General features: G+C 40.1%; 3 protein-coding genes across 8 annotated transcripts; 2 read left to right on the forward strand and 1 right to left on the reverse strand.

The window, feature by feature from the left end:
• The first annotated feature begins 7,145 nt into the window (after window positions 1-7,145).
• Window positions 7,146-106,019, forward strand: RFTN1 (raftlin, lipid raft linker 1). Its single transcript, XM_082046353.1, has 10 exons — window positions 7,146-7,554; window positions 17,812-17,967; window positions 47,929-48,115; window positions 60,462-60,570; window positions 74,287-74,710; window positions 78,816-79,019; window positions 88,158-88,273; window positions 98,813-98,916; window positions 100,165-100,246; window positions 103,586-106,019. Exons 2-10 carry the CDS (start codon window positions 17,823-17,825, stop codon window positions 104,018-104,020), a joined length of 1,806 nt encoding a protein of 601 aa, XP_081902479.1. The 5' UTR covers window positions 7,146-7,554; window positions 17,812-17,822; the 3' UTR covers window positions 104,021-106,019.
• Window positions 106,020-111,118: 5,099 nt separating this feature from the next.
• OXNAD1 (oxidoreductase NAD binding domain containing 1) lies at window positions 111,119-131,090 on the reverse strand. 6 transcript variants are annotated; one of them, XM_082046358.1, is made up of 10 exons: window positions 131,030-131,075; window positions 130,295-130,375; window positions 126,804-126,966; window positions 126,467-126,530; window positions 122,896-123,002; window positions 118,611-118,752; window positions 115,358-115,394; window positions 115,152-115,249; window positions 112,128-112,236; window positions 111,119-111,493 (listed from the first exon to the last, which is right to left on the reverse strand). In XM_082046358.1, exons 3-10 carry the CDS (start codon window positions 126,932-126,934, stop codon window positions 111,339-111,341), a joined length of 843 nt encoding a protein of 280 aa, XP_081902484.1. In that variant the 5' UTR covers window positions 126,935-126,966; window positions 130,295-130,375; window positions 131,030-131,075; the 3' UTR covers window positions 111,119-111,338. The 6 variants fall into 6 exon arrangements, with proteins under 6 accessions (XP_081902484.1, XP_081902483.1, XP_081902480.1 ...); XM_082046357.1 differs by having other exon boundaries at window positions 115,152-115,252; XM_082046354.1 differs by having other exon boundaries at window positions 115,152-115,394.
• A 9-nt stretch (window positions 131,091-131,099) lies between these two features.
• On the forward strand, window positions 131,100-133,484 carry DPH3 (diphthamide biosynthesis 3). Its single transcript, XM_082046360.1, has 3 exons — window positions 131,100-131,258; window positions 131,403-131,477; window positions 131,952-133,484. Exons 1-3 carry the CDS (start codon window positions 131,151-131,153, stop codon window positions 132,015-132,017), a joined length of 249 nt encoding a protein of 82 aa, XP_081902486.1. The 5' UTR covers window positions 131,100-131,150; the 3' UTR covers window positions 132,018-133,484.
• Window positions 133,485-144,179: the final 10,695 nt, after the last annotated feature.

Consider the following 144,179-nt stretch of genomic DNA (forward strand, 5'->3'; position numbering starts at 1 on the left):
GGCTACAAACTTTTGGAATAGTTTTTCTGGGATGTAGCTTACCTATCTATCTACTATAAAGGTAATAGACTGTTTAACACTTAGTAAAAATTTTGTGAATATTTTTGCATTATTTAAAGTGCCTGGTTGTCTAGTCCTTTTTCATATTAGTGAAATGTATTCAAATGAGAATCTCAGTTGACCTCATTAGTACAGTTGGGCACCAGATACCTAGTGGGTGGAAATCTAAAACATCAAAAGTTCTGAGACTTTTCCTTAGATGTAAAACAGGTTAATGCAATGGAGAAAATGAAAAATGCATTGACTGGTTATAGTGTTCTGTTAAGTTACTGGAATGTTCAAGGAACAGAAATATGTGTGAGTACATACATAATTCCTTACTGATGGTACTAAGTAGTGTTTAGTCTGGATATACAAAGAAAAGCAGCAGCAGATATTCCGTCTCCTTCAGTAACTCAGTGTTTCTTGTTAACATTAAATTTTACTTGGCCTTCTGCACTGGCTTATTACTAGTTGGACTTTTTATACAGCATTTTCACTTGAAGGCTTTTGAAGCATCTGACAGAAATTAATATAACTTTTTTTTTTTTTACTTCTGAGAACAGCGATGCAAGAGAAACAACTTGTGTAATGTCATCTGCAATAGGTCATAGCATCTCTAATGCTTGGTTAGACTGTCCCTTCAGGCAGGGAAAAATTTGGCCACTGTTTTGATCACCCTGAGCAAGAGCTGCTTTTAGTGCCAACTTGATACAGCAGTAAATGTCGCTTTCTGGCCAACAGGCTTTTATATGCAGCCATGTTGGGGCATATCTCTCTTGTTTCTGAAGGTTCTCTTACAACTTGAATTTGACTGAAATTATAATGAAATGAGAACGTGAAATCTATGTTTCTCACAGATGTGCACTGACACATGAAAGAAAGCTAAAATAGTGATGAATTTAATAAATTGTCATAATTCTCAAATGTAGCCACAGCTTTCCTCATACTCTTACAGGGGCATATCCTATCAGATACTGATAAAGTCAGTTATGGGCACATGATGTTCTGTATCTGTAGCTTTCAGAAATCTATGGCTGTAAGAGTATTTTAACTGTATAGAAAGCAGCTTTCAGAAAGAGCTTCCAAAACAAAAAATTGATCCTTAATTATACCTGGCCTCTGCAGCTGAGTAGTTGCCTACAGATGAGCAATGGAAGTATTTAAATAATGAAAAAAAAAAACCTAAAAGTTGTCCTGTGCCATTAAAATACTAATAGTGGTAGGACTCATGTTTAACTTACTCTTCTTTAGGAATAAAATGTGAGCTATTTTTAATAACTAATTGGGCTAAAAGCACCTAAGTGTGTATTAGCTGCTGGCCGACTCTCCCCGTTCTGGAATCCCAGAAAGGCAAAAGTAGCTGCTGCTTCTGAGCCAGAGGTCAGACACTGTGTTGCTGTCTGAAAGGGTTATACCACCACCACCACCACCAAAACCAGCAATGGGTGACTGGTCTGATGATCTTTAGTAGCAGTATAGGTCTGACTTCTCTGTAGCTTTCTATTCTGTCTTGATTCCTTCTGTGATTTGGAGGCAGTTTCCCTGGTATCTCTGAGAAGCTGTGCCTTAGTTCTGAATAACACCCTATGACATAATTTCTTTGCAATAAGAAAAGAGTTCATCAAAAATTAAAACTTTTAATTTCCACTCAAGCTTATCTCTGCATCTTGAGACCTTCAGCCTGTCCATGACTCAAACCTGTTGAAAAACTGCAAGACGTTCCAGATCTTGAGAGTGCAAGAGCCTTGGAAGAATAAATCAGAACCAGATGTGGGTCAGACAGCTACACATCCTTTCTTGGGAGCTGCCATGGTGGCAGATTGTTTGGCACTAAGGAACTGCGCAAAACTAAAGCCACGTTTTTCCCTAGCAGTTGTACCAATTTGTACCAACTGAGTTGGAAACAGAAGTGAGTACAGGGGGAATGATAGAAGATTTGGCATTGCTAAGACAGAGGTGCCTTCTACACTGCCCAAAATACAAACTAGAAATCAAAAAGGTGGTTTATCTACAAATAGGAAAAATGTCTGATTCTTGAAGAGTAATTAAGATGTTTCATAGCAGTTTGCACTGGTGACCTGAAACTAATGGTAACAAATGAAAATACGCTGGATGACTTGTCTAGCTCAAATGAAGTCTAGCTTTTCTCATTTTGGCTTTTCTTTCATATTTTTTTTTGTTAATAAAAATCTCAGTAGATGTTAAGCATGTTTCTGCAGAGTGGTAGGTAAATAACAAAACTAATTTACTGATATTTTTGTATCTATTTCTGGTTAAGTTAATCAGAAGTAATTAAGTTTTGTGTAATGCTGTCCAATGTGATGCTGCAGATGTCTGCTTTTTGACAGAGGAAAAATTTTATTCTAAATTATCTTTAAATATTTTTCATACTACTGTAAAAACTAAGAAAATGGGATGTGGGATGTGGTTAATTTGAATGCTGGAGTCCACATTTGCAGTGAAAATAACATTAACTGCCATTACACTGAGTTCCATACAAAAAAAAAACCCAAAAAATTTACATGGATTTTTCCAATTAGTTGTTCAAATAAGGCTTGAAATAACCAAATGAGGTCACCTAGTGGCATCATTAGAACCACCTTGCATGAGAGAGAAATGCTGTGCATGGTGTTTCTCGCTGCTTTTCATCATCTGTCATCTTCTCTACTTATGCCGAAATCAGTACAGATATTTGGCAGAGCAGAACTCATCAATGCCCTACCAGTAGCAATTTACACCTACTTTGAACTTGCCTTACCCTGTGCCCAGCACTACGAAGTGCAAATGGAAAAACGTGATCACTCCTGCTTGTGACACAGGAGGTTGTAGAGCCCTGCACAGCCAGATCTGTGGACTGACTAGAGAGATTACACTTCCTAGAAACAGAAATGAAATGTATCGAAGCACTTTTTAACTCCTAAGGTAAACTAATATTCCATAATGGAGTGTCTAGGGGCAATATTTTGCTGTTGATTAAAGTGATAAGGTCCTTCAGTTGTTTATAGTTAAATGGTTGTTAAAGCAGTATTTTACTATTTAATTACCAAGTCACTTGTGCTTGGCAGTAGTTCATTTTCTGAGGGGGTATGTGTGTATGTGTATATGTATATATAAGACATCTGAAATGTCTAGGATTTGTGTTCAGACTTTTTAAAGTTCATCAGATTTCTCATGGGAAGAATGTTGCTGATTCTTACAGTACCACATGAAATACCTGTTAAGTCAGAATAAGTTCTAGACCTCACCTTATTAAATCAAAATATGTATCAAAAATGCTTCTGAAAGAGGCAAATCTCAAAATATAGGAATAGCAGATCTTTTATTAAAGAATGTATGAACACTAACTAGTGAGGCAGTGAGGAATTCTGGAATTACAGTGGTAGCTCAGAAACAGTAGTTCAGATGTGCAGCATCAATGTAGATTGTGAGCTGTGCTTCAACTTGTGTGCCTTGATACTAGACACTTGAACCATCTTTGTTTTCTTGAATTTCAATGTGGACACACCTAAGCAGGTAATAGAGGTTTCTTGTCCAGGCAATTAAACTGCTGCTTCTGTAATAGACTTTTGTAGTCGGGGAAAGCACCTGCATGCCAAAAATCCCATGGAGTAAAATTTTAATTCAAAGTAATTTCTTAAGAAATACAGAAATGTTTTAATAGGTTGTGTATTTAACACTGGAGTAGAGGAACTCCAGGTTAAAATTGGGGGCATCAAAACACCTCCTGTCTGATAGCTCTAGGGTTGCAGACAGGTCTGATAGTTCCTGACTCTGAAGTGGGCAGTAGAAAGGTGGTTTGTAGTGCTTGGGCCTGTGCTATGTGACCCACTGTAAAAAAATGTGAAACACTTTTTATCTATACAGGACTTACTTCATAGCAATCTGCGTTTATCCTTGAATGTTTTCTTCATGCTTATGTCTCTTTCTGTATCCAAGAAGACTTTGCACCACAAAAGTCTTTAGTGTTGTCAGACATCCTACCCCTGATCTGCAAATCCAATGGTGTTGGCAAGGTCTGGTGCCCAGGATGCTCGTTCTGGAGCTGTCTATGAGCTGTTGTGTTTATACACAGAGAAAGCTGCACTTTCACTTCTTCCCATCACACTTGGCAATCATTCCCCATGTGCTTTAACAGTAGTATCAGAAAAACAGCTCAATTACATGGCACCCTGATGAGACTGCGTGCTGCTTTCTTACATAGTCGGAAAGCCGGAGAAACTAATGAGGGAAGAAAAAATGAGGAAGGACAAGGAAAGAGGGAAAACTGTAAATAATTAAAAGTGGAGAGCAAAAAAACAAATACACAAAAGGAAATGGGTAAAGTCACCACACAACATGCACTGCTGGTGTTTGCTTCATAGTTCAGCACTGGTAATTTCATTTCACCGCTGCCCATGTCTTGATGTTATTATGCTTTTGGTTACTGATGACTAGCCAATGCTGATGGTTGTGCTTTAAGAGAACTTTAATGTGGACAGAGGCCACTCTGGGGAAATCTTCTTGTTCCCTGATAGCACTCAAGGGAAAAGTGGAGGTAGTACTTTCAAATAGGTTTCATCCATCACAATACCAGCCCTAAGTGCAGAAATATTCTGCAGTTAGGAAGGAACTGAGGTGCTAATGTAGTGTTTGCTTAGATGGTTTTACATAATTTAATTTGGTTTATGCATCCACATGGTGGGGAGGGGAGATTCCTAAGTGGACAAAGTATAGCAAATATAGTTGTGTCTGGGTACAAGTGCTTCAAGCAGTTTCAGTATTAATCAAGGGTGTTTTAGGAGTTGCTGAACAGGTTTCTGGCTTAATAAGGGGAAGTACAATGAAGGTGACAGGCAAAGTTCCAAGACTTGGTCCACAGACGCAGCATTTGGGATGGATACATGTTTTTCTGGAGAGATGGGGAAGATGAGGCTGGAGGATTGTCCCTTCTATAAAAAGAGTAGCTGGAATGTATAGAGCTCCTGGATGGATGACAGGCTGGTTGAGAATGCTGAGGATCAAAGGAGAAGCTACTGAGGGTGAAATGTGGGCAGATGACAGACCAGCTACTCATGATGAAGGTTGATTTAATTTGCAACTCAACCACATCCGTGGGTCACAGATCCTGATTCTTTGAGAGGAGTCAATCTTCCTGACAGCTGGAAGGGTAAAATTCTGGGGCGCAAGCAATACAACAGATTTCATGAAGATTTCTTGGTGTGTATACTGAATGGGCCAACTAGGGTGTTGCACAAAGGCATGACCACTAACAAGTGAGAATTGTTTGGAAATACAACAACCCTGGCTGTAGTCATGATCATATACTGGGGCTCAAAATCCTGAAGGGAAGGAGGAAGGCAAGTCTTTAGATGTCCCAGAGCAAACTTTGGCTTATTTGGGGAACTGGGAAATGGGATGCCTTGGGATGCAGCTTGGAAAGGTGAAGGCAGCATAGGGAAGCTGGCAGGTTTCTAAGAGGAACCTTTTCCCTATGCAAGAGTAGCACATCCAAATAGCAAGACAAGTCAGTGAATTGGGAATTATTAGAAATGTTGCTAAGGCATGTAGGGATGGTGTTGATGTTGGGCTTCTAGAATCTCATGTTGCTCCCAAAAACTACGAGAGCAGTGAGAGGCTGAACAGGAAACATGTTGGCATGTTGTTGAATGTTTGCACAGGTAAAGACAATGTACTCAGAGCTGCCTTTGCCTCAGTCTTCCTGACCTGTGTGCTTGGAGGTGAGGTTCAAGCAGGTGAAGAACTACCAGCACTAGATAAGGAACAAGACAGGGATTCTTCTGAGAACTTGACCTGTACAAATCTGAGACCAGCTGAGCTGTATCCGAGGGTACTGGGAAGAGCTGGCTGATGCCTTGAGAACAGCTGCTCTCTGTAGTGGGGTGAGGAGGCTCCACAACAGCTACAGCAAGGCAAATATTGCACCCATTCTCAGAAAAGGCCAGGAGGACAATTTGGGGAACAAGGAGGAAATCGGTCCCTGGGAAAATAGAGACCCCTTGGAACAGACTTACTTATGTGTACTTGGTGTGTCTAGAAAGGGTGCCATAGTGCCTCACCAATTGTTTGCCTTCTATGAAAAAATGGCTGCATTTGTAGGCATTGGGATGGCAGTGGATGCCATGGCAACTTCAGTAGGGTGGTTGGCACTGGCTTCTGTGCTATTTTTATGTGTGGTTAAGATTCTGTAGTCTGGGTGGGTGGGTGGACAGCTAGATGGCTTAAAAGCTTATTGTGTGGTTGGGCTCAGACAGTTGCAGTTTCATGGGTCATGCTTTGCCTGGAGGGCAGTAGCATGTGGAGACTTGTTGTATTTAACATAATTTTTCAAGGACCTGGAGAAGATGACAGGATCCACTGTTGCCATGTTTGCACATGACTCTATACTGGGGTTGCAGTTGACAACCTTCAGGGCTGGGCTGCTTTCCAAAAGGACCTGGGCAAGCTCAAGGAAAAGACCAGCATCAAGTCTTGAAATTTAACAAGGAAATTCAACTTCCTGCCTCTGGAAAGGGAGGGCAGCTTGCACAGATCCAAATTGGGGACTGCTTGTCTGGGTAGCAGCTCTGTTGTGAAGGTGTTGGTGGGCAGCAAGCTGACCATAGCCAACAACAGTGTGCTGGTAGCTTGGAAAAGAGATTATCTTTTATTTGGCACCCAGTAGGGCTCTTGTAGGCTACCTACTCTGTCCAGGTGTGTCATTCCTGTGACAAGAAAGTTGTTAAGTTGGGAGTGCTGCCACGGCGGGAGTATGTGTCTTGCCAGGGGAAGCTGAAGGAGCTGGACTTAGTTGACCTATACAAGTCTTGCCACTATCTGAGAATGAGAGAAGAGGCACATTGAAGGGAGAGGTTCAGGCTCTGGGTGTAAGGAGGACGGTTCTATTGTGGTGAGCCCAGGTCTGGCTTGATGGTGTGGGACTGAAAGCAACTAGCGGAGTCCACCCCGGTTAGGGGCGGAGGGGAAGGGGGCGCAGCTGGGCCCGGGGCTGTGCGGGCGGGGTGGGGGCTGAGGCGGGCAGTGAGTGAGGGGCTTCCAGCCCTGGCCGGCGGGCGGAGTAGTTCCCGCTTGGAGCCGTGTCGGTGGCGCAGGCGGGAGGCGCCGCTGCCCGCGTCCCTACCTCACCGCGGCTGTCGCTGGGCGCGGGGCTCGACCCCGCAGCTCGGAGGAAGAGGAAGTGGCCGCGGCCCCAGGCAGCGGGGCTCGGCTCGGCTCGGCGCGGAGCTGCCCGGCCCGGCCCCGCGGAGGCGCCTCCCCGCGCCGTGCCACCGCCCCCAGGCTGCGCGGCACAAACTTTCTGTCGGGCAGCGGGGCGGTGTGGCGGCGCGGCGCTGCCCCGGCACCACCCTGTCGCGGAGCCCACCAGGGGAGCGGCCCCGGAGCGAGGCGGGCGGGCACGGGCGGCAGCCGGAGGAGGAGGAGGAGGAGGAAGCACTGTCAGTGGGGCCGGCCGTCTCCGCCCGCCGGGCATCCTTCAGCACTGCCAGGCTGCGCTTTACCCGCCGCCTGTCCCAGGTACCGCTCGCCCGGCCCGGCGGGTGAACTTGCTGAGGGGGCAGGAGAGGGGTACGGGGCCGGTCGGGAGTCGGCGCCGGGCAGGGTCGGCGCGGCAGAGCGGGGAAAGCGGCTCCGCGGCTCCGACTCGTCTTGATCCTCTGGCTCCCGAAGTTCGGAGCGGGGCCGGTCTGGCCGGCGTGCCCGGCTTTGCAGGGGCTGCCTGAGGCTTTCCCGGGGCGGGGGGCTGCACTCCCTCCCGCCCTCTCCCCGTGGTGATTTCGGTGTGTGCAGCGCCGGTAAACCGCTGCTCCGGAGGGGGCGGCGGTCCCGCCCGCTTCGGTCCCGCCGTTTGCCGAGGGGCCGGTGCGGAGCTCCGCGCTCTCGCTGGCTGTTAGGCCCGGGAAGGCGGCGGGGCAGGCGGGCGGTGCCGCCCTGTCAGGCGGTGCGGAGACCCCCGGGCTCCGCCGGGGCGCTTGCGGGGACCGGAGGCGGCGTGGCTGAAAATCGCTTCCAGCCAGCGCGGTTGTTCGCGTCCGGCCGCCGCCGCGGTGAGGCAGAGCCGGGCAGGGCAGAGAGGTGTGAGGGGAGCCGGGGTGGGTGCCCGCCCGCCTGCGCCCTGCCCGGCGCCGCTCCTCACACGCCGGGCACCTGGAAGCGGCGGTACCGCGACGTGCCATCGTGTGGCTGTGCTGGGGCTTGCGATTGTACAGTTGTTATTTTCAGAGGCTGGGCTGGATCTTGTCCTTTTTAACTACATGACACCGTTTCATCACGTTTTTATTATAAAATAAGGAGAGGCAGCGCGACCATGGGTCAGCAGTTGTATATCTGAGCATGAAATACACCTCTTCTCTTGTTTATCTAAATTCTTGTCAGAACACCTACTTCTCACAGCCTCTGTATTTCTGGAAGAGGGGGATATAGCTGGGTGGACTTTCAGAGCTCTTCTGTGACTCTTCCAACTCGGACAAGTAATTAATGGGAGGCAATTTGTTCTCTGTCCCGACTGAGCGCACTGGAGGCTCCCCGGGGCTCGGGAGGGGTGGCTGCTGTGCTGCACTGATTGGCAGATGTAAAATAATAAAAAATTAACCATAGCTGACAATACGTTCTTTAACGTCTTCGGCCAAAGTTTGGAAGCTCTGGTATGATTCTGTGCCGCTTCTATTTTTATTCCCATAAACACCCACCTCCCCCTTTTTTTTTCTTTTATTTTAAAATTTAGTACGAGAATAACATTGTCAAGACACAAACGATCTCTAGTTTACAAGGAGAAATCTTTCTGTACATCTGCTTTTAGGTTTTATTTTTAATGAATCCAACCCATTTCAGCTTCTGGTATTGAATAACAAGTTATTGGCAATAACCCTCTTTTTCACAACACTAGTGGTCACACTTGTGTATTTAATTTCTGTTTTTTCTAAGGAAAAAAAGAAGTCTCAGAATGAAGGGTTATTTTAGGAATCTAACTTAACCTCAAGTTAGTTACATTAGACAAGGGGCTTTCCACTGCTTGAATGCTGGCATTCCCCTGGTCCGAGGGTGAGAATGTAGCATGCAATGAGTATATACAGCTGTGATTAAATGCCTAGGGGAGTTCTGAGCTGTGGTATCGGGAAACACAGATAACATATAGGGCATAATGAATTGATAATGAAGTGACTTTATAATGTGTGGTGTAAAAGCTGGAGCCACAGCCTTTTGAAGAATAAAAACCAAAATTGATGAAGTGTTTATTTTAAATAAATAAATGATCACCTAACTATTATTCCATCCTCCTACTTCATGGGAGATCCCATAGCTTCATACCTCACTCCAATGGACCACTTTACCTTTTACCCCAAATTGGTTGGCCAGGGTTTTACTCCATGGTAAACTAGCAAAAGACAGTAAGCATAGGACTGTCAGGTCTGCCTAGCTTTGTGTTTTAACATGGTTTTACTCACTGTCCTTGAAGCTACTGGGCAGGCATACGTTGCAGTATGCATCTGTTTTTCATGTCTGTTTTCTGTGGGTTCAGAGTGGTGTGAGATGAACTTTAAAGGAAAGTTGGATTCCTGTTTGTGATTCCTATGCATGCTTCTGTCGGGTCTACTCAGTCTTTAATTTGCCAGATAATAAATGTTAGCTCCTGTATTTTACCCTTAAGTTCTTGAGAGTAGTTCTCTAGTCCTTCTTAGCATCTCAGTACTGGCCTGTCTTCACTTGGAGGCACCTTGCTTGAATGTTTGCAGCCATGGTATTTCAGCAGAAATTTTACCAGTACTTTGTCCAGTGATATTAACACTTCTTTATCTTGACCACGTACCTGCCTGAGAGTATTTTGTAGAAATCTGTGTTACCATCTGAATCTTTTTCAGTACCAAAAGACAGCATCATGGTATTACTAAGTATTACATCTTTAGGATGAGCATTATAGGGTGATGTTGGTGGGATGAAGAGCGAGGGTCTCTCACCAACCCAAGGGTTCCTGAGGTTGCTCCCCAGCACTAGCACAACAGAACTTAGTCCTCCACCAGTTCTCTGATCCTCTTTGCTTTTCTTCCTCCCACCCTCTCTCCCCCGTGCACACACATGCAAACCAGCTTTTTTTCCCCAGAGAGATTTATGTGCAGCTGGTGGCAGCTCCTGCTCCTGGGCAGGGAGGCCACAGAAGTAGCTCCCCAACCAGGGACAGCACAGAGGAAAGTGTATGCTATGCAGGGCAGCAGAGTTGAGCCCAAGACTAGTGTTGTGAACACAATAATAAAAACAATAGCACCTAATAATATTTTGCTGAAATCACGTTGTCACCATGTCGCATTATTTGACCTGCTGCGTTCTAGGGCTCTGTTTTCTTTGTGACTCGTGTATAAGACCTATCAAGGTAGCTTGTTCCAATTTTGTTGAATCCATATAATATTTATCTATGTATTATTTTGTTTTCTTCCTAAAGCTTAGCAAACTCTTGAGGCTAGACTTGCAATTGTCTTAATTTGCCAAATTATATTTTCCTCCTTTTTTCACGTAGGCAGTACATTTTCTTGTCTCTCAGGGAGATGGTACCAGAGCCGGTGCAGTTGTTTGTTTTTTAATTCTAGGAACTGGATCTGCAGTTCTTCATGACAGGTCTTCCAGAGTTCTTGGTGTGAGTCCAGATTAGTCCCCCTGATTTGTGTTCTGCTTCTGTTTGGTTGTGGTATCTTTGGCCTCTCTAACTGGGCTTGACTTCTGGCACATTTCATTTCATGCTGGTGTTTCTTGATCTGAGCCTGTAGTTTCCTCCGCTGAGCTTTTTTTTTCCCCTGTCCCCTGAAAGCTCTCTGCTTATTCTACCTTTCCTTCTTTATTAGGTAATTCATCTCGCTGCATCTGGAAACCTTCTTATGAATTCTCTTGTCACTTCCTTGGGTTACAAATTCTGCAGATATTCATATTGTAGTTTAAACATGTTCCAGACCTCCCCTGTGCTCACGTCCTCCAACTTTTCATTCCTGTTCATCTCACTAATGAGTTCCCTTAGTTTTTGAGATTTGCCTTTTGAAATTGAAAACCTTAATTGCAGATTTACTTGGGTTGCTCTACCGTTTAATTTAAATAAAATCAATCATAAAGAATAAATCCGGGGTTATTCTTTCACCAACCTTTCTATAAGCAGTGATTCAGTTATCAGCTGCAAGTTTAAAATCCCGATAGTTCTAGTCAAATTGGCAAGTATATGGTGAAAAAATTGGTCAGTTGTGACATCCAGCAATAGATAGGACTGATTTACTGTAATTGTTCTTTGTATTTTCAAAATATGTATTTCAGAATCTTTCAAATTATTTGATTAATTAGTTACAAAACATTAGTTACTTAAACAACTGATCCCTCCCCACAAATAAAAATTATTAGGGTATTTATTGAATATGTGCTTACATAGTTACCTGTATGGTGATACTCTTGAAAGACCAAGTAGATATCTCTTGGTAAAGAGTTTCCCTCTTAATGGTGTAATCTCACAAAACGCCATTGTAGTGGTGAGCCAGGGTGGGAAAAATGGGGATATGTCAGGAACATGGTGCTTTTCCGGGAACTTCTATTCTGGGATCATCCTAGCACACTATTCTCCTTTTTTTGTTTACCTGTACACCCACTTTGTCAGGTCTGGTGTTTTTAATCCTTTGCTTTGGTTATGCTGCTCTGCCTGATGGGGTTTTTTTGCATTGTTATGCTGCTTCTGCTTCATTGCATTAACTATGCTAGGAAAGGGACTGGACTGCAATTTGCAAGCTCTCTCAGGTCTTGTTTAGAGCTGAATGGGGGACTAAGCACTCTGGTGTTTTGTAGGCTGGGAAGGATGGAAGAATTAAGTGACCACATGCCAGCAAGTGAACTGAGCTGAGCCTGAAGTGCTTATTATTTTGAAAATGGAAAGGTCAGGATTGCAGGAGTGATGGTTTAAGAAAATAAGTGCGTCTCATTACTGCACAACAAACGTGAAGTCCTGTAATTATTTGTAAAAGCCTTCTAGCATCCCTGTGAGGTAGCTAAGTATTACCCAGGGAAGGAAGAACCAGGATGAAAGGACTTAACCAAAATAGAGAGGAAAACCTATTAATGCATTGCAGTTATCTCGTTTTGCTGCTGCACTTCCCAGTAAGAACACTGTATTCTTTAAGTGAGAGGAGCTTTAAGAGTGACTTATGATATGTATTTTAAAAAATAAATTTATTCATGGTAAAGCTCACGAAACGAGGTCACTATTTCTGGACAAGAAAGATTTTAAATGAGTTAATGCAAGCAGGTTTATTCTCACTAGTTACGCTTAAAAACAAGCTGACAGTAACATAATCTGCCTGTACAGCACGTTTTCTCTGGATGCCATTATAAATATTAAAATTACCTTGTTTCTATTTCAGGTGGTAGTGTATTGCACTGACGTGTGTATTAGATGATATCTGAATATTCAGTCCAATGCTGTGTATTTAGCAATTGGCTCCAATACTGTATGTATTTTAAAGAATGGTTTAGGAAGCCTTTTCAGATTATCCCTGTAAGTAGTCATTGACACAACGCTTTCCATAATATTGATATAGTTGAAATAAACTGTTTAGCCAATATATACTTGGTTGATAAACATCCCTTCAATTACTTAGTTGGGTAATCTATTCAAGCTTCCATTTACCATGGGGTTCTGTTACATTTCAGTGTAATTTCCATTATTATTCCTTGGAGATAAATTATTATGGAGTTCCATGAAAGGAGGGGGCGATACATCAGAAAATTAGCTCTGCTTATTCCCAAAAAGAGCCCCAAACAAAAAATTAGATAGAAGGCAGTTTCTTTTTCTTCTCTTTTTGTGCCCTTTTCTTGCGAAAAAGGAATCCTTGGGCCTGAGCCACTATTATCAAGAAAATAAGCTGGTAGGTACATGATATTATTTTTGTGCTTGTTCTTTGCTAATTCTGAACTTGTATTTCATCTATTTTGAACACAAGTTAGTCAAGTGAGAAAGCAAACCAAGCTGCACGAAGTATTTTAACAAAGCTTAGGTTCAGAGATGATGAGTTGAAAACTTGGCAGATATCTAAAAGACCTATAAAAATTCCTGTATTTTATTCAAGATATGCTCATTTTCGTGGATCATGTTGGTGTTTAAAAATGGAAATCCTGGGTTTTTTTGTTTGCTGAGTACAATTTGTTGTAACTTTTTGTTTTTCATGGCAGAGGATGGTACCAGTTCCAGTAAAACTTGCATTGAGGAGTGTTCAAGGACAGGTCATTTGCCCTGCAGGGGTGGGTCTCTTTCCCGTTTCTCCAGATGCTCCTCTACTCTTAAAATACATGACGACGGACAGTAATGGGAAGGAGGAAGTGGCAGCAAGACACTTATTCTGTGGCTTGCAAGTTGGGTGTTTGTTTTGGGTGTACAAAACCCAGGTTAAATTTTTGGGCTCAGTTTACAGGAGAAGGCTGCTTGTTTCCTAACCAGTCAGGATCTTTGCTGTCATTCACAAGATGAACTTAGGACCTAGTTGGCTGTAGGCTTTGCTGTTCTGCAACTCATCACAGCTTCTATTTTCTGTGTTTCGCAAAATTAAAATGAGATATAGACTAAAAAAAATAATCTGTTGTTAGAACTGGGTTTCAGTTCTAGTTTTATCATCACGTGGCTGAACACAAGAACAGTTTTAGAGATTATCAAGATCATAGAGCATGCATAAGATTATTTTGTGATCTAAGTGAGTTTGTGGACAGAATTAGTTTTTCCAGCATGTGTGGCTGTAAGAGCCCATAGCTAAATCTTAATTTTAGTGGTTAATATTCTCCATTAGATATTACTTCTGTCATTCAAGGTGTTTCTTGTCAGGGTGGAACTAGCGAGTTGATAATTAATTTTTACATTAATGAAAAAGTAAAAGTTTGACTTAGAAGACACTGCAGAGCAAGGCATATTTGAAATATTTGCAATGTTTTTAAGAATAGTTTCTTAATTTACTCCCTACTAAAAAATGAATGTTAGTTGTCGTATTTTGGTTTAATACTGAATAAAAAAAAGTAGAATTCACATGTGGGTATAGAAAGCCAAGATAAGTATATGTAGTACAGTAACCTTAAGCATCCCTTATAGCAAAACAATATAGCTGCTGAAAAGGGGGATTGAAGTGGGTTTAGATTACTTTGAATGCATCAGTGATGAACATTTCCTACAGAATTCTTTGATAACTTCAATGTAGAAAATTAGGAAGATGAATAATGTCCTGTTGACAGCTAGATTAGTAACTGAAAAGCAAGGAGATATTTTCAGATGAGGATGGAAAGACTTTGAACAGGTGAACTTTGCTGCATAGGAAAGGAAGGAAGAGGGTAATAACTAACGTTAAAAATCTTTGGAAGGTTATAAAGCAAGCTGTCCCAGTGGGAAGTTTGTGGGATAACATTGAGCAGAATCTGGTGATTCAGTGATTACTTGTCATACACACATCATTGGCATATTTGAGAAAACGTTAAGTTTTCATACATCTCTGGATTTTTTTTAATGCTTAGACTCCTGTATTAAAATAGGAACTTTATTTCTTAAGATTTATTTTATACTGCTGCAGTGCTTGCATCCTAATTGCTGTGGAAAAGATTGTGATGTTGTGAAACTTGTTTTTTCTCCTGACACCTCATTTTTATTCAAGCGAAAGCATAATTTTCCATATGTGTGCTTTAGTAACATAAATAATTGTCTATAATTAACGCAATATTAGGAAGTATTTATCCTCAAGGACACTAATTGAAGTTTTAGCCAAGCATGAGGAAGGTGAAAATCAATCTTCTGGTAAGCAGTCACTCATTGAATTAATACAAAAAATGGATGTTTTCAGTCCTGTCTCGAGTGGGCAGGAATCTCCATGCTGAATGGCTTGTGAGTTGGTGCTGTTCACAGAGATCGCTACTTGAGTGGACGATGAAGGTGAACTGGTTTTCTCAAAGGGAAATGTTTGCTGGCGAAGCACAGGAGAGTGTCCGTGGCTGCCGCTGGAAGAGCAGGCTTGTATTTTCTAGCACTTTCACCCCAATTTAGGAAAGAATGCAAAACTCTCCATGATGTGAAATACTGAGTCCCTAGGGCCTCCTTCTGCAACCCTCGCTGTCTGAAGAGTCCTGTGGATTTCAGACTCTTTGTCTAACTAAGGGTTGCAGGCACTGCTGCTTAATGACCTCTGAAATGGATTTTTTTTCCTTACAAAGTGCCATAACATACACTTAAGATGTGTAAGAGTTACTGGGCCATCACTGAGACATGAAATTTGATACACTCTCTACGGTTGCTGTCTGAATTCCTTATTCCACAGTGTGTTCAAGCACAAGTGTACTGCTGGATGTGTTCAATTGCAGACCATGGAAATACTCATTGTATCTTGTTAGGCACATTAATATACAATTTACCTTTATATATTAAAGTAAATAACATTTTAGACTTAAGCAAAAGAAAGAAACTGCTGTATTTATGGAAGAACAATCCCCCTTTTTTAGTTAATAGGAGTAGTTGTCATTCCAAAAAAAAGAAAAAAAAATAGAAAATATCATTTTGGGGAAGAGGAAAAAATCTTCAGGATTTTTAACCTGAAATGTAAAAAAAATTCCCAACCTCCTAGCTTTCATTTACAGAAATGGTTAAAATCATGTAGTTTTTACTTTTCTGCTGAAATAAGCAGGGAAGGTTGTTATCTGTTTCATGAATCCCCAAATATTTAAAATTAGGAGTATGTTTGAAACATCATCTATTCTTGATGCTGAAGGTCTTTTTAGTAAATGTTCTTTCTGCTTCCAGCTTTCATGTGATCAAATATTTACTATGGCATTTTATTTTAAGGTTTAATGTGTTGGTCAGTCCTATTTTGATGTATTTACTAGTGACTTTGTAATAAGCTGTACCTGTTCACTTATGGACTCTGCAGGTGATGTGAAGTTGGGCTCCACTGTTAAGCCCGAAATGAATTCCAGCTCTTACACAGTTGCAGAAGCATGGGATGGGATTGTTACCGAGTAGTGGAAAGGCAATGGAATAGAGCAAAGCTATGGGTTGAGCAAAGACCTGTGTTATAGGTTGGGAACTCCTCAATTAGCTGTGTTACATAAAAATAAAGAGAAATAGGTTCTTTGGCTACAGAGAGGCTGACAGTAAACTCAATGTGTTTCAGCTGTGACTGATTTTAGGTGCACTGGTCATGTTATTTGCAGTAGAGCCAGAGAAGCGTTAATGTTGTTTTAATTGGCTTTGTTAAGATCTCATTTTGAGCATATGGTCACCTGTGTTCACGTAGTGAAATGAAACCAGGAGTAATGCAAATGGGAGTGAGTGGGTTGGTGAAGGGAGCAGAGGTCCTGTCTTCCAAGTGATGGGAAGGGTCTTGGGCACGTTTATCCTAGCAGAACACTGGAAGGAATAGGGAAAATTAAAAAAAATGACTTCACGAGGAAATATGAGGGAGGGACAAAAATTACAAAAGTTAAAGCACAACAGAAGTATAAATAAATTTCTACAAGTAGATTCCAAATACGTTTGGGCTGGAAATTTTACTGACTTCCAAACCCTTTTGAGGATGAAGTTGCAGCATAAGCTTATAAGTGCATCTTTGTAGACAGAGAACATGAACTAGTTTTTCATTCTCCGCTTTAGTTTTATTAACTGCCAAGGTAAAAGCAGCCCTGGTTTGTGACTGACGTTTTTCAGGTGCTCGTTGCTGCCTGTTGAAGGTTGCACGGAGGCTGAACAACAGGTCTTTATGATGCTTCATGCAGCACATTTACACTGAATGGATCCCATGCCTACAGGACCCCATCTTTGTTGCTGGGTGTTTGTTTGGTTCTGCATGTTCCTCTCCGTCCCTGAAGTGAGAGTTTCTCCGTGTAGGCGGACGCAGGATGTTGGGTGGGTTGTGATGAAAAACCTCAGGTGCCAGCTGGTGTGTCTTTTTATCTTCTTATGCTCGCTGCTGGTTGAAATAATTTGCGTCAATCTGACCAACATTGTTGAAGAGGAATGAGAGGATTTGGATCATCTGAGTATTTTCACCAAGCAGTTCTTCCATTCTTTCATACTCAGATGAGCCGTAATGTGCAGGATATTGAGAAACATTAAATGTGTAGCAGAAATGGTTGTCAGGAGTAATCCTTTAAAACGCTGTAGGCTGGCAGTTTATTAAAGAGACCTAGATTTATCTAGTCCAGTTCTGTGGTTATGTGCCTCTCCTGGTTTGAAGATGAATTCTGCAAAGTGCCATTATTTCCTGTGGCTTACCTGAAAAAATGAGGTGGAAGGAAGTCAGGTAGTTTTTAGTTCTCTGCAAGCTTGCTTTTTCCATTGAATTACAAGTCTACATATTGATTTGAATGTTACAGAGATCTTTGTAAAAGATAGTACTATCTGCTCTCATAGTAACTGCAAATGTACAAATTGTTATTAAGTTGTCAACCCTTATATTAGCAAGTTATTTTGCATTTTCAGGCACTTTTTATCATGGAATATGTGTCTTCTGGAGTATACTACTGAATACGTGTGAAAGATGTAAAACACTTACATTAAACTGTCAATTTTCCAGTAAAATAAAAGTATGCCTGATGGTTGATATGAGTGGTATATACTTCAGTTACTATCTGAGCATTTAATTATACAATTACATATAGTTTGTAGGTAGCTTGTATTTAAAAACTAAAATTCACCATAATGTACTATTGTGTTGCAAGAAACCAGAAAGAAAAAACCCAAAGTGAGTGGTTTTAATACTTGTTCCTTTTTTCCTTTCCCTACCTTTTTTGTATTAGGAGCTGCTGAAATGGGTTGTGGATTGAACAAACTAGAGAAGCATGATGAAAAACGACCTGGTAATATCTATTCAACTTTGAAGAGGCCCCAGGTAGAAACAAAGATAGATGTTTGCTATGAGTATCGATTCCTGGACTTCACGACACTAAATGATAGTAAGTACACAATATTTTTCTTTAGATTTTTTTTCCTATCCAATGTAACATGTTAATTGCTCCATAGTGGTTTTCTAATAGTGTGTGTAATAGTTAACCTTTTAAAATATCTTTAGTTTCTTTAAATAAATGCCTTCTTTTCCGTCATAATGCTGGCATGCAGAGATCTTATTGAGAATTTTCTGTACATTTTTGGTCCTTTACACCCTCATCCTCACCCCCCCTCCCTTTTTTTTTTTGGCTTGCTCTAATGTACATTTTTTTTTTTTTCCTTAATGTGCATTTTATCCAGGTTTTGTATGGTAAAGCAATTCAGGTCTGCCAGATTGTATACTTTACTGCTCTTTTTCCTTCCTCCCCTTCTGCTCCCTGTGCTCCCTCAGGAGTATTTTGAGAGGTTAAAGTTAGTGTTTTCAGTTTTGATAACTTACCTTAAATAACTCTGATGTGGTTACAAATATTTATAGGTTCACCCATGTGAGTGGTAACAGGATAGTGGGAGACATTGAAGATATAAAACACCAAAGGGGTGAAGGTCCAGTCTCATGCAATTTTTACCTTTTTTTTTCTATCTGAAATAGTTTTGCTTTAATTCACATAACAGTGCATAGATATTTCCCTCCTGATTGACATCAGGCATCTCTGCCAGTATTGCTCACACCATCACCTGTGCCCTCTTTCACTTCAAAATTAGCCTGTTCTACAAGCAGTTACTCCTCACACCATTTGGAAATCTGAAGCCTGAGCAGAAGGCTGGGACCTGCTCCTTGCTATATATAAAACAACATGGTACCAAAATCTGTTCTAGCTCGTGGGCAGGATGCCAGGTAGAGCCTCTGTGCTTTTGCCCTGCAGCGCGCTGCTGCTTCTCTTGTTCTGCAAGTTGGGTCAAAGGAAAAGCCGAAGCGGTACGTACGTCTCTCACTGTGTGAGACAAAGAGCTGCTGGTGCGTCATTTGATGTGGCACCTCTAGTGCAGTTCAGTATGTTCAGCTCAGACTAATGTGAATTTGTTGTTTTTTAAAACTTGCTGCAAGTGAGTTTGAATTTGGAAAAAGGCGGAAGTTTGGTGTAGGTGGTTGGACAAGGGTGCACTTTTGTAGTCAATGTGGGAGCTGAGAAATTTTGGCTTTGCAGACTTTCCTTGGTGTTTATCTTGTGTACTCACAGATTCCTATGGGTTTTGTTGCACTAATTGGGATGCACTGCAGTTATTGAGAACGTCAAACAAGTGGAAGAGGAATTTTTTCATGTTTAGGTATTGCAGTTTATACATTTATGTATATTTTTTTTAATTCAAAGTGAACTGTTTATGTCCATTGATAGTTTGACAACCTTTACTGAGATGTACTGCACATCATGTCATTAGTGAAAATGAATTGAGGACACGCTTCTATGGGTTTCTCTGGGATGCTCGTCACTATTCTGTCTGACTGCCTTACAAGCTTTAGCATGTGCATTCTGGTACCTCATGAAGTCTCATCTTTGTCACCATATGGAGAAAGGACCAGTACATGCGATAGCAACGTGACTTGCCTCAGGCACAGAGGCTGTCTGGCACAGAGCAAAAAAGTTAAACCCAGAATTTCCAGGTCTGATTAAATGATAGGTTTGTTGTAAAGCACACTTGTACGTTTTTCTTACTTATCGTAGATCATTTTATTATGGTTTTAGGAGGCATGGTTTTAAAGAGACTGTGAGTAGAACTATTTTTATCAATTTCTTTGCCTTATCAAAGGGTGTAAATTATCCAGCTTCCACTGAGTTCTGCTTTGGCATGTTGTATACCCATCACTCCAGTCTCTGATGATGCCAGTGGGTAGGCACACAAGGATGGGATGGAGCTACTGTTCCTGCTCTTTATCCTCAGTATCACCCATGACTGTGTGCTCTCAGGATTCACAGGGCAACAGCTTGTGGTGATGCAGCTCCCTCCCTGCTCATGTCGTTGGCTGTATGAAGGTGCACATCCCACTGCATAGTGTTACTACATTTCAGGTTTTTCTCAATGGTGACAGCATCCCTGCTTCATTTATTTTTTTGCTCAGAAATAACCTCTGCAGATAACCAAAGTTAAGGATGAGTGTTTCACCTGTGCCTGTGAGGATTCAAAGGCTACTAAAAATGAAATGCTCACAGCTGTGTAAAAAGTAGATTTGGGATTGTGAAGCCTGTCTTCTGTGGATCTACTTTAGCCCTTTGAGTGTGTCTGTAAATCCTGACATATTTTTTTTCCACGGGTTTTCTGTTTCATTAGATTTTTAGAATAAGCCATGCTAAATTATGAGCTGTTGCAGAGTATTTTACGGTATCCTTATTCTAGACCTTATTTACAAGACTAGTGAGCCTGGCTCTGAAGACTTATTTTTCTCTGAGGCTTTTCTGTAACATTTATTGCTCTGATAACTGTATCTCTCAGAAGTATTTAATCTTAATGGTGAAAAGCATGTGATTATCTCCATGTTGCAAGTGGGAGCTAATACACAGATTACTGCCAGAAGTTTTCCAAGTCCTTAACGTTTCTCCACCTGTTCCAAAAGCAGCTCTCATTGACCTCAGGTGTAAATATGGATGCTGGCCACACTTGCAGTTCGGAACTGCAAGTATTCTCAGATCTGATATGCAGATAATCAGAGATCGCTTCCAGAATGTAGTATATCTTTTTAACTGCAGTTTTACAGGCAGCTAGGTGGACATAAGTTTTCTGCAGCTCTGTGTAGGGAGATACTGTTCCCCTCTCTTGCCTCGTATCAGCTCTGTGAATTGATTCACCTCATGGATCTGGCAGAAGGGTATGCAGTCTTTTTGTTTGGTTATTTTCTGCCAAATCAGTGTCTTGTGAAAGGGTCTGAAGAATGCTGGAGCTGGTAGAAGTAGTTGGAGTGTGCAGTCAGGAAAAGGGAAAGGACCTTCTTTAAATCAGCTCACACTGTTACAAACTCATTCCCTTAGCATCACTGTAACAACGGAGATAAAATTCTGTCCTGCTGGTCATTTCTCTACTATGTCAGCCAAAAACTTAACTTTTCTTGTTTACGGTCTTTGGTTACTGTTTACCTTCTGACATACACAGCTTAAGGAATGTGTGCTCCTTTATGAAACATTTTTATTCATTTCTGAACTTGTGTCTTGCTCTGCACCGATGTGGATGTCCAGTGGCAAGTAGTGTTTCATCACTTATTTCAGTACTGTGTAAATAATGCATAGATGCAAAGCACAGAATCACGGTTGCAAGTGTAACCTTCATTCTGATGTTTCCCAGTGTTACAGAGTTGATGTTCTTGGAAGTGAAGTGTCTAGAGAAAGATTTCCCAAGCTTTCAAGGAAAGCAGGCTGCGAAGAACCCATCAGTTTCCATCATGTGCCACAAAACTGACAATCTGCATGGTTCTTCAGAACTAAAATGGTTAGATTTGGCACTGTCCTTTACTATTTGAGCAAGTGTGATAATTGACAGTTGCAAGGGGTTATAATTTAGTGTAGGCTGGCACTTGAGGAATAAGGAGCACTTTGATAAGGCACCTCGAAACCTTGAGGTGTGTATGTTCCTTTTGAGTTGCTGGCATTATAATGTCTGTTTATGAGCCCTGTCTGTCTTGTTTCAGCTAAGGTGGCCTCTTCCAAGAAATCACAGTCTTGTCTTCAGTGTTGTCACTTGACAGTGTCATCCTATGCTCTGTTCTTTAGTCATCTGTGCTGTCCAAAGCTTGTGGACTGCTGCTCTCTCTCAAGTGAAATCACACCAGATTTCACCTGAATTAAATTGACAAAAAACCCACCTTTTTTACTTGTCAAGAAGACATGAATAGGTTTGTCAATTGGATGACTCATTGCTGGGTCAGCAAAACTCCAGGGACAGGATCTTTCCCCTGCTAGCGGCAGTGTGCTGTAAGGTTGCCCTGACTGTAGCTTGTAGCTTCATTCCTGGTGTGCTCATCCAGCTCCTGAGCTCAACCTGCCTTGCTGTTTCCTTGTGAGGCTCATTCCTTCACTGTGCAGGTGATACCTTGGAAAGGGTGCATTCTTTTTTAGCAACTTACTCTCAATAGCTTTATCTGCAGTTTGAATGTTGTTCTAGCTCTCTGCTGGCTAATCTTCACTTCAGAGTTGCTCAACTGGCTGCCTTCTCACTGACTTTGAGGCAATGCTAGTGCTAAGTGGAAATGATTGAATTTTGTAACAGTAAAAAATTTGAGGACAGTAAAACACATTAGATTGATGCTGAAGCAAAGCTTTACAAAGCCAGAATAGACCAATCAGGGTCTATATGTATATACTTCAGACCTTTACTGGTCAAAAACCACAAGAAGATTGTGTCACCCCCACTAAAAGGACAAAATCGTTGTTTATTTTGCATCCCTCTCTGTATCAATAAAAAGAGATGGATAATGATCTTGTATCTCTCTTATCTCCAAGTTTTATTGGAAATAAGAGGTAAATGGTGAGCGAACCTGAGGAGGACGTGCGGACAAATGGAATAGTCTTAATTTAAAGCAGCCATGTTTTCAGCAATGACTCTATGGGGTAAGCTGTTTTGTTTTGTTTCGGTATTTTGTTTGAAAGAGAAATATTTCAGTAATCTGCAGTTCTTTCCTGCTTTTATCTGATCTACTTATTTTGGAAAACTTCACTTGTGATGACCGGTCATACAGAAACTGAGCTTTCCTTCTTTATTCTTTATTTCTTTTCTTTCACCCCTTTTCAGTTACAATGACCCTCTGAGAGAAACCAGCAATCTGATAGTTATTTATCTCTTCCCTTCTCAGAATACCATAGACTTTTTTGGTGTTTTGGAGTTGTGGTGGGGTTTGTTTTTTTTTTTCTTATTGACTTGATTGCAAATTTATTTTTTTCTTTGCTTTACATTCCTAAAATAATTAATTGGCCTGATGAGTTGCAACAAGTTTTGGCCTTGAATAAAGTTGGCATGAAACATATGCTAGCCATGTGATGAGAATGAAATGGGGGTATAATTTTTTTTAAATGGGAAAAGGCTATACTCTGAACAAACCGTTTGTGCTATAAAACCACTAAAATCCAGATGTTTTGACTGATGGAATGAAAAATAGCAATGCTTCACATTTCCCAAAGAAGTTCTTAAGTTATAATGTGAATACAAGGGCGTATGGTTTTTATCTTTATTGTCAAGAATTTGTTTCTTTAGTTCTAAAAAAAAGTCAAAGTGAAGAAAATTATTTTTAAAAGAAGGTTATTAGTTAGATTTCAACGTTTCCACTATTTTTTGCTTAAGTGTTGTTGTCTAAGGACATGTATTTCACTTTCAGTATAACAATAGCATAACAAATTTACTACACTCATAAAACCTTCTGATTTGAGGCATTTTGGTATGTGTATGTGTATATATTTATATGTATGCATATATAGATAAAATTTGAAAGTGTATCTATCTTTTGAGTTCTGACAGTCTTCTGGATAATATACAATAATGTTTTGGAACCAGTTATACTGCTCAAAAAACATTTGTGTCTTATTACAACTGCTATGGCTGGGCTTTTGGTTGATTTTAATTGGTTTTTTTCCTAATAAAGACACAAATAAAGTGTTAATGAACCTTCAAAAAGACATAATTGTCGTATTAAAATTGATAGTCAAACATCTCAGTATGGACATATTCTTAATTTATAATTAAATTCCAGTTGTGTGTAGGCTTACATTGATAAAAACCCCTCAGAGAGGGGAAAGAAGTTGTCTAAGTGGAACTTGGAAGTGACATACACTGGGAAGTGTGTGAGTTGGGTGTAGAGAAAGCATTTTTCCTTACAGAATATGTGTGCATTGTTTGTCAGGAAGTTCTGTTTGCTGCAGAATGTAATATTTGTTTGTGACTTCAGTGCTTACTGTCTCTTCTTATAGGTATTTTTTATATTATGTTAAACAGTTATTTGTGCCTGGCTTCTGCTTTCTGTTCTCTTCACCCTTCACTTAAAAAAATAATTGAAAACAAACAAAAGCCCCTGATTCTCAGAGCAAGTGGCTGTACATCTGAAAAAGAAACAAACCTTGCAACCCTGCATTTGCAGGTGTTATTATTTGATTTAACAGTAGTAAAAGCAATTGTTTCCCCATTGGTGAAGTTATTTAATTTCCTGTTTTCATTTCTGTAAGCAAAAGAACATTAATGAAATTAGCATTTGACTTTTGTATTTCCCGTTGGCCAGGTCTGTTACCACCATTTGGTCCTCTGGAGTCATGAAATGAAGTTAGCAAGGCAAAATATTGTTAGGTTATTAATGTCATGTGATAGCTTGAACCAGACTGTGTATAGATCATGTACAACAGACTAAAACATTGCTTCAGAGGGGCTGGATGGGTAACAGGTTCAGAGCAGTGAGATGGTGGGCAGAACAGGCCAGTGGGTTACTTCTGCGTAGCCCAGATTCTGCTAATGCTTCCCCTTTGTTTAAACTTTGTCTGTGTCCATATCCTATTCAACTTCGTTTGATTATATGCACTAAATAATATGCACATGATAAAAAGAGTCAGCATAAGGGATTTGCTGGATCTGGACTTCAGTCCTCTCCATTAATGCAGACCCGAAGAAGTGAAATTTTTTGGCTTCTCTTGGTATTTTGTTTTAAGTGAATTACAGTCTGTAGTAATATGTAACCCTTCAGGACTTGCCACTGGAAGTCACAGCAAAACAAAACGTTCTTGCTGTAGCAGTTTACACAACTTATTTGTGTGTCTTGGGAAACCTGCAGTTGGACATAAAAGGAACATTCCATATGTTAGTAGTTTAATAAATGCAATAAATTACATCATAAATGTAATTGCTTTAAAGGATATTTAGGAATAATTTGAACTTCTTTACCATGGTTGGCTTTTTAGTAAGGATGCATGACTCCAGTAAAATCTGTTAGACATATTCTAGTTTCTAAATACAAGCTTTGCTTTCCATAATTACTGTATATAGATCCTTGTTATGGTAGACTTTATGCACACATTCTCTCTTCTGTATTTATAAGCATATCTGTATCTGTACATCAGTAATATGGGTGTGATGCATATGCACACATATGTATTGTGTATGCATTTATATTATTGAGAGGGTAATTAATGAGAATATGAATATTCAGTCTTTTACTTTTTGCTTTCTGGCTACACTGTACACAGAAAGTAAAAAGAGCTTTATCTAAAGTTGTATCATGACTCTGACAGAACTGGGAAGAGGTCCTGGGCAGTCCAGTGCTCTAGTGGCTGGATCATGGCCTTCAAAACACCCCTCTCGCTGAATCTTAAGCAAGAAGTTGGTCAATATTATGAATTAAGTTTCCTAGCCCATGTCTTAACAGTTATATACCTGCAAAAAAGCTGTATCTTTCACATACTTTCAAATGTATCTTTCACATACTTTCAAGTTGCTGGTATTGTCTGTCTCCTTAAGATCTAGCTGAACTGTGGCACTGCTGTTTTGTGTTAGAATAATACATTATAGGCAAGATGGAAGCTTAGATAAACTATGGTATGTGTATTAGAAGTCTCGAATATGTTAAAAAGAATGCGTATGGTGTGTTTTGGAATGGTGTTTTCAACTGTGATTGGAAACATAGCTTTCTTTTAGATGCTTTTATGGAATCTCACCCTAAATACATTTAGCAATGTAACAGCCACTTTTACACCTGGATTCTGTATTCTACATATGTTGTTGGACAATGGGTGCATGCAGATGGAAAATGGACTAGGGAGAGAAGGACCATTTGTGGGATGTCTTCTATTTATGTATGTTCCATATTGGGAAAAAATACAGGTGCTGCTCTCTTTCCTGGTCTGTACCCATTCTTAAACTGAAGACGGGTGGCTATAATACTCCAGTCTCACCAGGTGGTCGTTGATTTGTATCTACTGTGTTAGCTGAATCTTCTTTTTAACATAGTTATTGAATTCTTCTTACAAGAGATGCATACCGTACATCACACATACACGAACATTGCAATTCACTCACATAATGGAAAAATAGTTACAGGTCTGTCTAAAAAGAGGTCTGAACTTCCCAGAAACTTTTTCTTTCTATCAGCAACTCAAGAATTGCACATGATCTTTCTGAGTGACCCTGTATTTTCTTTTGCCTCTGGCTTTGCACATTTTTCCAATCTTCCTGTGGTTTTCATCCTCCTGATGCTGTTCAGGAACCAGGGAGCTGGACTTGGCAGTCTACAGGGCTGGTAGACAGGAATTTCTGATGGAATGGTGAAATTTTTCAAGCCACAGAGGCCCAATCCTGTTTTCTCAGAAACAAAACTTCCCCTGTGTTTAACTGGAACAGGAGGTCACACAGTGACCTGTAACTTTGAATAATAAAGGCTTCGTGGTTTCATTATGGGAGAGGAGTGATTAGGAGTCACCTCTGTAGTAATCTGCTTAGACCTTTTATGACTTGTTATTACAAATTCCTTGACATCAGCCAGATAAAAAAATATTTACAAAATCTGTGCAATATTTTAATTTTAATGGAGTTCTTAATAATTTACTTTGTAAATAAGTATTGTTGTTTGGCTAAAATCTTGTGCAAATGAAAGGTTTAGAACTGGTTAATCCTGAGGGGATGATACCCCCTTTGAGATAAAAAACCAAATTGTTGGTATCAGCTGCTTGTGACTCTGAGAAGTTGCTTTTCTTAACCATACTGAAAAGAAAACGCTGAGTAGATGTACCTTGACTGTGTGGAATTTTTTTCTGTTTGCATGTATTTTTCTGATCTTCATGTATGAAGAATAAAGAGTCTCTATTGTGGTGGAGTGTGGACATTAAGCTATTTCCCATAACCTAATAACAGTGTCTTGGTGAGTCAGACCCAAGGGTCCACATAGCTCAGCGCTGGCTGGTATTGGGCTGTGTGTATCTTGTGTGGTGCAAGAGGATCAGCCAGCTGGACTGGAGGAATTGCTTCTGGGGAGCTTACACTACATTAAATGTATTTTGAGGGTTTTACTTTGAACAAGAGTCAGTGTCTTCTTGTATACTGAACATCCCACTGCACGTGAATCAAAGCAACCTGAAGGAAAAGTATCTGACGAGTGTTTGCTTTCTGGCTTGTGAGCCCTTCTGGGAACCACTTTAGGAGGTGCCATTTTGTCCCCATGCTTGTCTCAGACAAATGACTGTAGCTTGTCATTGTCTCTGCCAGTGATGCTTGTAAAGGGATTTCATATGCAGAAACAAATCTAATTTCTGTTCCTGCTTCTGTTCCTAGTTTGTTTTCTGTTCCTGCTTTTTCATACATGCTACCATTGCACCTGCTGCCTGACAACTTCTCTTGACTTTTTTGTCATGGGCAAAACAAAGATGGAGTTTGGGATGTAATCATAGAATCATATGATGCTTTGGCTTGGAAAGGGCCTTCAAAGGTCATCTAGTGCGATGAGCAGTGACATCTTCAACTAGATCAGGTTGCTCAGAGCCTCGTCCAGCCTGGCCTGGAATATCTGGGGCATCTACCACCTCTCTGGGCAACCCGTTCTAGTCCCCCTCTAGCTGTGGCACTTAACGTGTGAGCACATCCCAGGTGAGCCGACTCCCTCCTGTTTCCTCCCTACTTTTGTCTGAGCAGGAAGGCATGGACTGTGCTTTCTCAAGATTTCACTCTTCTGTGTGCGCTGCCCTAGATCGCTGGAGGGTACTGTGGGTGTGGGACACAATGTTGGACCGATAAGACTAGTGGTTGTCTCTCTGCACTGAGGATAGTGTGGTGGGTTGGAACTTGCTGCTGTTTTTGCTTTGCCATCACTGGATGAAATTTTGGGAGTCAAAACCTGCTCTCATAGGTCTGGCTGTCACCCTGTGGACTCCCATGATTGCAGTACCTGTTGGTCAGTGGCAAATCAGTTTAGGGAGGGAGGGCAGTATTTGCAGTGGGCAGTCATGATCAAGGTCTCTAACACTATCCTCCAAACGCTGTTTCAAACATTGCTCTTGCAGAGAGCCACAGCAGAGCTGAGTGTCTAGAAGTGACGAGATTCAGAGATTCACTCTTCTCCTGGTGGCATATGGCCATTTATCGCTTTTAGGTGGGCATAGTTATTTTGTCGCTTACCTGGCCTTCAATGCCTGTTTTGACTTTTTCTTTCTGTTGGCAGATGCCTCTGGCTGCTGGATTAGTGGCCCTCAGGAAGCCGAACTGACTTGGGACTGAGTTGCTCGCTAATGAAGAGCAGAGCTGAAAAGTAGCAGCAGCACATCGTGCAGCAGAAGGGAGGGTTGAGGGTGAATCTTTGTCACTTCTCTTCTGAGAAGTGACTAAGGAGGGAGAACTGACAAAGGGAAGAGTGATAAAGTCTGTTCTTCTGCTCTTCTGGCTTTGAGAGGACAGACTTTTAAGGACAAGGAATGGGAGTAGTACAGGCTGATAAAGGCCTCTAGTATGGAGTTCAGCTCTCCCCTATTATCAACAGGGAAATATGCATCTCTCCTTGGGAAGCATCTGTTCCTTCCCTGTTTTCCTTTCAGCTTGCAGAGGAAATGGCCTGCCAGTCCTGTTTCTCGGCTTTTGGCTGAAGCACCTTGTTCAGAGCAGGACCATGCCCTGTCAGCTGCTTGATAGGCTGTCAACACTCATCTGACATGTCAGCTCATATGAAGCTCCAAAGGGTCTTCATAGCCAGAATCTTTCAATCCTAAAAACTGCCTCCACACTTTCCCACAAAAAAATGCAGCAATCGAGATGTCTGTCAGCCTTGTGATGAGCTATAACATCCCTGGCCCAGGCTTCCTGCCACAGCTTTCCTGCTGCTGCACCCCAGAAAACACGGGTGCTTTAGGCTTCTTGCCTGAAAAAGCAGAGTGGAAGGCACAGCTGCAGCTGAACAGCAATGGATCAGCGGAAGAGTTCAAGTAATACCATTCCCAGCTTTACTCTCAGAGGAGACCAACACGGCCCAGAAGTTATAAGGAAGTGAAAAGGAAAGGAAGGAAAGTGAGATCTGGAGCTTCTGGGGCAGGGACAAAGACAGGGAAAAAGGGTGATAGGGTGCTGATATGGCCTGTACCAGAAACATTCCCCAGTGGACCAGCATGTCCAGAGGATTAACTGGAGCAAAAACCAAACAGCAGAGCTCAGCTTGGGCATCAGGCACTGCACTTACAGTCATGGGGAGAGCACGAGAGGTATGTACCCTGTCTGCAGGCTGTATGCCAAAATGGAGAAAAAAAGAAAGTGTGAACCCAATATAATTCCAGTGAACAATCTCCTCCCCCACAATACAATGTGACTTCTTCATGGTGTGGGCTCTGCAGAGGATCACCCACACAGCTGAGAGGACTTCCAGGAGATGCAGGAAGGGTGGGTGTCAAGAGGATGGGACCAGACTCCTTTTAGTGGTGCCCAATGATAGGATGAGGGGCAGTGGGCACGGATTGAAGCACAGGAGGTTCCATCTGAATATGAGGAAAAACTTCTTTACCTTGAGGGTGACAGGGAACTGGAACAGGCTGCCCAGAGAGGTTGTGGAGTCTCCTTCTCTGGAGACATTCAAGACCCACCTGCACAAATTCCTGTGTGATCTACTCCAGGTGAACCTGCTTTAGCAGGTGGGTTGGAGTACGTGATCTCCAGAGATCCCTTCCAACCCCAACCATTCTGTGATTCTGTGAGCTGGACCAAGTTGCTGCTGTTGCTCCTCAAAGGGGATATATGACCAGGTGGCTTTTGATGAGTGTGAAAGGGAAGGGCACTGCCCTGACAGCCTTTGCCACCTATTGCTGTCTTCTAGAGAGGCAGAACCACCATGGCCTGGACCAATGCTGTTGCAGGTCATGGGCATGAAAACCCCAAATGTGCTTAATGCCATTGTTGTGATGTTGGTCACTGTGCTCCTCTGCTCCTCTGTGGGAAGGGGCTTCACAGCAGGATCTTTTTGTGTCTGGAAGCCTGAGGGGACTGTGTCATTGTGACACTTGATATGCTCTACTCATTTTGTTGCCAGGATAGATGTGGGCACTCATGCAGAGTGAGGAGACAAGGTCTTCAGAAATGAGGGGCTATCAAGAGAGGGCAGATAAAATAGGGAACAAATATCAAGGGACAGAAGGAGCTGAGAACATAAACTGAAAAACCTTGAGGGTGATGGCTGACAGTAAAAATGGAGGACAGGTGTCATTTGGCTCGTTAAGTAGGAAGAGAAGACATGGCACTGCATGAGTTTTCAGTGTTTCAGGAGCCTTCCATTGCTGAAGGTGTGCTTTTTTGTTGGGTTGATATCCATTAAGCCCAACTGGGACTGCAGCTGTCATTCTGACAAGATTTTCTATCAATTTCTGCCCAAATAAAACCTGTGATATTGTGCATGGACAGGTACTGAAGAAGACAATTTACATTTCTGGGTTCAGATCCCTTTTGGGTCTTTCATGACAACATGTTTTGTTTCTTGAATCTGAAAGTGGCATGAAAAACCTCCCCTCAGTGTGTTAGACTTATTTCATTACTGAACAGGAAAAGGTTACTTTAAACCTTAAAATGCTGTCATTTCTAGGAAAGATCAACATTTCATTTAAATTTTATCTTAAAAATAACCTTAGAACATTTACTAGTTTAAATCTATCATGTCTATTGTGCATGGAATCTGAAGGATTTCTCATTTTCTTTGCCCAGTTCTCTAAATAGATAGAATTGTTGCTTTAGCAACAAGCATAATTGTGACTGCAATTTAAATTAAGGTTATGAATATTGTACTCAGCAAAATAATGTAGTTTGCAAACCTTAATGATTGTGTCTCAAGTGTTAACTGTTAGTCTTCAGGCTAGTCTTATGGCATTTGCATAGGTTTGGTGTGCGAATGCCTGACCTGTGTTTTCTTTACCTTGACTTCGTATAGAGGCAGGTGTTGATCCTATGTCTGTGGCAGTGCATTATCTACATGAGACTTTTGTTTCTGTTTTGTTTTTCAGCACCTGTATGTATGTGCACAAGTGACATGTAGCTTACTAAGTGTTCTATTTGTACTAGCTCTAAATGTACTGCCAAGGAAAATCTCAAACTGAGCCTGGTATAATGCACCTTTTTGCATTAGGTCTCAGTTTAATGCTGCATTCCAGGTGCTTCAGACACCTGCTTGCTAGTTCATGGCCAGCCAGCAGCAATTTCAGAATTCTTCAATGTAATTTTGTATTGAAATACTGTTTGAACATGACTGTCTTACAGCTATAACATATTTTAAAGCTGATAATGATTGATCCAGGCCTCCAGATTGTGGCCTTCTCTGTAAGTCCTGAGGCAGTCTGGAAAAATGTTCATGGCTTATGTGGAGGGAGAAGAACTTGCATTTGTTGAGCTCCGTGCCAGTCTTGCTTCCAGTTCTCAAGCTTGCGCCTTTGGCACTTGTTCAGGTATCTTGGCAAAACCCTGCTATGTGTTGTATATTTTTGCCCTGTATTTTAAACACTAAACAGAAGACTCAGTGGCTTGGTTTCATCTTATTGCAGTCATACAAATATGTGGCATCCTGGATTAAGAAGAGGCCAGGTGACACAATTACTGCATGAAATTGCGACTTGCTTTCTGTGGATGTAACTTGCACACCCAGCAAACTCTTGGTTTGTGTGCAGCTTTTGCAAATGATTTGATACTTGTGGCACACTGTGCTATATGATAAACTTAGGATCAGCAGCAGTGTGAGGGGGTTTCCATATATGAGGTGGCATGTGAGAAATTTCAGCTGAGTCTGATGCTTATTCAGCTGCTGTAGCTAACTGGTATGGCTCTTACTGGTAAGTGGTAACGCATGCATTGTGATAAGGTCTTGTACAGGAACTGCAACTCTAAGGCTTTCCGGCCAGTTGGTTTTAGCAAACCCTGCCGCTTATTTCACATAAATGGAGCTCTATTTAGTTGGAATTGTAAAGAACTCTCAGCATCCTTCCTTTCCTTCTCCTCTCAAATAATCATCCTCTCAACTTGAGGCTTGCACTGATTAGCTACAGATTCTTCTTGAAAGGAACAGTCCTTTCAAGGGGAAAGGAATCTCATTAAGCCTTTGCTGTGAGCTGCAGCTCTTGATCAACACGCGAAAGACAAGCTTGGCAGTCATCAGGTGAGTTAAGAACTGCAAAAATATTACCTGTCTCTGTTAAACAGTCATCAGTTGAAAGAGTTCATCTCGTTCTGATAGTACAGAGGCTTTTGTGTGCTATGTGGCACATAAAAAATTAAAGCCATCAAGGATGTGAGAAGTCCTAAAGTTGCCATGTGTTTCCAAATGAATTGATAAAAGGCCTTAAAGCTGAAAGAGAATGAGGTATGAGGTTTACAAATAAATAGATGGAATTTTGAGAAAGAGATAAGCCAAGACATGGTTACTGGTGAAATATAAATAAACAGCAGTCTACTGCTATGGTTCCTTGGTTGCTAAGCCCTTTATTGGTGTTCTTTTGTTTCAGCAATTGTTTCCTGAATTTCTTAACAACAACTGATATAAGAATTGACAAATAGTGCTAAATTGCATGGGTTAATTCACCAGTAATTATTGTACAGATTATTAGTAAGCAAAAAAAAAATTAGCATCTAGTTTTATCTCAAATCACAAAACAAAAGAACAAAAAGAGTGACAGAATAAATGGTCTTTTGTTAAGTTATTGTCTCATAAAGTTTGGAACTGTGTCAGAATTGCTTTTTGTTTTGTTTTGATTTTGTTGTTTATTTACTAAGGAATGCGCAGCTCAGATGCAGCATCTGTCTTTCTCTGCAGTCCTTCTTCCACCCGATTTTTCCAGCTGGGTTGAATGCCTTGATGAAGCCTTTCAAATGATCAAATAGATAAAATTGTACATATTCTGTGGGATTATTTTCATTGTTCTTCACCACATGTTCACTGAATAAAATACTTCATAATTGTAAGACTTTGTTGTCAAGCTGCACTTTTGCACCTTGCACTACTTGTTGGCTTTGTTGTTTGTTTAGTTTTTTTATTATAGTAAATTTTGGGGAAAAATTGGTCTCCCATCAACAGATACTTCCAGGGAACCCTTCCAGAACCATTGGTGGAAACTCGGGACTATTTTATAAGTGATATTTCATTATTAGCCAGTAGCAGGTCTGGCCCTTCTTGACCTAAAAGGGCATAGAAATGGTTTTCTGTTTTGCATAATATGCTTGGGAATAGGGAGAAGCAGAAGTGTCTTGAACGTGGGCTGTCATATGATCAGAAGTTAGAGCCACGTGAGGCTGCTTGTGACCTCTCTTTGGGTTGCATTATTAGGAGCAGTGAGAAAACACTATTTGCCAAGGCACAGAGGCGCTGGGCTTCGCACGCTTTTCATGGGTTTGCGCCAGAGGTATTGCCTGTGCCAGCGGTAGCTGACGAGAATAACGGTGAACAGATCTGTTGTTGTGTGCTGGTTTTGAATACATATCCTCATCATCCACCACTGTGCCACCTATAAAGTTGCTTTTATATTCCTCGAAAAGGGAACTAAGAAATAGACTTATTTGCTTCTGTATTTTATTATTTAATCAGAAAGAACATGCATTTATGAAACAAATTTTTTGATGTCACTAACCTGAAAGGGATCCTGTCCAGGGGATAAGGAAAGGCTTAGATATTAAGATTGTCTGCATAATGCTTTTTAATTACCACCTCCCTACCATGAAGGAATTCTGTCCCTGTTGGACAGAACATCTGTTACATCTTTATTGCATATACCTACTACTTTGGGATCAGATTATAATAACTTCATTAACTCATTCTGTGACAGCTTTGAAGGTAAGGTGTCTCTGCTTCTTGCCTTTTACTTTCTGATAAATGTTGTAGATGCAGCACTTTTTCTGTCAGAACTACACTGAGAAATAAAGGTAAAATAATGTCTTCTCAAAATATTTGTAGAAATACTCTACTGGTTTTGCAAACAAAATTGCAACAACAACCATCTTATTGCAAAATAAAAATTAAAAAAAATTAGTCATTCCATTCTAATGATGGTTGAATTTGTGGCCATTTTCCCATGACCCATATTAAACAATGTATTTGCATGCTATCAGGATTACTGTGTGGGAATTCTTCACTGGAAAACAGAAACTGGCCACATTTTTCTGAAACTGAGGGAGTAGGAGTTCAAATTCTAAAGAGTGACAGGAAAACTTGCTCTAAGCAAAAAAAAGCAGGGTTTTTTGCCAAGAAAAACTTTTTTCTTTAGTAAATCCATCACCCATGCTCTAGCAGACTTGCTTAAAAAAACAAAACAGTACTTTTGGGAAGTGCTTTGTTAACTTCTAACAGCCTTTTCCACTACTCTCTGGCTTTCTATCAAGCGTTCCTGCCAAGTCGAAGTGATGTGGTGTGTTTGGCAATGACATACTTCTTTTAGGTGCCAGTGGTGAACTATTGCTTGCTAGTCGTCTGCAATATTCTGTGAAAGCCTTATCACTGTTAAATACACCGTTAGAGGTGTTGTAGAAGGCAATATCTCATAGTACCTTTTGCAGGATTTTCTTTGCAGGTCCTTATTTTTGTAGGATTTTTTTTTTTTTTTCCAGAGGGTTTGGAGGTTGGTAGTGAGATGGGTTTTTCTGTTTTGTTTCTGAGCCGGTTTCCTAGGGAAACGAGAGTTAAAAAAGGCTCACAGTCTGTCTGTCTCGTTCCTCCAAATAATTATAACCGGACGATTTCCGACCAATTTGCTCGAAATTTTTGAAGGCGATCAGGCTGCTCCTAATTTGGTGAGAGCTGGCGGTTGGGTAGGAGACAGAGACCTGCATTGCTCAGGGAAAGGTGAGGAGAATTAAGCCACACACCCTCTCCTTGGTGACAGCTCGCTGGCCAGTGAGCCCCTCCATTGCTCCAGCCGAGCCACAGAATCACTCTTTCTCATCAGTTTGAGAAATCCAAAGGGTGGGAAGGAAAGAGAAGAAGGGAAATTTGAGGCTGTGGCAGCAGTGTGGTTGGAGAACAAGAGCCTCATTGGTGGGAATCACTCTCCATTAGCTATGCTAATGGAAAAAGACTTGAGTAGGAATTTGTATAATAGCACTATATCTAGTGATAGAGGTAGCAAAATGTCAGCAAAAAGTGGTTTATGTAGGACTGATTTTAATCAGATCTTTAACCACCTTTGTATACCAATGGAGGTGGCAAATGCAATAATATATTGACTGTAAAGCAGGTCCTCTGCGGTAGAGCTTTAACTCTCCTGTATCTCATTTCTGAAGGACGTAATTGCCCAGTTCTTTGCAAAGTAACTGATCCATTTGGTGATTCTAGCTTTATATCTTCCAGAATTAGTTTTAGTTTATGTGGTCATTCTAAAAATCATAGATGGGGTAATACATGGCTCTTCCACAAGTCAAATGAATCGGGAACCACTGGAGAAGTTGCTTGGTAGGGATTCCTGCCACCCAGTATTTTCATACATTCCCATGCAAATGTTTGCACTTGTATCATTGGAGAGAGTGTTTCCTGTGACAATTTTAAACTGTGAGGATTTGGATCACAAGATCTTTGTCTTCAGTTCTGTTTTGCAGAGAATATCAGAAAAGCTTTAGTTCCCACCGGATCGCTCCCTTCAATGCTGTGGGGTAGATCTAAGTATAGCTCAGTGGTGACATTGAGAGCAAATCTTGGGTGATATGAGTTCTGCTGTGACAGTAAAATTTAAATCCTGCTTGTGTACAGACACGGACTCTTCACGTGGAATTCACACTCCCAAACAGAGGTATTCTTACAATTTGCAGTGATGGGAAAATATTCCTGTTATCAATACAGCGGAACAAAAAGTAGAAGTATGGGGCAGGAGAGCTGAGAGGGATGGTAGATATAATACTTTCTGGAGAGTGTTTTGCATTTGGTTTTTCATTGCATTTCCCCAAGCAGGCCTAACATTTGTAAACCAAGACAGATCTAATTTACTTTGTATTCTTTTTTAAAATTTGGAGTTTTCTTGGAAAGTTGGGTGGAATCAGACGGATCAGTTTTGGTTCTGTTTATAATCCAACAGCTGTTGTGTGTTCTGGGTCTTGTATAAGTGCCCATGGAAGTGTTTGTCTTAGGATCACTGCAGGGTAATGTGTTTAAAAAAAATCCAAACTCATTATATCTCCCTTTTCTCTGACTTTAATTTACCTGCCACTGAATATCTCCTGTTTATATTGAATTTCGTCATGTAGCATTCTCTTACCGAACTTTGTTTTCCAAACAGAACCAAACCTGGGGCCAAAATCTAATTGAGAATATACCTTCAAGTAACACTGCTTAGTTATACAATCCATCTTACATTTTTGGCTGCTTTAACATTTGTTTAGTTTTGCCAGTAAAGCTGAAAACAATTTAAGAGACATTTATGAAAAATTACAGTGTTTCCCAAATAGGGGAATTGGATTTAAAGGAGCACCAAAATAACACTGAAAAGTTACACTTTGTTATCTTCCAAATGAAAAACACACATAATTTGGAAATGTCTTCTCTTTATCTAAAAAGTAAAATATGTCAAGCAGGGAAAAAGATGAAAAGGTGAAAGTCACTATGATACTTTGCTTATTCTAATCTAAAATATTAAGTGTCTAGTATGTATCGCTGCTTTTTTTAAGAAAAGAAATATTATTGGTTGATGCAGTCAAGAAATGAGAACATTTGAAATAAAGTAATATATGGATTTCAGTGACAGGATTGGGAAAAAATCCATTTCTAGCTTTTAAAAAAATCGAACAAACTTGGCGCATGGTATCATCCTAAATAAGATTTTACAAGAAAGATTGAAAACACCTATTACAACAGAAGGGGAAAATGCATGTGAAACACTGTGGATTTAAAGTGAAAAGAAACAGAAACCAGCAGGTAATATTTGAATAAAGCCTTCAAGCATTTATAAAACTGTGTGTCCTTTTCTATATATACAGTGCAAAGTGCTGTGCATGAAATATATACAGGCATGACCTGCCAAGAAGATTTTAGTTTCCCTGGAGACTACTAGTTCTCTGTTGCACAGGTTGGCTTGGGGAATAAGAGCAATCTTGATAAATCCAAACCTTTCTTCCTGAGGTTATTAGAGACGTTAGTGAATTTTTATGTTGAAGGCTGGATTTATGAAATGCAAACTTTTAAGTGTTCTTTCTAATTTTCATTTATTTCTCCTGATGTATACTTATGATATGCAGCAATTATCTTGTGAATTGAGAAAAAAAAAACCCCTTTATTGTAATACTTTGGCAATTTAATCTTCTTGTTTGTCTGAGTTGCGCTGAGTCTTTGATTTTAATCATAGTTTTCAGTGTATCATGAAAAATGTACATCAGATCATAGTGCACGTATTCACCCACAGTTACTACTGTTGACTTCTTTTTCCTCCCTTTTCCTTAAAAGTTTTGAAATCCTCTTCATGTTTTTCAGTTTGGAAACTAGACTTCAGTCAGATTTATATAATACTTATTAACTATCTTGTGAATATGGAAAAAATCCTAATATAATGCTTGCAACCTACTTTGTTCGTCTGTGCTTGATTAAGAATAAAACCAGTAATCTTAAGGTCGTTCACAGTTGGTTTGGATGGAAATGTGTAGAATGATCATGTATGAACCTTTCTGCTTTTTAACTCCTTGAAGAGTCAGCACATGCAGTGTTTTATTGACAATAGGATATAACTATTTGGAAAGCTTAGAAATGCTCCAAATGAAGTTTCAGAGGAGATTTTTATTATCTAGCAAAGTATACCATGAAATGAATAAATTCTGTATAATTTGGAACTTATTAAAGTAGGCAATTTTTTGTACTCTTCTGAGGATATTATCTGTGCTTTTTACAGTACCCTTACTGCAGTCCAAGTTTGCTTATTGTAAAATTTGCAAAGAACCCAGTGTGGCTTCTTTGTTATATTCTGCAGTTCTAAAATCTGAAATGAAAATTTGGCAGAAATATGGAAAGAACATCAAGGTGAAGGATAAAACAGGGAGGAGCATAGGAAAGGGAAGAGGAATTGATTATGCTAGGAAGAAAAGACATGTAAGTATTAAAAAGTATGAGAGGGAGAGAATGAGAAGATTCTGGAGGCTGCTGGGTTAACTGGGAAACTTGCTGGTGTTCCTGCTAAGAAGAATGGTAAGCACATTAGCTGGAGAAGGGTCAAAGCAAAAAAGGTGCATCAACCCTCCAAATTTCATGATGCCGCCAACTTCTGCGATATCAGAATGTCTCTTCATTAAGTGTTACTTGTTGTTGTTGTGGTTGTGGTTTTTTGTTTGTTTGGTTTTTGTTTTGTTTTTTCCTTTTCTTTCTCCTTGAGTAGCTCTTCCTTCCCTCCTTTTTAAAGCATTTGATTACTGGCTACTTGCTGTGAGAGGACAGAACTTGCTGCACCACTGGTAGAAGTGATTCGAAGTCCAATTTCACTTGTTCTTAAGCTGTTGAAATGAAGGGCATCCCGTGTTTGACTTTGGCAGCAAAGTATTGCTGTCAGGAGATTAACTTGGTGTCTGAAGGCTTTAGGGCAGGGAACCAGTACTTTTTCTGAGGTTGGAAATAGGTGTGAATTAATATGCTGGCTCTTCCTGTAGTTCAGAATTAACCCCTTCTCTCCTCTGTAATTCAATGTAATAGTCGCCTTTTGGAGCTTACACAGATAACAATTCTGTATGAATAAAATATTGCAACTTTGAACACTTTTTCCTGTTCATTAGACATAATTAGAGTTTTCTTGGATTTGTGAAACGTAAATTATCTGTCTTTGTTGTCTGTGTTTGTTCTGCATCAATTTAGGAAGTAGAACCAAACAGGAGGGAGGGACAAAAAAGTATCATTTCAAAAAGTCACTCAAATACAGAAGGGATAGGATTTGGTTCTTTTTTCTGTGCACAGTTTAAATGAGAAGTCCCTCCCCTTTTCACCTTCTTTTATTTTGCTCTTTGCACTGTCATTAACCCTTCTTGCATCTAGTAGGTGGTCTTAATTTTGCCCATTTTGCATAGTTCTGCTCACAAGCTAATATATAATATGTAAGCTGTGAGTCGTTTAAGAAGTGCTTGTCAGTTTATTTAGGTAACTAAACTTGTGCTTAGTGGTTGTTTTTCCACTTAGTGGAGGTGATATCCCAGGTGTTCCTTTTTTCTGGAACACGAAAAATGAAACCAACCATGTAAAATTGCATCATGTTTGTGGCAAATGTACCCGGTTCTTAAGATATTTATCTTTATGCTTGCAAGTTACAGAAATTAAACTTTGACTGGACAACAAATAAGATAACTCAAAGATGCAATGAGATTAGACAACACAATTAGATTCTCTAATTGCATTGCATCTTTGAGTTATCTTAGTACCTTCTTGATTTGACTGATGCATATATCTACTATTGCCTTAAGGAAAGAAAAGGATGTTGGTGTGTGTCTGTGTGTGTGTACATATACATGTAGGCACAAATACATGTATACACACATACATATACGCTTATCTATATACCACACTTCTATATACACATATTTATATGTATATGTACTTTGAAAGTGTATAAATGAGGTTTTACAGTCTTTGGTTTTCCCTGCTCTACCTTCTTAAGATACATGACTTTGCTTTTGAATATTTGTAAGTTCCATTATTACATTTTCACTAAAAGTAAACACTAGGAGCTTATTGAACAGTCATCCTTCATTAAAAGTCCGGATTTCTCTGGCATATTCATTTTTTCTTTCTTTGATGGGGACACTTACTGTATTTGCCTTGAAAATTGAAAGAAAACCCATGGAGAATGTCATTTAGCATAACCAAAAAACCAATGCGATATATTAACAGCCACTGTCTTGCCTCTGCCGACAGTGTGTCTGTCTCTTCTTTGAAATTTAGGGACCTCTACACATACCTCATGGAAGCTCTATTAGAAAGGAAAAGAGACTACAGTACAGCTTATGTAGTTTTTACTCCAAAAACTTGAGCTTTTAACTCATCAAATTCTAGCATTAGTGTGCTCCAGGTACTTAAGGCTGTGTCATAGTGTCAGAAACACCATATATAATCTGTCACGTTAGTCATACTGGTTTAGCATTTCATTCTGGTAGGTTTTACTTCAGAAATAATTATTTGGCATTTCTTACAGGACTCGCCAGAAATCTGTTTACTTCTTTGTGTTCTCTAAGTTACATTATTAGTGGTTTTACCATTATTTTCATTGGAACTGCTCTGATTCTCTTATGCATTTTTATTGTTGTTGACAAGAAACTATTTGTGGGTTGAATGAGGAAAGAATAGTTATAGTTAAGCAAGAGTAACGTGACTGCATTGCTTTGCCATCTAAACAATGTGTGCTGCGTAAAACAGTTTCCTTAGTGTTTGTAACAAAAATTTGCAATAGATGGCTTTCTGTTTTTTAGTTTGAGACCGACACTGGCTGGAAATAACCATATTCTACCAGGATTGGTCAATAAGTGTTTTAATAATGTTCAAGTAACAGTTTGCTTTCTGTTCTCCAGAGTAACGCATTGGCGTTACCGAGCCTTAATAGTTGGAAAGGGTGATGATCTGGATTCCTTCAGCTGTTCCAAACAAACTGCTAAATAAGTCAGTGAAAAGTGACTAAATTTTTTTTTCTTATTTATAGTACAGAGGGAGGATCTTTTCAAGTCTCTGCTTCCTCGTTAGACAAATGCCAACACTTCCCAATAGATTTATACTCTGCACCTTGCTCAGGTGAATTCTGATGTTCACCCACCTCTCTGCAAGGTGCTGGGGTTCCATTCAGCCCTCAGGGCCTGCACAGATAAACCCAAGGACTTTGGCAAACCAAAAAGAGACCTCACAGGAAGCTTCTTCATTTAGCAGAAACCAGCTGCTTGGAGCGGCGCTGGTTTGTGCGTGTATACTAATTGTTGTGAGTGTGCACCTTCTGTCACTGCAGTTGTGCCTTCCAACAAGAAATCACAGTTCCAGTAATGCAGGTAGTTCAAAAGTTTCAGCTGGAGTGGAAATTCACAGAACCACTGAAAAAATGCTGCTTTTGTAACGTAAAACATTAATGCATTACTTTTATTTAAACTTCTGACTGTTATCAGAATGAAAAAACTTTGCTGCATTTGACACGTTCCTACAAAATATTTTAATGTAGGTGAAACTGCATCTTCTGGTGGTGAACTTTCTAGTTAAAATTTTTGACTGGCTCTAATGCAAAGACAATGTTTTGCTCTACTAGAACTTAGTCTGCTGTAGATTTGATTTCTTTAAATTAAATTAAAGTTGCTGGAAAGGAATTAATATTAAATTAAGGAACAGCAATCCTCATACTAAGCAGAGGGAGTGTGCTTGCTTTGGTATTCTACAAAATGATCAAGGCTGTTATAAACAGTCATAAACATGCTTTGGAAGTGCCCTGTGTGAAAGCATGGGAAGATTTATGCATTCGCTCACACACGTGCCCAGTGATATTACTCTCTTCCCACATTATTGTCTCCATTCGTTGTTGCTATTTAGTTTCCTGCCAGCAGACATGCAATTACGACCACTGGGGTGGGATGCGTGAGGCACAACAGAGCAGGCTAATGCTGTTTTCCACGAGGTGGTTGCTAAAGGTGGGAGGGTAAATAGCCAGATCTATTATAAGGCCCTGCAGGATGTCAGTGGGTGGTGTTGGGGTAGTGGCTGCGTTACCATACAACCATAATTTTGCTTGTACCTTGTTTTTATCTTGCATGCTCATTGCTAGATCCGTTAAGGATCATAGGTACTAACATCTGGCCACTATTCAGTTCCTTTAAGGTGGTCTCTTATGTGCCCTGCATAGTGAGCAAGGGAGGCTGAGGTGCTTTAGAAGGACAGCAGTAAAAAATTCATGCTGGGTAATGAGCTCCGAGGAAGTAATGAGTAGGAGTGACCAAGTGTGTAGTGTGCTTGAATATTTGCTCCTCTCTAGCTCGCAGGCACAACCCTGCTCAGAGGTGCCCACCTGCCTTTGAGCCCACACTGCGGGGAGGGAGCTGCACTATGGTTGCCCTTGCAGCCTGTCAGCTGCCTCTCTCTTGTTGGAGAATCATAATGTCCTGAGTTGGAAGGGACCCACAAGGATCATAGAGTCCAACTCCTCTCCCTGCATATGACAACCTCAAAATTCACACCATGTGTCTGAGGGTGTTGTTCAGTCTCTTCTTGAACACTGTCAGGCCTGGGGCCGTGACACCTCTCTGGGGAGCCTGTTCCAGTGCTCCACCACCCTCTGCGTGAAGAACCTTTTCCTAATGTCTAACTTAAACCTTCCCTGGCACATCTTCCTGGCACTCCCTTGAGTTCTGTCATTGATCCCTACAGAGAAGAGTTCGGCGCCTATCCTTCCTCCGCCCCTTGTGAGGAAACTTTAGACCACAATCAGGTCTCCCCTCGTTCTCCTCCAGGCTGAACAAACTGAGTGACTTTAGCTGCTCCTCATACGGCTTCCCCTCCAAACCCTTTGCCAACTTTGTGGCCTCTCAGGAGGGTTCCATAAGCCCTGAGCTCTCGTGGCAGGGAGACGTGAGGACATTGTCCTTCCCATGGGGAGCTGTAGCTTTGCAGAAGGGCCTGCAAGGTTTGTGGTGCTGGGAGGAGGAGGAGCACGAGTGACGCCATAGCTCTGGCTCTGGGCGCTTGGAATGGCAATGGCCCACAGGAACGCGCACAGGCCTGGGCACAGCCTCATCCTGCCCTTTGAGAAAGAAAACAGTTATGACTGTATTTCTCAAAGAATCTGAGCCTGCTGATGAGTGCTAGTCCTGGTCAAATAGTACTGTGCTTGTGGCTACCAGGGAGCTGAGCTGTTCCGTCACTTAATAGTCTGGGTCTGGTGAATTTGTGGTCTTCCTTTTTTTTTTTGTTTCAGATCCATTATATATTGTATTTTGGGCATGTATTGGTGCAAAGTGCTTTCTGCTGTTCCCAGTATAGACAGAGCGTGTACGATCTACATGCATACCAATTTGATCTTTCGTTGTTTTCATGCAAAGGAAAAGTACTTATTTAATGTTTCATAATAAATTCAGGAACATTAGTTTGAAAATACAGCTGAACATGAAAAGTTTAAAAAGAAACAGAAACTAGTTAAAAGGAGTCCAAGATTTTTGTGGAACATTTTAATGTGTAATGTGAACTCTCATTAAGGGCTACAAGAGCATTAAAACCTAATCAGGAAAACATGCTAAAAAATGAAGCCCATAAAATACCAATGTTTAATTTGTTTTGTTTCAATAAGCAAACTAAATAAACACCTAACACAGGATAATACAAATTTAGAGTAGAACAGTGTGTTTGTCCTTTTAAATAAAGTATTATACTAAGGGTAAGTACCAGGAAACTAAGACCTAAATTTGACCCTGAATTTGACCATTTCAGTAAAGAGAAATTAAATAAATGCCATTTTAGCATTTAACATTTTATTTGTGCTGGAGCATAGCTATCATTCAAGTAGAAAGAAATTAAAAACCAATAAAGTTTGTTGTAGCTTTGTCATAAATGTCACTAGCAGGAAGGGAAAACTGCTGCTTATCAAATAGAGTTGAAAGCATCTGATTCTGTTGAGTGTATACATTATGTAAAGATGTGGTGGATGATTGTCTTTATTGAGCATGGTCTAATAGATGAATCTATGCTTTATTTTATAAAGCGTAATACACCTTTCTTATTTAAAAGTGTTGGGTTGTAGCATCCCGAAGGTATCTATTGTTTTAATCTATTATTATTGTTTAATCTATTGTTTTAATGTAGAAAAATTAGCCTGTTTGTTGTAGACAGTTGCTGTAACTGTCTTTTCTCTTAATTGGGATACATCTACCTTTTTAGCATGGACCATCGTGCAAATGTCAGAGGTTGTATGAGGTGCTTCAGTTTGAAGCTAGTTGGTGGCTGTTTGATCTCTGTGGTTGCAGCCCCAGATGATCCATCAGGAGGAACCGAGGGACCCCTTAACACAGAAGGAGGAACCAGTTCTTAACACCTGTGTCCCCAGCCATGTTTCTCAGCCTGCCCTCATTCCCTCAGGATGCCAGTGGCAGACTGCACTGCCTTCCTCTGTTTCCCATAAATTGCTTTTTGGAGCTGCAGAGATGACTCCTTCAAATATACATGACTCAACCTGTAGAATTTTATGTTAAGTCAATCCTTTTATTGATTTTTTCGGTAGCAAGATGGGGACAGTGTGAGTGTTTGGTCAGGTTTTTCCATTAGCAGCAAAGAAAGCACAAGTCCCTAGACTCAGGAAAGTCACCTTATGGATGTCAGTTGTGTAACACAAACTTTCTTTTCTTTTTGAAGGATGTCTAAACTGTTGTTTTCTGTATGCATCTGAGCATTGCTGAAAGTGTTTTCAGCTTCAATTATCAGTCAGGCAACAAACTAATTTGCCTGGTAATCTGTTCCAAAAGCAGCCAGCACTTCTATTTCCACTTTCAGCCTTTGCAAAATTGAAAAACACAGCATCTGTCATTTACAAGTTTCTTACACACTCATCCAGATGTAGACAGAATAAACAAAGGAATCGTTTGAGGTCAGGTTATGAAGTGCAACAATAAATAAGGAAATGTGGAGCAGGATATAAAACTTAGAGCTAACTGCATTTCAGGAGCAATATGGTGGCTGCTAAAAGGATTCAGCTTTATCTTTTGGCAAAATAGAGGCTTATAATAAACACTGGAATTATACAGGATTTTATTTGAATTTTCATTTGCGTCTTTATACAAGTCGCTGTTGTACACAATTTTGGTTTTCCTTTTTCTTTTGTAAGTGGCATGATTAGAATTCTCTTTAACAACCAAAACAAAAGTTTTAATGGATTTTATTGGAGGTTGTGTAAAGTTTTCTGAAAATATTAGCATCTTCCTAAGGTAAAGTAAGGAAAGACTAGATCAACAACTTGTTTTATAAATGGGCAATTTCAAGTAGGTTGAACCTACAGGTATGCACCTTAGAGGAATTAGCTGAAGAAATAGTTGAGATCTTATCATTTAAGTTTGAAGACTGCTGAAGGGTGAATGACTCTCCAGGAAGGTGTGATATCCTTTTTCAATCTACTTTTAAAGTGAACTGCATCATTGTTAGCCTAACCTGAAGCCCAGAAGGATACTGGAACAAATAACTTACCTGTAAAATATCCAGAGGATGATGAGTAGCAGGGATTTCTGGGGCGGAATCTGCATCAGACAAACCCATCTGTCTTTGGGAGGGTAACATGAACGCACCACACAGGTCTGTAGACCTCGGAAACTCGTGTAGACCTTGTGGGCGACAGAAACTGTCCTTTCTGAAGGATGTCTGCTCCAAGGGGAAATTAATAGTAGTTCAGCATCAAATGAAAAAGATGTATTGACTGTAAGGCTTAAAATTATTCTGTCCAGAGTCCGTTAAAATTCACCCTTTTCGTTAACTATTCCAGCAAGACACTGCTGAACGTGCTTATTGAGGTTTGCCAATCTGAGAGGTGCCATTTGCTCTGTGGAGGTCAGAATCCAGAATGGCCCTTGAAAACTGAAAGAAAAAAACCCTAGAACACAGTAAGGCCAAGGACATTTGGCCACTGTTGGTTGTGGGGAAAAGAATTTCATTTTTTTCCCCACATGATGACGTGGGATATATAATAAGCATGAAGGAGCTTTTCTGTTCTACAGAGCAGTGGTGGGGCTCTTGCTGGATCACTGGTGGGGCATAGGTGCTATACTTGAAGAAAGCCAGAGGATCAATTGAAGGCAATCAGGAAAGAACCATAAAAAATTAGTTAGAAAACACAAGGGAAGAAGAAACATTGAAAGGACAGAGTTTGTAGAGTCTAAAAAAAGTGAAATTAAGGCATGATGGCTAGTACGAATTGTAAAATGCTAATGCAGAAAATAATTATTGAGCGAGGAAGTAGCAGTCTTGACTTTCAGAGTGGAAAAATTCAGTCAGGTGCTAGGAAAAGGTTTTGAATAGTAAGAATGGAGAAGTACTGAAACATGACTTCTGGGGCTTGTGGAATCTCCATTACTAAAGTTTTAAAAGTAGATGAGAAAAACTCTGAGAATTAGCTAAACTAGAACTGATCCTGCCTCTAGGTGATAGTATGGACTAGCTGGATGATCCTTCCCCTCTCTGTTTTCTATTACCTTTCTTTTTTAATCAGCAAGTGTACATCCCAAAGCTCCAATTACATGCATTTTCACACTTTCCCCTTGTGTTTAGCTTGAAGGAGGAAGCAATCACTCTCCCATGTTAATGACTAGACTTTCTGCAAGTTTTGCCCAGGCATCCTCAGAATAATCCAGATACTTGGTTCATATGCTAGGCAGGCATCAGTTTTCATAGAGGAGTGTTAAAAATGGAAGCACCATTACCAGAATTAACATTACTGAATAGTGTTTAGTCGTTCCTTTGTTGGGTACAACAATAAATGTAGTTGAATAGTAAAACCCTCATGTAGAAGTATATTCTGGCTTTCAAATTCTTTTAATTAATTAAATTATTTGCAGCGTAGTCTCTGAGCCACAAGAGGTAAAAAGTAGTTCTGACATCTGGGTTTCTTTCCCCATTTTGATCCAAGTAGGGTCCAGTAAGTAACAGTTGGTTTTATTATTTATTATGCATTATTCATTGTGGCATCTCTTTTTATGACTCTGAAGTGATTTGTATGGCATTGTAGAAGGTAGAGCCCTATTGTCTGTCAATGTACATGTTGCTTGGATTTCTCATTTTATTTGCAAAAGTAAAAAAATTCTACATCTTACAGTTCTTGGTCAAAAAGTTCCATTATCCTTTTCTGGAACATGGTCTTATTTGAAGAAAATAATACCAAGCACAGCTATTCCATTATTATTTAAATTATTCCTCTTTATTATTGGTTTTGAATATTTATTAGTTTTTTGATAACCTCTTTCATTATTCATAAAGGGTAGCCACACATTTTGATGAAAAAAAGCGGTACAATGAAACCTTATTTTGCATAGCTGGCGTCTTTCATAAAAACTGTTCTCTGGTGCTTGCTTTCGTTTTTACCAAAAGCCTGAAAGGTGCTGGGAACCTCCGTGGTGTTTCTTGCAACATCCTCTCCCTGCTGGTTTCAGTGGGAGGGGAAACCACCCAGCACCTCAGCACCTGGTATGTTCTGGCATAGTTGGGGATGAAATAATAAATAGCTCCCAATAGAGATGGCAATGAGGAGGCAAAGGTCAGGGAAGAAAGATGCCTTTTCAAATAAGATATGAAAAACATATGAAGAATTACTGACGCAGAGAAAGAGAATGGAAGGTTGGTTTAGGTGATTTGTGGGATTTTCTTTTGAAGTGCACTAGACTCCAAGGAAATAGGGGCAATTGCTGTACTGACCACAGTGTCTGTGTGGATGCTTCACAGAAAGGCAGAAAACCCCACATTGAGCAGATTGAGGAAAGATTATAGGTCTCATCCTCATCTGTAATGCATATAAGTTTGTTTAAATCCTGAGGTATAAAGTTTAGTGTCTGTTCTAAAAGGTTTCTCATCACTACAGGTATGCATTGGTCTTAGCGTTCTTGTTTTCAATATACATACAAAGTACCCTTCAGAAGTATTGGTAAATATTTGGTCTCAACAGAGTTTACCATCAGTGATCTTAGTCTGATAATGCAGCTTTCGTGCAGATGGATGCTTCTCTTTGTTGCTTTCAAATTTAAAATGTTCTGCCTTCATTGACTATCCCCTTGCTATCATTTTATATTTTTGACTCATGGCTTGCTCTCCTTAACTTGCATTACTATGACAAGAACTAAAACTTAGAATATCTTTTGACAAACTACCTTGTTTTTGTTAAAACCTCCGCTTCTTCTCTCCCAGAGTATGTAGTGAATTTGGCATTTTAACGTGTCTGACTGCTTCTTTAATTGCACCAGTCTCTTGTGTGATACAAGTCCTTTGCCAAGACAGACTGCTTAAAATCAGAAATACAAAATGGGCCTCAGGAAAGGTCAATTTTTGTGTTAATTTTATAGATCAGTGTGAAGCTAGCTTGACGCTGAAGAGCCTGGATTTTAAAAAACATGATAGTCTGGTGTAGGATTATTGACCAATTTCTTTTTGTTTCCAGCTGAGTTGCCAGGATCATCAGCAATCAAGCTCTCCTCCTTGCACGATCTTCCAGCTCAGCTGCAAGAATTGTACCAGCAGGGCTTCGTCTTGGCTGCTGTCCACCCTTTCGTGCAACCAACTGATGAAAAAGAGAAAACTCCCCAGGAACAAATCTTCAGGGCTGTGCTTATCAAGAAAACAGAAAGGTAAAGCACTTCCAGTGAACTGGGATAAAAATAGACAATGTGATTTCCTGCTGAGTTTTGACCTACATCAGGAAATTATAGCAGAGTTTACTGTGCAAGACTTGGTTTGTTTTTTTTTTTTCCTTTTGTGGGCTTGAATAGGCTTAACATGTTCTTCATGTTTATAATTCATCTGCAGTTTGGCAGATAACTCAGAGAATAACGAGTTGAAATACGCTCTGCATTTTGGGACGTGTTGTCATGAGAGGCAAACAAACAAGCCCTATGCCTGACAATTTGTGAGGATAGTCCCGTTGGTACCCTTTAAGAATTTATTAGATTAAATTAAGAGAGAAGAAGTGTTTGCTTAGAAAAGGCATATTTTGTGTTTAGATGGTTACAGTTAATGCAATTAATTTGAGAACTGTAGTACTAATGCATACTTCTTAAATTTATCTGTAGAGTTTACGCCCTTCTTTCCTCTAAACAATACATTTTAATTTCTAAATCAGTGCAAACTCTTTAAATAAAAAGATGACTCTCCTGCTTTGTTCGCTCTCTTAAAATGTATTAAGAATGTTTTACGTAATAATATGTCTGAAGATGAATAAACAAACAGAAATACTGTTCTTCTATGTTTTAATCTGATTAAAAGAAATTGGTAGAATGTACTCTTAAGTAGTCCAGATGGAAATTAAAACGTGAATATTTAAAACACATAGTTATGATTTTTAGTGATTTAAATGATTTAAAACATAATTTAACATTACCTGACTGCCCACAACTCTGCAGCTGCCTCTGCTGTTGCAGTAATTTTGTGCAGTTTTCCTACATTAGTTGCATTCCTCAGTTTGCCCCTTTTTGCAGTGACCTGTACTGAAACCTGGGGGATAATCAGACCTCCATTTGCCAATCCTATGCTCTCTCTTTGTGCTTATGCTTGAAAGAAAGGATGTAACTGTTTTAGATACCTCTTCAAACTAAAGTAAACCCACCATTCAGTTTGCTATAGGTTGGTAATCAATGGGTAGCAATTATTATGGGAGTCAAAGTTCAGTGTGTGACCTAAGGAAAAGTTTTGCATTTCATTTATGGCATTAGGTGTCGCAGGCAATTTTAGCTTTGAAAATAATTCTCAATTTACCTTGACTTTATTTTAGTTCTCTTAGTACAAAACTTCCTGCGGTCTTCCTGATACTATTGTTTAAAGTGTTTCCAGTTTTATGGTCAAAACATGAAATGTCTGGCTGAACAGTGGCCTTCTTGAGTAATATTGGGCTGAGTTTGCCTGATTTTTGGTCAAGCTTGTTTTCCCTGCCTACAAAATACTCTGCTGCAAATAATCCAAGTATTTACATTCATGAGTTTGCAATGCTGAGTGCTTAAGCACTTCTGCTGGATTTGTGTCCAAGGGTTCAGCATCTTCCAGGACTGAGCTGTGAAGACACACGAGGGGAAAGCGGCATCCTTCTCAGCAGAGCGACAGGGTCTTCAAGCCAAAGCGCTCAGCGTGTCGCTGCTGCCTCGTACCGTATCCAGTAGTTTACATCTGTGCAGAGTGATTGTGAAAGAGCACAAAATCTTAATTGCCTGCTCACTCACTTGGATGCCAGTGTTTCACACACTTTAGACAGCTGTAAATGACTGTACAAAATTGAAGACAGTAGAGAGTCTTGAACCAATTATATTTCCTTTTACATTCACACTCCATTTCTTTCCATTGCCTTATCTGTCATTTCTCACTGCCTGGGGAAGCGGAAGAGACTTGGTGCAGCGGGGAAAAAACAGACAAGTACCAGCAAGGGAAATGACATCAGTTTGGTGTTTCATGTAGTTTAAATGTTTCTGAGTTTGCCTGAGAGGATGGGAGAAGCTGCTTCCACAGTGTGTGGGTGCAATGAACATTTGCACTGCCAAACCCGGTGAAGAGAGAGGGATGTTGCACAGATTTCAGGTGACCTTGGCCTGCATGGAGACCAGCTGTGTGTGAATTCCACTAGCAGCTTGGGGAGGATGAAATTGGCGACAGTAGGAAAAAAAAAAAAGACATACTGTTAATTTTTTAAATTAACCATTCTTATTACACTGCTGATAAAGAATAAATGATCCCTTTTTCACTAAGGACTGTCAGGTCCCTGGCATCTGTAGGCTGTCTATAAAACAGTTGAACTCTTGGGTAGAAGTTAAGTTCTGCTTGGGATATTTATTGACCAGACGAGTGTTAATTTCTGTTGTAAGGTTTTCAGAGTGTAAGTAGTCTAGCTCGAGTTGTAGGATCACTAGTAACTTCACGTATGCTCTGAAGTACAAAGTGGTCCCCTGCTGTTTTCTCTAGTGGTGGTACCAGGCATTCACAGGGAGCCAAGGAGTCATAAAAAGCTCTGTACCTTGGTGTGGGGCCCATCTTTGGGCTTCTCAGACATTTTCTGCAAAACACCTGAGGCTGTAGCTCCTTTCTTACTGCAGGTGTTGCACCATGGATGGCTCCAACATCTGCTTCAAGCTGTCAGTTCTACAGCAGATACCAGGTGCTGTTTTTTTACCTTGCTATTTATGTCGCCTGAATGGAAGAGGAAATAAATTGTTGTATTAGTGCCTTTTTGGTGCGGTAAGGTTAATTCTGTGTATACAGAGATAGAAATTAATATGTTCATCTTTAATCTCTAATACTTTAGTCTTTAGCCAGTGTTGCACCTTTATAAGTTGGTTTTATGTTTAAAAATGAATACTGTTGGCTCACATTTTGAGGCCTGTGTTTTATAGCACTGCCTCTCCAAAGCTGAGAACTGCTGGCAGCAGCTGATGTGCATCAGGATCTACACACTGCTGCTACCACTGCGATTGGCAGTGCCTTAATTTGTTCAAGAATAAAATGGAAAAGTAATGCTTAGATATGTCTATGCATTAAAACTTATGGAGGAAGTACCTGTCAGCATTACTTCTCCTATTTTGCCACTGTCCCAGGGTTTTAAAACACTCAGTGTGAATTTGCAATGCCATTGTACATTTAAAGTGACTTTTAAGGTTGCTAGGATAGTTTTGTGTTTAATTTGTACTGGTATCTCTGTGACTTCATTATCGTAGCTATCTAATCATTTCTGATAATTAAGGAAGTAAGAGTCATTCCTGCTCTGGGACATCTGAGGAAATGCATTCTTAACATATACGGAAGCCATAAATGTTCAAAAGCAAAGTTGTTCTCGTGGAAATGTTAGGGAGAATATGAAAGTAAAGGACAGCTTTATTTTTTCAAATCAGCAATATAATTGTTTGCATTGCAAAAAGCATCACGTTCAATTAAAGTAAATGAAGTAAATATAGGTGTGTAAATATATATAGTAAATATAAGTCTGTAGAGGCACTGGACGTGAAGTAGTCTACCAAGCAGCTGAAGAACTCTGCCATTGCCCTCATTAAATTTAATACAATAAATTTAAATATTTCTGTAGCACTTAATTGTATTGTGCACACTAACCAGTTGGTTGGAAGTGCTTGGAAGTGCTTGGAAGTAAGTTCAATTGTCAGATAGAGGAATAGTAACTTTAATGCTCCTCTGAATACTTTCTCTTGCTAAATTTCAATGGGCTTCTTAATTAAAAAGTAATTGACTGTTTATTGACTGTGCTGAGTTCTGAGATACTTTGGTTTCTTGGAGAATGCATCTCATAAAAAATTTCAAAGTAAAATCTTCAAGCCCAGGTTTTTATAGGTTTATTTTTTATGAATGTAAGGAAGGCTCCAGGGGTGAAGTGTAGCCCCTGGTCTGCTGGTTTGTGTTGATTCATGCTTGAAAAAACTAGATTCACACTGATTTATACTTGAAGACAAGAATCTCAGGAAAAGGGATATATGGTGGTACCCTGGAATGTGTGACCGTGTGACAATAAACCTCTTCTGGCGGAAGGGACAAGGGAAGGTCTGTGCCTTTGTGAGGTTCTGGCTTACCAAGATAAGGAGAGGCATCTATGTCACTTACTTTCCTCCAAGGAACAGAGATCGTTAGTTCTTCATGTGCGTAATAACCTTTATCTCTTTGCCCTTTTATTTTCATACTTGCATTTTTTTAACACAACAATCTCTGTTTAGGTGTCTTGTGCACGTTACTATTTCAGACAGTTTGTGGCTGTTGCAGATAACCTGTTCCATGCAAAGAAATCGCAAGGTCAGTCCCAGCACAGAATAGGAACAAAACTACAGCACAAAGCCACTTTGAGTTATTCCCAGTTCCCTGTAGTGTGACACCCTTGTCTAGTATCTTACAGTTTCAAAATTCAATGGCAATGAAAATGTTTTAATTTCTCTTTCTAAACACTGTGCACCAGAAAGTAAGCTCAATTCTCTTCCACTAGGAAAGATACATGGTCCAGGCTCATAAACTGTCTGCTTACAACACTTTTGACGTGTTTGCAGATGCTTCACTTCACCACAGTAGAATGAAGGAGGGGATATAAATTGAATTCCAGAGAGGTTTTTTTCTCTGTTGTTCCATCTATGTCTTAGGACATATTCTTCTATAGGTTTTGTCTTCAATCAATAAAGCAATCAGCAGGGAAACATTACCATGCAGAAGTAGACTAAGTAGTATAATTTAAGAATCATATTATTGGAGGAGACTTCTATGTTTGCCTCAAACAACTTTGCAGCTGTTTTCCCTTTCTGTAAAATAATGAGGTGTCAGGTGTTCTAGTGATTCACTTGATGAGATGATTCTGATTCTCTTTCTATAATTTCCCTATATACATTAATCCTGATGAAATGCAAACTTTCATCACTTGGCCAAAATAATTCTATTTATCTGCAAAGGAATTTGACAGACTGAGTTCAAAAGTTTAATAGTAAACTAGGATTTTTACAGTTTATTTTTTTTTCCAGTCTGCAATGTTAATTCCAAGTTATTTCAATTACTGGCATCTTCTGATATATAGCTACATTTTTCTGTCCTCTGTGTCTTTTAAAGTTTGGATTTACGTAGAAGATGGATTTAGAGAAAGTCTGGATTTATAGAAAATGCAAAGTAGCATGATATGAAAGATTGAAATGGCTTAAACAAGACACTGATTGTTGTGTTGTTTCTTTAGGCTATGTTTTCATTTCCAGTTGCCAGTGTCCACTTTGTATTTGCTTGATTATGTTAACCGAAGGTTTTGGGCAGCTAAGTCAGGGGAAACCCTGATTTTTCACACCTGAAAGATCAGCTCTCTCTCACTGTCTTTTTCTAGTCATACTAAACTCCTCTTTTAATAGCAGTGAACAGCCCTTCCCATGAAAGAAAGGGAAACTCTATTTTACCAAGGAACTTGTGAAATATGAAAAGACATAATTATGTGGGAAGAAGCAGCAGCCCCTGGAAGTGTTACATTTTGTGGAGTCTTGGTTTTGTCCTCTGGCATTTGCACATTTGCCCTCTGCACATTTGCCCTCTGAAGGCAGAGGAAAATGTTTCTAAAAACATCCAGATGATTAATCAAATTGCTGATTCTTAGCTGTTAGAGACACTCAAGCTCCAAAAAGCTTTTCTTCTCTTCCAGCTTTTTTGATAGGTGCTTGAAACAGGGAGTCTTTGGTCTGACTTTCTGTAGAGTTCGGTGGAGAGAGCCTTGAGCCATGACTGGTGCTGCTGCCTGGCAAGCCTCTTGTGGAGCTTCTGTGGTTATGTCTTCATTTTCCATGTGAAAACTTCTCATGCCACATTTGACTTTCTGTGGCTCATCACTGTATAAATGATGCACAGTGGTCTCGAGCTTTCTTGGAGCACACACTCTGCCATGTCAGCTGCACCCCCCCTTCCGATGTCATTTGCAAACCTGACAAGAGTACACACCATGTCCCCTCCTCCGTGTCATCAATGAAGATGTTAAACACGACAGGTCCCAGGTTGCAGACCCCTGGCCTCACTGGCCTCCAGACAGGGCGTCACCATTAACCATGGAACTGGTTTTTACTCATCTGGTTTTCCAGCCTGTAGTACCCTTGCTTGCATACACGAGGAGTGTGGGGGCCGGTGCCAAACCTCTTGCTAAAATTACTATCAATGACAGTCACTGCCCTCTCCCACTTGCCCACAAATCCACTCATTTTAGTGTCAGAGGTAGTTAGGGTGGTCGAAATTATAATTTCCCCTTGCCACATTCATGCTGACTGTTCCCAGCCCTCTTCTTCATGGACCCTGAAATGTGCTACAAAAGATCTCTGCAGAAATATAGAAAGTGCAGCCGAAGGTGTTTCACAATGATACAGTCTGACAGAAAATATCAGTGATCTCCTCCAGTGCTTCTGTGCTTGCTTGAGTTCTTGAAAGTAGATACTTTGCACTGGTACAATATATTTTTAATTTAAATGTAAAAGCATGTGTGTATGTGCACCTGTTTGGTTTTCTTGTAGGATTTAGACTTGAAGATGGCATATGTCTGACCTTGCCGTCATGAGCATTAGGATCAAACATGTTTTGTGTGCAAATGCAGCGTGTGTTGTTGTTCTCAGCAGGCTGATTTCAGCTTGCTGAAAAAATAATATACCCGAGATTCAACAGATATCTTCCTCTAGCTCAAGGGACAATGGCTTGAGTTTTTAAAGCTTGTTATTTGTTTCAAGTTCAAAGCAATACATATTTCCTCACAACAGCTTTTAACATTGACCCAAAATAAATGTTCTTTCATCTGTGTTCTCAAAATTACAAACACTGCACATTAAAGATGCCTATGTATCCATACATGCCTGAACATTTCTCAAGAAACTATATGCTCTCATTGAAAAAAGTTTTACTAAAAATAACATATATTCTAGTGATAAGGTCTCCTGTATGAGAAAATTCCTGGTAAAGGCAATGCTTAGATAACAAAGTTTAAACAGTGTCATGTGGGTTAGGGTTGGGTTTGTTACGATACAATATACCTGGTTTTATTTTTATAAAAAATGGAGTGTGTGTTGGGTGGGCATCATAAAACTATGGGTTTCTAATTGCTGCCGTCTTGGTTTTCAGATGCTGTAGTTTTGCTAGATTTTTAACCTGGAATTACATAGATAGCAATTGCTCATTTTAATTACTATGACGTGGTTTTACTTTTTCTTAATGTAGATCAGTTTGTTATAAATGTACAGTTATATTTTGAACAGTAGAGCTATTCTTGTGTGGTGGAAAATCTCAAAACTGCACTTATATTCCTGGCATCATTTTAAGCAACTAGTTAGAGTGTCTGCGCAGCTTACAAGTGTGCTTTTGGCTTTCTGAATTCATGAGCATGAGGAACTTCAGGAAGATTAGGACCAAATGTTGGCTCCCTCCTTTCCTTCTGGTATCTGAAAAGGGTTGGAAATAGGGTTTGTAATAGACACAGAGTTGTCAGCTTTAATACTTACTGTATAAGTTACTGGTACTCTACAGCTGGTAATGGTTTATCTACCATGAAATGGCACTTAACTGCAAACAGCTGGGCAGGAAATGACAGCCTACCGAAACAACCCTCGTAAATATATTTTTGGCCAGTGGACTTCCAGTTATAAGTGAAAATCTTATTTATTCTATGTATTTTCTTTTTCTTTAGTGGCACTAGAAGTACTATGTAGGACTCAAGATGCCACTCTTTTTCAGTCTGTGATCCTCAGCCTCTTCCATATCAGTAACAGTTGAGGGTACCCTCTACCCCCAGCCATGATGTCTCTCTGCACAACACCAGGAAGACTCAAGTTCCCTCTCAGCTCTTTGCCACCCCCAGTTAAGGTTGTCCATGGTGGTCACTGAGGGTATCTGCAGTGCTGGAAAAATCCTTCTTCAGGAAAATTGATAAACAAACTATGAGATATGTAACAAAGGAAGAAAAACAAATGAAGGCCCAGGGTGTGTAAGATACAGTGAAATTTTTGTCGATGTCCACAATTAACCAGTGGTTGTCCTCTCCTGGGGCTGTGGGCAGGAGACTGCCCTTCCTCACTGCAGGTAAAGCAGTGGCCTTGGTCACGCTGTCCCGCTCGGGTATCCCAAAATGTCTGATAGTGAGTACAGGGTGTTGTAATGGGTCGTAGTGTCGCAGCTTCTCTGGTTCATCTTAGCTTCCAAGAAGGGTACAACCTTACCAGGGGTAAGGTTCTTTTACAGCTGGGCCATTTTTATTTAACCAGGGATTTTTTTCTAAGAGGAACAAAGGTAATAAAAAAAACTTGAATGTTTGCAGACAGTGAAGGGAGGAAAATCCAGTTTTCCAACCTAGGAAGAGAAGAGGAAGAAATCACTGACTGTACATCTAGAAGAAAAGGAAGATCTTTCAGACTGTTGGGGCCTACCCATTTTTTTTTTTTTAATGAACTGATTTCAGCTTTTCTTTTTCACTTTCTGTTGAGAAATATTTTATGATTGGAAAGCGGAAGTTAACTTTACATAAAACTGTGGCTTTAATTTTAAATAATTTTATACATTGGACTCCCAGCAACTTGCTGTGCTGTAAAACTGATAAGAGACTCTATAGTATGGATTATTTGATTATTTCTCAAATTACTGACATCAGTCCTTCCTCAGAAGAGAACAGGGGGATGCAAGTGCAGGGACAAGACTGAAATTGGGAGACATGAGCTCTGCTTCTGACTTTTCCTCTGACTTTTGTGACCTTGACAGATGTCTGTATTTGGGGGGTCCTAAAAGTAGTCCCATGAAATGAATCAAACCAAAAATACAGTAATTTCTGTTCAGTATGGAATTTACTTGTACGTATATTTAGCTACTTCTCTACAGCTATACTAATAGTATTAAGAGTTTCATGAGATAATTTTATGATGTTTATAAAATACTTTGTGATTCATTTATGAAATACATTGTTTATTGTATAGAGGCTGGAAATAACTTCTTGCCCACCTGGATTTGCTCAGAAAATTATTTTTGTGGTCTGTGAAATCTACAGCTACTTATTATTTTAATATGAAAAGCTATGGCTTTTGTTTTCATTTGTTTGTTTTTTGACAGAATAACAGGCTCTTAAATGTTTCCTAAAAAGGTGAAAACTACCAGTATAGACAAAGACTTGCCTTTAACATATATGGACATATTTTACTTGAAAGAATGGAAAAATACATTTTGGTAATATAGAGAACTTCTGTTGGAAGATTTTAACTAAAGATTTTATGGCCTTTAGCAGGATCTGTTATGTGTGTTCTGTGCATAATGTTCCTAGCAGAGTATGATGGTATTTGATGTGATTTTTTTCATGAGGCCTAGTGCCAAGGTAGCCCCCAGACTCTTAGAGGAAGAATTCACTGTCTCCTGTTTGTTTAAATATTTACAAGCAGCAAGCGTATTTCAAAGTAAGTGCTTGTTAAAAGAGGAAAAATAAACAGGTCATTTTAAGCAGCTGCAGTAAGATTCCCTATACTTTTGTGGATATAATCTGTATCTCAGATACTTGCACTCTTTCCAAAGAAGGAGGAAGCAAGTTCTCCAAAAACTGCACAAAATCAGAGTCCAGGGAGCTGTTGAGGGGGAGGAGAGGAATTAGGAGACAGTGGTTCAAGGGCAAACTTTCCTCTTCCTTATATCTCTGTGTAAATCTCACCAATACAGGTTAAAATAATTCATTTTTACAGGTAGCCAGTGGGTTTAAACATGAAATACAGTCTTTGTCGTTCTTTTGCAGCAGTTAGAATAGTAAGTTTTTATGTCTATCACAGCAAGTATTTACAGCAGCATTGCAGATTGCACAGAGACCTCATGACTGGGTAAGGAACAGGCCTTGGCGAAAGGGTGGATGCAGAAATAGCATGGCGCATACTTAATTTCTGGGATTTGATATCTTAACTTTGGATTTGAGCTGTATTATTTCAAAGCCTCTGGACTGGGAGTGTGGCTTCCTCAGCTGGGCTGGAAGGGACCATGATGAGTGCGATGGGTTGTCCCAGCAAGGGAACTGGTAGAGATGTATGGTCCTCATGTTTGTAGAGGTTTAGTGATGTCTCCCCAAACCAGGATTGATTGTCTAAAAGGGGCTTGACTCCCTGCTGCTTGTTCTGAGTAACCCACTTCTGATTGGTAATTATACAACAACCAATGCACTGAGGAACTGTTTGCTTTGTTTGATGTTGCATGGACTTTGCATTGCAATATTAAGTGGCAGTTTTGAAGGTTTATTGATTGCTAGAGCATTAGAGAACCCTAACTCATGCTTATTTCTATCTGGAACATGGCTAGATAACATCAGGACTACATTTCCAGTTAGTCATATTCAGATCTTACTAAAAAAAATGTAGGTATATTAGTAAGTACTCCAGCAGGAAGACTTTCTTAAGTTTAGATTTATGTTCTCAAATTCATTGAGTTCATTTGTGGCAGAAAATCTGCACAGAATACATTATTATCTGGGACTTTGTCTAGAACAGCAAAAATGGTTGTCTGCAGTTCATGTGTTGTCCCTCACAAAGTGATTCCTTTTTTCTTGACAGAGTTGTACTTGGCTGCTTAAATTAATTTCTGTACACCTGTTACAGAGGAGTAGTGGTGGAACACTTTCAGTCCCCCAATAATGATTCTTTAAATCCTATAAAGATGTTTGGAAAGTTGCCATGGACACTATTCAATGTTTTGTTAATACTTGTGTCCAGAATCAAGGACAAGAGGGACCACAAGTTATAAGAAGAACCTAGAAAAGAGTAGAAGAACACATAGGGAATGGATTTCAGTGTTTCAGTTCACAGCTTGGTACTGCCTGTCCCATGTATCAGTGAGATGACAGAAATGAAGGGAGAGTGTAACCTGTGGGAAAGTGGGGGGATCAAATACAGAACACGATGTCGTGTGGTACTTCAGCAAATTTCTGTGCTGTTGTGCAGGAGACACCTGGCCGGTTGGCAGGCAGGAGCTGACACATCCCACGGCTCTGGGTCACTGTTGGCATCTCAGGAAAGCCACAGGGGCCACCTGCAGCTGAAGCGTGTTATACGTGTTGCACAGTCTCAGTCCTCAGAACAGGACTTTTACATGTACTTGCTTTTGCAATCATTGCCACCTGCGAAGCCCTTGTTTTGTTGTTTTACTGCTACCTCAGCATGCTCAGTTCAAACTTCTGTACATTTTTCCCAATCCTGTAGGTACCCAGCGCACCAAGTGACTGCTGACCAGGGTTAGTTCTTTACATCAAACTAGACCTTTTGATAACTCCATATGGGATGTTAAGATGAATGCTTTGTTATTAATCCTAAGAATTATAGGCTAGCTTTTATTTTTGTACGTTCCTCTGTGTGTTCTCCTAAAGAACTGATGAATCAAATGATTCTCTAGATTTGCTCTATTGATCAAGTGTATCAGTTTCCTTCCATGGAAGTCAGGAAGAGATGAAAACTGCCTTCAGTAGCACTGCGTTGCAGTGCACACCTACAAACCTACAGTGCCATGAGGATGGAACCAGGCTCTTCTCGGTGGCAAACAATGATAGGACAAGGGGTAATGGGATCAAGCTGGAACACAAGAGGTTCCACTTAAATTTGAGAAGAAACTTCTTCTCAGTGAGGGTAACAGAGCACTGGAACAGGCTGCCCAGGGGGGTTGTGGAGTCTCCTTCTCTGGAGACATTCAAAACCTGCCTGGACATGTTCCTGTGCAACCTCACCTAGGCATTCCTGCTCCGGCAGGGGGATTGGACTAGATGATCTTTTGAGGTCCCTTCTAATCCCAAACATACTGTGATACTGTGAAACTTTCTCAAGATCATTCAGGATAACTTCCAAACTTTCCCATGGCGTATTTTGACCGATACCGTATTTCCACGGTACCGATTTGTTCAGCAAGGCCTGTGGCAGATGCGATACACTTTGAATTATTTCAGGAGTTAGTGGCTTCTGAAAGAGAAGGGATTTCACACATAGCTTTACATTTTTCAACAACGAAGCGTAAGGTAAGACTGAAGGATAGACTACTTTGATTAGCCCTTGTTTTTTAAATGTTGCCTTAGAATGGTGGTAGATAAGAGAAAGGATTCTGTTAATTACTGTCTGTGAAACACACCCTACATGGGGCTGCCCAGAGCATCTCTCAGCCCATTGCATTGGAACCTGCTTTCTGCATATTCTGAGTTACATCACCTGTGCTTCTCCTTGGTGTTGGCCGTGGATGCCAGGCTGACATAGTGTTTCTTGGCCAAATAAAGATATTTGGAAATCCCCAAGGAGTTCCACCATCTGCGGTCACTGGTGTGATTTCCTTCCCTGGCAAGTAGGTGAGATGCTGTAGCTGCTGCTTGTCAGAACTGTGTTGAGCTCAATGGAGTGAATGTGCTGGAACCGAAGCTCTGTCTGCAGGTTAGCTCTCCATGGGAAACATTTGTAAAGGGTATGATGCCTGGGTATCAAGTGTCAAGAACAGAAATTGATTCTTTTTTTCTGTCTGTCTATTTAGGTCTTCAAAAGGTGATGTCCCTAGTGAACGATACGTCTTGGAGGTGGAGTGCTGCTCCTTTTTAAACCAACTTTCAGATAAAAAGGAGATACCTGATTTTATTAAAAAAGTGAGTAAAAAAAAAAAAAAGGCAAAACCAAACCACAGTATCTTTTATTTGCACTATACTTATTGTTTCTAGTTCTGTCAGTCTGACAATAGGAATGTGTGTATATTTTGTGCAGTTGAAACTCTGCACTAGAATTTGATGGTTTGTAATTTTAATATTCTAAAGGGCAATTATACTTATTGAGAGAAACAAGTTTGGTCATTATGAGAAAATGATTTGTAGTACCATAGAGAGTGACCTCTCACAGATCATATCGACTAAGTTACCAATGTAGAAGACAGTTCTATAATGGTGTAAACATTTTAAGTTGAAACAAGATATGTAATTTCCATTTAAGTGTCAAAATATCTTGTTGGATAATACTGTAGCTAAAAGGTTTAGTAACTTCTGGAATCCCCCAGATGATGTAAGTTTTGTTTCAGTGTCACACGATGTTTGGAGTTAGGGATGGTACTGGTAACCGAAATACCTCTGTCATCCAGAATAGTGTTGCTTTCGATAGACTTTTACATATACTGGGAAATTTGAAAAGAACCCTGCAATTCTTTGTTTGTTGCCTTTTTAAAATATTATTTCTGATGCTATAATATTCTGGCAGACTGGAAATTAGCAGGTTATGTCCATTTTAGTGAAGACAGATTAATCGTGCATGTTTCAAATTTTGCAGCATCTGTTGTGTCCTATTGCATGTTATAAAAATTAGCATTAAATACTATATTTACTTAGCCACATGGTGTAAGAATAGTGTGAATAGGCATACTCCCCTATCTTTAATCCATCTTGCAGTGATGATAGGTAAGAAAATGTTGTAGAACAAATTTCAGCACAGGTTGTAAGAGCTTGATAGGGACTCAGCTTGACAGATTGCACTCATGCTCAATCTTTCCTTTTTACTATGAATTATAAAAGCTGAATTAAAAATAATGCAACTATGACTTTCTGATCATCACTATCATACTTTAAGATACATAGATTTTGGTATCAGAACAAACTGAAATTTTCTGAACACTTACTGCGATTCAAACATTTGAGTCCAAATACTGTTTCAGGCTTTATTGTGTTATTGCACTTTTATTCTGATACTGTCTTTGATTATTTCAATATACTCACACTTAGGCAAAACTGGTGTAGATCCTGTCTATCACTTTCAACATGTTTGATTTTGTTCTTTTGAGTCAGAGTAGAAATATAGCCTTATCTGTCAGCAAAATTTTATATCATTGCAAGAGAAAATTTCTTTGCATTTGTAACTTCAGAAGGAGAATGGCTAACATGAAAACAAAATGACAACCCAGGAGTCAGCTTATTTTCATACATTTCCAATTCTGAGACTCTTTAGAATGTTTTTCTAGACATGGAAATGTTTCTGTTGGTAGAAGCCATTTGATTATGGGGTTACGTAGATGCCTTTTTGAAATATAATAATTTAAATTTCAATAGCTAAAATGTATATTTACTGTTTCTCTGTAGGCTGAGTATGTCACTCATCCTCAGATGTTATTTGATGTGGAGGAATTTGAAGCTCTTTGAAGTTGTTGCTGTCAAGTGTGTGCTGTGTCACTGTCTCTATCTGATTAAACACGTTGTGAAAGTCTCAACACTTTTATGTAAATCTAACTCAGAAAACAGGACTTGTTTGGGAGTAGGAATTAATTGTCATATTAACTAATTTGTCTGAGCAACAAAAATGTCCATTGCTTTTAAGGGCATATAAAGCAGATGTTTACAAACAAAATAAATGAAAAAATAAAGGATTTTCTTCAAAGAAAGAAGTAACAAAAAGCTGTTAGAAAGGGCAATTGCTTGCTTTCAAAAAAGAACAAGCCTATAATTCTTCTCAAACTGTGAAATACAGTTCAAGTTAATAGAGTGTTGTAATTGAATAGGCAAATCCTTGATCACAGAGCTTTTCATAACAGAGGCTTTTAGCACAGGTTTACGTTGCATTGCAAATAGTAAAAAAAACCTCAAACAAATAGAGTAGCCATATTTTCAAAACAAGTCAAAGTTTTCTCCAGCTATGAATTTACTAGAAAAAATTCTCTAGCCTGACAAAATTAATTTTATTAATTTCATTATGCATTGTTGAACCAGTATTGTTTACATGGAGTTTGGACAACGATGCAATTTTGATAACTTCTTTTCTCAACTGATGTTTTCATTAACTTAAACATTTGTCATATCGCATATTCACTGCTTTGCTCTTGGCAAACAAAAGACAATTTTGCAATGGCATACAGCACAGGTAATATCTTTTTTTCTTCTTCTGTAACTCCATATAAATGTTTAAGAGCAATGAAGTGGAAACAGGGATGTTATCTCACCTGGAGAATTCTTCTCGCTCACTGAAACAAAGTGCTTTAGTACAACACTTACTATAAAACATTTAAGAAATGTAAAAGAAGACTCTCTGGTCAAACCTGTGTTCTGTTGCTGAGATCCTACTGTGCTTTGGGACTCTGTCCCAATTCTCTACTCTCTTCTGTACATTTTTGCCATGGCTGTGGGTTCCGACAATGGTGAGAGCCATTGGAGACAGGAGACAGGGATTAAGGACATGTTGCACAAGATTAATTCTTCCTGTACTTTCAGCTCACACTGACATCACTATGTTCTGTTTATTCTTTCATATCAATGTGGATCTAGTGCAGCTCAACATGTCCTAAAGAGGTCAAACAGTCCCACGGTGTCTTTGTCATTTAATTCATGGGCAATGAAAGAAGATGTATATGTACTTTACTGCTGCATTGGTACTAGCACTCCTGTCTTTAGCTCTCAGGCAAAACAGAGATTAAAGATTTGCTCATCTGCTTTTTAATGAGCAAAGCTGACTTCTGAACTTCTGATCGCTGTTGCTCAGATCATTCTGAAGTTGTTGCAAGTCAGAGATGTTGCTTCTTAGATACTTCACTTTGTAATACTTTGACTTGTGTCTCATGTAAAATAGGGTAGCTTTTAATTACTTCCTTAGTTGCTCTTTATTTCTGTGTATCCTGTTAGTGTTTTTTTCATCTGAGAGTGTTATCCTGAATCTGCTGAGACAAGTAAGGGAAGGAGAAACTAGGCTGACATCCCGAGAAAAGAGTTATTTTGGATACGCAGTCATATATGAATGCCAAATATGTTTCTCATGACCTTGGTTTTCCACATCAATCTGAATTATGTGCTCTAGAAGAACTGTAGCAGGCAGAAGGTTTTACTTGTATGTTCATATCTGTGCGGTGCTGGTGAAAAGTTAAGAAATTTACCTTTTCTTCCCAGTTCTGACATTTTAAAATTTAGGAAGCACATCTTTGTATCCTTGGTTGCCTGCCTCTTTGAGAAGGAAATTCTTGTATATTAACGTTTTTTCAGTTTGACCCCATTGCAGAGGTCGTATTTCTTGTCCCTGTGGACTCATTACCCTTCCCTGGGGAAGTATGATAAGCACAGAAGCACGTGGTTCAAAAATGCCGCAGCTTAACTGAAATCCAAGCGCAGGCATCTTCCTTTTGTGTTCTTGATCAGACAAGGACCTCTCCCTGCTGGTCTGTCTTTATTTGACTCAAAAATGAGGACAACTTTTTCCAGCCGTATGGATGAATAATTGGGTTTGCATTTTCAGAAGCGGACCAGTTCAGCTTGGAAAACAACTGCCATCTTGAAACACCTCTGTAATGCTCATCTTACTGTGAAAGTGTTTGTCAAATCTGCTCATTGCTCGTCCCTTTCTTCATACTCTTGGTGAACTTCAGTGAGCGAACAAATGCCAACAGAGGCACTAGCTTGAAAGTCACTAGTAACATGTCGCTCCAGAGAGTGGTCCTCTGAACAGCTTCTGTAGTCCAAAGTACCCTAGAAAGAATTTTGACTCCTGCAGATGGAGTCACTTTGCCCGTATGTTTGTTGACATTTATTTTCTAGTAATAGCATTGCTGGGCCTGTGAAGTGATGGTCCCTCTCAAACTTAAGTGAGTGGGACCACAGGGAGGAATGTGCCAACAAAACACATCGCAAGGACGCTGCAACCCAGGTGCTTGTTCTAGAGTTGGCATCTGAAACAGTGACCACCAGTTCTCCCTGGTAGAAAGGCAAGTTGCGTAGAGAATTGGACTGCTTTGAAGGAGTGGCCACACAATACTAACACTTGTATAAAGAACTCACAGCCTACATTGCTTAAAGGATCTACCGTATTTGAGCCTGTTTGCCAGTTTTATGGAATATATTGTACAACTGGTATTTGCTGTTGCTGTAATTTTTCTAAATGTTTAAAAAAACCCAACAAAACTATAATGAGGAATGAGTATGTTTCAAGTGTTGGTTTATGTGCTGGAAATTAATACACATTAAACTGTAGCTGAACTCGGTGTACTCCTGAAAGGTGAGGCATTTCTCAGAGGGGTTTGATCCTCCTGCCCATCACCTGCCCTCGCTCCTTTGAAGGGAGCAGCAGGCAGGAGACGGGCTGAGCGGTTGGAAAGGAGCCATGACACAGCCCATGCCACCACAGGTCACTCTCACTGCTTGTTTTGCCACATCTATGATTTTATCAAACTCTATCCAGTTGGTGAAGAATTTTTACGTTAGCATTGCTGGTCAAAGAGAGGTTAATTTTCCAGCTTCTTTTATGGTGCTAGGTAGAAGCAGGGCTGGAGGACTTCTGTTTCTCCTACAAAATAAAAACTAAATGCCTCTATGAATTCTCAAGAGCTTTTGAAATCTTTCCCATAGATGTTCCCAGTCAAGGGAGTGATTCAGCCCAGACTTGGCTCTTCAGTGATTTCCTACGTATTTACCAGACAAATGCTCATTCTGATGTATCATCAAAACAAGGGACTTCCCATATCCATATAGTGTGTGAAAGTGATATTAAATTATTTTTGAACTCCCTACTTCTGAGTTTTAATAGTCTCTTCAGCATCTAACTATGAAACAGCAAGAAGATGCGGAATGTGAAAAAATGTGTCATAGGACAAATGCATCCATAATGTACTTTTGAATATATGTAAGTATTTGTGTTTCTAACAGTATGACAAGGAAATGAGAAGACAAAAGTCTAGAATTTCTCAGAAAAATGAATGTGAAAATTACTCATTTTGTATACTTTTTTACTTTTATTTATAATAGCTAAGAAAAATATTGTTCTTTTCGTAGCCGTTCCAGTATTTCTCACATTCCTGTATGTGTCTTTTGTTTGTCATTTCTTGTTCTTCATCTCTAAATCTTTGGATTGAGATTTCTTTTTTAGAAGGAACAAAGAGATACAGCTTATGTGTTCTGAAGAGCACTAGACTGCTGATGGATTTCTTGAGTCTGTTGCAGCCTTACAAGGATCTCTTCTGTGAAGTCTCTGATTGCTCTGCTGGTGCCAGGGTTCGTTAGACCGATATTGTAATCCAAAGCATTATTCTTTACTTCAGATATGTTTTAGTTGGCCTGTTCAGAAGTGTCCTGCAGGGTACACAGTCAGAGCAGGTGGCATTAAAAGACAGAAGAGGGGAAAAATTGAGCCTTTAATATTGCTCAGAGGATTGTTCTTCAAATGAATAAGCAGTTCAAATTTACTTTTGTGGCTAGAAAAAGACCCCTCTGGAGTACTGTTTATTACCTAGGATTACTTATCTAGATGTGATCTCAACCTCTTCTAAAATCGTTTCCATCCTTAAAACAAACCAAAAAAATCCCACTCCAAAACCTTGCCTCTCCAGGGTATTTGCAAATGAACAATACAACACTTATTTCTTTAGCACATTGTAATGAAAACCACTGCTGAGTATTTAGCCGACTGCTTTGTTTTCTGCATGTTTTCAGTGCAAACAGAGCCTCTATTTTATTTTTAAGTATTTGGATCTTAGAAGTAGATATGGCCATGAAGCAGAAGTTGAAACTCCACATCAATGGTTCAGCTGTTTGTCATCTGCTGTGATAATATTTATTAAAGTGCATTTTGTTAACATTTTGTAAGTGTATATATAGCAAGAGATGGTAAAAAATAGCATATACTGTATTTTAAACAGACTGGTGTGAAGGGAAACATCTGTTCCTGGTTAAGCTTCTTTCAACTTGTGTTCTTTCGACTAAGCCCTCTAAGAGTGGTGTTGATATATATCTTCCATGAACATTGCAAAACTATTTTCAGGACTCTCCCAGGAGCCTGGTCCTGCTTTTATAATCCTTTGCCCCCAGCAGCTTTCAGAGTCGTCCTCTTGACCAAGATAAAAATAGATGTTATAAAATCAGTAGTCAGTGCTTCTAATGATCCCACTTCAGTCTGGTGGGAAAAATGACTTTTTAAATAACAATAAATATGATAATATTTTATACTGTGCTAAAATAAGACATGAGCAAATTTTTCAAATTGTAATTTTGGCTGCAAGTAACAGATGGCTTGATGAAACAATGCGATTTTAAAGAAACACTCTTGGGTTTATATGAAGATGAAACAGTTCCCTGCAAATTAATTGTAAAGTCTGTAAATTTGAGACTGAATTATTAATTTTTAAAATATTCCCATTGTCCTGAACGTTTTAGTTTTTGTTTTCATTGCTTAGGGCAGAGATGGACTAAACCTGTGTGCCAGTTTTGAACCACTTTAGTGCTAATGACTCTTTTCTCATCTTCCACAAAGAACATTGGATTGTGTTCATCCAGCTAAAACGCTTGTTAGATACAGCACTCAACCAAATATCTCTAAATATTTATTCTCCCCTTGCTTGTGTTCACCAATTAGTACAGGAGTTTCTCTCAAAAGGTTCATATACGAGACATGAGCTTCTTTTTGAAAATGCCCGTTTTTCTAGAGCAAGCACTTGGGACAGAGTTTCTACAGACTTTTTTCTGACAGTGTGTATCAAAAATTTGGGTTGAGTCAACATAGCTGGCTGCTCCATAGCAGTTTATCCCGGGTCTAAAATAGCTTTTAGGGAATAAATCTTAAATGACGTGGATAAATTCAGGATTTCTTTTCAGAGTGGAAGAACACAGGTACGTTCCATGGCCTTTGGGCAGGTACCGCAGTTGCTGAACCTTTGTAGCCTGTGTGCAGCAATGTTTGCCCTGTGCCAGCTCTGTGGAGGAACAGATGCTAAAATAAGACAATAATTTGAGAATAATCATCACACCCAAGACCACAGAGGATGAGCCAGTGTAGTTTCCAAGAGCTGTCAGCTAGTGAGATACGCTGAAAGGAACGAGTGTACTTGCACCACGCTGCACTGCATGTTTAGTCTGGTTATATTGTTCTCAGGAATGAACATACTGCCTTGGCTCCAGTAGCAGGAGGCATATAGCTCGCTGTAACTTAATATCTCTTGGCAGCACTGTCCTAAGAGCCTGTCTTCTGTGTTACTTGCCATAGCAGGAGGTTGTAGTAGCTACTTGCTTCACTACATTTCTCCCTCTTCTGCTCACAGGTTTCAGTTCCCTTTTGCAGAGGCTGCTACCACTGAGCAGGTTATAAAACTGCAAAGCTTGCTTTCTTTTCCCTGTTCAGTGCCTTGTTGTGCTCTGCCACAAATGCAGCGAGAGCTTCAAAGTGTCGAGTCAATGGTTCTGCTCAATGGGCTGCATACCGCAAAGAGGGATAGGCAGCATACATCTGTTTCTGCAAGAAACTAATTACCTCTTAACTTTCGAATTCGTCTTTGGGCTCTATTATCTTCTCTTGCATCTTCCAACTTATTTCTAATACTCTTATCTCAAGTTCCTAAATGGTAAAGTTCTGTTCAAGGTTTTAACTGGAAGTGTCAATATAAACACTGTCAGCAACACTGCTTAAAGGATGATTCTGTGGTTTGGGATTATGGTAACACTTTTCAAGGCGTCTCTCCACTGTTTGATCCCTGATGGTCTATTTTTTGTATTTGACAGTGAAAATACATGGTAATATGAAAACTTGAATGCAGACTGGGCCTTGACTTTCTGAAAGCTACATTTATATTTACTTATATTTATGTGAACATCAACTATCTATCTCAAATTCAGAATTGGTGAGCGTAAACCTGGAAAGGTAACATGGTTTGGAAATCTGCAAGTAGTGAAACAGAATCTCAGGTTAACAGGACAGAGAAATGATGAGCAGTTGCTGCTTTGCTGTTTGAGGAGTAGAATTATCTTCTTTAGTAGCTCAGTAGCAGAGATGCAGAAATGCCAAAGTCACAAAAGTTTTGAGTTGTTTAGAAAGAGCTAAACCCCTCCTTCAGATCATTAGCTAAGCTTAATTGGTTTTAAAATAAGCAGTAAACTCTTGATGACTGCTTGTCTTCTCAGGAGGCAGCATGTGAGACCTACAAAAATATCAGAGGCAAACTAAAAGCCTGTCTTAATTTTAAACATCTGTTTTCCCAAATGAACAAACTGGAAGAGGGATGTTCATTCTTTGTGATGAAACATGTACTACTAAATATTAATGAAGGAGGACACAGTTGGAAGACTCTGGTATTGAACATCCTTTTTCCAGTTCCAGCTCCTGGAATGCAGTACATAGCGTTCTTCTCAAATCACAAGAGCATGTTCCTTACATGAAGACGCTGGGTGCTATGTCAGTTGTCAAAGGAGATTTGCTTGAATCCTAAAAAGAAGGTAGAAAAATCCAGCGGTCTTGTTTCTGCTACTCATTATGAGATCTAATGCCTCTAACATTGTTCTTTTAAAAGCTGCAACCAAATAAACAGACAGACAAGAATTTATTTTATTGCCTAAGGCAGCCTAATGCTTGGCTTAAAGAAAAAGTCTAAGATAGCTCTGAGCAAAATTAACCCAGCTATTGTTTCCAAGGCCATATGTTTTCCCATCAGTAGGACTAAGTAGCAGTCTTTCCCTTAGTTTGCTGCAGAGCTAACTAAATGCAGCTGACCATCAGAAAATCAGTTCCTTGCACAGAGGGAATGTTGTCCTTTCTCCAAGCACATTTTTGCTCTGTGTGCTCTTCATAAATTGTTTCTGTTGTTTGTTTTTATATTAGCAGCAATCCCTTTTACTGGGTTTCTGTGGCATTCTTTCAGTACCTTGTTATATCATGAACCGTTTAGCAAACCTGTTACTGAAATGTTCACTGCTAATGCCTAGGTTTTGAAGGTGGGTTTTTCCCAGGTCATCAGGAAGTGTAAGCCTTGAGACCATTTAGGATTGCTATAAACTGGAATGCCCTGATGACATTAATAAAACTGCTTCTCTTCTGGATGCATCCCCAAAATGTCCAGCTCCTGGCATACAAGAGTTAAGAGAAATTCCTAACACTTATTAAATCATGTGTTTGAAGTTCCTTATCCAAGAGAGAGATCCTCAGTATTAAATTGCTGTGTGTTATTTCCCATGTTTATTGATGTGGGTGGAATACTATCCTGAGGTTGCGGGAAGTTGCTTTGCTGTGTGCCATCCCATGAGAGAAATGTACAGAATCTCCCTGTAAGCAATTACTGAAGCTGGCAAAAGTACATGATGCTGTTCAGCATGGGATCTATATCCTTGAGCTTCTGTATTTATAAGTCGTACTATCATGCTTGCTACGAATAGGAGATTATTACAGAGCTGATAATGCAACAAGAAACACAGACTCACAAGGAATATGTGAACTGTACAATGAACTTGGCAAGTGTCTTTATTCTAAATAGGTTTGAAAAGAGAATCTGTATGTGGCTGTTCAAAATGAGCTTCCAACCTGGAATCTCTGCATTTCTTTCATGGTTGTGAGGCCTGTAGTGTTAAAACAAGTAGTTTTCAGAAAACAGGATTTCATCATAGACTCATTTTGTTTGGAAGAGACACTCATAGAGTGCAACCGTAACCTAAGTCTGGCACTAAACCATGTCCCTAAGAACATAATCTATACATCTTTTAAACACCTCCAGGGATCATTCAGCCATACTGTTGCCAGGTGTGGTTTTACGGATCTTTAAATTAGACTGTCAGCCATTTTCTGATTAGGTAGGAAGCCTTCAAGAGAACCAGAAGTATTTAAAAAGATAGGACATAAATTTGCTACATCAACATAGTGTTTAGTGGTGCTGCTTTGTGCTGCTGATGGTTCCTTTTTTCCAAATGAAGTATAAAAATAGCAGTCAGTCAGTTCTGAAATAAACAATAACACTTGACAAATGTTGAGAAATGTTAACACAAGTGCCCTGGCTAAAATTCAATTAAGGTAGAGACATCAGGGTTGGACACGGTGCTTGTTTCTATTCCTGCTAGGGTTAGTAGGAGATCTGATATTTATTTCACAGATAGCAAAGGCTAAATCTGTCATTTTTTTCCCTTCAGGGAAAATGCCAGGTTTCTAATCAAGCAAATTATAGGGATGACATTAAGTTCTTTAACTGCCTCGGCCCTCTGTACACATGAAACTTCAGCCCTTCTTCAAGCAGGTTCTATTTTTAAACAGGCATAAATGCAATTTGTTGCATGCCAGTTATAAACTAATTTGAATGTACCCACTTGGGTGTTTATCCAGCTTGAAATAAATGAGTTAAGTTCTGCTTCTGTTGTTGAACAAGAACATCTTTTGTGATGGAGACCTGTTCTTGTATTTGTGGTTAATATAATCCAACCAGCACTTTATAAGGCAATAAAAATGTTTCTGTTCCTATCTGGGAAAGCACCAAATAAATTTTTTTATTTATTGTAAAGTTTGTTGGAATTTCCCTATTAAGAAATTCCCAAGTTGGAAAGAACAAGTATGTAGCATATCTAAATTATGAAAAAGGTCAGTAAACCAGCTGAAATTACTATGGATCACCTAATGTAAGGGCATTTTTAATCTAGCTTTTTTTCTGATGTGATAAGTGGTAGAGATGCAGTTGTTCTGCTTTTTATGTTTCTTCCTCTTGTTTAGTCCTACAATGTAGTGTGACAAGGACCTTTGTTAGTACTCTTTGTTAGCGCTCTAAACTGGCACATAAAGACAAGTAATTGTAGTATTTATCCAACCTAGTATGTGTCCTGAGTGACGCTGTCAGGGTAGCATCAATTCTTCCCATTAGGTTCAACTTTCTCCCTGCTTTCTCCCCTGCGTTGCCCTTGTACTGATTCCCAGCACCACATCTGTTGAGATATTTTCTCAAAAGCTGGAACAGACGCATCTGTCTGTGTGCACCAGTGCAGATGCCCTGACAGGTCCAAAACCCACCAGTGGCTGCTAGAAACAGCCTTTCTGCCCTGTGCACCTCCTGGGTACCGCCTGTCCGGGCACTGAGGTTTGGGCTTCTTTAGGTCTGAGTTTTTGTTTTTGATAATTCAAATATTCAATATTTCAAATGCAGGAAACAGGAAATGTGAATGTATACTGGATGGCATAATTCATTCTGAATGTGGAGGCAACTAAAATTTTGTACTATTCAAGCTCTCAACAGGATGCTGAAAAATCAAATTCTCTTTGTTTGTAGTCTGAAGATGTTCAGGCTTTATACTGTATTTATGATGAGAGCTAGCCCCTTCATGGTTTTGTGGAAAGTTGGAAGGAAAGACTGTTTGCGTCTGCTGATACATCACTTTGCTGTTCTGCTACTTAGATTGCCCTGTTGATGTAACATTTCCTGCTGAATTTGCTTTATTGAAAACAACGGGATGCTTAGTTCTCCCTAGTGTAATTGGAAAAATTTGAAATACAGACTTAAATAAGATTTTGTGTTCTGTATACTGCTGATTAACTTGTTGGGAAAGGACCTTGAAGATACAGTCTCTTTTTCCAATCTTTTTGCTAAACTATTAGGCTAATATGGCTCAGACTATCATTCAGTCCTTAGTTACTTCTGTTTCCATTCTGAGAACAAGAGTCTCAGAAGAAAATCCTCGGGATCAGGTATTCCTTAGGACAAACACTATTTTTTTGAGTGAGCCAAGACTGCAAAACTTTACAACAGTAGCTGTGAAAGCTGTTCTCATCCAAATCACAGCGTGGGAGAGCCTGGTATAGATTGACAAGCAGCCTTTATTGACCAGGACCAATGAAATTACTGCATATGTACTGTCCTCAAACTCTTAACAGTTGTGTACTAGTTAAATTTCTATAATTAGCTGCCCTGCAACCTACTAAACAAATGTGGTGTGTCTGTAAATTAGTGATTAGGGATGAACTGAATTTGCAACTCTATCATTAACTGTATAAAAAAAGTATTTGTAAAGTTACAACAGGGAGTCAGGGCCATTAAGCAGATTCTGAATGCATCTATCATTGACATTCACTGAAATCTAGTTTAAAGCTGGTTACGTGCTCGCTTTCTTTGTAGAGAGAGATTCATTTCATCAGGATACTACTTCTAGTAGTATTTTTTCTGGAGGTTATTGTCTTCTTTAGCAATGAGCTTTAGTTAAGTCAACATCCCTTGTTCTCCGGGCTAAGCACCTGTGAAGAGCCTTGGCTTGTTTCTTGGAGACCTCTGACAAAGTTCCTGTGATCACAAAATCAAGAGTTAATTTAACATGGAAAATATAATCATGGTTTGAAGAGGAAGTTCTCGTTGATCAGGTATCATCTGTAGGTTTGTGTGTTAGAAACAGTAACATGTTACCAGGAAGTAGATGATTCATTTCAGAAAAAAAAAAAAATCTGGGTAAGAAAGATGCAGAAATGAACTTCCTCTTATATTAAAGAAAAAAAGAAAAAAAAAAGGTTGTAAGAGATTCTTCCTATTTACTTGCTATTTTAAAAAAGGGCCTGAACTGTTTCACCTAAGTTTCATACTAAGTTGAGCCTCGGGAAAGAATTAAGACACTTTAACTCTCTGGAATTACATGGTCTGCAGAGAAAGTGAAATTATTTCTCTGTTCTCAAGGCATTTATTTTTATAATATGTGTGCTTAGACTTTGCGTTATATAAAGACTATTTGTTACTTGGAAACCTATTGTTTCTGGTGGACGATTTTGATAAAGGAATCAGCAGACCCCCATGCTTTCACCAAAGTCTGGCTCTCACTGCAGCTTCTCCTGGGTCTGAGGGGTTGAGGCTGGTGACTCCAATGGATGGTGCATCTGCAGTGCTGGGTCTGCCTAAAAGAGATTTCTCGGTCTGCTTGGTCTTGAGCCTTCCTTAGCTAACACCAGTTTTACCAGCTTGTCCTTACTACTAGGCCAGTGTTTTTTTCTTAGAATCTTTTGTGATTTGATTCCTTCATTTTCCTCCTTTACCTAAAGTGTAAAGGATCAATAATAGTGCTCCTTAGTTTCCATTATTCTTTGCTCATCTAACACATTTTGTATTCTGAGTTCCCTATCTTTCCAAAAGCAATGTATTAAAATAGCTTTGCTTTCATATACTCATTATGTGAAAGTTTGCCATTTGTGTCTCAATCCAAAGTAGGAAAAACAACAACTGTTGCTATAAAGGTGCATGTAACAGAGGGAATTAATAACCGTTTCCTGGCATAAATGTCATAATCCCATACTTAATGCAGCAGAAGGTGTAATGTTAAGTCACTGACTTCATAAGGTTGATACTAAAACTTTGTGTGCATAATACCACTTCTGATACTTTATCCCTTGTGAAGACATATGTAGGCATTTTCTTGTGTTTTGTTTTGGATTTTCCCCTCTCACTTTCACATTATTTTGGATGGTCTAGGGAGCTTTTCATCCTGTTTCTCTAGAATATGACTTTTTATGTAAATGTAACATGACAATTTCCTGTGGTCGTGGACAGAAGTAGCAAAATGACATGCTAGCCATCTTGAAGGATGTTATTTTCTGTATTTCTGTTTAGCTATGACAGCTTGACAGTTAAAAATCCAATCTTCTTTGACTTGTAGATTCAAGACGCTGCAAGTCAAGGCTTGAAATTTGTTGGAATTATACCTCAGTACCACTCCCAAAAGAACTGTCTTGTCAGCACCTCCCTGACACCTGCCAGTAACAACTCTGTGCAATCAAGAGATAATAAAAATGTTTCAAATTACCCCAAGAATCACGCTTCACCGGATGGCGAGAAAATAGATGCCATTAATGGATGCGATACTCCAGCCCTGAGTGAGGAAAGTGCTGACCAATGTGCCACATCCCGGGAGGGCTGCAGAGGTGAAGGACAGGCTGATGAAGAGCTGACGCTCAGGTCTGCGGAGGGGAAGGAAGAACTGGCTCAGCACGCGAACCCAAGTGTAACAGAAGCGGCGGACAAGCCAAACGGGCTTGCGGAGAATGAAACGCCAGCACGATGCTTAAAACCACTTACTGGCAGTAAGTATCGTAGTGACCTCCCATACATAAAAGCCAAGTTAAAATTGCCTCAATTATGTTCCCGGCTCCTTTGGTGAGTGGGAATGCAGGGACGACCGTACCACTGTAATAGCGAAGGAAAGATGCACGAAATGAGCCACTTAACCTGATTTCAACACGGTTACACAGTTCACTACGACTGAGCTAAGTCAGATGGCAAATGAAGAGATGATATAAGCTGGTGCAATTTTTTTATGGCCCGTTCATTTGCCTGAGTGTAAAGACATACTTTTGTCTGCTGTTCAGCTGAATTGGTTCATTTCTGTATTTGTATATTATCTCAATACCCTGAGAGCTCTTGATCTTTGTATCTTTTTTGTCCATTTGAATGAAAAGCTCTGCCAATGTGCCATACAAGCTTTTGCAGCAATAGAGGAATAAGTCACAAAGCCTTGTCACAGTTAGCCCCTTTGTAGCAGGTGAACAAATAGTTGAAACCACATCAGGAACAGCAGGAATAGATGTGGTCTGGACTCCGAAGTCTCCTCGTGTCCTATAGTCAGGCTGGTATCAGTGCTACAGTCAGAACTGTAATTACTAGAAAGCAGCAGTAATTGTTGTTAATGGCTCATGTTTGCTAATTCATTATAAAGGTCCTCTTGATAATGGTGTTCCTAATAATTTGCCTTCCAATTCTCATTTTTGGTAAGATTATTCTTATATCAGTTTTCTTTCTTTCTTTAATTTCTTTGACAGATTTCTCCTCAGCTGTGTGTTCCACTTCTAAGTGTCATTTTATGCCATCAAAAACCAAAAGTCTCAGCTGAGGTCTCAAAGTACCCTCTTTATGGTGTTTGTTGCTTGGAGGTTACTTCAGTAGCAGGAATTGTGGTTCAAAATAGGATGCAGACCAGAGTCATTTAGAAAATGAAAAGTCATCAGAAAAAAAAATATTCTTGCCCCATTTCTAGTATAAACCTCAAAATATTTGTCTTTCTCATATTTGCTTAAAATCCTAGAAAACTGTGTGTATACTCATTTCTCTTACCACTTTGCTTACATTCCTTACAAGCTACAAATCTTTGTAGGAAATTCCCTCTACATTTCTTTCAGCTGGTACTGTCCTTGACTTTATTACCCTCATTCTTTTTGTCTTACATAGATTCAGTCAAACAATCCTACCCCTTTGGGGATTTTGTATATAGGACTGAGAATGGCTTTGCGTTGTACCTTCCTTGGACTATTGTCTTGGTTTCCGTTGCATTTTGGTGTAATTAGCTTTTTGCCTTCACATTTGGATCACACTGTAGTAACCTTGCACCATACTTTCTTCAACTTTTAGTGGGCAAGGGGGCAGCCAGATTTGATCAAAGCGTAGCTATTATTTGAAAAATTTGTTCTAGTTTACACTAGAATCTTACACATTATAAAACCTCTATTAGCTTTATAGTTCTAAACTAGTTATCTCCAAGTCTAATCAGACCAGTTCTTTCTCTTTTTATATACGCTGTCTTTGAGAGAGTTAATCTAGAGAGTTTAATAATCTTTTTTCATGCTATTCTTCTCCACACTGAACAGTGGAAATCTTTCACTACAAGTAACCTTGTTATTAATATTTCTGCTTAATGTGAAGCTGATCACCTCCAATCTTCCCAACTTCTATCTGTCTGTAACACCCCAGGATTTAATTACAGCTGCTGATCTGCCAGATAAGAGGTTTTATTTTAAAAATGCCTCTAGTTTCCTTATTTATCTTTCTTTCTCTGAGTACTTTTGGACTTATTTGTTTCTCATACGGTTTTCATTTTAATTGGTGAGTTATGCAAATATTTTCCAAGACTGAAGATCTGAGAAGGCAGTTTAATGTGACAGTTCATCTATAGTAGGATTTTCCCAAATCACTAAAATCTATTGCCTGTACAACACTGCTGATTTCTTTATTACTCTTGTATGAATTTCTGTTATTACAGCACTCCCTTTTCCTCCCATGGAAAATGTGTTTCAGTCTTTGGCACCAGTTCTCCATCCTTCCTTGGGAACATGAAGATGGAAAGCATCAGGTGTTCTTGGTGGTTTGTGCTGGGGTTTTTTGTGTGTTTTTTATTCTCCAGTTAGCCTACTTACTCCACCAGAAGTTACTACTCTTGAGCTGCTTCTTCCTTACATAAAACTTCAGAAGAAAATGCGATATTTCTTACTGTTCATGGAATCTTAATTTTGTTCTTAATTTTAGGGTTTGTACTATTCAAATGTTCTTTTTATGCTTCTTCATTTTTTTTCCTGACTATTTTGTAGTGCTCATTCACCTTCCCTTTTATTAAAGGGCTCTTCAAAGCAGTGTTGGAAATTATTTGCCTGTGAACAAGGCACAGAAATTTTAATGGTATGTCCAAAAGCACTGTGTTATTTAGGACCAAGCTGAAGGTGTCTTTATCCATGCTTGAGCAGTCAGGTTTGCTGGTGAAAACTGTTGTCAGCAGTGACTTGAACAGTGGTTGGTACTGGTGTGCTACACAGTCAGGAATGGTGACAAACCAAGTCAGCCACTGAAAGACACATTTTAGATGCATGTTGTCAACAGCCCAGTGTCAAATCCAAATTATCATCTCCCTATGGTTTTCCAGTTCCATAATTTGCTGTTGTTAATACGTCTTCATACACCAAGAAGATCTCAGTTTCCAACATGAGCCTGTTTTGGGGGTCAGAATCAAACGATTGTAGATGTTTTCTGTGTGTGCTCTCCTGAAGTAGGGTTATCATAATGTTCTTCTTCTGAAACAAGTGGTAAACTGCAAGAGGATTCGTGTTAACAATTTATTTCTTTCTAATCGATTTGAATCATGGGTCGTGTCTGAGATCATTAGGTTTATTTTTCGAGTTTGGTTATATTATGAGATTCCTGCTCTCTTCAACTGCTGCCAGCCTGACTCTGAGCATCTCCCTTCTAATATCTTTTTCAACTTACACACTAGTTCTTGCTCAGTGATGTTGTTAGAGAGCAATCCTAACATTTCTCTTGACATCTCTTTCTTCAATACTTGAGATTAGAACATAATAACTCGGAAACACGAGGAGCTTATTGAATTAATGAAATTCATATAATGTCTTTACCTTTTATTTTGGGAGAATTTTTAGCATTTGGAAGTCAATAGAAATTTTACCATTGATTTCCATGTCCATTAATAAGTAAAATGATAATATAAAATTGTTTTATTGGTAATTTTATTGATGGTTGTACCCTTCTGAGAATTTGGAAGGTGCATCTGTACTTAAACTTGCTTCCAATTTTAGGGCTGTGAAAGCTCAGCTTTGCTGTTAGCAGTGACTATTTTGTAATGGTAAGCCTCCATTAACTTCTGTGATGTACCAGGGGGATATGGAGCAGAGTCTAGAAAATGTTCTCATTTGTAAGACCCTTCAAAATTCCACTTTCAAAATTCATTTGCTGTTGTGTTAATGCCTCACCTTGGCTCAGACCCAGAGTAAATCAGTGATCCAGCTAGCATAGTCTCTACATTAATGGTTCATTGCATTTTCTTTAGATGAGGCTCCTACTTGCTGTTTCCATGCCACTGCGTTATCAAAACTAAGTTACTTAATACTTCAGTTTAATGACTGTGATCTACAGAATGCTCCTAAATTTGCAGTAAGATTTTGTATTTTAACTGTCTTTATTGTCACAGCTCTTTTAATAAGTCATTCAGTAGAAAATTAAAGGTACTCTATGCCTTAATTTTTAGTGATTTTTTGACTGCTACAGTACTTAAAGCAGTTTGTGGAGCATGTTTTCCTATCTTGGTTTACACTGATAACTTCAGTAGGTGGGTTGTCCATTAGTATTCAGGTACTACTATCTTTACATGTTTTATTATCAACAATGAATCTATTATTAGTAACAAATATCGTAACATCAATCAAAATATCATATTGGATTTTGGGACCCTACTGTGTTGGACACTGCAGAAATGTATTAAGGAGATAACCACATCCCGAAGTATTTTTTGCAATTGCACGGTGTAATCAGGCAATGACAAACAGTGGGTTATACATTGTTTTAGCTGAAATATTGTGATAAGGTTGTTGGTTGTTGCATTACTGCATTTTTTTTTTTTTTACTTTTTGGTAGAAACAGAGATCTTTGTTCTCTTCAACAAGCCAAAAACCCCACAGAGACGCAGCCAGTATTACACAGTGACTATCCCTATGAGGATCTCCAGGAATGGGCAGACTGTCAACAGCTTAGAAGCAAATTGGCTGGAGCACATGACAGATCACTTCAGGAAAGGAGGCTCATTGGTAAACGCCATCTTCAGCCTTGGAATGGTAAATGGTATGGAAATTACAGAAAGCATTATGCTGTGATTATGTTCCTTTCTTCTCTAATAGAGGTCATTATCTTTGAAGAGAAGACATTTGGGAGGTGCTTTAATACAATCTCGGGGCAGATTTCGTTTAGATCAGCCTATTTCAGTGAAATGGAATGAAAGCATAAGAAATATTTTGGCATTTGAATAAGGAAAACAGATCATGTATTGTATTTTATAAACATACTAGAAATGATCCTGTAATTGCAGAAATACACAGCATTAATAAACAGTACTGAGTAAAATTAATTAAACTAATAATATTGTAACGCAGATGACGTAAATGGAAGAGTGGCTTTCTTCTTAACTTTTCGGCCACACACTGCATCTGGGTCTGATTGCAGGTTAGTGTAAGGACCCTCCAGTTTCATCTGGCCAACCTGTAGCAAGTTACTCCCAGTTCTTGGAGAGATCCTTTCCATCTCAGTGGCACGGTGTTTTACGGAATTGTCTTCTATGTTTGTATCCTCCTAACTAGTGCGTTCATATGAGTAATGGATAAACATCGGTCTTAATTTAAGAATAAAAGATTAAAAAACACATTTTTGTGTGTTGTGAAAATGTGGCACTGAATCCACCTTAACACCGTAGCCTGTCTGTACAGCACTCATGGCCACCATGGTGTCTCTGAAGACAAGGCTGCTGTACAAAGAAAAACTTTGGTGCATAGTAGAGATCTGAGAGACAAAACCAATGGACAGTGAGAACAAACCAAGGGAAGTACTTTAACACAAAAATATTGAAGTTACAGACAGATTAATTTTACTGGAAAATTATGTGACCATGGTTAAAGTGCTTATGGCTGAATCTTTCATCTAATTTTGGTTTGTTTTGCATTCTTCAAAAGGAATGTGGTAACCCATAGACTGGGCACTGCTAAGATTTGTGGGTTTGTGCCTCAAAATTATAGGGGAACTGCTTCCAGAAAATCTTCTTCCCATTTCGCTGCCAGTCAGAATTCCAGGACCCACGATAAAACACAGTAATATGAGTTGGTTCTGGTAAAAGCCAGGAAATAAACAGGCAATCCTAATTTTTCATTTTGCAAGCAAGTAGCAAAAAGGAAGGTCTAAAGTTCAGCTGATGGAATGCATTCACACAGCTTCCTGGAAAGCCTTGTAATTGCTAGTTAACTTGCTTAAAAACAAATGGTCATTTACTTTATGTGTATAAATTGCAACTCATAGAGGCAAATCTAATTGGCTTTATCAGGCTCAGTGTTGTCTTTAATAAAACTGCTTATCAGTGCACTCTAAAATGCTTTAAACACAGCATTTTTCTGTTATTTAAACTTCTGAAGTTCATTTACATAACAGAGGCCTGGGGGGAAGTTTGTGTACTTGGATACCAGAGCAAGGAGTGCTGGAAAACTGCCTGCGGACACAGATAAAGTTGGCTTGAGTGACAACAGTAAGGTTTCAATGTAAACAGGACAACGAGATTTATAAAAGTGGGCAGATTCCAGATTAAGTTAGATTATTAATTGTTCATCTTCAGTCTCTAAACATTTTTATTAGCATTTCACAGTTATAGGGAGAACAGGTTTAGAAGTCAAGAAGCTCAGAGTTAAGGTTTCTAAATGTGTATTAATTAGAACAGTTACGTTAAAATGACCTGAACGTAAACGGTGCTATTAGAACGTTTGCTAAGAGCATCTGTAAGTTGCCACCAGTTGCAGTTAAATGTTTATGATTTAAATTCTAAAATTTTCCCATGCTGCAGCGAAACGAGACAGCTTTTTCACTCGGACACCAAGGCATATGAAACAACCCAGGGTAGGGAGGAGGGAAGAAAGAAGGGGCTGAGGGCTTCTCAGCTTCTTACTTTTTTTCTTGTGTTCTATGGCAGCCTATCCAGCTCTTCATAGCTGGTGTCCTTATTCCCTGATTAATACTCTTCCAAATTAAGGTAATATTAGCATAGTTTCTTTAATTGGTTATATCACATTTCTCTGTACAGGGGACTGGCTTTCTCTTTGGCTTAAAGTATGAATTCATTATTTTGCTTATTAGACTTAAAAGCACAGTTGTTATTATCTTCTTCTTTTCCCCCTTGTCCTTGGAATGCCCAATGAAGTGAAGATTTCCAGATTGTCAGTAGTCATAAATCTGTTTCTTCCTTCTGCCAACAGTTTAATAATTAGTCTTTAAAAGAGTTTTAAAGTTCCTTGATAACAATTGTTTCTTTTTGCTTATTGTACCAGATAATTATAAACAGAGATATAACACAATTGCAAATTACAGTATGTAAACCATGCTGAGTTACACGACATATTAAATGTATTAAGATTTTTCTAGTAAGTTAGAAACAACAACATGCTCTGTCCTTGAATATTCTTATGTTGACATGTGACAGTTATTTAAATTTGGAGTTCAGTTACTTACTGGTGTTTTTCATCTAACTCATGTTATTGCTGATTCTGCCTGTAGTCCCAGGTGTAAAGTGATCCTGCCTAGTGATCTAAAGTGATCATAGGACTTCACCCTTGCCCTCCTCTAGTGAGAAGTGAAGGCTGTAGCAGCAAGCTACAGATCAATACCAGTGCAACTAGAAAGGGCTTAACAGGTGGGGTCTCTTTCCTATAGCAGCAAGTCTCCCAACAGCACTGTGAGAGGGAGAAGGGAGGAAGAGTAAAAGCTAAAGTTATATTTCAATGCCTTAACAGAGTAACCACAAGCCTGTTCATCTTTAGTTGTTTTGAACTGCAGATCTTTAAATGCCTGGTATTTTGTATTTGTTCTACCGTTCTGTCTGTGGATATCCTGCCTTTCAAACTTAGAAAAGCCAGCCAACCAACCAGAAAACATTGTCAGTACTTAAAGAAAAAGCAAATGAAACAAAACGTGAGTTGCTTGGAAGAGGAAAGTCGTCAGATTTTCAGGAGGTTAGATTGATTGTGTCTGTTACATTCACACTGCCTCTGACAGAGATGAACCAATGATGCATTTGGTCAATTATAGTCACCTTATCCACTGAAGTGGCTGGGATTTTTATAATCCATATGGAATTTTTTTTTTCTGTGTGTACTGAAGGTGAAAAGATTTAGGAGGAGGGAGGAATATAAATATGAAGCAAAGGCCAGCGTTCAGTTCACATTCCACATAAAGCCGCAGATAGCTGGTTTTCCTCATTGAGAGCAACAGCAGCCTAAAGGTTAGTTTCCTAGATAAGGGGGATTTGTAGCTGAAAGACAACAGGGAGAAAATTGTTGCCCACTAGGAAAGCTGTCATGGTAAAGTAAGAAATCTTTTCCTGTATGCTTCTTGTAAATCAGAAACAAGAACATCAAAATAGCTTTTTGTCAAATGAGCTACATCAAATATTTATACAACCCAGTGAAAATAGCTTTTTGTGCACAGTAGGATGCCTTAATCAAAAATGCAGTGGTAATGGAACATTTTCAGAGAAAGGACAGAGACTGTAACCTTTACGTTCAGAGCTTTTTCTTTAAGAAAGAGTGAAGCTACGTCAGTTCAAGAGTAGAGACTGGGAAATGATACCATAAACAGCAAAATCAAAATGGTTTGTTTTATTGGCATTCCTTACTGCCCTATTGTAAATGAACTAGCATTTGAAATTACTAAAGACCTTTTTAATGTAGGCTAAGTTTCCAGAAGCTAAATCTTTTTAGACAAGAGATTACCAAAAGAGAACAGCATACAACTGCATCAGAATCAGGAGGTACCTTGCATGAGGAACAATGGAAAATGGGAACACCAACTCACCATCTGAAGCTTTAGATGGCTGATCTTCGTAGATAGGTTAGGTAAGATTCAGCTGAATAAATGTAGGCAGCTCAGACTCTGCAGGTGTCTGCATATGAGTTGTCATACAAAATTGTAATTATAATCTCCATTATAGTCAATGGAGATCTAGGCGTAGACCAATATAGTAGGATTTGTGTTGTGATTGATCTCATCCTAAATCAAATATCTGAAAGAGATCAGATAGATTGGAGTGGGTGGTTTGGTGACAGCAGACCTAGATAAGACTGAGATACTCAGTGCCTCCTTCACCTTAGTCTTCACTGACACAGTCTTCCAGGCCACTGAGCTTAGAGGCAAATTTCATGGAGGTGCGGGACTAGTAGCAGTGGATGAAGATCAAGACAGGGATTGCTTGAGTTCATGGGACCAAATGGTCTGCATGCAAGGGCACTGGGACAGCTGGCTGATGTCATCACAGGGCCACTCATAGTCATCGTTGAAAGGTCATGGAGAGCAGGGGAGTTTTTCAACACTTGCGCCTATCTTTAAAAAAAAACCTAAAAGACAATCCAGAGACCTACAGGGAGATTGGTCAGCCTCACTTCATTCCTGGATAAATTGCTGAATGAGTCCTCTTGGAACACATTTCTGGACATGAAGAAGAAAGTGATTTGGAACCGTCAGCATGGATTTAACCAGAGTAGTTCATACTTGATGAAACTGATTGTCTTCTATGATAAAATGACTGGATTTGTGGATGGAGGGAAATCAGTAGATGTCATTTTGTGTGAATTCATCAAGGAAGCGCAACAGTGTCTCCCACAGTATTTTTGTATCCAAGCTAGGACCCTGCATTCTAGATGGAAGGACAACTAGATGGGTAAAAAACTAGCTACATGGCTAGGCTTAGAGGGTTGTGGATAGTAGGTCACACTTTACCTGAAGCAACATGTGGAGTGCCACAGAGATCTGTCCTGGGACCTGTCATGTTTAACAACTTTATCAGTGATGCAGAGGAGGCAATGGGATTTGCTTTTGTTACATTTGCAGATGATCCCATGCAGTTGATGTGCTTTAGAACTGGGCTGCTGTGCAGAGGGAACTTGGCAGGCTGGAAGAATGTGCTAACAGGAGCTTTTTGAAATTCCATGAGGACAAATGTTCTGCCTCTGGGAAGAGACCTGCCTTTTCACTAATCCAGGCTGGGGACTGCCTGGCTGGATGGCAGCTCTGTTGAAAAGGTCCTGGGGGATGTTAGTGGGCAGCGAGCTGGAGATGAACCAGCAGTATGCCCTGGCAGTAGAGAAGGCAACAGCATGCTATGCCGTAATGACAAAATACAGCCAGTAGATAAAAGACAGTGATTGTCCTCCTCTACTTGGGGCTCATTAGATTGCATCTAGACCACATTCAGTGTCTGGTTTTGGGCCCTCCCCCAAATGGGGCAAGGAAGATGCTGACAAACTGGAGATAGTTTAGCAGAGGGCCAACAAGATAATCAGTGGCTGGAGCACTTGTCCATGAGGAAAGATTGAAGGAGCTGGATTGGTTCAACTTGGAGAAGGGAAGTGCTGGAAGTACTCATGAGTACTTATCAAGAAGATGGATCCAGGCTCTTGACTGAGGTGCGTGGGAAGAGAATGAGGAAAATGTACATAAGTTGAAACAAGAGAGGTCCTGGTTGGATATAAAGAAAAACTTTTTCATCATTAAACTGGTCACGCTCTGGAAGAGACTGCCCAGGAAGCTGTGCTGTCTCCATCCTTGGAAATTTTCAAGATACAACTAGATAAAGCCCTGAGCAATGTGGTCTGCACTTGTACTGGACCTGCTTTGAGCAGGAGATTGGACTGGAGACCTTCTGACCATCCACCTGAATTATTCTGTGAAACTGGGTCCTGAATGAAATAATGAATATTTCCCTCCATCAGCTGCAAAGGGAGCCTTGGATGACTAACTCAGCTGTAGACCTCTATATCATAAATATCTAATGTTAGATTATGTGAATATAACCTCGTGAGCCAGCTCTAGGACATGTAACTATAGACTTAAGTTGCTTGTAGAGCTAGAGCATCCATGTGATAAAGGAATTGCAGGTAAACTCAGTTGCATGTGTCCATCTCCTCGCCCTTTTACACCTCTGTGTAAGAGTTTCTCTGAAACTCCTGCTGATCCTGACACCACAGCAGGGTTATATGTGCCTTTTCTCCAAAACACGACCCCATTAGTTCTCTTTCTGCTGCTTTCTCCATTCCCTCAGCTATTCTCAGCATCCCAAATGCTTCACATGCAAAGGAATTAATGATCCAATTATTCTTTCCTTTACCTCCCACTTTTCTCTGGAAGAGTAGGAGATGACCTGTAAAAGGGAAAATGTATGGCCAAGGTGTGAGAGTTGGCAGACATGCATTCACGGAATGAAAGTTTAAACATTGTCGCACGACAGGTAGAGAGGAGATTGGTTATGGTTACGGGGGAAAATCTTAATGAGCGTCATAAATGAGTTTATCTTACAGAATTTTTCACCAGCATCACTCTGTTGAATAGACACCAATGTGCAGCAGCTGTCTCTCCCTTCCAGTTTTTACAATTTCTACATGTTTCTTTTCTGGCCAAGAAATTAATGGATCTTGGGACTGACTGGATGTAGCATTCAACCGTAATCATTGTACATCCAACAAGGAAGGAAAGTCCTAGAATTATTTAGGCTGGAAAAGACCTTTAAGATCATTGAGTCCAACTGTAAACCTGACACTGCCAAGTTTATCTGCTGCCTGTAGGGTCTCATGAGCTCAGCTATTAGTTTCTAAAACATTACATATGTGCCATAATGTTCACATATGTGGAAGCTGTGAACTGCATGAGTGGAATGCGCAGCAGAGTGAAACATGAAGGATGATTTATGAGCGGGTATGAACACACGCATGCTGATTGTGTTTTGATCACTTATTAATTAGCTGGCAAATGCGTGGGGTGAGCTCAAGCTGCATTTGTGCCAACAGTGCGACACTGAATTTCATTAAGAGAATTGACGATACAGGAGCAGTACACTGATGCTGTTTAAAGCTTCTTGACAAGGTCTGGATGTCTGTGTCTAGTAGGGATCTCTGGGTTTCTCCCTGCAGCCTTATGTGCTGTCCTGTCATCCCTGTTTTGGAAAACGAAAGGGTTATTTGTACATTATGCATCCCAAAATAGATTTGGGTATGGGTATTGTTGCTGGAATGTGATATATTGCACAGAAGCTGAGTTTGTTCCCGCTCTGCAGTGTAGGGTCTAACAAAGTGCTATTTCTGAATGAAATATGATAATTAAATCTTGCACTCATTTGTATGTGGCAAGCTTGCGGCATCCCTGGAGGTGTTTAAAAGACACGTAGATGAGGTTCTTAGGGAGATGATTTGGAGGTGGCCTTGTCAGTGTTAGATTAACAGTTGGACACAATGATCTTAAAGTTATTTTCCAACCAAAATTATTCTATGATTCTATTGTTTCTAACCTGTAACCCAGCTACTTAGTGATCTGGCATGTTATTTCACAACAAAAATGCATGTTCTCCCCGCTTGGATGAGAAATCTGTCCAGATGATGGGAGTTACTGCTTTGTAGTCCAGCTCATGCTCCTTGGAGCCATGTGTAATACTGCCTTGCTGTAGTGGTGAGGGGTCTTCATTTCTCTCATTCTAAACAGAATTATGGGAAACCTGCCTGGAGAAATAGTCAGTGTGAAAGTAGACAGTGTATTTTTCTACTTCGAGTCTCCCAACACAATCCCAAGGAGAGTCCCTAGTAACTGGTTTACAACTTTTTTCCTTCACAAACAAACTCAAAAGAAATATGCTCTGTTGGTTTAGATAAAAGTATTTGCATCTGCTCACTCACAACTGGATGACTTGACTGAAACAGCAGCAAGAGAGAGTAGTGGACTGTGCAAAAGCAGGGGGGTGTGCAAATGCTTCACCCCTGTAGCAACAGTCTTACTACAGTGTGTTGGTAGACGTAAGCCTCCAACTGTAGGAGTCTGGTTTGTTGTGGGCTTTGCCCACAACTAATCTATTATTTCCAGATAATAAATTGAATTTAGATTGTATAATCACATAGGAAGACGTTGACTGAGATTGTGTCTGCAAGATGTGAGAAGCCTCTTGATCCTCTTTACTGCCTGTTTTGTGAAAATTGGTTCTAAGTTTGATATATATTTTTCCTTGGAGGCAGCAATGCCTTCCAGCCGGCCTTTTTTGACCTCGTAACATCCACCAGGGAAAGCAAGATGACCTGATGAAAGAGCTAAACAGACTTATCCAGAAGACTCTTCTGTCAGCTCAGGAATCTGCTGTTTTAGCATGTGTTGTTGCATTTCAAAAACATGTATCATACCAGCGCAAGGAACATATTTTTCCTAAAAATGTAAAGAAACTGTCTTGCAAAATACAACACTTGCAGAGGGGATGAGCAAGGTCTTTATAATCAGTCATACAGGGTAAATGTAGTATTTAAACTAGAAAGGCTGAAAAACACACTTTGTGACAGCTTGAGAGGAGTTTTCTGTGCTCATAAAGAGTACAATACTAATTTACAGTGATATAATTCTATTGCTTCATCATTTAGCTTATTTTAGCAAAGAAAGGTAAGTAATTTTTTTTCAGTTATTCTGATTCTGTTCTGTCATGGCACTGACAAAACTGGAGTTCTTGCATATGGGAGTGATTGCTGATTATGGAGTATACAGCTAAGTTGAAGGAAAAAGTGCTGCTCGAGTAACATTAATAGTATGTGTTGTCTGAAAAAAGGCTGAACGTGCTGGGAATGCAAATGAGAACAGAGAGCCACTAAACCAGATGGTCAAAATGCCTTCATAAATTGATTAAATAGTTATGAATGTATCTTTTCTTTCACACCGTTCAAATATGCCAGATCATCCTTATTCCATGTAGTTCACTGTAACTGCAATGGCTGATACATATGTAGGGTTCTGACTCATGTAAATGAATGGATATGGTCATTAATATCAGTGTACCTTCAAAAGCCATTGAAAAATTGACATAATATACCATCTTTAGCTCCCAAAGGGTGTGTATAACTTCAAGTAGGTGAGCAGTACTGCTGAACCGGGGACCGAGTTAATTTTGCCTGCTCCAAATGGGAGAGCTGTGTTTTTTGAGGACAAACTCTGGAATAAGACAACGGACAGTGAGGTTTGCTATGAGAGAGTAGGATTGCTCTTAAAAACTGCTGGAGAGATTAGTCTCATTCACTTAATAGAGCTGGATCATCAGAGGAAGGTTTGTGTATTTCTTTATTAATATCCTTGGAAGTATTTGTTATTAATACATTTAAATGTATCGCTACATATGAGATGTCTTCCATAAAGTGTACAGATAACCCTGTGTTTTCACAGATTCTTTACATGGGACAATGGATGGAGTATTTCTCTTTGAAGATGTTGCTGTGGGAGACAGTAAAACCACACAGGGCTATGATGCAATTGTAGTAGAGCAGTGGACTGTCCTGAAGGTATGTGTGCAGTTTTTCTTCTTTCTTTCTTTTTTTGTAAATCAAAGCAGACACTCGCATACTGATCTGTGCTTCAGCAATACCAAAGAGGCAACTGAGGTAGAGTGATGCAACGTAACCATAACGCCAGTTGACGACACTGTAGGTTTGTACGATGCACTTTTTATTTTGGTAATCTCCGTGCTTTATTGTGGGAGGGTGGGAAATGTGAGTGATGGTGAGCAATGAAACTCAGGGCTATCTGTCCCAAAAATACAGATTTCTGCTAGATTAACTGTAAAGAGGATCTCCATTGGTTGTCAGGGCAACATGATCACACAGGTCACTGTAGCCTCGCAGTTATAAAGGTGGCAGCCCTATAGGTGGGCTTAGCTGCAGCAGGGCTGCACAGATAACTGCCTTTGCTTCTGTCTGACCTGCTTCATATGCTGAAATAACTGTAAATTCTGGGTAGGTCCCTATAAACAAACCACGTGTGTCATAGACTGTCTTTTTACTGATCCAAGCGCATACTCCAATCAATAGAAACACTGTTTAGATCAGATCGGTCAGTACTGATCTTCCACACCAGATTTGATACACAGGTAAGTATTTGAAAAGCTGGGCTTAAAATCGTTTGTGACTTGAAGCAAAAAGATCATGGGGGAAAAGAAGATACCATTGTGTAACTCTTTGCATTTTTTTTTTCTTTATTTGAATACTCTAGTCTGCTGGAAATAGATGTTACATATCTATAAAGTCAATGCCTGATCTTTTCACTTGGGATATACTGTAAATGGTGTAAAATCCTAAGAAAGACAAGCAAGGCACACACATGCCAAAAGGATGGATTACGGGAAAATGGGACAGATGCTAGACTAAATGTGTAAAATTACAGGAGACTGGTATTAAGAGTTTGGTTATTAGATGATGACTTTGTATTGTAGCAAGAAATGACCATAATAATAATGGCTAAAAACTTCTTGAAGAACAGTGTAATGCACTAATGGCAGCTTTTCATGTGTTAATGTGCATCTGAACAGATTATTCCTACAGTACATTGAACGTTATTGTAGTTATTACAGACTTGTTCATTTTTAGGGTCAGACTGTGGTGTTGCCACTCAGGAGCAAGGTTTTGGTGTAATGACAGATGGTTCCATGAGTGCATTAGGTCAGTGCTGATCAAGAAGGCAAACGTTAAGAAGCTTTAATGTTAACCATATGTTAAAAACTGTTAGGAAAGGAATAGCGTGTGAAACAGCAAATATATACTACTACACACTACTGTATAAACTGGGGTTTGACAGCACCTTATTGCAGAAGGTTATGTTAGCGCTGTAGATGTTCAGAGAAGAGCAGTGCGGATGGTCAGTCATACAGCCAGCTTCCATATGAGGAAGAGTTTACATGGTGTGTTCTTTCAGCCTGTCAAAGAGAAGATTTGCATGGAATGGAATCCTAAATCATGGAAGGCGTGTAAATAGGGATTAGCTGTTGCTCTCTCTTCTTTTCCAGTGTAAGAACTAAGGGTTGTCCAATGGCACTGGCTGGGTCCATGTGCAAAACAAAGAAAAAGGAGGTAATTCAGGTGAGCAGCAGCAGATCTATGGAACTCCTCTCTGGAGAATGCTGTGGGTTCAAGAAGTTTAGATGGGTTCTGGTGGAAGTGATGTTTTTTCCTCTATCTCTGTGTTTATGTGAGCATTTTAATTCAGATCAGAAGTGTGTTTTTGAAGTGAACCCCCTGATCCTCCCCACTTAATATGCCTCACCTCACATCACAGAATGGTCTCGTATTGCACAAACTGGATTTCTTTCAGTAGAAACTAAACCAGACATGCTGAGAGGAATTACACAAAAGCAAAAATGCTTACATGCTTGCCTTGATATATATTATCCTTCCTTAGCTGTTACTTATAACCACATTTTAGGCCGCTTTCTGAGTTAAATGGATTCTTGGTCAGAACGAGTGAAAGGTTCTCTGTCTCAGTAGGATATTGCAACAAAGCTACATGCAATGGCCCCTGCACAACTCTTAGTTTTACTCTGTGTGGACACAAGAAAGTTTGTCTTAAGCTACGTGACCAGGACAGCATTTGATAATGGGGATCCTATGACAGCAGAGTGGTGACCAGATTACCAGGACACAACAGAAGAGTATCTTCTAGCAAGGCATCTTGAAGCAATAGAGCCCTGGTAGGTGAAGTATCATTTGCCTTCAATTCTAGCAATTCCATGCTGGGGGCACATCTGGTCAACAGATTAAGGAATCAACCTCCCAATGCCATCTGGCGTGTCAAGAGACGCTGTACTGCTGCACACCATGTCAGTGTGAGGGCTAGCATGGAGAGTCTCTCGTTCCAGACATAGGATTTGGTATGTGCAATTTCAGAAACACAGTTGGTCTGATCAGATTATTCTCTGTCGTAATTTAAAATGGAGATGCTGCGTGTTCCCTGGCAATTTTACTCCTCTGAGTTCAAGTGCCCTTCATTATGAATATGTTACTCACCAACCTGAAAGTGGAAGCTTATGGAGAAGAAAAAGCCTGCTGAAGGAAGGATGTTGAGGCGTTGGGGAACTCTTGCAAAGATCTTGTCTGTTTAGAGGAAGAGCAGAGCTGACCGGCTCTGTTTTCTTCTGACATTTAAATGACTTCCTGGGTATTTCGTGCCTTATGCTTTCTGAGAAGTCATAGGCATAAGTAGGGAAAGTCATCAAACAAATGACTGAAAGACTAGAAGCCGAGGGATCTGTAGGCACTTGCCCAATGTTGTACCCAAAAGACTAAGTCGCCTCTCTGTTAAGCCCTGTTGGAATTTACCATTTTTTACTATAAACATGGAGTAATGCAGTGGCAGAGGAAGAGATTGTAAAATGGGGGATGTAGAGGGAGATGGAGTTCAGTAGTTTCTCTTATGAGTACTTCAGAGTATAATTATCACAGAGATAATTCTGGAGCAGGGCAATGACTCATTAATGTAGACCTTTTTTTTTTTTTTTTTTTTTGCTATAGCTTCAGCTCTGATCTAGATTAACCTTTTCCATTTGTCATTTTCATTTGTACCGAGGCAGTGGAAGAAACACTGATGGGCAGCATGGCATAAATGTGTATAATGGACCCTTATTTTAAATTTGTATCAGATTTGATTATCTGGATGAGCTATGGAGTTATTCAGATGTGGTCTGAACTGAACGTAAATTTATTGCACTGTATACCAATTAAGAAGAAGAAACAAAGAAAAGAATCCCAGCCACAACAGAAGAAAGCTGTTGGAAAAAGGAAGACATATAGCATGTATTGATGCCCTTAGTAACTACATGCACTAAATGAAAAGGTGAAGTTCTGCTGTTTAACCATAATGGCAAAAGAGCGGGGTTGGCACACCTCTTAGCAGAGAAAGTGCTGCCTTTTTAATTGCTAAGGCTAATAGAGAAAACAAGCTGAACAGTGTGATGCGCTGGGTATGTGTGTAAAATGTCAGTTTGTAGAGGATGTAAAGCTGCAGCTGTCACAGTATGTGGTCCCGCCAAGCAGCAGGCAGGATGTAATAGCTCTGAGTCATTTAACTCTTTGTTCTCAAAGCACAGCGGTGGCATCCCCTGCAAATGACCACAGGACTTCTAATGACAAAATGCTACTCTCATCCCTATTGCTTTAACTCTAAAAATGTCAGGGCACATTATTTCCACCGCAGTCTTTGAGATCTAGCACCAAAACTTGTTTGATGGTTTTAATTCTGCTTGTGTAGGCAAATGTAGGTAGACAGTTCTGATTAATCAGAGCCTGCATGATTTCCCTCTCCCCACCTCTAATCTGTCACGTTCTCTTCCCCATTACCCATGACAAAATAGCTAATACTGTCTTTAAAGTTGAGTGCCATAACATTTATTTTACATTTCTGCATTGTTCAGCTTCTGAAGCCTTGTTCATCCTGAAAATATTGTCCTTAACTTATGGACATTTTCTCATTTAAAATTTTCAGCTGGTGATTCATCACTTTTTTATTGTCTGCTATATCATGTCTTTGGTGTACTGGCATGAATTAAAATCTCAAATACATCATGGTGTTGCTATTTCCCTGGCAGAACTGAATGGGGTCAGTATCTGCTGTAGACACGTTAAAACCCTTTAAAGTGCAACATATCAAAAGATTTGAAAAATTATCTCTGCTGAGCCTAGGTTACAAGTTGCCTTAATGTAAGCCTTGAAACAAATTCCCTGGAAATGAGGATTTCATTTGTCTGTAAATCTGATTTAGGTCATATGTCAGTTAAGCTCTGTTCTGCTGTCTGTAGCCATGGGAGAAAGGCATGACCAGGTCAGCAAAGGATCTGATGGCGACGGGCATGAAATGCAGTTGTGTGCATGACCCTCTTGACCACCCGAAGGACATGTATGTTGCCTGAGCATAATATTTCATCATTTCGTTGCTCTTCAAGAAAAGCTGAACAAAAACCTTCAGGAGCCTGTTATCTTCAACAATTTTTTCCAGTTCTTGTTTCTTTCTTTCTTTCTTCTACGTAAGATATGAAAGCAGCATATATACCTACGTATTTGTCTACTGAACTCAGCAGAGATATGCTCTGTACATTATTAATCTTTTTCTTTGGTTTTCTTGATAAATTTAGTAATAAAATCTAGCAATACAAATTTGGAACTTTCCTGAGACTTGCACTGTTGGGTGTCTAACAAAGCCAACACTTCTTCCACGTGAGTAAAAGGCACTTGAACTAAACAGACAGAAGAGCACAGGATTTAAAATGGTCTGAATTTAAAAAAAAAATCACTTCCTATCTGTCGTGGTTTGTGACAGGATCAGCAAGAATAATTAGTTTTCTGGTCACCCATAAAATCTTCCCACTTAAAAACAAGCTGAGAAAAAGCATTTCAGTCCTCTGTGATACTTCCTAAAAAACCACCCAGGGCACGAGGCAGGTTTCTTTTCCCCAGCAGGTCACCTTTGGCCATGCAGTGCTGCCCTGGCTAAGGCAACTCTTTGACCCTGTGCTGCTGCCAGGGTTTGGGAGGGACCCCCCCCCATTTTGGGGCACAGGGGATGCAGGTACTGGGACCCCATAAATCTGCGCTAAAGTGAAGGGCAGTGCCAACTTCTGCTCTCCTGCTGCCCGAACCAGTGGCTGTACAAGGTTTGTGCTTCAGCTGCGTTTCTCACATGGAAACAGATTATTAGTTCCATAATGGCATAGCGGTTCACAAATCCTTTTGCAAAGGCCAAATTTTTTTTGAGAATAAATTATAACTGAAGGAAATTACATTGGGGAAGCTGCATGGAGATGATAAAGCTGTGTGTGGCAAGGCACCCTGGAGTATACAAGTTCTCGGGTAGTGTTTTTCTATGTTGTTGGGGTTTTTTTTCCCCATAACAGTTGATGGACAAACAGCAAAATCAGGGATCAGTCAAAGACACAGTGCACAAGTGTTGCAGGAACTGGAAAACTTAAAATGCCAGAGTTATTTAAAGAGATGTACTGATGGGTTGCTAGATTACATATATTTCTTGTGCTCCATGGCCAGTAAGGTGGAGTTGTCCTATCCTGTGGTATTGTTGCCAGTGCATGTAAGTTTAACACATTTCACAAGATGCTTCTGTGCTTCCTGTGTGGGGAACCCTCCATGTCAACACATTCAGCTTCTGGAGCTTTTGCTGCCTGTCCTGTGCTTCTATAAATGCAAAATTGTGTTGCTGCATGAATGTGCTGCTTTGTTACAACTGCAGGCAATATTAGAAGCACTCAAACATTTTTGTTAGTTTATTCATGTGCTAGAAAGTGGGATTTGCATCTGCAGAAGTCACTGAGAGAAGTGGGGTTTGTGGGCACATGAGGGTTTTTTGGTTGTTTTTTGTTTAGCCGTAGGCCTGGAGACAGATGCAAATGCTACTCAGCAGCTGTGTACCTATTGAAAGTGTGACTGGATACATCTGCATCTCAGAAAAACTGTCTTAACAGGATGCTACCCTGTATCATGTTACAGCCTGATTTTATTCTCAAAAATACTTCACCGTGCATGAATCCACGTATGTTATGTAATCATAAATAAGTCTGAATTACATATGCCCAGAATAATGAGCAAAAAGCCTTTCTGTGCATTTATTTCTTACTTTTTTTTTTCTATTAACTTTCTACTACGGTCCCAATTTAGCCGCTGGTTGGTGTTGGTCAGTGACTCATCTGCTGCCAAAAGCCGCTGGTGGTTTCTGAGGGTGCCGGAGCCGTCCGGCACCCTCTGCCATGCAGCTGATGGTTGTGTAGCCCGTGTCTGCTGGCAACGGGCTGTGCTGAGCTGCACACAGACATTTAGGAGCAGCTCAATACTGGAGGAGCACAGTCCAACTTTTACTGCTGAAACACTTGTGAAACTTCTGCTTCCAATCAGTGCTTTTCATGGATCAATAATGTTATATTATTAGCAGAAATCACCTTTTGGAAGAAGTTTGAAAAGGAAAAAGGCAAATAATTCAGAATTTTAGAGCTTGGATTTAGCCTCCTTGTCAGCTGTGTTACTGCAAACATAAAACATTTCCAGCACGTTTTACCAGCTCAGTCTCACACAGCCGGTATATTCAGTTTCTCTCCTTTTATTGTCTTTCTTTTCCACTAAGGTGCAAGTTCTGCCTTCTTCGTCCTCCCTTCAGAGCCCTGGGAGAAGCTCTGGCTTTGGCAGCGGTGGGGCTGGTGAGCAGCCCTGGCTGGGGGTGCACGCTGCCACCCTCCTGGGCTCTCCCTTTTGTTTTTCGGAAGGAGCCGGGTTTGAACGTGCTGCCGGTTTTCCCCAACAAACAGCGGGTTACACTTTGAAAGCAACTTGTGTTTTTTTTACTTCCATCCTCTTTGCCATCTGTCTGTAGATCTTAGTACGCAGTCTGTTAGGATTTGCTGATAAAGGTTTTATTAAGATTTATTTAATGGAATTTTCAATCTTCCACTCTTTAATCCGTGTTGGAAAAAAATATTAAATAGTGACAATCCGTAGCTGCCTTGTCACTAAATCACATTCGCTTAACCCAGGAAAGAATGATTTGTGAAGAACTTGTGTCTCACAAGAGCTTAGTAGTTGTCTTGTTTATTATCTTGCTGTGGTTAAAATTGCCGCAGTAGGGGGGCAAAAGAAAAGAAAAATTGTTAATGCAGTTGTTTGTGTGGCTTGCCCTAGATATTATCGTTATCATTTTTTAATCTTTTTTTTTTTTTCTAATGAGCAGAAGCAACTGTGAAAGGAGAAAATGCTGAAAACAAACAGTGCAACTATAAATAAAATAAATTCTTTTCATGTGGTGCAAGTCAAGGGAAAAACCTAGCTCAATATGCTCTGGCTTCTTGACACTCAAGGTGTGATCAGAGATTACTTATCATCCACGGGAGAGTGGGAAGCAAGTTAATTAAAATTTTCCACCCTTTCACTGAATGAAATGTCTCCCGGCTTGAGATGCATTATTTGAACACTTATTTTTCAGTAGAGCTCTGGCACGTACTTTTTACTTCTGGTGTTCAAATCCAATATTTGCCAGCTAGAAAGAGCATTGAAATTTCATTTTAAGAAACTGTATGTTTGAAATTTAATTTCAATTGTCTCAAATAATAATAGGTAAAATAATTTGAATTATCATATTAAATATAGAATGAATATAAGATGACTCTTTTCCTCTGCACCCATCCCCCAGTGTATTGTTTGTTTAGAAGCATTTTTGCTTTGGAAAGCACTTAATATGACACCAATTTAAGGTCTGTACAACTGTGACTCCTGCTGGCACGCAAATTCCAGTTGTGGGGTAGGATTACAACCCGTGATTCAGGAGGGGGAGGGAGAAGTCGTTTCTTGTGGTCTTAAAGAAAGCTTCAATTATCTGTATTTGCAAGTAAAGAGCTTGAAGCCCTTATGAATTACACCTGTTTATTCAGGAGTGGCTCCTTTCTCTTGTCTATCATCTTCGAAGGAGCCAATTATTAGTAGTTTATTGGCTGGGTACCTGTGGCAGAGGTTCCAGCCAAGTGTCCTGCAGAGTCAGGTGAGCTTTTGGAGGAGCCCATGGAGCCCGGAGGAGACGTGTGCCCCTGCGTAAAGCCCACGCTGAATCCTCCAAACAGCCTCACGCGTGGTGGGAGCCAGCACATATGAAAAATGAGAGGTCACCTTTTTGTAACAGCTGCACAGCACACTTGCAACAGCGTTTTTTACATTTCCAGATTAAAGAAAAAAATCTTTGAGCCTAACTGACTTCAGTTTAATCTTAAATTTATTTTCCAGTAACTACACTTTTGAATGCGCTTACCTGCTCTTTTCCTTTCTGCACCACTGGGATTGTGAAATACATCATCATCTGCTGCAGATGATGCTTAATCCTGACAAGAGCGCCAGGTCCGGAGCCAGCCTGGCCTCGCCGCTGGGAGCCTGCGGGGACAGCGGGCTGTGGCAGCAGTGACGGCGCGGCCCTGAGACAATTTGGCTTCTGCAGCAGCCAAATGAGCTCTGCGTGGTACCGGTGTCCTTCCTCATTGCCATAATCCCCCTGTGATTTTTGACATTTGTTGCACATCCTGATGGAAGGAGAAGGTTCTCCTTGCTAATCGCCAGCCTTGGGCAATTAATTCAAAATAGAAATCCTCTTTGCAACATAAGATGTTGCTTGGGGCACAAACAAGGTCTGCTGTGCCGGTCTTTCCTGACCTGCTAGTCTTCCACCCTCTAAATGAGAGAGCTCCTTCTGGTTTTTCCTCTACAAACACTGTCTGATGGAGGGAATGTTTTGCTCAGATCATTTTATGAGTTCTTCCAGGCACCTCATGGCAGGCTTGCGATGGTGGGTGCTCTGACCTTATTCTTAATCCTCATATTGCGTATTTTCGTCTTTGTTTTTGGGAGGTGTTGTTGGCCAATTTCATAAATCTCAGCATGTTGTTGATGTGTTTTCTTGGGACATTAGCTCTTAAAGGCATCTAGCTATGTCATAATTTTCACATTACCCTTGGGCGCCATTTTAAATACTAGAAAGAGGGCAGAAATATCCATCTTACACAGGGAAACGGGAGTCTGAGGAGACTCCGAATCTACCACAGTCACAGCTGTAGGATAAGTCCTGATCATTTTGGAGGATATGAGTCCAAGGCCATGTGGCATTGCTCCCCTCTCGCAGGCATCTCTTTTCTCTCCTGGAGTCAGCAGTTCTGGTCTGTACATGGTGCTGTTGGAAAGTAGAGGAGTCTCTGCAAGTCCCTGAAAGCCTCTGTATGGAAATCAGACATAACATTCGCAGAGTGTTCTCTAGCATGTGCACTTGGACTAGAGCTTTTAAACGTTTTCCTTTTTAAGCAGGAGTGATATGGCTTCTTCAGCTATTTGCATTTGTAGTTTTTAATAGCTACAGTCAGGCAGTCATTTAGTTATGAAGATATCAAGTGACCTAAATTACGTTTGTTAGAAGAAAGGAGTAGCTGAGATTGGAATTCACAGAAATACCTTGAAATAACTACAGCAGGATTTGGATTATTTCTGATCCAATGACTATTTTGTTACTGTGGAATAAATGGATTTTTGGAGCTGCAAAACTATTGTGCCTTACCCGGTGCTGAGAATTGGCAGTTAAAACTCCTTGCCTGCACATGAAACCAGTGGAGGTGCCTGAGCTTTTTGGCAAATACAGTTGTTATTCCGATGGAATATAGTTGTATTTGTAGAGACTAGTAGTTACCATTTGCCTGCTTTGCGTGTATGAAAATTAAAACCCAGTAAATACGCTTCAGCATCTCTTTGTTAAATTACTGGAAGTCCTGGCATTTAGACACCTCACTGGAACAATCTTTGTTGAAACCACCAGTGGTTCTTTCTGTGCGAACTGCAGGGTCTGCCACTTGGTAGAAAGGGAATTAGCAAAGCTCTGCTGGGTAGATCTGTGGCTGGAGCCAAACTTGTGCACTGAAAGGCAACGCTTTTGGGCTCGCCCACAGATTTCCTGATTCAAAATAACAAGGAAGGGATGTGTATCTGGGGGTGATAGAAGGAAAATAGATCTGTACTTAGATTTTATTTTTTGTTGTTGGCTATTTTGCTCTTAGTCCATCATAGCAGAGTAACCCAAATGATTTTAGTACTAATCTTCAGGATTTACTCTAGCCTAGACAAGTGCAGAATCTGGGCAAAGCAACATTGTCATTTTAAACTACTTGAATATTTTTTTGCTTTGGAGGAGATAATTGATAAAATACAGTTAATTTGTCCTGTTCAGATCTGGAATCATCTAAAACTACAGAGATGACTCAGGCAATGAAAAAACAAGATCACAGATGTTTACTATTTTAAACAAACTCATTTAACAGTTTGCGACGTATGGGCGATCAGTCCCGTGTCTCACGTTTTCGAATGTTTTCCTTCCTGCCTAGCTGAACACACAGATGACCCCCTTCAGAATAAAAACCCATTCTCCCTCCCAAAAAAACCCCACACTTGGGGTCTTTTTTGTGGTATTTTTTGTTTGTTTGTGTCAAACTGAACGTCCCACTCCACATGATGATGCTAACTGTTGATTTTTTTCTTTCCTAGGGAGCTGAAGTGCAGACCGATTACGTTCCACTGCTGAACTCCCTTGCCCTGTACGGCTGGCAGCTGACGTGCGTCCTTCCCACTCCCATTGTGAAGACCAACAGGTAGGGAGGGGGCAGCCGCTGCCTTTCGGCTGGGGAAGCAGCTGTAGGGGCACCACGGTCCCCACAAGCGATTCTCCGTGCCCCCAGTGTGGATTTCCTTCCGTGCCCACAGCAGCTGCTCTCTGGGTCCTCTGAGCATCACAAGCTGCAGGAAGCACGTGGCTGGTGGGCAAAATACTGCAAGGTGGTGGCAGCGTGGTTTCGGCATGAATTTTCTGGGTATTGTCTCTGCCACTCTGTAAACTCCTTGATTCTAAAGCTCCTGCTCTGGATCTCCCGGTAACTCTTACCGGTGAGATGTTGCCTATCTGAAGAAAAGTCACTTTATTATTAATGGATGTCTGTCTAATGCTGCTCATACACACAGCCTAGCTGAGAAGAACCATGTGGAATTGGTGTATCATTAGTAGCGTTGTTTGCATATATAATCATTCTGCAGTCTGCTATTATTAATATTCTGAGTTTTTAAATACAAATGCAAATCACTTAAAAATACTTTTCATAACTGTGGTGAAAAACAATCATCCCACTTGTTAATCACGAAGATGGCGCTTTCTGAATTTTCACTGGTCAGGAATATATTTATATATACACCAATATAATCATCATGATTTTTATCTTAAAAAGTAAAAATATGCCCAGTTCTTTATGACATGATGAAGACTACTCCTACACATAAAAAGCTAAAAAGTAAAGGCCATCTGTGCTGGGGGAAAAAATGGTATTTAAGTTTTTCAGATGTGTTTAAATATAGGAATGAATAGAATATCACAATTATGATTTGTAAGCCCTGTCTCTTAAGGGTATATATGGGTTTCTTCCTCTTCTAGCTTTCTGTATCCTATTTTAACTTGAGTAACACAGATCAGGCTGACGGTGCAGAAGGGCACCCACCCAGTCTAACCCCTGGTGGCATTTGGTTGTGCCTGCAGCGCTGCACACAGGCACCCTGCCACTTGCGGTTCTTGCTCTATGTTCCAAACAATTTGTTCTGTGTTTATGTGCTTAAAACATTCAGCAAAAGCGTGTAACAGGCTGACAGACTCTATCAGGCCAAACAGTTGCTCTTTTTTTCCCCAAAAAATACCAGGCTGCTCAAAGACCCTGGGGACAGGGAATGTTTAGGTCACTCTTCATTTTGTTGTTCTTTGACCTGCAGAAATAAATGACTGAGATGGATTTTTGCTTTGAATGATGCTGGATGTAAATCTAATTCATTCTCAGGAGTGTGCATTTGTTTCTTTTCAGGGAGGGGAATTTATCTACAAAGCAAATTGTATTTCTTCAGAGACCTTCTTTGCCCCAGAAAGCAAAGAAGAAAGAATCTAAGGTAAATAACCTTGAGTTGCCAGTTTCTTTGTTTTTTGTTGGTGGTATTTTAACACTATAATTGATTTCACATAGAAGTAAAAATGGCCTATTCAACGTTTCTGTGGTACAGTAGCAAGACACAAGGAATTGAACTGTTCCAATGAAAGAAACAAAAAATGCTCAAATGACGTGCAAACTCTTACATTTCATTCTCTGTTGAACTCACAGCAGCAGAAGAGACGTAGATTTCTCTTTACATGAACAGGACATAAACCTCTATACGTGACCTAAAATTCTCTGCCCACCTTCACTGCCTGCAAGGTGGAACCAATGCTGCTCTCTCTCCCCCACTGCCTGTCTTTTCTGTTTAAATTGCCCTCTCTTCCTTGCTCTGTGTGTTGGTAGAGCACAGCACAATGCAGGCCTGATCTTGGCTGGTGCTTCTGTCTACTGTGTCAATGTTCATAAATTCTGCTACAATTTAACCAAAACCAAAGCCCCCTGAATCCATCTAAACTATCTGAGAACGTAGCTGACAGCTGATGGTGTACCTGTGTGGATGCACGTATGTATTCCCCTTTCCATTTTTAAATGTGTAGCTGTGGGAATCCCTGCCCAAACCCGTCAGGCCGTACAGCCGAGAGGGAAATACAAGGGCTGGTTTAAACTGGAAACTGAGGAAGTGCTGACCTTCCTACAGTACTGGGATTTGCCTTGCCCTTTCAGTATGCAAAGGGATCAGAAAAGCCAGGTGAAGTACGGAAAACATCTCTGAAACCACATGATGAAGAGACTGCTAATTAAAAAGGCTTGTTTAGACTCCAGCTCTGTGCACGTCCCTTAGTGCCGGTGAGCCAGACGTCACCCCAAGGAAGATGAGCCAGAGCCAGAGCAGGAGGTTGGAAACACTAAGCAGAGCTGAGCACTAGGAACATTTTACCCAGCACTTTGGATAACTACAGATAGTTTTAATCTATAACACCCTGACTGTTTTGGAGCCTGGTTCTGTGAAAATCATCTTTTAGATGCAGTGGAGACCTGGAGAGTGTTTGAACTGACTGAAGCAGGAGAGACCTGCTGGGAGCAGGACTGTGATTTAGGATTTACCTGCTCTCATTAGCAAAGCTGGAACCCTGAGTATTCTGTGAAAGTGTTACAAAGCCCATCTTTCTTTCTTCTCTTTGTTTTCGGGTGATTAAAGGGATCTGGGGATGAGGGTCGGAGTGCCTGTATCTGGTCATTCTTCTCCCACCACTGTGCGTGGTTTTAATGGAAGGGGTGGGAACCTGTAAATGATGGTATGTCTTCAAATAGAGAAATCAGCATGATACTGACTGAGTGCTTGTGTTATAATAACAAATGAATAGCATCCAGATGACACAAAACGTTTTCATTTGGCCACATAAAAACTTATTTAACAATGTCTGCTTGACAAAACAAAGGATTTAGTTGTTGGCAGTATTAAACATGCAGATGTATTTGAGGGCAAAAATCACAACAGCATATTTTCATACCAAAGGTCAAGGAAAAGTGGGGTACATTGATTATAGTGATATAAAGAAACATAAGAGTGGTTCAACATCTGTAAGTGGTTGTTGTGAGTCACTTCAAAGATGCCAAACCCGGCATTTGATTAAGTTTCTGAATATTCTGCACATACCACGTCACAGGCTCTCAGGGCCTGAAATGTTTATAGATGACCCCTCGGAGGAGGGAAATAGGCTGATGAGATTAAAGGGACATCACAGTGCTGGGAACTGATCCACCCTCTCTACACACACAAACCAGCCGCTCTTCACTTCAGCCAGAGGAACAGAAAAGGCAACATGCAGGGAGTGGGACAACTTATTTTTCTTTTCAGTAAGACAGAAGGACTCTCATTAGTGCGATATTCAGTCAGTGATGAGGTAATCGAGTTCATTCACATAATACAAAAGTGATGCTTATTTCAGCAGAAACTGGCTGTATGTGTTCTTGTGAAATACAATATAAATACCTGTCTAAGTATATATACATCTGCACATACACACACAGTCTCCTACAGTTTGATCTTTATCACATTTAGGGCCCTGATCTCACCTTCCGTCAAAGAGAGCTTTGAGTTGAAGGGGAGCTGTGGGTGCCCAGCACTTCTGCACATCAGAGAGGAAAATACTCAGGTGTCTCTGAATTTTAAACATTTGAGCTTTAGAACCGAGATGTTCTATTTCCTCCTTCTCTAAATTGTGACGATATTTAAGTGAAAGATTGCCTCCTCTAAGTAAAACCAAGAAGAATCTTGTAAAAGCCAGTTTCCATGTTTGTTTTTTTTTCTCCTTTTTACATTAAGTTCTGGGTAGCAGAAGGAAAGAGCATTGCTGCCTCTTTGTGATCTTATGAACTCAATAGATTTTGAATGGCTTTTTGATAAAGGAATAAATAGCTGGATCAAAAATTTATGACACGAGTCCTTCTTTTGACCAGCTTGGACACAGACCTAGTTGCACAGGTAAAAATGGCTTTTGGGACCACAGCTGAATTTGCTGAATGTCCTGATGAGATGACTTAGGCCATCCCAACATCACCAACAAACCTGTCCCTGAGTTTTCATCGGTGTGGTCACTGCTGATGAACTGGTTGTGCACATTCACCTGTACTTAGCAAACTTGTGTGGAATGGCTCAGCAGGGGCTTGGAACTGGTCTGGCTTCCCTTGGGAAGCTCCATTCACTTTTTGACACGTGAAGCAGATATATTAGTAGCATATTTATCAGGCTTTATATATGTTATACCCATCAAATCAGTATTTCAAGGTAGTACTAGTTGTTTTCTTTATTTAATAGTAGTTAAACAAGTTCTGAAATGGCAGCTGTGGCGAGTCTCATGGCGAGCGCTGCAGGAGGCAGCGTCATGTTTACTCATCAAAAACCATTCATACAAAGGGTGCAGAATAGTTTGCTGTTTGGCTGTAGCCTTGGGGGTTGTGTTAGTTCTGCCACTGACGTGGTGAGAAACATTGGGATAACGCCATGGGGTTGCCTCCTCCATGTGCGCTTGTGCAGCTTTGCACGTTCTTGCGTGTCTGCAGGGGGCTGCGGGCGACACCACACGTGGAGAGGAACCCACCAGGCACATGAAGCAGCAGAGGCAGGACGCACCAGTGTCTCTTCTCTCTGTGTAACAGACACATACGTGTGGCACAAATTGTCTTAAGCCATCTGATACAGTCATGCGATTTTTTTTTTTTTAATCTTGGGTCTTTTTGGTCAAACTAGTCTTTGAATTAAAACTAAATAATCAAAACGTTTCTATTCTGGAAAGCAAGTGTCCGTGTGAGATTGTCTCTAATGGTCTTTAACGCTTGGATCTCTTACTTGCAGTTTCACTGGAGGTTCTCCAAAGAAGACATGCACAACAAGCAAATGAAGAAATCCGCAAAGGCGAAATTAAGTACGAGAGAGAAACAAACGTCAGAGGAGAAGCAGGAATTTGAAGTCACAGAGAACACAAGAAACTTAGAAGCACAAATCTCAGAGGCCAAGCCTGATCCAGAACAGCAGCTGGACAATGTCATAGACTTGGGACATGCGGTAGCAGGGACCGAGGACGGAGATGCCCATCATGACGGGGGCTCAGAAGAGACACGTCCTGCCAGCTGCGATACTGATGACAACGCCGTGCAGGCCTGTGTCAGCCAGAGCACGTCTGACTGCTGCGCGGGTCCGGGAACAGAGGCGGGGGACTCTGCTCCGGTGTCGGACGGCTGCGCTGGCAGTGACGGGGCAGGGCTGGACACAGCCTGCTCCTCTGAGTAAGACCTATGCATCAGGTATCCTGTGAGTCGCTGATACTTTGCCAAGAGAGCAGAACAGATTTTGCTGTCACCATCGCTAACTCTTTTGCTCAATTCAGCATTTCTTTGGCATTGTACTTACTTTGCTCCTTAACACACCAATATCTTGGTATTTTAAGTAACTACAGGACCCAGGCTTTTTAACCCACAGAAATTAATTGCAAAATTCCATCCTGTTCACAGAGTGGGTTGTGCCCTGGGCTGTCTCCTAGAGCTGCACTTCAAATGAAAACGTAGGGACGGAAAACATACTCGGGTTTTTCTCTGACTGACCTTAGCAAACCAGGTTTGTATCTAGGTCAGGGCAAGCATTCCACTTGGTCAGATTTTATTCTGTGATACTTTCTCATCCGCATATCTTTGCTGGGGAAGTTACTGTGCCGTATGTTATTTTGTCATTAAGCTTGTAGTGTCATGAAAACGGTATTCGGGCTTAAACAGGCTGAAATTGGAAAGCTTAGATAAGAGGGCTGTTGTCTGTATTTATCTGAAACAGCACACTTACTGCTGATACTCTCTTCTGAATTTTATTAACTCTTGCAGATCTTTAAGCAATAAGCAAATTGTGTACCTGTTTTAGACACACCAGGTAAACAACCCCATGGTCAATTTGTGTGAGGCAGATGATTCCAATAGAAAATGCAATTTTCTATTCGCTCACGTTTATGTTCTTTGCCAATCAACAGTTCATCAACAGTGGTGGGGGCTTCAGTCAATAGCTGTGGGGGCTTCAGAAGATAGCAAAACAGAAAAAAACAGGTAAAAATATGTGTCTTTTAGTGGCTGTCTTCACTAAAATTGGAATTAGATGTCACCTCCTGACCGTTGCAGGTGATGCCGTAAAATATGTTGTGAGAAGGAACTGAAATGGCAAATAGCAGGAGGCAGTGGCCAACAAATGTCACTAAATGACCTTACAAAATGCAAATACCTTAATAAAGGGGCTTTTTTTCATACAAGTAACTGTATTTTGAGACTGATACCTAACGGAATTCTGTAAAATTACCAGCATTTTAATGTTTGGAGCTACATTAAATATTTACAAGTGAATGTACATGTGTAATATAGTTTTGGTGCCAGTGTTCTCCAAGTACTTCAGTGTTCTTAAAACTGTAGGAAGTAGTTGTTTCTGTCTTCTTAACCACCTTCATCCCTACTTAGAAATGATCACGTAATCTGGGAACAAGGTGAGAAATACATTCTAAATTCCCCCAATTTTAGTTTTTGTAAAAGCAAGAGCTCTGTAAGTGATTTGCTGTTTTTTTCCCTTGATTGATTTCTGAAATTTTCCTTAGTCTTCAAATCAAAATGCTGCACAGAGAACTCTGTTCTGTATCAATTGTGCACCTGGAGTGGTTCAAAAGCATTTTCCATGCCTTAAAATTATACAGTTGGCAGAACATGGCAGAGAAGGGGAAAAAAATCCCACCACTTCGAATATTCATCTAATTGGGACGGTGGCACTGTGGTTTAAACCGTTCGATTTCACACACATAAAGCACGGTGGTGTTTCTTTCATTGCTTAAAGAGTTTTTATTTTGATCTCAGTGGTTCAACCAGAGGACTGTAACTAATTTCAGTTTCTGGTGGTATTTTTCAATTATTTCATTCTGTTTCATGAGATTAAACTGAAGTTCCAATGGCCTCAAAAATAGGTTGTTTCAGTTGTTCTACTTAAATACAAGGTCTCTGCTCTGTACAGATTTAAGTACCTGTTTGCAAATTTTATTAGCGTAAGATCCTTCTGCTGATGGTTTCTATTTCAAGGACTAGCTTTGTACTCATCTTGTTTAAAAATATACTGTATTTAATGAACATTTTACTAGTAGGAAAGTGTTGCAGTAGAAAGAACTCTCCAAATACTTTCAAATAGAAAGCGTTTTCTTGAATTGCAATTTGACCTTGTTTAACTGGATCCCAGCTGCTGACAAAACTAAAAAGAAATAAAGGTCATGAGGAGATTTCTTGCTTGTGGTACTTGCACAACTGCCAGTAATTTGTCCCCAAAAGGAGGAACTCAGGGTCTGTACGTGGTGATGAAGGGAAGGTCCTTACTACTAAGTTAGCAGTAGTTACTACTGAATTAGCAGTGGTTACTAGTGCTAGAGAATTGGCTACCGGGTTTTCCATCACCAGTCTGATAGAGCATGCAAGGGTCTATGAGGAAGTTACACTTGTTTAAGTGAAAGCTTGATTTAAAACTTTGTTCCTGTAAATGCCAGAGTGGCTTAGGGTTGGGAAGATTCGGTGGGAACGTTCACATTTTTTCAGGTTAAAAAGGGCAAATGGTTCTGGTTTTACAATTACATAATTCCAGTTTGTGACTTTGAACTAATCTGAGCTCAGCTGCCTGGAGTTGCGCATGTGCTTCCACCATACTCATCTAAGTAAACTGAGCTTAAATCGCCTTGTGGAGGGATGACGGGGATGAGATGAGGGCTGGGGAAGGCAGCATGGGGTGCAGTAGCGAGGCTCCGCGGCTGTTGTGTGTACGATGCATCTCAGCTGCGTTTGATGTTTTGGACTTGAAAAAGCCAGACCAGCGGAGCGTCCAAGGCAATCAGAGCAAGTAGTCGTCACTTTATTTGAAGCCTGAATGGAGAAGGGAAAGGGCTGGGCCAGAGCTTAACTGCGATCTGAAGACCTGACCAACGCAGGGAAATACGCCAAGAGTGGAGAGACTGTAGGTGGGAGGAGCAGAGATGGGAGTTTGGCTGCAGAGGTACCACCTCCATCTCTCCCCAGGGAAGCCACACTTGAGCCCCCAGCTCCATCTCAGGGTTTGTCACCCCCAGCAGAAGCTGGAGGGAGAAGCCAGGCCCTTGCCTTGCTTGTGAAGAGCCACCTTTTTAAGCCCAGCCTATTTTTTTTTTCCCAAATCAGATGGAATCTCCCAGTAAGGATGCAAAGTAACCTTCCTGTGCCTCTCTGGTGAGGGAAGCAGACACCAGCACTGCTTGCACGTCTGGGGAAGGAGCTGATGGGTTGTGCTACCAAGTGTCACCGATGCCGGCAGGTGACAAGGAAGCACCACAGCACACGCAGGTGTATTTTAAGGTGACACTGGTGTATTTTCACATGGACACGTCCTGGTTGAACCAACAAACCCCAGGTCTGTACATCAGTCCCAACAGGCTCCTCTCCTTGGGGGAGGAGTGTGCTGGCTCTGTGGGGAGGAGGAATTGCTCATGCTGGTGTTTAGAACAGCTGGTCACCTGGGCAAGACAATGATCATTAAATGGGATGAGTTCAAAGGAGAGAATCCAACTCAGAAAAATAATGTGTCAAAGGCTGAACGAAGATGGCAAAGAGGAATGGCTGAATTAAATGAAGGACGGCAAAGGGGGTTATACGAAAACACAGCGAGGGGCAGGGGTAGACGGGTAGAACTAAGATGAGTAGGAAGTACAACGTGTTGAAACATCATAAATAAAATAGTTTATGTAGATTTTAGGAGGGGTTAAATGCATAAATTATTTGATTGACACTTCATCTTGTGTAATTTCTTTGATTATTGGATCTGTGCACTTGAAAACAGAATCACTGAAATTGCTCAAAGCAGCTTAAACATATGCAGGGAAATGAAGGTAAGTACAAAACAATATACTTTCTTTTTTCCTAATTTGTCTCCTCTGACAGCCTTGGTTTCTGAGGTGAGCAGAGGAAGGGCTCTGCATTTGGATACCCTGCTTTTGCTTTGTAGTTTCCGTGACTCTGTACATTTGCCTCAGGGAGCCAATTATAGGGCAGAAATAAAACACAATCAGCTTTTCATGCAGGAATTTCATCCTCCCTGAACTGAAGAGTACAAGAAGAGCAGATACTAATTTCTTGCTGATAAATGCTTCTCGGAAGTATGATGAACGCCAGCTAACGATACCAACGCACCTATGAATGCAAAGTTGTAGATGCAGTTCATACATCTCCCAGGCTGTCAGCGGGGATGTGCTTTGGGCTGGAGGAGGGTGCGGAATGTGGCAGGTGACTCTAATCACTGCCTTTTACCTACACACCAAAGTGGGGGAAAAAGGCTTTTCAATGTAAGTGCTTTATGTTATTCACTCTAAAAGCACCCTACTAAGTAAAATGAGGTAATGATAATGGCATAGCCACACCTTTCCCAGTTAATTAATGCAAATCCTATAGGAATACTTGATGTTCATTGTATCAGATGAGCACACAGCAAGCTGGCAAAATAAATGTCACAGGAAGAAGAAAAAGATTCTGTCTAAAAAGGCTGTGACACCAGGTAACTCACAATCCATCTCACTAAGCGGAGTGTGTGTAGCTCAACATGTATCTCACTCCTTATATTAAGTAACTATCAGCCTACTTTCTCTCCTTAAGTCTCTCCTGATGACACAAACCTAAGAGGAATAAACATTCTAAGATTACACGTTATGATTGGACAATGTGATGAGACTATTTCTCCAACTCAGTAGCTACTGAACAGCAGGCATCGCTCTGTGTTTCCGCCACTGTAGCCTAATGGCACATCTATTTGTTTGCAGAACACATATTTACATAGGTTAATTTTCCTGGGTTTTTTTCCTCTTCAATTGTGGTGGAGTCAGATCCAATAATAGCCTTTAAGGTGACATTATAGATGTTTCACTACAAGGCCACTAAACTCTAGAGAGAATTCCACAAGTGTCAACAGGGAAAGGCTACTAAGGAAGGGAATGTGACAACTCCTGGCTCCGCAATGGCATTTATCAGCATTACGTGCACCATGGGTCGGTGCTGTTCTCTGCCTTGTGGCGAGATAACTCCGCAAGGTAAGAATAAATTTCTTGTTAACTGAGGTTACTGGTGTTTGGGAGTGGAGGGGCAGGAAATTTGTCATTTTCCTCCATCTTTTGGTGCCATGAGTGTTACGTGTTTACTACTGCTCTTGAGGCGGGTGAGCCCATTCAATGCGAGAGCCGTGTCCTTGCCCCACGGTGCTCAATCTGAGTATAACAGGGGATGACAGAAGGAGGTTAGAGGGAAAGAGGCTGATGACAGAAGCAAAGGGGTTTGAAATGCCTTTTGTTAAATGGACATTTTGGTGCGAGTCTAAGGAGTGGTTTGTGAAAGAGAGGTTATCTGGGCTGGAGAAAGCATGTGCATTAAGGGAAAAAAGGGTAAAGCAGTTTATAATTCACTTAATGATTTAGAAGTCATAAGGAAAACAACATTTAAAGGCTTCTCAGAACCTTTTCATCATTACACTGTTAAAACATGCAGGAGCCTAGTGTGTGGTTTGTTATTTTAGGGCATCAGTGCTTCCCGATAGCAATTTCTTGCACATTTCTGTAAAAAAAATCCTGCTTCCTTCAAGCATCAAGCTCTGACATGTCAATTGCGATCTTTGTGAACACCAAACCCCCTTGCTTTTATTTTTTGTGACAAGCACACTGTCCTATTTACATTCTAGAGTGAACAAACGAGGAACCGTTCCTTGAAAGAGGGGTACTCGGAAAGAATCTTCCTCTCATTTCAGTGGGAGGGAATCTGACAAGACACCCCTCTAGGGCTGCAGTGACTGCTGAGGGGACGAGCCGCTTCAGCTCAAGTATGACACAGAGCACAAACCTGAGTGGCTGAGGCTGCAGGCACAAGATGAACACTTGCAGGCACACCCTCATCACAGCACTGTCCCCAAAAGGCAACTCTTTAAGCTCCAGCACTCAGAGTTCACCTCTTCCTGAGCTAAAATATGGTTTCCTTAAGTGTGTTTGTTCCAAGCCGCAGCAAAGATGGATTTTTTCTCATTGAAGCTCAATTTACCGAAAAGCTCTAGGATTATTTCAGTTGTTCAATCAACTCCTGCAACAATGCCAGTAGTACTCTTGCATTGCACTCAAAGTTCCAAGTTAAGAGTGTCTCGCTGCTTTTTGAAGATGAGGTGAATGTGGATGTGGCAGCAGGTCTCCTACAGGCTGTAAAACATACCAGAGACTGATAAAAAGAGGTTACGGCTACAGGCTAAGCTCAGCATACTGAAGCTGAAATGATTTCTTGCGAGAGATGTACAGCTGGGCTGGAAGCCTTTTCATCCCAGCACTGGGACGTAATCCTTGAAGAAATGAAGCGCTTCACACCAACAGCACTGCTGCAGCCTGGAGCCCAGGTGATGGGATCCACATCTTTGCAACCAGAGGGATGCTGATGGTGAGCAACTCGCTGCATCACCTGTTTGACTATTGTTGGAAACATCTAACTCCAGGAAAAGAGCCACTAACAAAGATGAAGCCTTATCAACGTGACATTTTCAATATTGCAATAATAATCCAGTATTTTTAATAATTTAACTGTTCCTTACTGAGGTCTTCAAATGTACAATTGGAATCTCTTCAACTAATTATGCCTTTTTGTTATTCTCAACATTTATAGTATTTCTACAAGTTGGGGGAGGAAGCTTCATTCAAGAAGGACTTGAGCATCAGCCGTTAACACCTGGAGTTACACTCCTACCTTGCAAGAGCAAACTTTCCAGGGCCTTTTCCTGAACAGAACTGGTATGTCCTGCAGACTCCCTGGACTCTGCGCTCCGGCAGGATCCACAGATCTCCTGTCCTGGCTGCTGCTGCTGCTTGCAAGGACGGGGCACGGGATCCTGTGAATAACTCCATACAGTTCTGGCAGAGGCTGACAGGTTTCTAACACATCAGTGTTTTAAACTCAGGTCTGAATATGATTATGAAAAAAAAAAAAGTCTTTTACTGTCAACACAGCCGATTTACTTAAATAAGCCACATACGAGCTTTCTTTTAACAAGAAGTGGCAAGAGAAGAAAGTCACAGCACAGCAACTCTACTTCTATAAAAATATTAATTTATTATTTAGAACTGGGGAAGGCAGTGTGTTGACTCATTAGCACAACAGTTTGTAGCAGAGTCAGAAGTTGTGGCCTCCACTATTTATTATAAACTGACCTGGCATTGCTGCACAACTGGTTCTCTACAACTGCTCAATCGGGCACTGAAAGTCTTTTAAAAGCTGACTAACAAAACAAGTCTATAAAGCGAAAATATGCTGTCACCTGTAAGAAGTAAGCAAACCATCAAAAAACCAGAACAGTTAATGTCTTTAATATAAAATCATTTTGTCCCAAAAAGCAGCAGCACTGTGTTAGAAGAATATTATAGTTAAATTAAAGGAACACCATCATGATTGAGGACATCTTCATGGATGAAGCAAAATCTTCCAAATAATTCATAGTCCATTTTCTGTACATTTCAGCTTATCAAAATACACTTGGAACAAATAATATATTTTCTGTTCAGCAGGTGTCACTACCACCATTTCTCAAAGAAAACACAGTTTCTAGGAACACCAATGTTGGACAGAAGTTTGGATATAGATTCTATCATTGGAGGTGGACCGCAGATGTACCATAAAGTATCCTTAGATACATGTTTTTCTAGGTCCTTTTCAGATATTCTTCCCTCTGACAAAGAAAGAAGTAGAAAATGAGAAGAGAAATATTAATCATGAGGTAATTTTAAAAAGAATGACTGGCTAGAGGTATTTTGAGCATTCATTTCTTAAAAATGCCAGGCCTGTTTAAGGGTAATCGGTATCAAGATTTGAGGCTTCCAAAACCAGTTGTTCTGGGGATTTATATCAGTACTTCAGTTGGAATGTAGGGGATATTAGTCACTGAGGAGGAACATGGCTTATGTACAACTAGTAATCCCACATGCAGATGGAAAAAATATAACACAAATACAACAGAAAAGGAAACATGATGAAGTATCTCTTACAAGCAGTCAGTTTATCCTTCATCAATCCCACCTTAAGCTAAGTAAATACTTTGCTTAATAGTTTCTGGAATAAAGTTTGCAGTGGGAAATACCAGTATAGGGTCTAGAATTAACAGAGGAGGTTTACTAGAAATGAAAACAAAACTGCAAAGGGAAATTTCTTCTCCAAAGCGTAATATGTACAGTGAAATTATTTAACTCATGTCTCATTTTGGATCTTTAAATGTCAAAATACTAAATTATGCATATAACATCATCCTCTAGGATGTAATCAAACACAGACCTTAGAAGTCACCTCTGCATTACAATTATATTTACCTGTAACATGTGGCTGAAGTTCCTTACAGATCTGTGATCTCTGTTGGGTAACGTGGAACCGACATGTGATCTTTCCAGGAAATGCATTCATCAAACCAAGAATATTTTTCTGTAATGTTAAACACACGTGCTTATCCCACAGGCTCTAAACCAAAGCAGATGTCTGCATCCAGCCCCAGAACACCAGCAGTTATGACTGAGTATCAAGACTCTTGCATTTCACAGGGCTGAGAGCTGGCCGGGCTGGATTTCAAAGGGCTGCCCTGCACATGTACGCAGCATTTCCATACCTGGAATGTGAACACTCTACCAGCTGTGCTGTTAGTGCTTTTCTCTTTTTTTTCACAACAGGTTGCAGTTTGTAAGATTTGGACCTAAGAACCAGTTACATCCTTTTCTGGTTTCTTCCTCATGTGAATTCTCATTATTTCTTCCACTTCCATATGGGTTTTCCATTTAAAAAAACCCCGCAGTTAGTATTTACCATTTGTTAGGAACCTACTGAATCTCATCTGCTTTATCTGATAAGATCACTAGACCCTTTACTCTCTCATGTTCTCCAAATAAAACCAACTACAGTGTAACACTAATGCTATTTTTACCCAAGCAGAAACTGTAATTTTCAGTTCTCTAAGTCACAACTGTGATAGTTACCATCAAAGCGCCAATAGCTTCAGTTCAAATCATAGTAAAAAAAAAAGTCTGCCTGTCAGATGCTGTAGTTAGTTCTGAAACTAAGATTTATTTACTGTCTAGATTCTGCACTACTTGGGGTTTTCACTGCTGGAACATACACTGGAAATTCTTAAAATATTCTGAAATGAAAATAATTTCTACCCTGTGAATAGGTAAATTAGCTCATATTGTTATGTGGTTGTTTACTAACTAGTTACTGCACTGAACAGTTTGCCATGGGTGGCTCAACAAAAAAGAAAAAAAACCAAACCCAGACAGATTTTACTTAATAGACAAATCTGTTACTGATTCTCCAAAAAGACATGGAACAAAGAGCAGCACAGCTGGACACCACTGGACACTGTTCCACCAGCACCTGCTCTCACTGTTCTGGACGCAATTCTAAACTTCTGTCCCCTTCCTATGGAGCCATGTACAATCTGATAGCGCTTTGAAAACTAACCGCGTCCTGTCGAGTTGAAGCCCTGGGACCAAGGCAGAAGGGATGCCTAAGGTAGGACCTAACCTGCTTAGATAATCCTGCAGTCGTTCACGACACCTACTTGTCACCTGTCACTCTGTAGTTCTGTGACACGGACAGAAAGTCTCAAGTTTCACACCTGTGATGACTCACCACAGCCCTATTTTCCAGCATCCTAGGGCAAGAAACGGGCTCTCTTTAACCAAATGAACAGCTCAGCTCAGCTCAGCGGGCTCTTCGCAGCCTAGTAAGTCTGTATACACAGTGAAGCAGAGAGCTGAGCAATACAGACCCAAGGGGAAAGCCCTATCCCTGCTGTCCCAGCCACAATAAGGAAATGAGGGTCACATTCAGTCCTCGTGACACGAGGAAAACCCAGCTAACTGGCATCCTGCAATGGCAAAGTTAGCATGCTATCTTCTGTAATTTGAACACCACTACTTTAAATAACAAGATTTTAAAAAGCAGCACATCTGCCTGTGAAATGAGAGCACATCCAAGTGATTATTAGACCAATTACACTGGGCTGACAGGGATGAAGGGTGAATGACACTATACATAGCTGTTTCTCTGGGGAAGAGGGCCTCCAAAACGCTAGCAACAACCAAACAGTTTCTCACAGAAATTTGCACAGATATACCTCACAACATAAAGACTCTAGCAATCCTATTTCCTCAATCCTCTGCACAGAGGTAAAGAATTTTCATATACATAATCTGGATTTGAGGACATGTGAAGAACAAAGGGGAGGATATATTTAAGCACTGCAACATATCAATGTGTTCTCTTCTGTCCCAGAAGCTCTAATTCAAAAGCTCTGCTGTTGTAATGCTGCTGAAGTAAAAACTCAGGAAATAGAATCACTGAATCGTTTTGGCTGGAAAGGGCCTTTAAGATCATCGCGTCCAACTATTAGCCTAACACATTGAAGTCCACCTCAAAACCATGTCCCTAAGAACCTCATCTGTAAGACATATCTTTTAAACACCTCACTAAAAAAAACTGTGCACGCTTCAACAGGCTGGGAGATGAGTATTTGGCCAAATACTGTTATTAGTCTGCTTCTAGCAACAAACAAACGACTTCTCAAAGAAAGCAAACATGTAACAGAAGTACAGAAGAAAAACTAGTGATGGATCCCAAAACTATTTCTGGAATTATGATAAATTTTCACCTTTATATTACAATCAAAAGCTTTAAATTCTTCGAAGAAATCTAAATCATTAGGGATGCTTCTTTACAGAAGCTGTGCTAATTTGACCCTAAAACGTTAACAGTGACCCTTAATACCTGTGTGTGACAATCTTTAACTGCGTAGTAAATGTTGATGAAATACTATTACAAGCAGTTTTACAAGTGCTTATAAATCCTTCATTCCTAGACTAGCACCCAATAATAACTAATGCATTATTAATAAAGGCCCCCTGTTATTTTAGAAAGTATTACATTTCCCTTGGATAGAATTGCTGTTGCTAGTCTTTAAATTCAATGCAATCTGTACTGAGATTATGTGGTTATGGTATTATAGCATATAGCATTATGCATACTGTTAGTGTGTATATACACATATATATTACAGTACATATGATCTTTAGTGTACTACGATGCTTTTAAGAGATTATAGTAAAATACAGACATTGAGGGTTAATTGACCTATCAGTGAAGTCAATGAGATATCTAATAACATCCTTAATTTGTACATGGCATAATTAACCAAACATACATGGAATTTGAGGCAGGAAGTGACGTTTGTCTCTATTTTACAGTCACTTACACAAAGGGAGGGGCTCTCTGTAATTTCGCAACAGAATGATACACACACTAATAGCTGAATATCTGTGATCTATTTTTTTAAGCTATTTATTTACCTTAAATAAGAGTTCGCTTGTATTTTTTGCACTGTAGTAGAGCTTCACTGTTCCCATTTTGTATCCATTTCCTTTACTTTCTTGGTATCCATGAAGATCTGCTATATGCAGCAGTATAGAAAACAATGGGTTAATTCCAACACCCCCTGCTATCAGCACTAGTTTTACAGGGGAGTCACCAGGCTGAGGATCAAAGAAGAAATCACCTCCCACTCGAAGAGCCACTTCTGAGTCAACAGTACACTAGGATGGAAAAGAAGATATTTAATTTCAAAACTAAAAGCAAAAGTTGAAATATTATTCTTCTTGCACCACAGTCACAAGACTTGCCGGGCTGTCACTTTTTATTTTTCTTGACCAATGAGGAAAAACTGAAGTACTTTAAAATAAACACTTGGTATCCAGCTATCTGAAGTCATCTGTTTCAGTGTCGCTAGGGATCTAGTTCTACTTTCAGAAGTTTCGGTCTTCTGATAAGGCAGGATGGTGACTCCCCTTCCCACCCCCAGAAGAGCTGAAAGAGGAATGATTCACCCAAGAGTTTTTCAACACCAGTATGTGGTTGTGAAAACCCGAGGTTAACATGTGAGATCACACTTCTACCCACACCCAGTCATGTCAAAAAACCCCCTTGCTATGAGGTCACAGGAAGAAGTCAGAGTGACCTGCATAGACACAGAAGGTTTTTCCATTCCCATTCCTAAAAAATAAAAAACACCCAGAAGTGAAGCAAGTATCCACCAGAATATTTCTTTCAGAACCACTTCTGCATTTGTAACTTCAGAGTTGCAGAAGAAGAAAAATCAGGGGGAAAGCAGTCTCTCTTCCTTTCCATTTGCACATAAGAAATTATTTCTTACAGAAATCAGCCAATGCATTATTTTTTTGATACATGGGAAACTAAAGCTACAACAAATAAAACATTTGGGTCAGTATCTTCTTGGTAAACTGCACCCCAGTATAAAGCGTGAAACTGCAGTACAGAGAAGTCAGATGAGTTCTCCCACATCACTGAACGCCAACAGAACAAATAGGAGCAGAAAATACAACTCATTTCAAACCATATGTAGGGTTTAAAAATTGAAATTAAGAGGATAAGGAAGTCTCGAAGGTGGGAAAGAAGGAGAGAGAAAAAAAGTAAAGCTACAAGAACTGCTGAAAAATTAGCAATTAATCATTTACAGAATAAAAACACCTCCTGCAAAAAATCCTTTTGATATCAGGAAACAGTAACTAAAGCAAAATTATTTCAATTTACTTACTACACACATGTGTAGTAAGTAAAGGTCTACATACGTAACAATTCCACCATGAGGAGGAAGAAGGCCCTTTGACACAGGTACTGCACAGAAGTTCCTACAGTAGTGAGCATGACCACTAAAAAAAAGCTTTTTGCCTTTCTCAATTATTGCATGAGGTATTATCTCTCAACTATCGTGTAAGAAAATTTGCATTTTTTTATCTGAAACTAATTCTCTCTCCCTTTTTAATGTACACTGCCAGGCTTTCCCACCATGTTTCACTTTGTTTTAGAGATGCTAGAATCCAGAAGTGATCCAGATTCATGTGGCAGAGGAGGACAGAGAATATGTTGCATCCTTTGTGGAAGTAAGCATTTTTGGGGAGAAACTATCTCATTCTTGTCTAATCTGCCTCCTTAACCAGCTATAGCTCAGCAAGGTGGGACACAGGAGGAGCCTCTCTTAACCAGCAGTCTCTCACATATTTCAGTGTATTAACCACAGCAATGATAACAGTAAGCCAGTTTCAAAAAAAAGAAAAGAAAGTCTGGAGCAAAGGGTGACAAAGTGTTGTCCTTTAGCCTAGTTTCTAAATACAGCATTGAAGCAGCTTAGAGAAGTGAAGCAATCAATACATTACATGTACATTTTTCTAAATAAAAGTCTGTTTTCCTAAACTATAAAGTACACTGTGATGAATTTTATGATTTTATATACACTAATATTAAAGAATAAATAGAAATACCTCTCAAAAAAACAGTAAGTAAATGAGTATTAACTATTCCCATAACAATCTTTCACCCTTTTACCCAGAGATATCAACTTCCTCTATAAATAACATTTAAATAATTAAGTACCAGAGGTTTTTTCATCATATATACAACCTTTTCAAATTCTACATTGCCAATTTTTTCATCTTCTTTCCTAAGGAAATCATGCATTTTTGTTTAGCTAGAAGAGTCCACATATACCCTGGATGTTTTTCCACAGCATCAGGTTTGACCTTGCTCACCCACTAACTAAAAATTTTCATATAAATTCATCCAGAAAACTCAGCAACAGCAGACTGATTTACATCAAAAAATCCTACAAGGAGCCTCCAGAGACTGGGAATTATGAAGTTAGGCCTTCATATTCTCTAAAGAGCAATACCAAAACCAGGCAATCCTCTTAGTTATTATGTGGCCTGCTGGCACATGTACTACAAGTTCTATACAACATCTCAAAAAGGTTACTTATTTATGCTCTACTTCAGATAACTTGCTATAACACCAATTAAAATACTGTGGATAGTCAATACTAGATTAGCACCACTTTGGATATTCTCAATTCTTGTAAATTTGCATCAATCTTTACTGTAACTCTGCTGGTCACTGAACAAAACTGCAATATTTGTAAACCTGGAAGAATCTGTCAATTTAAACCTTGCAGCCGCATTTAAGAAATGAAAATGCCAGGCAGAGAACAGTAAACAGGACAGATCACAGGGGGTTGTGAAAAGAACAAAAGTTCATAGGACAGCTCATCTATGAAATATGATCAGCAGCAGAAATAGGACTCTTCTGACTGTAACTAAATCGTGTAAATGGATGAACAAAACGCCACAAGAGGCCAAAGTGCCAGACTCTTAATATAGCAAAAATAGTCTCTTGGGATATGTCAACATTACAAAAATATTGCATATTTAAAAGAATACTACAGAAATTCTTATGTATTTTGTTGTTTTGTCTTTTCAGAAAAAAAAAAAAATCTAAAAATCACCCTCTGCTTTCCCTTAATAATCTATATTTATATTTATCTGACAATGATTCCAGTCTGTATTTGTAGAAACAGCCAGGAATGATGGTGATTTATCAAATGTAACTTTGTAACATGCAATGCAGCCTGTTCTCAGGTACACGAGTTATAACAGAGGTTTTTCAACATTTTTCAGTTCATGAACTCCAAAGGAATGAGAACCCTTATATGCACCAACTACAGTATCACTGTAAGTCCACCAAGCACAAGTGAATTCAAAACATCACAAAAACCATATTACCACACCAACATCCAATTTCAGTCCCTTACTGAACAAATGGTAATAAAAATGGCTGAACAAGTCAACAGTCATTTTGAATTCAATAGCAAAAAGTTGCCTGATATCACACACACCACGCAAAAAAAGAGGCGGGGGGGAAAAAAAGGCCAAATCTCACAACCAACAGTTGATCTCCTTTACCTCAGTGTGAACCCAGTGAGCAGGAGGATGAACAGTGTGCTTTACTGCCAGCTCTAACAATCCTTCTCGTTCCAGCAGCCCGGGGCTTGAACATATTGAGAATCCCCCAACTACAGATACTCCAGGAATAAAGAAATCAACCCTAAAAATAGAGCAGAAACAAAAGTTTTTTTAAAAAGTCAACAACCTCAAACATAGAAAACAATCACTTAAACAAAATGGCTGCCTTTGTTTCAATTATTCTTCCTTCACAAAGATCTTTATTTCCATAACACAACTTTTCCAAAAATGGACTTAATCTTGAGTAATGCCATTTCCTCAGAATTCCTTTCATCTAGAAACATGTCATCATCTTTGTTAAACTAGCAGGTTTTTAAACTGTTCTGCTTTTAGCATTAGATGCCACATCTTACAACAGACTAGAATTTTCAGTGTTTAAATAAATTATTTGCATATCAAAACAAAAATACTATGTGGTCTGACAGAATGGCTTAAATTCTACTCTTTTTGGTCCCTTTGATGGGCTCTTCAATTTTCAAACATAAGAAGATTGGGAAACTAATTTTAGGGAAATGAGTTTTGACTAAACACTTTCTTTTCTTGGAAAGATGAAATATCTGAAAAATCACAGTCTGTAAAAAATTTCTTATGCAAAAAATAATTTACTAGAAGCAGAATTGCTTTACCTACTGAACTGCATTGCCCTCTGGTGGCTGATATCTCTTTTTAGTTGATAGGAAATTGAACTGGAATAAATTACTACAATTGTTTTTAAAAGTTAAAGTAAACCACGCCTCGGTTTCTACAAATTAGAAGGTGAACACATGGCTGAGCTTTTGCAACACGACCAATTAGGGAGTCTGGAAGGCAAGCCATTACTACACATGAGCTATCATTAATTTTCATAAAAGTGAGGCTTTGATATTCTAAATACTATCAGAAACAGTATGAAGCTGGTTTATGATCTAACATTTAAACTATTCTGAGTTGCATAAATATTAAAATCCTTCCATTTTCTACAGCACGTAGCAAAATCACTGTATTTCAAAAGAAAACTACTGTTTAAAACTAATTGTCCTGCTCCACCTAAGAACCACACTGGTAGGCAATGCCAAGTACCACAGAATCATTATTCAATTCAAGCCGGAGTCCGGCTGGTTCAGTATTAGCTAAATGAGAATGCAACAAGAAATACAAACGAGCTTTCACTGCCCAGAGGTTTTCTTTAAACAGCAAGGCTGTATTCCTCACGGAGATCACGAATTGTTGAGGGAGGAAAGAAACAGTTTGAAGAGTTCCCTAGTTTTTAAAGAAAAAACCCTTGCTTGCTTTAGAATAAAATCATAGAATAAAATCTCCTCAGAGAATGCATGAAATGTGATATATACAATACTATAGCGATGTAATTTTTAACCCTGTACTTAGAAACTTGATGGTGTATAAAGGCATCTGACTTCAAATGAAAGGTCAACAACCAAAAAAAAATTGAGAAGGCTTATTTTGCTGTCCTCAGCTTCTGCAGCCTCACTGGCCATGGGGCTCAGCTTTCATGGCACCGAGGATCTAACATTAGAAAGGATGGCTCTTGTACTGCAGCGTTTACTGTATCAAAGAACACCTCAAGATGCTACTAAAGCTCTTTACCACCCTCTGGTGGAAAATAATCTTACTACCTACATTAACGGAAAAAAAATATTTATGCTGTAAAGTAACAATTTACATTCAAGTGAAAATGTTCTGCTTGACACAGAAGGGAAACATGACTCCTGCCTGGTGGGGAAACACACATGGAAACCCAAACATTGCTGTAAAACCTAAATCAAATGTAGTTTTTAGCCTTCTAAAGTGCTAATGTAGGTGTATGTTTCTATATTAGTATTTCTTTCCCAATTACATAATTATGAGAGATTTCAGGTATAGTGGGCCAGCTTGCACTTCTGATGGCTTTTCTCAGCTGTGTGTAAGAAGGATAAGAGGACCCCTGAAGAAATGCTGTCTGTGACAGCTTGTCCTGGTTTTGTTAAAAAACAAGTTTCTCTTTTAGTAAATTTGCCTGTCCGCTAAAGCCTTCATATTAGCTGCATTTTCCTGGAGATACATGTTTTGGTAAACCTAGCAATGGAATGCAAACTTATTGATAAGCATGGATGGACATCTCGCCAGAGGGGCAACGAGAAACAGGTGACCAAGAAACTGACCAACAGTGTATAACATTCCATTCACGTGAATACTTCATATAAAAGTGGGAGATCACGAGGATCTCGGCCCTTTTCCTTCCTTTTTCATCCCTTCTGCTTATGGCTGACACTAGGAGAGGACCTTGCTAGTTGTCCCTGTGAACTGAGGCCCAGTGAGAGACTGAATCCAGCTCCGGTTGGCTGCAGAGCCCAATCCAGGACGTTGGGTGCCGGCTCTGCAGTTGCTGAGACTTTCAAGATTGGTTTTGTATATTTTGTATAATTTTCTCTATTCTTATTAGTAGCAGTAGTAAAATATTTTTAATTTTTCTAACTCTCTTCTCTCTGTCCTTCTTTCCCTCCCGATCGCCTGTCCTTAGTGGGAAGGGGGGAGAGGGAGGGGCAAAAAGGGGGAAGGAGGTAGGAGACGAGGTTAACAATACATCTGCCAGGGTTTTATTGTCATCCCACAATCTAAACCCCCGACACAGCTAAAGTGAAAAGAATAGTGGGAGGGGAAAAAACAGGACAAAGAAAAAAAATATTTACACCCACAACAAGGAGAGGTGCGAAAAGATGTAAAACAGATCTTAGGGTGGTTTTTCATTTCCCTCCTTTTAAAGGTTACCTAAGCCAAATCTTTAAGAAAAGAACAATCATCAGCAATTGCTGAAGGAAGAGATCAGAAACATTAAAAACCATAAAGCTACTTCTTCAAAGTATTTATAACATGTATATACCTCAATACACGTTTTAGTAAATCAAAAGGGGTAACAGCAACAAGCCTCTTCATTACTACTTGATGTCAGATAAAGACCAGTATCTGGCAGCATGCTTGCAAAACAAATTCACTTTTGCTTCTGAAAAACTTGATAATTAGAACTCTTTCAAAATATATATACATTTTAGTGACAATCTTTGGCTGTAACATCTTCCTATAGCAAATTCTAACAAGTTAGCCTTTTCCTACTCAGGAAATTGTGGCCTGGTGTTTTGTAGTGCTCATCAAAAAATGCAACCACAGTTTACAGCTACAAGTATAGAAAAGTTGTTGTATCCCTCACAATAGCATTAGAATATTTTCAAGGAAGAAGAAAATGAAAAAGAGTAATTATAATTAAAGCTTTCAGTCTTCAGCACGATAATTTCTAAAACATTTTTGGAGGGCAAATGCACTTTCCAAGTACTGGCAAGTAAGAATTTAATATGAGTCACTGCACATGTGCAAAAACTGCAGCAAATTACTCCACAAACAAATTATTGCAATCAACATCTTGTGTTCTGGTTCTAAATTTAAAAGGCAGCATATTAACACTACATGAGTAACATATGCTGTTCATACCCTAGCAGCCATACTTTGACTCCAGCAAAACCACATTCAGATGGCCTAAGCCAATAAAAAGTTTAAGAACATTTAAATGACCAATGCCAAAAGGAACTACTCATGGTGTTAAATTAATTTTTAAGAGAAAAAAAACTATGATTGAGTGGGAGTATTTTTAACAAGAAAGGAAGACAAACATGAAAAAGCACTATTTCCATGGGAAAAAAGGTTGCTTAAACAGGTCATTATTTCAAAGGCTTAGTAATTCAAGGGTTTTTTTAATTTTCAAGTTTGTTTATCTGTATTTATATATTAACAGGCTTAATTTTCAGAGTGGAAACTTCTAGAGGAAGAAATAGAAGTTAACACGCAATTCTGATTTAATTATAAACCAAAACTAAGTAACTTGTGAATCAGCAGCAGTCTTGGATCCGCTGTAAAAATCACTAGTAAATAAAGACGGTAAAGACAGCTTGCAGAATGAAGTGCAGTGTACTTCAAAGTACTCTTAAAGAAAAAAAGTAAAATACATAAAACAGAGGAAAATATCAAAACAATCAAACCGAACATTTAAAGAATATTGATTTTTGCCTTTTAAGAATATTAGAATATTTAATAATGGTTATTTTACAATTATGCCAAACATCAGCTATTTCACAGAGCACTCAATAACAAAATGTCATATTCTGTAAATTAACAGGCCTCAAATATCAGAGGCCTTTTATCATTTTGTTATAGTGGATTTCTGCTGGTAATTGTCCCCTCAAACATCAGAAGAACTTACCACTGTCCTGCTTTGAAAGTAAAATCTTTATTTGCGATAGACAAACGAAGTCTTTTGACTGTCTCTGATTCATTTGTGATCCCACACACTTTTGCTTGTGAAATTACCTAAAAAAAGGAAAACAAACCTTTCTGTTACACAGATATCTTTGCAGCAAAAGTACGCAAGAATCTGTGTATGAGATGCCCATCACTTCACGTATTATCTGCGGCATTTCATTACCTAAAAAAACAATATTTTTTCTCTGGGGTAGAGAAACAAAAATGGATTCACTTACACAGTCACTGAATGGAGAAATGCTTTTCTGCTTACAGTCCGCTACGCCTTGCTCTTTTGTCAGGGTTATTCTAAGATTATATATAAACTTGTTTTATTTTTGTTGAGGAAAACATAATGGTAAACAGAAGGGATTGCTAGTTACCACCTTTCAGATTCTTTTGACATCTATAATAAAGCAAAACCTCCTGTATCTTCCCAGCCACAAAGTAAAAATATCTCTGAAATAAAGGCTGACAAAGAAAATTTGTAAAACATCAGCTGCTACTGAAGTCCCAGGGAGAATTCTGGATCTGTATCTAGTTTTATTTAAGTAATTAAATGCATTACTGAAAGGTTATGCATCAATGCATAATGCGTTAACGAAAGAAAAACAACAAGCCTTGTGTTACTGCATTTACAGACATACCCGTTTGACCACATACACAATCTGTGAACCTAGGAAAACTGAGACATGAACATTCATTGCTAGTTAGCAGAAGACTTTTTGTTTGGCAACTGGATGGGAGGGGATGTAAGAGCTGCAGCTGATACCGCTTTTAAGGAGTTTATATATATATATATATATCTACAAATAATGCTTTTCTTAACAAAAAGCAGATTTTGCAACAGGACCATTGAGGAGGAGCTCCCCACTTAAACTCTTTGAAATGCTCATCAGTACAACATGGACTTTCATCCTCTCCCCTCCCCTCCCTGCCCTTCATCTTCAGGCGTTTTTGAGTTATAATTATTAACTTTTTTCCTCTACAAGGAAAGTAATGCCCTAAATATTCTCTATGCAGGCCAATATACAGATTTTACTCTGTTAAAAAATGCTGATGTCATTTACCACACTAAGAAATGCTAATAATACCACCACAACTCTACCATTTCTCATTTGTATAAGATCAAACAGACCAAAAAAAATGTAAGCTTTAAGCAAGTATGTTCTAATTTAAAACACATGGCAGGAAATTATTTTATTCATAAAGTAACATCTGAACATGTCCACTGTCACATTAAACAGCAGGATATTTGCCAATTTAAAATAAAGTAGCGTACATTTCTTTTCCACTTTAGCAGACAGTATTAAATGGGGACTGCAATCACTCCAAGTTAACATGAGAAATGTCAGATACATGACTTAAATTATTGTTCTGATGGAGAAAACCTAAGTGCAGGAAACGGGCATGAAGTTTGGACCTTCTTCATTCCCTTCTTTACTCTTCAGTATACTCCCTAATTTGTTCTTCGGCTGACACATCTGACAGAGCACTGGAAAATTAGTTCTTAATCAGTGTAAAGTTATTACGAAAACTGAATTTGAGACAGGGTGATCAAAGACTTTCAACCAGGATTTTGGACCATCACAAGAGTATCCAGCTGACCCAGAGCAAGGCTGTGGTGAGAGACAACACAGGACTATGGACTTTGCCACTGTATTTCAAGAAAATAATAGGCACTTTTTCTTGCCCTGGCCTTTCACATTACCACTCTTGAACAGTCAATTTCATGTAGCGTGCACACTAATGCAACACAGATCTATGATTCTTTCATCCTTCTACAGGGCTGAAATGGCCAAATAAGGCAACAGACTGAAAGAAGCCAGCTGCTGATTACATGGAATGTAAAACCAAGCAGAGGATTTAAAATAAACTGATTTTCAAGTGGTCAGAAAGTAACAAAGATTAAATCAACTGTTATAAAAAAGAAACAGCATAGTCCTCTGATATGCAGAGAATTTGCAGAAGCAAGAACTGAGCCCTGCTTGTTCACCTATCCCATACAGCTTCCTTCTCTTCAGCAGGCCTTACAAATATCCCTGCACCACCTCAGAGCCCCCAACACCTCATAAGGATCCGTTTGCCACGTATTTTCCAGCTACCCAGCATTTATGTTGAGCAGAAAAAGTAAGCAAGCCAAGCAATCAGAAATGCCCAAGATAAAAGTAACACACAAAAAACCAACGCACTGCTGCAAAACTCAAAAGTGCAATTTTTTTTCATGTTAGAAGCAAACAAGAATGTGTCTCTGTCTGTACCTGTCTCTACACTCATTTTTTGATGTACTGGGTTGATTTGGCATAAACGGGACCCACGTGAGCAGCTGTACGTCCACAAGCGATGCTGCTCTGTACTCAGGTAAGAGCTGGCATTAGATGTGAGTGGCTGAGGCTCAGCTCTGACATACGAGCGTTCCCAGAGCTGCTTGCACCCTGACACCTCTGGGGACAGGCAGAATGAGGCTGTGTTTGTCTCATCCACCTACAGCCTATGTCACAAGTGCAGAGTCTTCAGTTCTAGTGGTTACCTGTCTATCCCCTCCACCCAGCTTCATTCTGAGAAGAATTCATTTTTCCTGTGACTTACTCTCAACTATACTTAGGGAAAAACCTAGCAGAGGACGACTTAATTATGTAGATATATGCACATTAACATTAACACATCTGTGTAGTGTGTTTGAGAACAGTTTGTCGTGCCGTGTGACACATGCAGGACTGGCCTGTCATGTCTCCTTAACACTGAGAGAAACTAACTAAACAACAGAGAAAAACTGAGCATTGTTTACCAATTCCTGGGAATTAAAGATGGGATTTTTGAATCAAAAAAGTGCCCCACTTCTCCTGAAAAGTCTAAGAAAAATGCAGAATTGTTTACTAGTGAAACATTTGAGAGTTGATGTAATCTTCTTCCAGTATTTAAAAATTTCAAAACGTCTACTTTAGCTAATAACACCAAGGAAATACCTATATGAAATACAAGAGTATGTTCGCCTCTGAGCATTATTAAAAAGCATGCTCCCTGCACAAACCAGATCCAGAATAAACATTTCTGGATTTTGATGGAGAACAACGCTCTTGTAATTGTGAATTAAAACAGATATAAACCAAGATCCTTTTTACAACTCTCTATCATTTCTCCCTTCAAAATGTCTACACTTTTATCTTACCTCCTATCTTACATTTTAATCTTAAATTTTAACCAGAAGTGTAGAAATCCATAAAAATCTGAAAAGCCTGTGTAGAGATGATGGGCATCTGTGTGCTTTCATTGCTTATCATAATCCATACTTGATCAGAATTCTATTCAATTTCTTGTCCAACAAAGTAACCAGCATCAGGTCACCAACAATTCTGCAACTCATTATGTTTCACACACCATCACAATATACACTTATTTTAAAACAATATCAAATATGAAAAACGAGGAGAAAAAGGAAATAAAACAGATTCCAGTAGAATCAAATACAATTATCCAGTTTCTTCACACCAAAAAAATAAAATTACTTACATCCTAAAGAACAGAACACTAACCTCCTGGCGAAAATTTTTTGCTGTCCTCTCTAGATGATCCATTTTCCTTTTTGATTTTATTGTGCTACAACAAAAAGCAAACAAAGATAATTGTCATTTTGACAGCTGTGCTACTGTCCTTTACTGATATGAATTTCTATTAGCATAACAATCCACCAGTGTAATCCAGACTGCAGATGACATAAATCCAAATAAGAATGAAATATAAATATATAATTGGCAGTTAAGTATTTATAGGTTTGCAGTAATTTGTCAGCTTCATTTTGGCATGACATTCTGTTTAAAAAAACAAAACAAAACAAAACGTTTTTGTACGTGAATAACCTACCCAACCTACCCGTTCGCTGTGCAGTAACAAAAAGCCGAGTGTCTCAACACCACCAATGCAGAATGAGAAGAAAAACACCTGCTAACACTTTGTAGTAATTGAGGAACAGTAAAACCCACATAAATAGTAGCACGAGCCATGATGACTAGGCCTTCTTCAGAATCACCAGCTCCTGAAAAATCAATATAAATACTTGTTAAAAAAAATACCCACTTTTCGACATGGCTTGTTTTCATCCTTTACTTCAATGAAATCAGAAAGGCTAAAGCTCAGCTGGAGCTAAAATCAGCAACAGAAATACAGCATAACAGGAAAGAATTTTAAAAGTATGAAAGTATCATAAAAAAGTGAAAATGTGCATCCATCAACCGAAGGAGAAGACAACCTTGTCACAGATAATATGGAAAAGGCTGAAGTACTCAACACTTCTTTTGCCTCACTCTTCACAGGCAAAGCCTACACCTAGACCTCTGCTTGTACCAGCAGCATTTGGGAAGGAGAAGGATAAGTAGGAGTGGGGCCTGCAACTGCTCAGAGAAGCTGGATTTATTCAAATTCACAGAGTCAGATGGGTTACACTCAAGGCTGCTAAGAGACACAGCTGACAGGCTTGTGAGGCAACTGCCTATCGCCTGTGAAAAACAGCAATCAGAGAAAGCCTCCAATTGACTTGAAAAAGATTAATACATGGTCATGTTTAAGAGATGCAAGAAGCAGCACCTCTGCCCAGTCAGCGCCACCTCAGTCTCTGGAAAGCTGTCCAGAGCTTTTCCTTGCAGCTGTATGAAAACTAAGAAAGTAATAAAGGAGATTCAAGGGAGATTTACCAAGGGCAAATTATGTTTGACAAACATAATGAACACCTACTGCGATGAAATGTCTGGTCATGGAGTTAAGGTGACAGTTCAACGACTTTATCAATAACTTGGACAATGAGACACAGTGTACCACCAACAAACTTGTGGATGACACTAAATTAGAGGGATGACTGACATGCTGAATGGTAGAGCTTCATTTCAAAGGGGCACTGAGAAACTGCAGGACTGGAAGACAGAAAGCTCATGAACTTGAAGTACAAAGATCTGCATCTGGGACTGGCTTAATCCAGCCCTGGCAACTCTCCTGCTCCAAGCAGGAGCTTTGACTAGATGACCCTCAGAAGTCCCTTCCAGCCAACATACCTGGGATTCTAAATGCTTGAACAATATTTATGTTTGAAAGAATATCAGACAAACCTTGAATATGCATTCCCGTTCTATTGGTAAAGAAAGGATTCTGGTAGAAAATTGTAATAAATATTAAATAAAACTCTTTATAGGTTAATTTAAAAATATGTACATCCCTCATCCTTCCCTATATCCTATGTAATACTTACATCTCTAAACAGTCAAGCAAGTAGCAAACACTTGCATGAACCACATTGGAAACATGGTGTGAAGCTTCCCAACTGCCTACTCAAATAGAACTATGACAAAGAAAGATGAACTGACATGTACAATACTCAAAACAAGTCAGAAATGTCCTTCACTTACAAACTGTAGGAGCCAATAGCTACTTCTCCTTGCTTATAAATCTGCCTTTTTTTTTCCTAAAGGGGACTGACATTACTCTCTATCATATTATCATCACCTACCAAATTATCATATTATTTCTGTGATGCAGTCCACTGCTTCTTTAAAGCATACTTAATCTTTTACTTCCATTTTAATCTATTCTCCTGCATTCTTTTAAAGCATGTAATTTATTTTTGAAAAGTTTTTGTTTTTCATTTTGAATCCTTTGAAATGGCAATGATGCAGCTTGTTTAACTAATCAGGCCTGTACTCTGGGCTTTCACTAACAGCTGCAATGGCTGGTCACTCACTAATTTGTCCTGTTTATAATCTTGTACAAATGGGAGGCAGAGCTTTCATAAATTAGGCTGCTCAGAAACTGAATACATTTACTGTAACTACTCAAAATGCCCATTTTCAAGCATAAGAAATACTTCCTGCATCTCTTAACTGTCCATAAATTTAACAGCTTTTAAACATTTAATTCCACAGCAGCTTGCAACTTTTCAAAGTGGAATTATTTAAAATTCTTCTCCCACCAGTGAGCAAAGTTACTTTAATTTTTTTGTCATAGCATATACTGAGTACTGTATTTAAGCAAAATACTTCAGCACTTTCTACATGCAAATGTGTAGAAGCTATTAATAAGAAAAGTATTAACATTCTTAAATTATTTTAGCAAGACAAAGTACACATCTAATCAAGAATTCACATTCCTCTACATCAGTATGTCCAGTCTGTAAACTGTGACTGCTCAAAACAATTGAGTTACTCAAATTCATTACATGATTTTATGATCTAGAGTCTGTTGGATAGAGATCTTGGTTAAATCCATCTACATCTCCATTTTGGGGGGTTTTCAAGTGCTTTTTGATTTGTTTTCAAGCTTTTCACTCTACCACGTTAACTAATTCAAAGCAAAAATTAAGGAAGTTTGAAAGTGGATACTTAAATAAGTTGTTTATGCCAATAGCAGTGACTAATTAAATCATCACAATGAACTACATAAAATCCAACACTTTGCTTCAGAGGCCGAGGACTGAATAATGATTTAATTCTTTTTTTTTTTTTTTTAATTGCCTCACATCCCTCAAAATCCTTTCTGCAATTAATTGCTCCTAAACACAGTGACATCAGTTGGTAAAGTAAGTAGCCTAACCTTAAAATCCAACACAAAGATTCTGCATTGTTTATTTTACATGTTTAACTTAATCGTTCTACTGGTAAGGTTGAGAGTCATTAAGGCTGGCCTCACTTTCACTGCTGTCACTTTAGGCAGCAAGTATGTTCAGTTCCACATGTGAAAATGTGAATTAAAAAAAAAAAGATCTAAATATCAATACATAATACTGAAAACAAAACAAATGTCAGCCTTTTTTAATTGTAGCAGATACAATTTTAAAGTCAGGGCTGAAAGATCCTATTGAGACATACTATTTTAAGACTGAGACTCTGCCCTGAATGAAAAATAATTCTTGAACAGTAGTTCAAGCTATTTGTTCCATTTACACTATCATCAATCACTTTCCAGTCCTTAAAATCACAATGAAAATCAATTGTAAGATTTACTCTGTAGCTAGAAATTCTGAAACCTCTTTTAATGAGTCCTGTTTCTCCTCTACCCTATAGAAGTCTGAGTCATTCCCTTACAAATGTGAACAGCCTCTCCCCCATCTGTCATCTCCACAACTTTCCTGGCTTGTCCTGCTCCTCAGCAATCCCCTGCCCTTCAAGAAGCGCAGTGCTTCAGCCTCCCAAGCTCATCTGGTGGGATTTTTCTGCCTTTATTTTTTCTTCTCTTCTTATCCAAATCCTTATAGAAATAGCCACTCCAAATATTTCCTTTCTTCTTTCACTCCGTGGAGAGAAATGAGTGCTTCTTTTGCATATGACTCCTTCCTCTCCTCACCTAAAATTAAAATCAAGCGATTTGTTCATTCTCCTTACCCTCTGACCCACCAGCCTTGGGTTATTGTCGCTTGAGATCTACGACTGTATCTCTTCATTTCCTCAATCCTACATCAGTATCTGAAGGGAGAGAGTTACTTATAGTTAACCTGTACCACACTGAAGAGTGAATACTATTTAAATTAATGTCAGAGTGCTGAGGAGGTGAGCAGGACAGCAAATCTTTTACCACCATTAAGTGTACGGATGGCTAAGAGACACCCCACGAGATAAACCGTCCCTCCTGCAAAAGTCATAACCGAAAAACGCTTTTCCCTTGAGCCAGCACTGAGGAGCACCCGGGTGCGGGAAGCACGGGAGAAGCCCGCGTTCGGCTGAAGCAGGGCAGCACTGAGGAGGCGGGAACGCTGTGGGAACGCTGTGGGAACGCTGCCCTCCCGTTCCGTTCCGACCCGGGGGTCGGAGCAGGACAAGGTCGCGGCCGTACCCTGCCGTGCCCCCGCAGCCACCGGAGATCGCTGCTCCGCGCCGCCCCTCGGCCAGGAAGGCGCTCCGGACGCGGAACCGGCGGGGCCAAGGTGCAGAGGGCACCGGCCGGAGCGGCGCCGTGCAGGGGTCCCGCTGTGGGGAGGGGGCGATCGGGGGAGACCCCGCGGCCCGGCCCGGCCCGGCCCCGCCCCGCGCTCGCGCTCCCGCGGTCGCGCTCCCGCCCTCACCCCAACAAGCCCCAACTGACGCCCGAAGCGCGCGCGCGCCCCAACGCAGCGCCCCTACCCGGCGCCGCATCACGTGACGACGGGCGCTCTCGCCCCGCCCCGTCACACGACGCGCGGCCGCGGCGCCTGCGCCGTTGCGTCCCTTCCGCCTCCGCCCCGTGACCCCTTCCCCCGGCGCCATGTCGGTGTTCCACGATGAGGTGGAGATCGAGGACTTCGAGTACGATGAGGAAACCGAGACTTACAGCTACCCCTGCCCGTGCGGGGACCGCTTCCTCATCACGCGGGTAACGGCGGGCTTGCGGGGGCGGGAGGGGAGGGAGGCGAGGGAGGCGGAGGGGAAACGGCGTTAGGCCGCGGTCCCGTCTCCGCGGGCGTCTGTGGGCCGGGCAGGCGGCGGGTCGGTGACTGCTTTCCCGGGGCTGTTGCAGGAGGACCTGGAGAACGGCGAGGACGTGGCCACCTGCCCCAGCTGCTCCCTGATCGTGCGCGTCATTTACGACCAGGTGGGTGCGGGCAGGGAACTGTGGCAGGTCGCGGCCCGCTGTCGGCGGCGGTGGGTCAGCCGAGCCGAATTCCAGTTCGCCATCCCGTGAGGAAGGCGCGGTGGCAGCTTTTAAAGGTTCCTGGTAGACGTGGGGTAGGGTTGTGGGAGCTTGTGGCCGGTTTGTTTGTGGCTGCTGCTCCTGCCTCATCTCTCTCTGGTCGCCCCCTGCCCTGTTTGGGCTTTAAATGTACCTGCTTGTGCACGTGGGGATGGAACGCAGACAAGACAATGTCAGCGGTGTTAAGGCCTATCCATGACTTGAGCAGCCTAGTTTTCCTTACCTGGTAGGTATGTAATGGCTTTCATGTTTTGGGAGATAGTTTCATACCAGTTATACTCAGGTGAGAAAACAGAATGGTTATTTGGTGTTTTTTGGGGGAGAGGAGATCCAAAAATAATGAAAATCAATTAAAACTCTTCTTGCTGTCTTCAGGAACAGTTCATGCGTGATGAAGTTGTTGCAGAACCTTTGACAAACAAGGAATTGATTAAATGCTGATGAACGCCTCGTGAACTGTTGCTGCTTTAGAATAAGAAAGTGTGGGAGTGGTGACTTCAGAAAGAGACGTGGTTCTCCTCCTGGAAGCGCTCGCTGCTGTGAGACACAAGTGCAATAACTGGCTGTTTTCATAATTTGGATGAGAATTTGCTGGGACATCAACACATGAATGGGTTTTGTTCAAATGGGTTATACCATTAAAAATATACAAGTTGCCATATGTATTCCAGAAGACTCAAGGAGTGTGATCAGAACTGACAGCAAGTCAATATACAGAAGAAGTGTATGGAAAATTACAACATTTATCTAGCAGTGGCTTAGTCTGTGGAGAAGAGCGGGAAATGTGCGGGCATGTACCTCTGTGAAATGGCTCAGAGAGCTGAAATGTTGAGGGTTAGAAGTCTGTACAGCTTGATGCCATACAGAATTACAGCTTTGATACCATTGAGTATCCCCTAGGATGTGTGCGTGTGTACTTCCAGCCCATACTGAATATGGGGGAAAACAAGAGATGCAGAACCAGTGCTGCTGGTAAATAGGTTTTACTACTGTGAGCACAAAGAAGCTGCAGTTGTAATTCTATCTGCAGGGGCAACACCTGAGTTGGGGCAAATTTGTTTCTTAAACTGCAATAGCTATGAAGCAGCTTTGGTAGCTGTTATCAAATGACTCTCTGACATAATAGTGATACACTATTCTGAGGGGAGTCAAACTTCTTTTACCCCAGCAAAGCTAGTAATGTACGAATGGTCTTGAACTTGAAGTGGATTGTAATTTACCCGTAGTTTCTCAACAACTTTATGATTTGACTATGCAGCAAATATAAAATGGGTGGCAGTTCTTTGTGCCATTTGTAGGAGTAATTCTGCTGAATTTCTCAGTCTTCCTTTGGTAGGTTCTTGCCACTTCCTGCATAGGAAATGCACACATTTCAATAAATAAAAAGGAACTTTTTATCTTAGAAAAGAGTTGAAAGAACATACTTCAAAGTATATTGATTCCAAAACTACTTATTTTATTACAAGTCACTGCATATAAATATTCATTTAAAATTATGGTCATTCATGTGTTTTAATAGGGTTTGACATCTATTAAGTTAAAATACTTGTGCAGCATTTAAATAGTTATTTTGCTCCAGGCACTAAAAATAAGCAAGTCTTACTGAATTCTTGCATTTAACTGTTTTTGTTCTTACAGCATTCTGTGAATGTTGAAGATGAGCATTGTAATTATTAAAAAAGAAAAAAAAAACCACACAGAAAACAGAAAAAACAATACTCTTCAGTTAGAGGTTTTGAATGCAAGATGCACAACCCAAAGTGTTTTCGTTTCAACACCAGCAGGTGGCACACACACTCCTGCAATGTCTGTGCTTCAAAAAAGAAAAAAAAAAGCTGTGGTACTTGGGCTAACTGTGTCTTATCAGCTATTTATTTTGACTATTTAAATAAAGAGATCTGAAACTGTGCCAGTAATTATAATGGTTCATTGCTTATTCTTATTTGTGCACCAGACACAATGGTTTCCAGAGGTGCTGAGTTGCTGCTGCTGCTGTAGTAATGATACTGGAATTTCTTCAGATAAGTTAATAAAAAATGTTTCAGTCTATCAGTAGATGCTGCAAAACAAATTTACAGGAACCTTGTGTAAGCTCCTACTCAAATTTCTACTACATAAGGATCTTAAGGATTTTTCCACAAGTCTTCTACATAAAACTGACTAAGTTTCAAATGGAATACCAGGGAATGTGTACACAGAAATAATTATATCAAAGTAAATTGCCAGGTGTAGCATCACTAAAGGTGCATAGTTTTTACAGAAGTAATTTGGCTATTTCATTTTATAATGAAGGTAAGGCACTGTCATAAAATATTATGAAACTGGCATAGAAAATTATTTTTACTCCTACATGGTTGTAAAAAGTGTTTATCAATTGAATTTTACTTGGCATGTGCTAATACAAGCTTTGAAATGATTCTCTGTCATGTTCCCCACTTATCTAAGGTACACGTAATGGCTTTTTTAGCAGTAATTTTAGCAAAGTTATTACTTTATTACATTGGTTGAGACTGTCAGTGCTTAAGGTTTCATGGTAAGCATATTCTTACCAAGTAAGAACAGGATCCGAGTTGTATAATGCAATTTATATGCACATTAAAAATACTTGGTTACATAGAATATATCAAAGCTTTCTTGAAGTGTGCATTATCTTTGCTTCTTTGGAGCTTTTTTACAGTACAACAGTAAAGTGTTGTGGCTGACTTTGTTGGAAATGGGTATGGCCACATTTACCCACATAAACTTGTCTCAAGTCAGTCTCATTGCAGTGCCTTGTGGATCTTGAGGCAGTAGTTGCTGTCCCCACAAAAAGGAGACAAAACAAGGATGGATGTCACATATCTCTCTTCTGTTGCCTTTTGGCAGTCATAGCTGTTTAAAAACCATTAACGGTTTGTTGCTTTCTGTTCAGCTTTGCAGAGGGGAGTGGAGTTCTGCAGCAACCGAGTTTACCTTTCATAAAAGCTCAGTGATGCCAAAGAGCTGCCCACTGTTGTGTTTTGTTGACTTGTAAGAAGCTTTTGACTCCCATGGTTGCAGACAGCTATTAAAAATTTTTCCATACTATGTAGTTCCAAGACACTGGTCCAGGCAATCTGAGTAACTCCTCAGAAATGTTACTCTTCAGAAACTGAGTCACCAAGTTTTTTCACAGCACCACGGGCTCTTGTGCAGCACATGGGACCCGTATGCGTTACTTGTGTATTACATATTCTTAGAAACCAGTGGGTCACTTGTCTTCTAAAAAGGCAATTGTGTAGGACACAAAGGAGGCTTTTGCTTGCTGTTTGTATCTGACAAGCAGATTGATTGATTATGCATTTGATTAGGTCCTTGACTCTGCCCAGGGTCCAACGTGATGAAAACAGCATCGTGAACACTAAGGAGTAAGTGGTGTTTACTAGAGAAATTGCTAACATTGTTAAAACACCACTGAACTCCCCTGTAAGACTCTAAAACAAGCAATACACTCTATTGCCACAATCTCATGGGAAGAAATGGAAGATAATTTGCTCTTCATTGAACTGAAGAGGCTCAGCTTCGAGCAGTCAGGTTCTTGTTTGCATGTCAAAGAAACTTGCTGAGAAGGTCATGTGCTCTTGGCTCATTGTGCCTGTATGTCAGTGTCATACATTATTAGTTCTGAAGAGTTGTTCCAGAAGGCCATGACAGGGACCCTGGACCTCCAAGAGCTGGGGTCATTAGGCCACCAATTTCAGCTGTTGCACTTGTTCCGTTTGTTTATACGTTGGGAAGGTCACAATGTCCTAAAAGACCCTTATGTGAATACCTTGGCATTTCTTCCCTTCATCATGATTTTTAATTGTGATTGCCAGCACCAGTTAAAAAGAATACGTCCTTTGCAGAACATCAATTTAATAAAAATCATTACGTAGGTTACCAAGCCCATCTACCGAGAAGCAGATACTGTTCAAATAAACCTCCAAATTTCAGTTAAGAAAGTGAACTGACAACTATGTTACTAAGAAAGCAAGTTTCCACCTATCCCATTTCCATTTTACCTCTATTCCAGCTTAATGTTCAGATCAGGCTAACTGTAGGAATAGGTATTTGTTACACTGAAAACTTATGGAAATGTTTTTACAAATAGGATTTATCAAGATAATTTGGTTAGTAATGAATGTTTGCCATGATTTTATCCTAGCACAGTTCATGGGGATAGCCTTATATTAGCTAGGACGTAGCTTTAATTCTGCTTCACAGTAAATTAAAATATTAATTTCTTAATGTCGCTTCATAGTAGCTGTGGCATGGAGGAGACAGGAAGGACAGAGAGGATCCAGAGGATCCTGTGGGCTCCTCAGCCGTGAAAATGGTTAAACCTTGTGAGTAACAGAGGTAGCACCTGACAGAATCTGTGCCTAACTGGAAAACAGCTGTCACAGTGTCACGGGCTGTCAGGGAGAAAGTGGGTCAAAAGGGACTGAGCAAGAGGGAAAAGGCTCGAGTGACCTGTTGTCACTCCTTCCCACCGCTTGCTGTCACTGTTCTGATCTGTTTGCACACCAGGTCACCTCTCCAAAGTTCTTGGCAACTTGCCCGTCCAGCAGAGGCTTCCTGTCATGTTGTGGAAAATGATTGCCGTGCCGATTGCCCTGACACTGAACACAGCCGAGAGAACCTCGCTCCGAAGGGTGGTGCGAGAAGGTCAGCAGCAGAGCTGCCACATCCAGCAGTGCTATCCCCCCACCGGGCAGGTGGTCACCATAGCTACTTTAAGAGTTCTCTCTCTAGAAAACTCCCAACAACAAACTGGTATTTTCTGCTTTAGGTTATGTGCTGCAACACACCAGGTAAAGAAGAAAGTGGGAGTCTCAGTTCTTTAGAGTTCTATCTGTGTGGATTTTTTTTTGAGCCATAAGGTTGATCACGGTGTCCACCAATGTGCTCTGGGGCAGGAACAGCCCTGTGAGCCATTGGTCTTCTCTTTCAGTGTGCACCCCTGTTCTTGGTGTTCTTTGTCCTTTGTCTTCATAGAGAAGGGTGGAGCTCTGCTGGTACATGGTGATACAAGGGAATAATTCAAAATACGTGTGCTATTGGTCTTGGTAGATGTGTAATTGAGAAGTAAACTTCTAGGACTGCCAAATAATGGGTCATTATTATGAAACATTTCTGAAGGAAGCAACTAGACTAACCCATGGGTTTTATGGTTTTATGTCTTCACTCTTCCTTCTAGTGGAAAAGTAATTTAATTTGCATTCACAGAGTAGTAATTAGTTCATTAATATCTACCCCATCTATATTGTTAAGTAAGCATCTTTTTGCTATTTTCTGTATGTTAAGTTGTTGTGTGGTTAATACAGTGTAACTTTCAGTGTCTTATTTTCTTCTCAGAGTCACTTCCCTGACAGATTTTCAGTCAACTCATTGATGTTACTTGAAACCAAGCTTCCAAAATATATGAGTTGGGCCCCCAAAGATCCTAAGTTTGTCTTAAAATTGTAGTAGTAAAAAAGTATTTAGACTTTATTCTCTCATATTGAAGCTTTTAGGGATCATATTTTCATTTTGCTACAAAGATTTTATTTTTTGTTGTGTGGTGGTAATTTTTTGTTTTTAAGTCAAACGTAAGACCCTTATCGTGTTGTTTGGATGCTAAGACTGTTGCTTTAGGGAAAGATCCAACTATCACAAGACTGAGGGTACAGTCAACAGGACCTGGCAATACACTGACCTGCAAGTCACTCCTTTAGTGCCTTTTTCAGCCTCTTTCTGCTCCATGGCAAATGTTTTTACTTTAGTCTCAGTTGTAGCCCTTCTGGACAAGCCAGAAAACAACTTTTTGGCACATTCCTTATTTCAAGTAGAAGTTATTCCAGTCCACTAGAACACTAAATAGCTGCAACACTTTTTAAGCACGATATTTTGTGCATAGTCCTACAGTGTTTACGCAAAATAGAACTTTATGGTGTAATGTTAGGAAGAGTAGCTATTTTACACTCCCTAGGAAGAAATTACATTTTTCAAGGGGTTTTTGGTTTGGTTTGGTTGTTTTTGTTTGGGTGGGGTTTTTTTTGTTTTGGTTTCTTTTTTTGTTTTTTGTTTGTCTGTTTTTAATACATTGAAATAGATACTGCCTAACAGTTCTCATATCTGTGTATCTCTGACCATAGGCCTTTTGCTGCTTCTTTCTGTGGAAATTGTGTACCTATGCAAAGCCAATGCAAACATCTGGTATTTATTTTATCTTTCAGACAATAACAAGAATGTTGAGCTCCAACTGAACCTTGTATACTGCAGCATGAATTCATCATTTTATATCACTCAGTAACAGATTAGAATTGACTTTGTAGCTTGTGGCAGATTTTAAGATAAGTGTTTAACTAAGTATAGAAAAAAGTAGGTAAAATATGAACCCTACATTAGCCTACCTTTTCTCTCATTATGGTAGAATACTTTTAACCTCCTAGAGGAGGGTCTGATGAGTCCTCCTCTGATGAGGCCTTGCAAGCAGAACCAAACTACAACATTGAGGGCGGTGGTAAGAGGTGACAGGGTCACCCTGCCTTGCATCCTCCATCAAAAATAGCTCCCGCAAAGCAAAAAAGAAAAAGGTGGGGGGAAAAATAAAAGCAGGTTGTGCTCGCTGGAGACTCCTCTCTACAGGGAACAGAAGGCTCAATATGCACTTCGGAGCACCACTGAGGGAAATGCTTCCTTGCTGGGGCCAAGGTTAAAGGCATAAAAAACAGGGTTTAGTGCTCGGTTGTGGTTGGACTCGATGATCCTGAGCGTCTCTTCCAACCAAAATGATGCTCTATTGTAACTTTCTTTTCTAATACTGGCCTGGAAAAAAAATATCGTGAGTGATGAGTGTGATAGAGCGAAGAATTCTTGCATTTCCTGATGAAGAAGGGGTTAATTGTAACTCACAGTCTCTCTCCTCTTGCAGAACTACTCAAGATAAAGCTGTTTCTTGGAAGAATACCCTTAGGAAGTTAGTGACCTAGAATGAGCTTGGCATAGAATTGCCTTTTAGCCTTAACTGTGATGTTCGCTGCTGCTGTGATCTCCATACACAAATGGTTTTTGACAGGCTTTGCAAACAGCCTGGGGTCAGAGCCCACGAGCTTTCCTTGGGCAAGTAAAAGCCGTGGGTTTGGGAAGTTAATCGGTTTCCTGTCGAGACAAAGAGCAAAATTCCCGAACCCTGGGATGGTGCACAGTGGGGCACTGATGAACAAAATGCAACCCCTTGTTGTAGGACTGCGAAAAGGCCACAGCAAGCAGCAAAACACACTCCCTGCCAGTGATGCTTCATGAGGTTCAAGCCCTGCTGCTAACTGGAACTAAGACTCTATTTTTAATATCCCTTGACATAAGGCCCAAGGGAGAGCAGGTGACAGCACACTAAGTTGGCATCATGCCTTGGGCATCAAAATATGTTTCTCTGGCCCCTCCACCTCCACTGCAAGCTGCTTATCCACCTAGCGATGTGATTTTGCTGTGGAAGCGAGGGTGAGCGGGAGCAAGGGCTGACACCTCAGCCTTTCCCACACAGATTCGCTTGGTAAGCACTCAGAGAGTGTGGCTGTGGGGCAGTCTGGGGGGATGCGCTCCTTTGAGAGGGAGGATTTTCTCCCCACCCCAGCTGTTTGTTTAGTCACTAATCTCAGAATTTGTTTCTTGCTTGGTAAACCTAGTGAGTAACCCAGTGATCAGGGCTGCATGGTTATTCCCTGTATGTACAGCAAGTAGGAGACAATGTATAGCAGATACAGAATCACAGAATGTTAGGGATTGGAAGGGACCTCTAGTCCAATCCCCCTGCCGGAGCAGGAACACCTAGATGAGGTTACACAGGAAGGTGTCCAGGTGGGTTTTGAATGTCTCCAGAGAAGGAGACTCCACAACCCCCCTGGGCAGCCTGTTCCAGTGCTCTGTCACCCTCACTGAGAAGTTTCTTCTCAAATTTAATTGGAACCTCTTGTATTCCAGTTTCAAGCCATTACCCCTTGTCCTACCATTGGTTGTCACCGAGAAGAGCCTGGCTCCATCCTTGTGACACTCACCCTTTATATATTTGTAAACATTAATGAGGTCACCCCTTAGTCTCCTCTTCTCCAAGCTAAAGAGACCCAGCTCCCTCAGCCTTTCCTCATAGGGGAGATGCTCCACTCCCTTAATCATCTTTGTTGCTGGAAGAATTTAATCTAGTCCCTACAAACCACTCTGATCTTTGCAAATACTTTTCTTTTTTTCTCCTTGATAGTTTTTTCAAGTCTGGGATTTTCATAACTAAAGGAAAAGTCAAATAAATCAGCAACTGGAGAAAACGCCAAACCACCACAGTCAAACTTTCCCAGTGTTTTAAACTAATAAGACCCCCCTTCTCAAGATATTGTGCCTAACAGGATTTGATTGCGCTTTCTCAGCCAGACAATTTCTGTCAGTACCTCTGCCAAATGCACGGAGGGAGGATTTGATAGCGATCCAGGTTAAGCCAGGCTCCTCGTCCAGAGACAGTGACTGCCAGCCCCACACAGGCTGCAGCGGGGCCACCCAAATGTCGAGTTTCCATTGAGGGAGGCCAAATTCCCCTCACTCTTTTTGTTTTTGCAACCGTAGCAGGGCCGTGTCCTTGGTTTCTTTCCATGCCAAATAAAGCGTCTGCACATTTTGTCTAGTTCGGGATTTTTTTTTGTACAGTTGAGGCGTTTATACCACGAGCACCTGCAAAAATAGAGGTCTGAAGAAAGGCGTTCATTTCTGACAGGTTAATCAACCTGAGGAATAAGAAATTATCGTGCTAGATCAGTAAACACATTTGCAGGTTGTTTTGCAAGGGCAGCTTGTGAAGATTAAACTGTCTGGGGATACTCAGAGCCGCAGGCACAGAGCGGCCTGTGAGGCACAGAGCGGCCTGTGAGGCACAGCTAACATCAAATGCTGTGAGGCAGATCCTGCCACCCCGTGCTGCCGCGTAAATCTGGAGTAACTCAGGCTCCTTCAGGGGCATTACTTCAGGTCTGCTACACCCAACGGAAGGGCAGAGTTGAAATGAATTACCCATGAACAGAGAAGAAAGGACATGTGCAGTAAATAATACATTTCTGGGTTTTATGCCCTTCATGACTCTAATAAATATTTCAGGCTCAGTCTGATGGCTGCTTCACCGTGTCAGCCAAAAGATCAGGCCAGGCAAGTGCATTTCGGTGTCATTCCCGTCTGACGCTGCTGAGGCTCAGGGAAAGGCAGAACTACAGACAAACCCCTGATTTCTAAGAGAATGATGCTGTCCTCACCAGACCCGTATTGGAAATGCCACAGGGCACATGGTCTGTCATGTCAAGTCACAATGTGACTTTCCTTGGTCACACATGGCTCCCATTTTGTTTATTTTTTATCTCTTGCTGAACTGAAAAAAACGTGGGAAAGAGGGGAAGCAATTTTAAATTCATGAAAATGTGTTTGGTCCAAAAGTGTCAATTGAAGCTTTTCAGCATTTATGAAACTATTTATTTCATTCTGAATAAATTACTATAAAATAGCATGGTATTTCCCACCCTGCACAATCCCTCCATGCAGGCTGGTGCTTGACATCAATCTGTGAGTAGTTTTGGTTCCTCCAAAACTGAATTTTTGGGGGACTTTACTCACTGAGTAATTAATATGATTTATCTTTTTTTGTACATTACTGCTGGATTCTTTCTATTCACTTATTTTGTTCAGCAGCTATACACTCTCTATTACGATACCCTGCAGATATCGTACCCTGGAAGGTACCTGATTAGAATCAGCCTGAACCACGATTCTTCATGAGGTCAGGCTGTGATCCCCACATTGGCTGCACCCCTACAGTGTCACACACACTCGTGGTGCTCCTGACCTGTTGTGCAACACTGAGGAATAAAATCCCTGAGTGAGACTGGAAGAGCTACATCCATGCCTGGAGGCACAACGGCTGCTAAGAAACCTTTTCAGAAAATCTGAAACTACTCAGCTTTAATATTCTACTTTCTTACTGAGGTGACTGTCATATTTTAAACCTGTTGAGTGTGTTTTATCAATGTGAAATGCTGTTTATTTTCACTCATTCTTGCACTATCCAGATCATTACCATGCAGACTATTTCCGGTATTTTCCCCCAGATGTAGCATATTGTAATTCATTGCTCATGACTGCCAAGAAGTGACAATTTCAAGACTGTCCATAGTTTGCAATATAGTTATTTTGCTGGTGGAAATTCCATCATTTTTTTTTCATTATAGCCAGGCCAGCAGAAAGCAACCAGAAAACTGAGCGAGATGAGCCTCTCTAATAGGGCAGGGAGGAAACGTCAAATACAGATTTGTGCATATTTCTGCCATGTCCAGCCAGAAAAAGAGAAATCCTGGTCTCAGTAGAACAAATGACCACCTGCACATTCTCACTGTCTGAGAAAATACCTCTATCCTGCCACTTCTGCTGTTTTTTGCTCTCCTGTGTTCTCCATTAGGATTGCCTTTCTAGTGCCAAAAAGCAAGGAAAAAGGATACAGCTCTCCTGTGTTCTTGCTGGATGTAAGCTTTGTCCACATCTAGGGGTTTTATCCATTCTACTATTTATTTTGCAGATGTTTTTAAATCATTTTTAATAATATAATCACACTGATGAGATCTAGTACGGGAGCAGGTATAGATTACTCTTGCACTTTTTGCAGCTTAGTACTCTCCTCAGTTCAGAGGGGGAAATCACTGGCCTGGTAGAACTAGATCCATGTAGCGTGGGGAGGTTTTAATGGTACCAGCACAGCTGGAATGATCTGGCTAAGGGCTGCAGACAAAAACCAGCATTTTTGTTGTTGTTGTCAGGGGCCAAAATTAGGGTTATCTGGAGGGATGAACTTTCATGGTCTGCTGTACCTTTCCAATATTCATCATGCCCACAGTATTCCTGTTGAGAAACAGAAGATTAGGGGTTAAACCTGTCATCTACAGAGTCACCTTGAAACCCCATAATGAAATATCAATAATTAAGGATAGCTCTTTGTGAAAAAGATTACTGACAGGCAGAAAATAACCATCACCAGTGGCTATAAATGTATTTTATGTCTTGGATATTTTCCTGGCAGTCTTTAGTCTTTCGTTGAGGTATGCAGTAGCAGCCCTGGATTTGGACAACTTGCACTCAAAAGAGTAGTAGGATGTTTTTGGGGGTGCCAGAGGGGAGAAAGGATAGCTTTTTATATATTTTTATTTATTTTTTAAATCAGCATACCATAATTTTCTTTGGTTAGTGAAAAAGCATACTTCCCTCCGCAAACAGAGAGCTTCATTTCAGTTTACGCTTTTGCCGTGTCCTGTATAAGAGGGAAGAAGATGAGATAACTCTTACTGGAGAAAATCCAAAATGTTAATTAAAGAAATGGCAGTTTGACATTCATTCCTTTACTGGCTGGAGTTCATGACCATACAGGTATTAATATTTCATGTCTTACTTTCATGTTAAGAGCTTTCCAAGATGATTTTCTCTACAAACACCTATTTTTTTTTTCCCTGCCGCTAGAGGTCCTAAAAATAATAAGGAAAGGAGGCACAAAAATATCAAGGAAAGGAGGCACAAGGTACCCTTGTATTTGACACTAGGGCCTTGTCACAAGGTGGACCTGAGTCCCAGGTCACCAGAACACCCCGTGAGTTGGCTGACAGCATGGATCAGCACTGGGCGGACTGGAGGAATGGCATCTGACTGTCAGACTCAAAAGAAGAACTTTGCCTGCAACCCAGAGTGATTTTCGTGCATCCCTGAGGAGTGAGGTAGGCTTTTCTTGCACCTCACTGATTTGTCATGCCACACAAGTTAGAGCAGGGAGGGTTGAGTTGTGGAGGGAGGGCTCAGGCTGCTCAGGTCTACCTGACAAGTGAAATGCTGGGGGAAACCAGGAGTGAATCAAATATCAGGATATTGAACAGCAAGGCAGTTCCCACCAGCTGAAACTGCTTCCAGGATTTGGTTCTGGGTCCTTAATCCCCGGCCTCCTGCTTCGTCCTTTCACCTGCAGAGCTTGTTTTTGCACGCAGGGAGGGACAAAAATCACCCCATGTGCCAGGGAGAGCAAAGAAAGAGCAAATGGCCTGATGCATGAAAATATAGTGAAAAGCTTTCCTTGACGGGCGTTCCAGTAGGAACCAGTATTCTCAACATAAACCTGAGGCTCCTGTTATAGTTGTAGCCCTGTTGGGTTGTTCTACAGTGCTCCAGTGCTCTAAAAAGAAATGGATGGATGTACTTGGGAATTGCAATTAAATTCAGCTTTTCCCAATTTATTCTTTCTCTGTGTTAAAAATTGAACATCGATTTTCCTCATTCTGCGAAGTCTGCAGTCTTTGTAGCACGTAATTGCTATAAACAGTTTCACTAGAGCTGGTAAAGAAAGTTCCAGCAAGACAATTTTTTAAAATCAAAATTTGCCAGCTTGTTGAAAGCAAGACATCCTAGAGGAAAACGTTCTTTCTGATGATGGGATGACAAGGGAGCAGAGCCTGGCACCTTACTATGGGCAGCCCAGCTTGGGGACCCCTCTCCTTGTGCCTCCGGGGAGAATCCCCACTCAGCTTCAGTGAAGGAAACACTGGGTCTGGTTCCACACTGAAACCG

The sequence above is a fragment of the Streptopelia decaocto genome (genome assembly GCF_964273445.1).
Source record: "Streptopelia decaocto genome assembly, chromosome: 2".
NCBI lineage: Eukaryota > Metazoa > Chordata > Aves > Columbiformes > Columbidae > Streptopelia > Streptopelia decaocto.

Coding starts and splice junctions, on each gene's coding strand:
- RFTN1 (XM_082046353.1), top strand. CDS start 17,823: ATGGGTTGTGGATTGAACAAACTAGAGAAGCATGATGAAAAACGACCT. Junction 98,917..100,164: donor CCCATTGTGAAGACCAACAG/GTAGGGAGGGGG, acceptor GTTTCTTTTCAG/GGAGGGGAATTTATCTACAA. Junction 100,247..103,585: donor CAAAGAAGAAAGAATCTAAG/GTAAATAACCTT, acceptor TCTTACTTGCAG/TTTCACTGGAGGTTCTCCAA.
- OXNAD1 (XM_082046359.1), bottom strand. CDS start 126,934: ATGGCTCGTGCTACTATTTATGTGGGTTTTACTGTTCCTCAATTACTA. Junction 123,003..126,466: donor CAAAAAATTTTCGCCAGGAG/GTTAGTGTTCTG, acceptor TCCTTTTTTTAG/GTAATTTCACAAGCAAAAGT. Junction 115,395..118,610: donor CTCACTGGGTTCACACTGAG/GTAAAGGAGATC, acceptor TTTCCATCCTAG/TGTACTGTTGACTCAGAAGT.
- DPH3 (XM_082046360.1), top strand. CDS start 131,151: ATGTCGGTGTTCCACGATGAGGTGGAGATCGAGGACTTCGAGTACGAT. Junction 131,259..131,402: donor ACCGCTTCCTCATCACGCGG/GTAACGGCGGGC, acceptor GGGCTGTTGCAG/GAGGACCTGGAGAACGGCGA. Junction 131,478..131,951: donor TGCGCGTCATTTACGACCAG/GTGGGTGCGGGC, acceptor TGCTGTCTTCAG/GAACAGTTCATGCGTGATGA.